This window comes from Cyanistes caeruleus, chromosome 6 (assembly GCF_971803275.1).
Source record: "Cyanistes caeruleus chromosome 6, bCyaCae1.hap1.1, whole genome shotgun sequence".
Taxonomy (NCBI): Eukaryota; Metazoa; Chordata; class Aves; order Passeriformes; family Paridae; genus Cyanistes; species Cyanistes caeruleus.
In genome coordinates, this window is record NC_141706.1 from 14,541,397 (window position 1) to 14,685,575 (window position 144,179).

Genomic DNA, 144,179 nt, shown 5'->3' on the forward strand with positions numbered 1-144,179 from the left:
CAAAATTCCCTACATCTTCTCAAAACACGACTAAATTCTAGAAAAATGTCCCACCAAATCTCCACAAAATCCCACAAAATACATGAAAAATCCCTCAAGATCCCGAAATCGCCTCAATATCCCACAAAATCCCACAAAAATCACCCAAAACCTCCACAAGTTTCCACAAAATCTAAGAAAAATTCCTCAAAAGTCTTCAAGTCTCCTCAAAACCACACAAAGTCCTTGAAAAGGCCCACCAAATTCCAGTAAAATCCCACAGAGTCTCCACAAATTCCCACAAAATCTAAAACAAATTCCTCAAAATTCTTCAAGTCTCCTCAGAATCCCACACAATTCCATAAAAAACACACAAAATTCCAGAGAAGTCCCACAAAACTCCCTAAATCATTTCAAAACCCTACCAATTCACAGGAATGTCCCACCAAATCTCCACCAATTCCCAGAACATCCCACAAAAATCTCACAAAAATCCCTAAATCTTCTGAAAACTCGACCAAATTCCAGAAACGCCCCATAAAATCAGCACAGTTTCCCACAAAATTCAAGAAAAAACACCACAAAATTCCCTAAATCTTTTCAAAATACCACAAAATTCTTGAAAAGCCCCACCAAATTCCAGAAACATCCCACAAAATGTCCTCAATATCCAACAAAATCCCAGAAAAATCCCACAAAATTCCCTAAATCTTCTCAAAACTCTACCAAATTCCAGAAAAATCCCACAGAATCTCCACAAATTCCCACAGAATACATGACAAATCCCTGATAATTCGTCAGTTCTCTACAGAATCTCACCAAATTCCTAAAAAGTCCCTCAAAGTTCCACAAACATCCCACAAAATCTCCCCAGTATCCAACAAAATCCCAGAAAAATCACACAAAATTCTCTAAATCTTCTCAAAACACGGCCAAAATCCTCAAAAATCCCACCGAATCTCCACAAATTCCCACAGAATACATGAAAAATCCCTGATAATTTGTCAGTTCTCTACAGAATCTCACCAAATTCCAGAAAAGTCCCTCAAAGGTCCACAAAACACCCACAAAATCTCCCCAGTATCCAACAAAATTCCAGGAAAAATCCCACAAAATTCCCTAAATCTTCTCAAAACACGACCAAATTCTAGAAAAATATCCCACCAAATCTCCACAAATTCCCACAAAATACATGAGAAATCCCTCAAGATCCCGAAATCGCCTCAATATCCCACAAAATCACACAAAAATCACCCAAAACCTCCACAAGTTTCCACAAAATCTAAGAAAAATTCCTCAAAATTCTTCAAGTCTCCTCAGAATCCCACACAATTCCAGAAAAAACACACAAAATTCCAGAGAAGTCCCACAAAACTCCCTAAATCATTTCAAAACCCTACCAATTCACAGGAATGTCCCACCAAATCTCCACCAATTCCCAGAACATCCCACAGAAATCCCAGAAAAATCCCTAAATCTTCTGAAAACTCGACCAAATTCCAGAAACGCCTCATAAAATCAGCACAGTTTCCCACAAAATTCAAGAAAAAACACCACAAAATTCCCTAAATCTTTTCAAAATACCACAAAATTCTTGAAAAGCCCCACCAAATTCCAGAAACATCCCACAAAATTTCCTCAATACCCAACAAAATCCCAGAAAAGTCCCACAAAATTCCCTAAATCTTCTCAAAACACGGCCAAAATTCACAAAAATCCCACCAAATCTCCACAAATTCCCACAGAATACATGAAAAATCCCTGATAATTTGTCAGTTCTCTACAGAATCTCACCAAATTCCAGAAAAGTCCCTCAAAGTTCCACAAACATCCCACAAAATCTCCTCAATATCCCACAAAATTCAAGAAAAATCACACAAAATTCCCTAAATCTTCTCAAAACACGACCAAATTCTAGAAAAATATCCCACCAAATCTCCACAAATTCCCACAAAATACATGAAAAATCCCTCAAGATCCCGAAATCGCCTCTATATCCAAAAAAATCCCACAAAAATCCCACAAAACCTCCACAAGTTTCCACAAAATCTAAGAAAAATTCCTCAAAAGTCTTCAAGTCTCCTCAAAACCACACAAAGTCCTTGAAAAGGCCCACCAAATTCCAGTAAAATCCCACAGATTCTCCACAAATTCCCACAAAATCTAAAACAAATTCCTCAAAATTCTTCAAGTCTCCTCAGAATCCCACACAATTCCATAAAAAACACACAAAATTCCAGAGAAGTCCCACAAAACTCCCTCAATCATTTCAAAACCCTACCAATTCACAGGAATGTCCCACAAAATCTCCACCAATTCCCAGAACATCCCACAAAAATCTCACAAAAATCCCTAAATCTTCTGAAAACTCGACCAAATTCCAGAAACGCCCCATAAAATCAGCACAGTTTCCCACAAAATTCAAGAAAAAACACCACAAAATTCCCTAAACCTTTTCAAAATACCACAAAATTCTTGAAAAGCCCCACCAAATTCCAGAAACATCCCACAAAATGTCCTCAATACCCAACAAAATCCCAGAAAAGTCCCACAAAATTCCCTAAATCTTCTCAAAATACCCCAAAATCCACAAAAATCCCACCAAATCTCCACAAATTCCCACAGAATACATGACAAATCCCTGATAATTCGTCAGTTCTCTACAGAATCTCACCAAATTCCTAAAAAGTCCCTCAAAGTTCCACAAAACACCCACAAAATCTCCCCAGTATCCAACAAAATTCCAGGAAAAATCACACAAAATTCCCTAAATCTTCTCAAAACACGACCAAATTCTAGAAAAATATCCCACCAAATCTCCACAAATTCCCACAAAATATATGAGAAATCCATCAAGATCCCGAAATCGCCTCAATATCCCACAAAATCACACAAAAATCACCCAAAACCTCCACAAGTTTCCACAAAATCTAAGAAAAATTCCTCAAAATTCTTCAAGTCTCCTCAGAATCCCACACAATTCCAGAAAAACCCCACAAAATTCCAGAGAAGTCCCACAAAACTCCCTAAATCATTTCAAAACCCTACCAATTCACAGGAATGTCCCACAAAATCTCCACCAATTCCCAGAACATCCCACAGAAATCCCACAAAAATCCCTAAATCTTCTGAAAACTTGACCAAATTCCAGAAACGCCCCATAAAATCAGCACAGTTTCCCACAAAATTCAAGAAAAAACACCACAAAATTCCCTAAATCTTCTCAAAACACGACCAAATTCTAGAAAAATATCCCACCAAATCTCCACAAATTCCCACAAAATATATGAGAAATCCATCAAGATCCCGAAATCGCCTCAATATCCCACAAAATCACACAAAAATCACACAAAACCTCCACAAGTTTCCACAAAATCTAAGAAAAATTCCTCAAAATTCTTCAAGTCTCCTCAGAATCCCACACAATTCCAGAAAAAACACACAAAATTCCAGAGAAGTCCCACAAAACTCCCTAAATCATTTCAAAACCCTACCAATTCACAGGAATGTCCCACAAAATCTCCACCAATTCCCAGAACATCCCACAAAAATCTCACAAAAATCCCTAACACTTCTGAGAACTCGACCAAATTCCAGAAACGCCCCATAAAATCAGCACAGTTTCCCACAAAATTCAAGAAAAAACACCACAAAATTCCCTAAATCTTTTCAAAATACCACAAAATTCTTGAAAAGCCCCACCAAATTCCAGAAACATCCCACAAAATGTCCTCAATACCCAACAAAATCCCAGAAAAGTCCCACAAAATTCCCTAAATCTTCTCAAAACACCGCCAAAATCCACAAAAATCCCACCAAATCTCCACAAATTCCCACAGAATACATGAAAAATCCCTGATAATTCGTCAGTTCTCTACAGAATCTCACCAAATTCCAGAAAAGTCCCTCAAAGTTCCACAAACATCCCACAAAATCTCCTCAATATCCAACAAAATTCAAGAAAAATCCCACAAAATTCTCTAAATCTTCTCAAAACACAGCCAAAATCCTCAAAAATCCCATCGAATCTCTACAAATTCCCACAGAATACATGAAAAATCCCTGATAATTCGTCAGTTCTCTACAGAATCTCACCAAATTCCAGAAAAGTCCCTCAAAGTTCCACAAAACACCCACAAAATCTCCTCAGTATCCAACAAAATTCCAGGAAAAATCCCACAAAATTCCCTAAATCTTCTCAAAACACGACCAAATTCTAGAAAAATATCCCACCAAATCTCCACAAATTCCCACAAAATACATGAGAAATGCCTCAAGATCCCTAAATCGCCTCAATATCCCACAAAATCACACAAAAATCACACAAAACCTCCACAAGTTTCCACAAAATCTAAGAAAAATTCCTCAAAATTCTTCAAGTCTCCTCAAAACCACACAAAGTTCGTGAAAAGGCCCAAATTCCAGAAAAAACCCACAGAATCTCCACAAATTCCCACAAAAATCTAAATCAAATTCCTCAAAATTCTTCAAGTCTTCTCAGAATCCCACACAATTCCAGAAAAACCCCACCAAATTCCAGAGAAGTCCCACAAAGTTCCACAAACATCCCACAAAATCTCCCCAGTATCCAACAAAATTCCAGGAAAAATCCCACAAAATTCCCTAAATCTTCTCAAAACACGACCAAATTCTAGAAAAATATCCCACCAAATCTCCACAAATTCCCACAGAATACATGAAAATACCCCTGATAATTCGTCAGTTCTCTACAGAATCTCACCAAATACCAGAAAAGTCCCCCAAAGTTCCACAAGCATCCCACAAAATCTCCCTAATATCCAACAAAATTCCAGGAAAAATCTCACACAATTCCCTAAATCTTCTGAAAACTTGACCAAATTCCAGAAGCGCCCCATAAAATCAGCACAGTTTCCCACAAAATTCAAGAAAAAACAACACAAAATTCCCTAAATCTTCTCAAAACTCTACCAAATTCCAGAGAAATCCCACCAAATCTCCACAAATTCCCACAGAATACATGAAAAATCCCTGATAATTCGTCAGTTCTCTACAGAATCTCACCAAATTCCAGAAAAGTCCCTCAAAGTTCCACAAACATCCCACAAAAATCTCACAAAAATCCCTAAATCTTCTGAAAACTCGACCAAATTCCAGAAACGCCCCATAAAATCAGCACAGTTTCCCACAAAATTCAAGAAAAAACACCACAAAATTCCCAAAATCTTTTCAAAATACCACAAAATTCTTGAAAAGCCCCACCAAATTCCAGAAACATCCCACAAAATGTCCTCAATACCCAACAAAATCCCAGAAAAATCCCACAAAATTCCCTAAATTTTCTCAAAACACAACCAAAATTCCAGAAAAATCCCACCGAATCTCCACAAATTCCCACAGAATACATGAAAAATCCCTGATAATTCGTCAGTTCTCTGCAGAATCTCACCAAATTCCTAAAAAGTCCCTCAAAGTTCCAAAAACATCCCACAAAATCTCCCCGGAATCCAATAAAATTCCAGGAAAAATCCCACAAAATTCCCTAAATCTTCTCAAAACATGGCCAAAATCCACAAAAATCCCAACGAATCTCCACAAATTCCCACAGAATACATGAAAATACCCCTGATAATTCGTCAGTTCTCTCCAGAATCTCACCAAATTCCAGAAAAGTCCCTCAAAGTTCCACAAACATCCCACAAAATCTCCTCAATATCCAACAAAATCCCAGAAAAATCACACAAAATTCCCTAAATCTTCTCAAAACACGACTAAATTCTAGAAAAATGTCCCACCAAATCTCCACAAAATCCCACAAAATACATGAAAAATCCCTCAAGATCCCGAAATCGCCTCAATATCCCACAAAATCCCACAAAAATCACACAAAACCTCCACAAGTTTCCACAAAATCTAAGAAAAATTCCTCAAAATTCTTCAAGTCTCCTCAAAACCACACAAAGTCCTTGAAAAGGCTTACCAAATTCCAGTAAAATCCCACAGATTCTCCACAAGTTTCCACAAAATCTATGAAAAATTCCTCAAAATTCTTCAAGTCTCCTCAGAATCCCACACAATTCCAGAAAAAACACACAAAATTCCAGAGAAGTCCCACAAAACTCCCTCAATCATTTCAAAACCCTACCAATTCACAGGAATGTCCCACAAAATCTCCACCAATTCCCAGAACATCCCACAGAAATCCCACAAAAATCCCTAAATCTTCTGAAAACTCGACCAAATTCCAGAAACGCCCCATAAAATCAGCACAGTTTCCCACAAAATTCAAGAAAAAACACCACAAAATTCCCTAAATCTTTTCAAAATACCACAAAATTCCTGAAAAGCCCCACCAAATTCCCGAAACATCCCACAAAATGTCCTCAATATCCAACAAAATCCCAGAAAAGTCCCACAAAATTCCCTAAATCTTCTCAAAACTCTACCAAATTCCAGAAAAATCCCACCGAATCTCCACAAATTCCCACAGAATACATGAAAAATCCCTGATAATTCGTCAGTTCTCTACAGAAACTCACCAAATTCCTAAAAAGTCCCTCAAAGTTCCACAAACATCCCTCAAAATATCCCAAATATCCAACAAAATTCCAGGAAAAATCCCACAAAATTTCCTAAATCTTCTCAAAACACGACCAAATTCCAGGAAAAATATCCCACCAAATCTCCACAAATTCCCACAGAATACATGAAAAATCCCTGATAATTCGTCAGTTCTCTACAGAATCTCACCAAATACCAGAAAAGTCCCCCAAAGTTCCACAAGCATCCCACAAAATCTCCCTAATATCCAACAAAATTCCAGGAAAAATCTCACACAATTCCCTAAATCTTCTGAAAACTTGACCAAATTCCAGAAACGCCCCATAAAATCAGCACAGTTTCCCACAAAATTCAAGAAAAAACAACACAAAATTCCCTAAATCTTCTCAAAACTCTACCAAATTCCAGAAAAATCCCACCAAATCTCCACAAATTCCCACAGAATACATGAAAAATCCCTGATAATTCGTCAGTTCTCTACAGAATCTCACCAAATTCCAGAAAAGTCCCTCAAAGTTCCACAAACATCCCACAAAAATCTCACAAAAATCCCTAACGCTTCTGAAAACTCGACCAAATTCCAGAAACGCCCCATAAAATCAGCACAGTTTCCCACAAAATTCAAGAAAAAACACCACAAAATTCCCTAAACCTTTTCAAAATACCACAAAATTCTTGAAAAGCCCCACCAAATTCCAGAAACATCCCACAAAATGTCCCCAATATCCAAAAAAATCCCAGAAAAATCCCACAAAATTCCCTAAATCTTCTCAAAACACAACCAAAATTCCAGAAAAATCCCACCGAATCTCCACAAATTCCCACAGAATACATGAAAATACCCCTGATAATTCGTCAGTTCTCTACAGAATCTCACCAAATTCCAGAAAAGTCCCTCAAAGTTCCACAAACATCCCACAAAATATCCCTAATATCCAACAAAATTCCAGGAAAAATCCCACAAAATTCCCTAAATCTTCTCAAAACACGACCAAATTCTAGAAAAATATCCCACCAAATCTCCACAAATTCCCACAAAATACATGAGAAATCCCTCAAGATCCCTAAATCGCCTCAATATCCCACAAAATCACACAAAAATCACACAAAACCTCCACAAGTTTCCACAAAATCTAAGAAAAATTCCTCAAAATTCTTCAAGTCTCCTCAGAATCCCACACAATTCTTGAAAAAACACACAAAATTCCAGAGAAGTCCCACAAAACTCCCTAAATCATTTCAAAACCCTACCAATTCACAGGAATGTCCCACAAAATCTCCACCAATTCCCAGAACATCCCAAAAAATCTCACAAAAATCCCTAAATCTTCTGAAAACTCGACCAAATTCCAGAAACGCCCCATAAAATCAGCACAGTTTCCCACAAAATTCAAGAAAAAACACCACAAAATTCTCTAAATCTTTTCAAAATACCACAAAATTCTTGAAAAGCCCCACCAAATTCCCGAAACATCCCACAAAATGTCCTCAATATCCAACAAAATCCCAGAAAAGTTCCACAAAATTCCCTAAATCTTCTCAAAACTCTACCAAATTCCAGAAACATCCCACAGAATCTCCACAAATTCCCACAGAATACATGAAAAATCCCTGATAATTCGTCAGTTCTCTACAGAATCTCACCAAATTCCTAAAAAGTCCCTCAAAGTTCCACAAACATCCCACAAAATATCCCAAATATCCAACAAAATTCCAGGAAAAATCCCACAAAATTTCCTAAATCTTCTCAAAACACGACCAAAATTCACAAAAATCCCACCAAATCTCCACAAATTCCCACAGAATACATGAAAAATCCCTCAAGATCCCTAAATCGCCTCAATATCCCACAAAATCACACAAAAATCCCACAAAACCTCCACAAGTTTCCACAAAATCTAAGAAAAATTCCTCAAAATTCTTCAAGTCTCCTCAAAACCACACAAAGTTCGTGAAAAGGCCCACCAAATTCCAGAAAAATCCCACAGAATCTCCACAAATTCCCACAAAAATCTAAATCAAATTCCTCAAAATTCTTCAAGTCTCCTCAGAATCCCACACAATTCCAGAAAAACCCCACCAAATTCCAGAGAAGTCCCACAAAACTCCCTAAATCATTTCAAAACCCTACCAATTCACAGGAATGTCCCACAAAATCTCTACCAATTCCCAGAACATCCCACAAAAATCTCACAAAAATCCCTAAATCTTCTGAAAACTCGACCAAATTCCAGAAACGCCCCATAAAATCAGCAGTTTCCCACAAAATTCAAGAAAAAACACCACAAAATTCCCTAAACCTTTTCAAAATACCACAAAATTCTTGAAAAGCCCCACCAAATTCCCGAAACATCCCACAAAATGTCCTCAATATCCAACAAAATCCCAGAAAAATCCCACAAAATTCCCTAAATCTTCTCAAAACACGGCCAAAATCCACAAAAATCCCACAGAATCTCCACAAATTCCCACAGAATACATGAAAAATCCCTGATAATTCGTCAGTTCTCTATAGAATCTCACCAAATTCCAGAAAAGTCCCTCAAAGTTCCACAAACATCCCACAAAATCTCCCCAGTATCCAACAAAATTCCAGGAAAAATCCCACAAAATTCCCTAAATCTTCTCAAAACACGACCAAATTCTAGAAAAATATCCCACCAAATCTCCACAAATTCCCACAGAATACATGAAAAATCCCTGATAATTCGTCAGTTCTCTACAGAATCACACCAAATACCAGAAAAGTCCCCCAAAGTTCCACAAGCATCCCACAAAATCTCCCTAATATCCAACAAAATTCCAGGAAAAATCTCACACAATTCCCTAAATCTTCTGAAAACTTGACCAAATTCCAGAAACGCCCCATAAAATCAGCACAGTTTCCCACAAAATTCAAGAAAAAACAACACAAAATTCCCTAAATCTTCTCAAAACTCTACCAAATTCCAGAAAAATCCCACCAAATCTCCACAAATTCCCACAGAATACATGAAAAATCCCTGATAATTCGTCAGTTCTCTACAGAATCTCACCAAATTCCAGAAAAGTCCCTCAAAGTTCCACAAACATCCCACAAAAATCTCACAAAAATCCCTAACGCTTCTGAAAACTCGACCAAATTCCAGAAACGCCCCATAAAATCAGCACAGTTTCCCACAAAATTCAAGAAAAAACACCACAAAATTCCCAAAATCTTTTGAAAATACCACAAAATTCTTGAAAAGCCCCACCAAATTCCAGAAACATCCCACAAAATGTCCTCAATACCCAACAAAATCCCAGAAAAATCCCACAAAATTCCCTAAATCTTCTCAAAACACAACCAAAATTCCAGAAAAATCCCACCGAATCTCCACAAATTCCCACAGAATACATGAAAATACCCCTGATAATTCGTCAGTTCTCTACAGAATCTCACCAAATTCCAGAAAAGTCCCTCAAAGTTCCACAAACATCCCACAAAATATCCCTAATATCCAACAAAATTCCAGGAAAAATCCCACAAAATTCCCTAAATCTTCTCAAAACACGGCCAAATTCTAGAAAAATATCCCACCAAATCTCCACAAATTCCCACAAAATACATGAGAAATCCCTCAAGATCCCTAAATCGCCTCAATATCCCACAAAATCACACAAAAATCACACAAAACCTCCACAAGTTTCCACAAAATCTAAGAAAAATTCCTCAAAATTCTTCAAGTCTCCTCAGAATCCCACACAATTCTTGAAAAAACACACAAAATTCCAGAGAAGTCCCACAAAACTCCCTAAATCATTTCAAAACCCTACCAATTCACAGGAATGTCCCACAAAATCTCCACCAATTCCCAGAACATCCCACAGAAATCCCACAAAAATCCCTAAATCTTCTGAAAACTCGACCAAATTACAGAAACGCCCCATAAAATCAGCACAGTTTCCCACAAAATTCAAGAAAAAACACCACAAAATTCCCTAAACCTTTTCAAAATACCACAAAATTCCTGAAAAGCCCCACCAAATTCCAGAAACATCCCACAAAATGTCCTCAATATCCAACAAAATTCCAGGAAAAATCCCACAAAATTTCCTAAATCTTCTCAAAACACGACCAAATTCCAGAAATATCCCACCGAATCTCCACAAATTCCCACAGAATACATGAAAAATCCCTGATAATTCGTCAGTTCTCTACAGAATCTCACCAAATTCCAGAAAAGTCCCTCAAAGTTCCACAAACCACCCACAAAATCTCCCCAGTATCCAACAAAATTCCAGGAAAAATCCCACAAAATTCCCTAAATCTTCTCAAAACACGACCAAATTCTAGAAAAATATCCCACCAAATCTCCACAAATTCCCACAAAATACATGAGAAATCCCTCAAGATCCCTAAATCGCCTCAATATCCCACCAAATCACACAAAAATCCCACAAAACCTCCACAAGTTTCCACAAAATCTATGAAAAATTCCTCAAAATTCTTCAAGTCTCCTCAGAATCCCACACAATTCTTGAAAAAACACACAAAATTCCAGAGAAGTCCCACAAAACTCCCTCAATCATTTCAAAACCCTACCAATTCACAGGAATGTCCCACAAAATCTCCACCAATTCCCAGAACATCCCACAGAAATCCCACAAAAATCCCTAAATCTTCTGAAAACTCGACCAAATTCCAGAAACGCCCCATAAAATCAGCACAGTTTCCCACAAAATTCAAGAAAAAACACCACAAAATTCCCTAAATCTTTTCAAAATACCACAAAATTCCTGAAAAGCCCCACCAAATTCCCGAAACATCCCACAAAATGTCCTCAATATCCAACAAAATCCCAGAAAAGTCCCACAAAATTCCCTAAATCTTCTCAAAACTCTACCAAATTCCAGAAAAATCCCACCGAATCTCCACAAATTCCCACAGAATACATGAAAAATCCCTGATAATTCGTCAGTTCTCTACAGAAACTCACCAAATTCCTAAAAAGTCCCTCAAAGTTCCACAAACATCCCACAAAATATCCCAAATATCCAACAAAATTCCAGGAAAAATCCCACAAAATTTCCTAAATCTTCTCAAAACACGACCAAATTCTAGAAAAATATCCCACCAAATCTCCACAAATTCCCACAGAATACATGAAAAATCCCTGATAATTCGTCAGTTCTCTACAGAATCTCACCAAATACCAGAAAAGTCCCCCAAAGTTCCACAAGCATCCCACAAAATCTCCCTAATATCCAACAAAATTCCAGGAAAAATCTCACACAATTCCCTAAATCTTCTGAAAACTTGACCAAATTCCAGAAACGCCCCATAAAATCAGCACAGTTTCCCACAAAATTCAAGAAAAAACAACACAAAATTCCCTAAATCTTCTCAAAATTCTACCAAATTCCAGAAAAATCCCACCAAATCTCCACAAATTCCCACAGAATACATGAAAAATCCCTGATAATTCGTCAGTTCTCTACAGAATCTCACCAAATTCCAGAAAAGTCCCTCAAAGTTCCACAAACATCCCACAAAAATCTCACAAAAATCCCTAACGCTTCTGAAAACTCGACCAAATTCCAGAAACGCCCCATAAAATCAGCACAGTTTCCCACAAAATTCAAGAAAAAACACCACAAAATTCCCTAAACCTTTTCAAAATACCACAAAATTCTTGAAAAGCCCCACCAAATTCCAGAAACATCCCACAAAATGTCCCCAATATCCAAAAAAATCCCAGAAAAATCCCACAAAATTCCCTAAATCTTCTCAAAACACAACCAAAATTCCAGAAAAATCCCACCGAATCTCCACAAATTCCCACAGAATACATGAAAATACCCCTGATAATTCGTCAGTTCTCTACAGAATCTCACCAAATTCCAGAAAAGTCCCTCAAAGTTCCACAAACATCCCACAAAATATCCCTAATATCCAACAAAATTCCAGGAAAAATCCCACAAAATTCCCTAAATCTTCTCAAAACACGACCAAATTCTAGAAAAATATCCCACCAAATCTCCACAAATTCCCACAAAATACATGAGAAATCCCTCAAGATCCCTAAATCGCCTCAATATCCCACAAAATCACACAAAAATCACACAAAACCTCCACAAGTTTCCACAAAATCTAAGAAAAATTCCTCAAAATTCTTCAAGTCTCCTCAGAATCCCACACAATTCTTGAAAAAACACACAAAATTCCAGAGAAGTCCCACAAAACTCCCTAAATCATTTCAAAACCCTACCAATTCACAGGAATGTCCCACAAAATCTCCACCAATTCCCAGAACATCCCACAGAAATCCCACAAAAATCCCTAAATCTTCTGAAAACTCGACCAAATTCCAGAAACGCCCCATAAAATCAGCACAGTTTCCCACAAAATTCAAGAAAAAACACCACAAAATTCTCTAAATCTTTTCAAAATACCACAAAATTCTTGAAAAGCCCCACCAAATTCCCGAAACATCCCACAAAATGTCCTCAATATCCAACAAAATCCCAGAAAAGTTCCACAAAATTCCCTAAATCTTCTCAAAACTCTACCAAATTCCAGAAACATCCCACAGAATCTCCACAAATTCCCACAGAATACATGAAAAATCCCTGATAATTCGTCAGTTCTCTACAGAATCTCACCAAATTCCTAAAAAGTCCCTCAAAGTTCCACAAACATCCCACAAAATATCCCAAATATCCAAAAAAATTCCAGGAAAAATCCCACAAAATTTCCTAAATCTTCTCAAAACACGACCAAAATTCACAAAAATCCCACCAAATCTCCACAAATTCCCACAGAATACATGAAAAATCCCTCAAGATCCCTAAATCGCCTCAATATCCCACAAAATCACACAAAAATCCCACAAAACCTCCACAAGTTTCCACAAAATCTAAGAAAAATTCCTCAAAATTCTTCAAGTCTCCTCAAAACCACACAAAGTTCGTGAAAAGGCCCACCAAATTCCAGAAAAATCCCACAGAATCTCCACAAATTCCCACAAAAATCTAAATCAAATTCCTCAAAATTCTTCAAGTCTCCTCAGAATCCCACACAATTCCAGAAAAACCCCACCAAATTCCAGAGAAGTCCCACAAAACTCCCTAAATCATTTCAAAACCCTACCAATTCACAGGAATGTCCCACAAAATCTCTACCAATTCCCAGAACATCCCACAAAAATCTCACAAAAATCCCTAAATCTTCTGAAAACTCGACCAAATTCCAGAAACGCCCCATAAAATCAGCAGTTTCCCACAAAATTCAAGAAAAAACACCACAAAATTCCCTAAACCTTTTCAAAATACCACAAAATTCTTGAAAAGCCCCACCAAATTCCCGAAACATCCCACAAAATGTCCTCAATATCCAACAAAATCCCAGAAAAATCCCACAAAATTCCCTAAATCTTCTCAAAACACGGCCAAAATCCACAAAAATCCCACAGAATCTCCACAAATTCCCACAGAATACATGAAAAATCCCTGATAATTCGTCAGTTCTCTACAGAATCTCACCAAATTCCAGAAAAGTCCCTCAAAGTTCCACAAACATCCCACAAAATCTCCCCAGTATCCAACAAAATTCCAGGAAAAATCCCACAAAATTCCCTAAATCTTCTCAAAACACGACCAAATTCTAGAAAAATATCCCACCAAATCTCCACAAATTCCCACAGAATACATGAAAAATCCCTGATAATTCGTCAGTTCTCTACAGAATCACACCAAATACCAGAAAAGTCCCCCAAAGTTCCACAAGCATCCCACAAAATCTCCCTAATATCCAACAAAATTCCAGGAAAAATCTCACACAATTCCCTAAATCTTCTGAAAACTTGACCAAATTCCAGAAACGCCCCATAAAATCAGCACAGTTTCCCACAAAATTCAAGAAAAAACAACACAAAATTCCCTAAATCTTCTCAAAACTCTACCAAATTCCAGAAAAATCCCACCAAATCTCCACAAATTCCCACAGAATACATGAAAAATCCCTGATAATTCGTCAGTTCTCTACAGAATCTCACCAAATTCCAGAAAAGTCCCTCAAAGTTCCACAAACATCCCACAAAAATCTCACAAAAATCCCTAACGCTTCTGAAAACTCGACCAAATTCCAGAAACACCCCATAAAATCAGCACAGTTTCCCACAAAATTCAAGAAAAAACACCACAAAATTCCCAAAATCTTTTGAAAATACAACAAAATTCTTGAAAAGCCCCACCAAATTCCAGAAACATCCCACAAAATGTCCTCAATACCCAACAAAATCCCAGAAAAATCCCACAGAATTCCCTAAATCTTCTCAAAACACAACCAAAATTCCAGAAAAATCCCACCGAATCTCCACAAATTCCCACAGAATACATGAAAATACCCCTGATAATTCGTCAGTTCTCTACAGAATCTCACCAAATTCCAGAAAAGTCCCTCAAAGTTCCACAAACATCCCACAAAATATCCCTAATATCCAACAAAATTCCAGGAAAAATCCCACAAAATTCCCTAAATCTTCTCAAAACACGGCCAAATTCTAGAAAAATATCCCACCAAATCTCCACAAATTCCCACAAAATACATGAGAAATCCCTCAAGATCCCTAAATCGCCTCAATATCCCACAAAATCACACAAAAATCACACAAAACCTCCACAAGTTTCCACAAAATCTAAGAAAAATTCCTCAAAATTCTTCAAGTCTCCTCAGAATCCCACACAATTCTTGAAAAAACACACAAAATTCCAGAGAAGTCCCACAAAACTCCCTAAATCATTTCAAAACCCTACCAATTCACAGGAATGTCCCACAAAATCTCCACCAATTCCCAGAACATCCCACAGAAATCCCACAAAAATCCCTAAATCTTCTGAAAACTCGACCAAATTACAGAAACGCCCCATAAAATCAGCACAGTTTCCCACAAAATTCAAGAAAAAACACCACAAAATTCTCTAAATCTTTTCAAAATACCACAAAATTCTTGAAAAGCCCCACCAAATTCCCGAAACATCCCACAAAATGTCCTCAATATCCAACAAAATCCCAGAAAAGTTCCACAAAATTCCCTAAATCTTCTCAAAACTCTACCAAATTCCAGAAACATCCCACAGAATCTCCACAAATTCCCACAGAATACATGAAAAATCCCTGATAATTCGTCAGTTCTCTACAGAATCTCACCAAATTCCTAAAAAGTCCCTCAAAGTTCCACAAACATCCCACAAAATATCCCAAATATCCAACAAAATTCCAGGAAAAATCCCACAAAATTCCCTAAATCTTCTCAAAACACGACCAAAATTCACAAAAATCCCACCAAATCTCCACAAATTCCCACAGAATACATGAAAAATCCCTCAAGATCCCTAAATCGCCTCAATATCCCACAAAATCACACAAAAATCACACAAAACCTCCACAAGTTTCCACAAAATCTAAGAAAAATTCCTCAAAATTCTTCAAGTCTCCTCAAAACCACACAAAGTTCGTGAAAAGGCCCACCAAATTCCAGAAAAATCCCACAGAATCTCCACAAATTCCCACAAAAATCTAAATCAAATTCCTCAAAATTCTTCAAGTCTCCTCAGAATCCCACACAATTCCAGAAAAACCCCACCAAATTCCAGAGAAGTCCCACAAAACTCCCTAAATCATTTCAAAACCCTACCAATTCACAGGAATGTCCCACAAAATCTCTACCAATTCCCAGAACATCCCACAAAAATCTCACAAAAATCCCTAAATCTTCTGAAAACTCGACCAAATTCCAGAAACGCCCCATAAAATCAGCAGTTTCCCACAAAATTCAAGAAAAAACACCACAAAATTCCCTAAACCTTTTCAAAATACCACAAAATTCTTGAAAAGCCCCACCAAATTCCCGAAACATCCCACAAAATGTCCTCAATATCCAACAAAATCCCAGAAAAATCCCACAAAATTCCCTAAATCTTCTCAAAACACGGCCAAAATCCACAAAAATCCCACAGAATCTCCACAAATTCCCACAGAATACATGAAAAATCCCTGATAATTCGTCAGTTCTCTACAGAATCTCACCAAATTCCAGAAAAGTCCCTCAAAGTTCCACAAACATCCCACAAAATCTCCCCAGTATCCAACAAAATTCCAGGAAAAAATCCCACAAAATTCCCTAAATCTTCTCAAAACACGACCAAATTCTAGAAAAATATCCCACCAAATCTCCACAAATTCCCACAGAATACATGAAAAATCCCTGATAATTCGTCAGTTCTCTACAGAATCACACCAAATACCAGAAAAGTCCCCCAAAGTTCCACAAGCATCCCACAAAATCTCCCTAATATCCAACAAAATTCCAGGAAAAATCTCACACAATTCCCTAAATCTTCTGAAAACTTGACCAAATTCCAGAAACGCCCCATAAAATCAGCACAGTTTCCCACAAAATTCAAGAAAAAACAACACAAAATTCCCTAAATCTTCTCAAAACTCTACCAAATTCCAGAAAAATCCCACCAAATCTCCACAAATTCCCACAGAATACATGAAAAATCCCTGATAATTCGTCAGTTCTCTACAGAATCTCACCAAATTCCAGAAAAGTCCCTCAAAGTTCCACAAACATCCCACAAAAATCTCACAAAAATCCCTAACGCTTCTGAAAACTCGACCAAATTCCAGAAACGCCCCATAAAATCAGCACAGTTTCCCACAAAATTCAAGAAAAAACACCACAAAATTCCCAAAATCTTTTGAAAATACAACAAAATTCTTGAAAAGCCCCACCAAATTCCAGAAACATCCCACAAAATGTCCTCAATACCCAACAAAATCCCAGAAAAATCCCACAAAATTCCCTAAATCTTCTCAAAACACAACCAAAATTCCAGAAAAATCCCACCGAATCTCCACAAATTCCCACAGAATACATGAAAATACCCCTGATAATTCGTCAGTTCTCTACAGAATCTCACCAAATTCCAGAAAAGTCCCTCAAAGTTCCACAAACATCCCACAAAATATCCCTAATATCCAACAAAATTCCAGGAAAAATCCCACAAAATTCCCTAAATCTTCTCAAAACACGGCCAAATTCTAGAAAAATATCCCACCAAATCTCCACAAATTCCCACAAAATACATGAGAAATCCCTCAAGATCCCTAAATCGCCTCAATATCCCACAAAATCACACAAAAATCACACAAAACCTCCACAAGTTTCCACAAAATCTAAGAAAAATTCCTCAAAATTCTTCAAGTCTCCTCAGAATCCCACACAATTCTTGAAAAAACACACAAAATTCCAGAGAAGTCCCACAAAACTCCCTAAATCATTTCAAAACCCTACCAATTCACAGGAATGTCCCACAAAATCTCCACCAATTCCCAGAACATCCCACAGAAATCCCACAAAAATCCCTAAATCTTCTGAAAACTCGACCAAATTACAGAAACGCCCCATAAAATCAGCACAGTTTCCCACAAAATTCAAGAAAAAACACCACAAAATTCCCTAAACCTTTTCAAAATACCACAAAATTCCTGAAAAGCCCCACCAAATTCCAGAAACATCCCACAAAATGTCCTCAATATCCAACAAAATTCCAGGAAAAATCCCACAAAATTTCCTAAATCTTCTCAAAACACGACCAAATTCCAGAAATATCCCACCGAATCTCCACAAATTCCCACAGAATACATGAAAAATCCCTGATAATTCGTCAGTTCTCTACAGAATCTCACCAAATTCCAGAAAAGTCCCTCAAAGTTCCACAAACCACCCACAAAATCTCCCCAGTATCCAACAAAATTCCAGGAAAAATCCCACAAAATTCCCTAAATCTTCTCAAAACACGACCAAATTCTAGAAAAATATCCCACCAAATCTCCACAAATTCCCACAAAATACATGAGAAATCCCTCAAGATCCCTAAATCGCCTCAATATCCCACCAAATCACACAAAAATCCCACAAAACCTCCACAAGTTTCCACAAAATCTATGAAAAATTCCTCAAAATTCTTCAAGTCTCCTCAGAATCCCACACAATTCTTGAAAAAACACACAAAATTCCAGAGAAGTCCCACAAAACTCCCTCAATCATTTCAAAACCCTACCAATTCACAGGAATGTCCCACAAAATCTCCACCAATTCCCAGAACATCCCACAGAAATCCCACAAAAATCCCTAAATCTTCTGAAAACTCGACCAAATTCCAGAAACGCCCCATAAAATCAGCACAGTTTCCCACAAAATTCAAGAAAAAACACCACAAAATTCCCTAAATCTTTTCAAAATACCACAAAATTCCTGAAAAGCCCCACCAAATTCCCGAAACATCCCACAAAATGTCCTCAATATCCAACAAAATCCCAGAAAAGTCCCACAAAATTCCCTAAATCTTCTCAAAACTCTACCAAATTCCAGAAAAATCCCACCGAATCTCCACAAATTCCCACAGAATACATGAAAAATCCCTGATAATTCGTCAGTTCTCTACAGAAACTCACCAAATTCCTAAAAAGTCCCTCAAAGTTCCACAAACATCCCTCAAAATATCCCAAATATCCAACAAAATTCCAGGAAAAATCCCACAAAATTTCCTAAATCTTCTCAAAACACGACCAAATTCTAGAAAAATATCCCACCAAATCTCCACAAATTCCCACAGAATACATGAAAAATCCCTGATAATTCGTCAGTTCTCTACAGAATCTCACCAAATACCAGAAAAGTCCCCCAAAGTTCCACAAGCATCCCACAAAATCTCCCTAATATCCAACAAAATTCCAGGAAAAATCTCACACAATTCCCTAAATCTTCTGAAAACTTGACCAAATTCCAGAAACGCCCCATAAAATCAGCACAGTTTCCCACAAAATTCAAGAAAAAACAACACAAAATTCCCTAAATCTTCTCAAAATTCTACCAAATTCCAGAAAAATCCCACCAAATCTCCACAAATTCCCACAGAATACATGAAAAATCCCTGATAATTCGTCAGTTCTCTACAGAATCTCACCAAATTCCAGAAAAGTCCCTCAAAGTTCCACAAACATCCCACAAAAATCTCACAAAAATCCCTAACGCTTCTGAAAACTCGACCAAATTCCAGAAACGCCCCATAAAATCAGCACAGTTTCCCACAAAATTCAAGAAAAAACACCACAAAATTCCCTAAACCTTTTCAAAATACCACAAAATTCTTGAAAAGCCCCACCAAATTCCAGAAACATCCCACAAAATGTCCCCAATATCCAAAAAAATCCCAGAAAAATCCCACAAAATTCCCTAAATCTTCTCAAAACACAACCAAAATTCCAGAAAAATCCCACCGAATCTCCACAAATTCCCACAGAATACATGAAAATACCCCTGATAATTCGTCAGTTCTCTACAGAATCTCACCAAATTCCAGAAAAGTCCCTCAAAGTTCCACAAACATCCCACAAAATATCCCTAATATCCAACAAAATTCCAGGAAAAATCCCACAAAATTCCCTAAATCTTCTCAAAACACGACCAAATTCTAGAAAAATATCCCACCAAATCTCCACAAATTCCCACAAAATACATGAGAAATCCCTCAAGATCCCTAAATCGCCTCAATATCCCACAAAATCACACAAAAATCACACAAAACCTCCACAAGTTTCCACAAAATCTAAGAAAAATTCCTCAAAATTCTTCAAGTCTCCTCAGAATCCCACACAATTCTTGAAAAAACACACAAAATTCCAGAGAAGTCCCACAAAACTCCCTAAATCATTTCAAAACCCTACCAATTCACAGGAATGTCCCACAAAATCTCCACCAATTCCCAGAACATCCCACAGAAATCCCACAAAAATCCCTAAATCTTCTGAAAACTCGACCAAATTCCAGAAACGCCCCATAAAATCAGCACAGTTTCCCACAAAATTCAAGAAAAAACACCACAAAATTCTCTAAATCTTTTCAAAATACCACAAAATTCTTGAAAAGCCCCACCAAATTCCCGAAACATCCCACAAAATGTCCTCAATATCCAACAAAATCCCAGAAAAGTTCCACAAAATTCCCTAAATCTTCTCAAAACTCTACCAAATTCCAGAAACATCCCACAGAATCTCCACAAATTCCCACAGAATACATGAAAAATCCCTGATAATTCGTCAGTTCTCTACAGAATCTCACCAAATTCCTAAAAAGTCCCTCAAAGTTCCACAAACATCCCACAAAATATCCCAAATATCCAACAAAATTCCAGGAAAAATCCCACAAAATTTCCTAAATCTTCTCAAAACACGACCAAAATTCACAAAAATCCCACCAAATCTCCACAAATTCCCACAGAATACATGAAAAATCCCTCAAGATCCCTAAATCGCCTCAATATCCCACAAAATCACACAAAAATCCCACAAAACCTCCACAAGTTTCCACAAAATCTAAGAAAAATTCCTCAAAATTCTTCAAGTCTCCTCAAAACCACACAAAGTTCGTGAAAAGGCCCACCAAATTCCAGAAAAATCCCACAGAATCTCCACAAATTCCCACAAAAATCTAAATCAAATTCCTCAAAATTCTTCAAGTCTCCTCAGAATCCCACACAATTCCAGAAAAACCCCACCAAATTCCAGAGAAGTCCCACAAAACTCCCTCAATCATTTCAAAACCCTACCAATTCACAGGAATGTCCCACAAAATCTCTACCAATTCCCAGAACATCCCACAAAAATCTCACAAAAATCCCTAAATCTTCTGAAAACTCGACCAAATTCCAGAAACGCCCCATAAAATCAGCAGTTTCCCACAAAATTCAAGAAAAAACACCACAAAATTCCCAAAATCTTTTCAAAATACCACAAAATTCTTGAAAAGCCCCACCAAATTCCAGAAACATCCCACAAAATGTCCTCAATACCCAACAAAATCCCAGAAAAATCCCACAAAATTCCCTAAATTTTCTCAAAACACAACCAAAATTCCAGAAAAATCCCACCGAATCTCCACAAATTCCCACAGAATACATGAAAAATCCCTGATAATTCGTCAGTTCTCTGCAGAATCTCACCAAATTCCTAAAAAGTCCCTCAAAGTTCCAAAAACATCCCACAAAATCTCCCCGGAATCCAATAAAATTCCAGGAAAAATCCCACAAAATTCCCTAAATCTTCTCAAAACATGGCCAAAATCCACAAAAATCCCAACGAATCTCCACAAATTCCCACAGAATACATGAAAATACCCCTGATAATTCGTCAGTTCTCTCCAGAATCTCACCAAATTCCAGAAAAGTCCCTCAAAGTTCCACAAACATCCCACAAAATCTCCTCAATATCCAACAAAATCCCAGAAAAATCACACAAAATTCCCTAAATCTTCTCAAAACACGACTAAATTCTAGAAAAATGTCCCACCAAATCTCCACAAAATCCCACAAAATACATGAAAAATCCCTCAAGATCCCGAAATCGCCTCAATATCCCACAAAATCCCACAAAAATCACACAAAACCTCCACAAGTTTCCACAAAATCTAAGAAAAATTCCTCAAAATCCTTCAAGTCTCCTCAAAACCACACAAAGTCCTTGAAAAGGCTTACCAAATTCCAGTAAAATCCCACAGATTCTCCACAAGTTTCCACAAAATCTATGAAAAATTCCTCAAAATTCTTCAAGTCTCCTCAGAATCCCACACAATTCCAGAAAAAACACACAAAATTCCAGAGAAGTCCCACAAAACTCCCTCAATCATTTCAAAACCCTACCAATTCACAGGAATGTCCCACAAAATCTCCACCAATTCCCAGAACATCCCACAGAAATCCCACAAAAATCCCTAAATCTTCTGAAAACTCGACCAAATTCCAGAAACGCCCCATAAAATCAGCACAGTTTCCCACAAAATTCAAGAAAAAACACCACAAAATTCCCTAAATCTTTTCAAAATACCACAAAATTCCTGAAAAGCCCCACCAAATTCCCGAAACATCCCACAAAATGTCCTCAATATCCAACAAAATCCCAGAAAAGTCCCACAAAATTCCCTAAATCTTCTCAAAACTCTACCAAATTCCAGAAAAATCCCACCGAATCTCCACAAATTCCCACAGAATACATGAAAAATCCCTGATAATTCGTCAGTTCTCTACAGAAACTCACCAAATTCCTAAAAAGTCCCTCAAAGTTCCACAAACATCCCTCAAAATATCCCAAATATCCAACAAAATTCCAGGAAAAATCCCACAAAATTTCCTAAATCTTCTCAAAACACGACCAAATTCCAGGAAAAATATCCCACCAAATCTCCACAAATTCCCACAGAATACATGAAAAATCCCTGATAATTCGTCAGTTCTCTACAGAATCTCACCAAATACCAGAAAAGTCCCCCAAAGTTCCACAAGCATCCCACAAAATCTCCCTAATATCCAACAAAATTCCAGGAAAAATCTCACACAATTCCCTAAATCTTCTGAAAACTTGACCAAATTCCAGAAACGCCCCATAAAATCAGCACAGTTTCCCACAAAATTCAAGAAAAAACAACACAAAATTCCCTAAATCTTCTCAAAATTCTACCAAATTCCAGAAAAATCCCACCAAATCTCCACAAATTCCCACAGAATACATGAAAAATCCCTGATAATTCGTCAGTTCTCTACAGAATCTCACCAAATTCCAGAAAAGTCCCTCAAAGTTCCACAAACATCCCACAAAAATCTCACAAAAATCCCTAACGCTTCTGAAAACTCGACCAAATTCCAGAAACGCCCCATAAAATCAGCACAGTTTCCCACAAAATTCAAGAAAAAACACCACAAAATTCCCTAAACCTTTTCAAAATACCACAAAATTCTTGAAAAGCCCCACCAAATTCCAGAAACATCCCACAAAATGTCCCCAATATCCAAAAAAATCCCAGAAAAATCCCACAAAATTCCCTAAATCTTCTCAAAACACAACCAAAATTCCAGAAAAATCCCACCGAATCTCCACAAATTCCCACAGAATACATGAAAATACCCCTGATAATTCGTCAGTTCTCTACAGAATCTCACCAAATTCCAGAAAAGTCCCTCAAAGTTCCACAAACATCCCACAAAATATCCCTAATATCCAACAAAATTCCAGGAAAAATCCCACAAAATTCCCTAAATCTTCTCAAAACACGACCAAATTCTAGAAAAATATCCCACCAAATCTCCACAAATTCCCACAAAATACATGAGAAATCCCTCAAGATCCCTAAATCGCCTCAATATCCCACAAAATCACACAAAAATCACACAAAACCTCCACAAGTTTCCACAAAATCTAAGAAAAATTCCTCAAAATTCTTCAAGTCTCCTCAGAATCCCACACAATTCTTGAAAAAACACACAAAATTCCAGAGAAGTCCCACAAAACTCCCTAAATCATTTCAAAACCCTACCAATTCACAGGAATGTCCCACAAAATCTCCACCAATTCCCAGAACATCCCAAAAAATCTCACAAAAATCCCTAAATCTTCTGAAAACTCGACCAAATTCCAGAAACGCCCCATAAAATCAGCACAGTTTCCCACAAAATTCAAGAAAAAACACCACAAAATTCTCTAAATCTTTTCAAAATACCACAAAATTCTTGAAAAGCCCCACCAAATTCCCGAAACATCCCACAAAATGTCCTCAATATCCAACAAAATCCCAGAAAAGTTCCACAAAATTCCCTAAATCTTCTCAAAACTCTACCAAATTCCAGAAACATCCCACAGAATCTCCACAAATTCCCACAGAATACATGAAAAATCCCTGATAATTCGTCAGTTCTCTACAGAATCTCACCAAATTCCTAAAAAGTCCCTCAAAGTTCCACAAACATCCCACAAAATATCCCAAATATCCAACAAAATTCCAGGAAAAATCCCACAAAATTTCCTAAATCTTCTCAAAACACGACCAAAATTCACAAAAATCCCACCAAATCTCCACAAATTCCCACAGAATACATGAAAAATCCCTCAAGATCCCTAAATCGCCTCAATATCCCACAAAATCACACAAAAATCCCACAAAACCTCCACAAGTTTCCACAAAATCTAAGAAAAATTCCTCAAAATTCTTCAAGTCTCCTCAAAACCACACAAAGTTCGTGAAAAGGCCCACCAAATTCCAGAAAAATCCCACAGAATCTCCACAAATTCCCACAAAAATCTAAATCAAATTCCTCAAAATTCTTCAAGTCTCCTCAGAATCCCACACAATTCCAGAAAAACCCCACCAAATTCCAGAGAAGTCCCACAAAACTCCCTAAATCATTTCAAAACCCTACCAATTCACAGGAATGTCCCACAAAATCTCTACCAATTCCCAGAACATCCCACAAAAATCTCACAAAAATCCCTAAATCTTCTGAAAACTCGACCAAATTCCAGAAACGCCCCATAAAATCAGCAGTTTCCCACAAAATTCAAGAAAAAACACCACAAAATTCCCTAAACCTTTTCAAAATACCACAAAATTCTTGAAAAGCCCCACCAAATTCCCGAAACATCCCACAAAATGTCCTCAATATCCAACAAAATCCCAGAAAAATCCCACAAAATTCCCTAAATCTTCTCAAAACACGGCCAAAATCCACAAAAATCCCACAGAATCTCCACAAATTCCCACAGAATACATGAAAAATCCCTGATAATTCGTCAGTTCTCTATAGAATCTCACCAAATTCCAGAAAAGTCCCTCAAAGTTCCACAAACATCCCACAAAATCTCCCCAGTATCCAACAAAATTCCAGGAAAAATCCCACAAAATTCCCTAAATCTTCTCAAAACACGACCAAATTCTAGAAAAATATCCCACCAAATCTCCACAAATTCCCACAGAATACATGAAAAATCCCTGATAATTCGTCAGTTCTCTACAGAATCACACCAAATACCAGAAAAGTCCCCCAAAGTTCCACAAGCATCCCACAAAATCTCCCTAATATCCAACAAAATTCCAGGAAAAATCTCACACAATTCCCTAAATCTTCTGAAAACTTGACCAAATTCCAGAAACGCCCCATAAAATCAGCACAGTTTCCCACAAAATTCAAGAAAAAACAACACAAAATTCCCTAAATCTTCTCAAAACTCTACCAAATTCCAGAAAAATCCCACCAAATCTCCACAAATTCCCACAGAATACATGAAAAATCCCTGATAATTCGTCAGTTCTCTACAGAATCTCACCAAATTCCAGAAAAGTCCCTCAAAGTTCCACAAACATCCCACAAAAATCTCACAAAAATCCCTAACGCTTCTGAAAACTCGACCAAATTCCAGAAACGCCCCATAAAATCAGCACAGTTTCCCACAAAATTCAAGAAAAAACACCACAAAATTCCCAAAATCTTTTGAAAATACCACAAAATTCTTGAAAAGCCCCACCAAATTCCAGAAACATCCCACAAAATGTCCTCAATACCCAACAAAATCCCAGAAAAATCCCACAAAATTCCCTAAATCTTCTCAAAACACAACCAAAATTCCAGAAAAATCCCACCGAATCTCCACAAATTCCCACAGAATACATGAAAATACCCCTGATAATTCGTCAGTTCTCTACAGAATCTCACCAAATTCCAGAAAAGTCCCTCAAAGTTCCACAAACATCCCACAAAATATCCCTAATATCCAACAAAATTCCAGGAAAAATCCCACAAAATTCCCTAAATCTTCTCAAAACACGGCCAAATTCTAGAAAAATATCCCACCAAATCTCCACAAATTCCCACAAAATACATGAGAAATCCCTCAAGATCCCTAAATCGCCTCAATATCCCACAAAATCACACAAAAATCACACAAAACCTCCACAAGTTTCCACAAAATCTAAGAAAAATTCCTCAAAATTCTTCAAGTCTCCTCAGAATCCCACACAATTCTTGAAAAAACACACAAAATTCCAGAGAAGTCCCACAAAACTCCCTAAATCATTTCAAAACCCTACCAATTCACAGGAATGTCCCACAAAATCTCCACCAATTCCCAGAACATCCCACAGAAATCCCACAAAAATCCCTAAATCTTCTGAAAACTCGACCAAATTACAGAAACGCCCCATAAAATCAGCACAGTTTCCCACAAAATTCAAGAAAAAACACCACAAAATTCCCTAAACCTTTTCAAAATACCACAAAATTCCTGAAAAGCCCCACCAAATTCCAGAAACATCCCACAAAATGTCCTCAATATCCAACAAAATTCCAGGAAAAATCCCACAAAATTTCCTAAATCTTCTCAAAACACGACCAAATTCCAGAAATATCCCACCGAATCTCCACAAATTCCCACAGAATACATGAAAAATCCCTGATAATTCGTCAGTTCTCTACAGAATCTCACCAAATTCCAGAAAAGTCCCTCAAAGTTCCACAAACCACCCACAAAATCTCCCCAGTATCCAACAAAATTCCAGGAAAAATCCCACAAAATTCCCTAAATCTTCTCAAAACACGACCAAATTCTAGAAAAATATCCCACCAAATCTCCACAAATTCCCACAAAATACATGAGAAATCCCTCAAGATCCCTAAATCGCCTCAATATCCCACCAAATCACACAAAAATCCCACAAAACCTCCACAAGTTTCCACAAAATCTATGAAAAATTCCTCAAAATTCTTCAAGTCTCCTCAGAATCCCACACAATTCTTGAAAAAACACACAAAATTCCAGAGAAGTCCCACAAAACTCCCTCAATCATTTCAAAACCCTACCAATTCACAGGAATGTCCCACAAAATCTCCACCAATTCCCAGAACATCCCACAGAAATCCCACAAAAATCCCTAAATCTTCTGAAAACTCGACCAAATTCCAGAAACGCCCCATAAAATCAGCACAGTTTCCCACAAAATTCAAGAAAAAACACCACAAAATTCCCTAAATCTTTTCAAAATACCACAAAATTCCTGAAAAGCCCCACCAAATTCCCGAAACATCCCACAAAATGTCCTCAATATCCAACAAAATCCCAGAAAAGTCCCACAAAATTCCCTAAATCTTCTCAAAACTCTACCAAATTCCAGAAAAATCCCACCGAATCTCCACAAATTCCCACAGAATACATGAAAAATCCCTGATAATTCGTCAGTTCTCTACAGAAACTCACCAAATTCCTAAAAAGTCCCTCAAAGTTCCACAAACATCCCACAAAATATCCCAAATATCCAACAAAATTCCAGGAAAAATCCCACAAAATTTCCTAAATCTTCTCAAAACACGACCAAATTCTAGAAAAATATCCCACCAAATCTCCACAAATTCCCACAGAATACATGAAAAATCCCTGATAATTCGTCAGTTCTCTACAGAATCTCACCAAATACCAGAAAAGTCCCCCAAAGTTCCACAAGCATCCCACAAAATCTCCCTAATATCCAACAAAATTCCAGGAAAAATCTCACACAATTCCCTAAATCTTCTGAAAACTTGACCAAATTCCAGAAACGCCCCATAAAATCAGCACAGTTTCCCACAAAATTCAAGAAAAAACAACACAAAATTCCCTAAATCTTCTCAAAATTCTACCAAATTCCAGAAAAATCCCACCAAATCTCCACAAATTCCCACAGAATACATGAAAAATCCCTGATAATTCGTCAGTTCTCTACAGAATCTCACCAAATTCCAGAAAAGTCCCTCAAAGTTCCACAAACATCCCACAAAAATCTCACAAAAATCCCTAACGCTTCTGAAAACTCGACCAAATTCCAGAAACGCCCCATAAAATCAGCACAGTTTCCCACAAAATTCAAGAAAAAACACCACAAAATTCCCTAAACCTTTTCAAAATACCACAAAATTCTTGAAAAGCCCCACCAAATTCCAGAAACATCCCACAAAATGTCCCCAATATCCAAAAAAATCCCAGAAAAATCCCACAAAATTCCCTAAATCTTCTCAAAACACAACCAAAATTCCAGAAAAATCCCACCGAATCTCCACAAATTCCCACAGAATACATGAAAATACCCCTGATAATTCGTCAGTTCTCTACAGAATCTCACCAAATTCCAGAAAAGTCCCTCAAAGTTCCACAAACATCCCACAAAATATCCCTAATATCCAACAAAATTCCAGGAAAAATCCCACAAAATTCCCTAAATCTTCTCAAAACACGACCAAATTCTAGAAAAATATCCCACCAAATCTCCACAAATTCCCACAAAATACATGAGAAATCCCTCAAGATCCCTAAATCGCCTCAATATCCCACAAAATCACACAAAAATCACACAAAACCTCCACAAGTTTCCACAAAATCTAAGAAAAATTCCTCAAAATTCTTCAAGTCTCCTCAGAATCCCACACAATTCTTGAAAAAACACACAAAATTCCAGAGAAGTCCCACAAAACTCCCTAAATCATTTCAAAACCCTACCAATTCACAGGAATGTCCCACAAAATCTCCACCAATTCCCAGAACATCCCACAGAAATCCCACAAAAATCCCTAAATCTTCTGAAAACTCGACCAAATTCCAGAAACGCCCCATAAAATCAGCACAGTTTCCCACAAAATTCAAGAAAAAACACCACAAAATTCTCTAAATCTTTTCAAAATACCACAAAATTCTTGAAAAGCCCCACCAAATTCCCGAAACATCCCACAAAATGTCCTCAATATCCAACAAAATCCCAGAAAAGTTCCACAAAATTCCCTAAATCTTCTCAAAACTCTACCAAATTCCAGAAACATCCCACAGAATCTCCACAAATTCCCACAGAATACATGAAAAATCCCTGATAATTCGTCAGTTCTCTACAGAATCTCACCAAATTCCTAAAAAGTCCCTCAAAGTTCCACAAACATCCCACAAAATATCCCAAATATCCAACAAAATTCCAGGAAAAATCCCACAAAATTTCCTAAATCTTCTCAAAACACGACCAAAATTCACAAAAATCCCACCAAATCTCCACAAATTCCCACAGAATACATGAAAAATCCCTCAAGATCCCTAAATCGCCTCAATATCCCACAAAATCACACAAAAATCCCACAAAACCTCCACAAGTTTCCACAAAATCTAAGAAAAATTCCTCAAAATTCTTCAAGTCTCCTCAAAACCACACAAAGTTCGTGAAAAGGCCCACCAAATTCCAGAAAAATCCCACAGAATCTCCACAAATTCCCACAAAAATCTAAATCAAATTCCTCAAAATTCTTCAAGTCTCCTCAGAATCCCACACAATTCCAGAAAAACCCCACCAAATTCCAGAGAAGTCCCACAAAACTCCCTAAATCATTTCAAAACCCTACCAATTCACAGGAATGTCCCACAAAATCTCTACCAATTCCCAGAACATCCCACAAAAATCTCACAAAAATCCCTAAATCTTCTGAAAACTCGACCAAATTCCAGAAACGCCCCATAAAATCAGCAGTTTCCCACAAAATTCAAGAAAAAACACCACAAAATTCCCTAAACCTTTTCAAAATACCACAAAATTCTTGAAAAGCCCCACCAAATTCCCGAAACATCCCACAAAATGTCCTCAATATCCAACAAAATCCCAGAAAAATCCCACAAAATTCCCTAAATCTTCTCAAAACACGGCCAAAATCCACAAAAATCCCACAGAATCTCCACAAATTCCCACAGAATACATGAAAAATCCCTGATAATTCGTCAGTTCTCTACAGAATCTCACCAAATTCCAGAAAAGTCCCTCAAAGTTCCACAAACATCCCACAAAATCTCCCCAGTATCCAACAAAATTCCAGGAAAAATCCCACAAAATTCCCTAAATCTTCTCAAAACACGACCAAATTCTAGAAAAATATCCCACCAAATCTCCACAAATTCCCACAGAATACATGAAAAATCCCTGATAATTCGTCAGTTCTCTACAGAATCACACCAAATACCAGAAAAGTCCCCCAAAGTTCCACAAGCATCCCACAAAATCTCCCTAATATCCAACAAAATTCCAGGAAAAATCTCACACAATTCCCTAAATCTTCTGAAAACTTGACCAAATTCCAGAAACGCCCCATAAAATCAGCACAGTTTCCCACAAAATTCAAGAAAAAACAACACAAAATTCCCTAAATCTTCTCAAAACTCTACCAAATTCCAGAAAAATCCCACCAAATCTCCACAAATTCCCACAGAATACATGAAAAATCCCTGATAATTCGTCAGTTCTCTACAGAATCTCACCAAATTCCAGAAAAGTCCCTCAAAGTTCCACAAACATCCCACAAAAATCTCACAAAAATCCCTAACGCTTCTGAAAACTCGACCAAATTCCAGAAACACCCCATAAAATCAGCACAGTTTCCCACAAAATTCAAGAAAAAACACCACAAAATTCCCAAAATCTTTTGAAAATACAACAAAATTCTTGAAAAGCCCCACCAAATTCCAGAAACATCCCACAAAATGTCCTCAATACCCAACAAAATCCCAGAAAAATCCCACAGAATTCCCTAAATCTTCTCAAAACACAACCAAAATTCCAGAAAAATCCCACCGAATCTCCACAAATTCCCACAGAATACATGAAAATACCCCTGATAATTCGTCAGTTCTCTACAGAATCTCACCAAATTCCAGAAAAGTCCCTCAAAGTTCCACAAACATCCCACAAAATATCCCTAATATCCAACAAAATTCCAGGAAAAATCCCACAAAATTCCCTAAATCTTCTCAAAACACGGCCAAATTCTAGAAAAATATCCCACCAAATCTCCACAAATTCCCACAAAATACATGAGAAATCCCTCAAGATCCCTAAATCGCCTCAATATCCCACAAAATCACACAAAAATCACACAAAACCTCCACAAGTTTCCACAAAATCTAAGAAAAATTCCTCAAAATTCTTCAAGTCTCCTCAGAATCCCACACAATTCTTGAAAAAACACACAAAATTCCAGAGAAGTCCCACAAAACTCCCTAAATCATTTCAAAACCCTACCAATTCACAGGAATGTCCCACAAAATCTCCACCAATTCCCAGAACATCCCACAGAAATCCCACAAAAATCCCTAAATCTTCTGAAAACTCGACCAAATTACAGAAACGCCCCATAAAATCAGCACAGTTTCCCACAAAATTCAAGAAAAAACACCACAAAATTCTCTAAATCTTTTCAAAATACCACAAAATTCTTGAAAAGCCCCACCAAATTCCCGAAACATCCCACAAAATGTCCTCAATATCCAACAAAATCCCAGAAAAGTTCCACAAAATTCCCTAAATCTTCTCAAAACTCTACCAAATTCCAGAAACATCCCACAGAATCTCCACAAATTCCCACAGAATACATGAAAAATCCCTGATAATTCGTCAGTTCTCTACAGAATCTCACCAAATTCCTAAAAAGTCCCTCAAAGTTCCACAAACATCCCACAAAATATCCCAAATATCCAACAAAATTCCAGGAAAAATCCCACAAAATTCCCTAAATCTTCTCAAAACACGACCAAAATTCACAAAAATCCCACCAAATCTCCACAAATTCCCACAGAATACATGAAAAATCCCTCAAGATCCCTAAATCGCCTCAATATCCCACAAAATCACACAAAAATCACACAAAACCTCCACAAGTTTCCACAAAATCTAAGAAAAATTCCTCAAAATTCTTCAAGTCTCCTCAAAACCACACAAAGTTCGTGAAAAGGCCCACCAAATTCCAGAAAAATCCCACAGAATCTCCACAAATTCCCACAAAAATCTAAATCAAATTCCTCAAAATTCTTCAAGTCTCCTCAGAATCCCACACAATTCCAGAAAAACCCCACCAAATTCCAGAGAAGTCCCACAAAACTCCCTAAATCATTTCAAAACCCTACCAATTCACAGGAATGTCCCACAAAATCTCTACCAATTCCCAGAACATCCCACAAAAATCTCACAAAAATCCCTAAATCTTCTGAAAACTCGACCAAATTCCAGAAACGCCCCATAAAATCAGCAGTTTCCCACAAAATTCAAGAAAAAACACCACAAAATTCCCTAAACCTTTTCAAAATACCACAAAATTCTTGAAAAGCCCCACCAAATTCCCGAAACATCCCACAAAATGTCCTCAATATCCAACAAAATCCCAGAAAAATCCCACAAAATTCCCTAAATCTTCTCAAAACACGGCCAAAATCCACAAAAATCCCACAGAATCTCCACAAATTCCCACAGAATACATGAAAAATCCCTGATAATTCGTCAGTTCTCTACAGAATCTCACCAAATTCCAGAAAAGTCCCTCAAAGTTCCACAAACATCCCACAAAATCTCCCCAGTATCCAACAAAATTCCAGGAAAAAATCCCACAAAATTCCCTAAATCTTCTCAAAACACGACCAAATTCTAGAAAAATATCCCACCAAATCTCCACAAATTCCCACAGAATACATGAAAAATCCCTGATAATTCGTCAGTTCTCTACAGAATCACACCAAATACCAGAAAAGTCCCCCAAAGTTCCACAAGCATCCCACAAAATCTCCCTAATATCCAACAAAATTCCAGGAAAAATCTCACACAATTCCCTAAATCTTCTGAAAACTTGACCAAATTCCAGAAACGCCCCATAAAATCAGCACAGTTTCCCACAAAATTCAAGAAAAAACAACACAAAATTCCCTAAATCTTCTCAAAACTCTACCAAATTCCAGAAAAATCCCACCAAATCTCCACAAATTCCCACAGAATACATGAAAAATCCCTGATAATTCGTCAGTTCTCTACAGAATCTCACCAAATTCCAGAAAAGTCCCTCAAAGTTCCACAAACATCCCACAAAAATCTCACAAAAATCCCTAACGCTTCTGAAAACTCGACCAAATTCCAGAAACGCCCCATAAAATCAGCACAGTTTCCCACAAAATTCAAGAAAAAACACCACAAAATTCCCAAAATCTTTTGAAAATACAACAAAATTCTTGAAAAGCCCCACCAAATTCCAGAAACATCCCACAAAATGTCCTCAATACCCAACAAAATCCCAGAAAAATCCCACAAAATTCCCTAAATCTTCTCAAAACACAACCAAAATTCCAGAAAAATCCCACCGAATCTCCACAAATTCCCACAGAATACATGAAAATACCCCTGATAATTCGTCAGTTCTCTACAGAATCTCACCAAATTCCAGAAAAGTCCCTCAAAGTTCCACAAACATCCCACAAAATATCCCTAATATCCAACAAAATTCCAGGAAAAATCCCACAAAATTCCCTAAATCTTCTCAAAACACGGCCAAATTCTAGAAAAATATCCCACCAAATCTCCACAAATTCCCACAAAATACATGAGAAATCCCTCAAGATCCCTAAATCGCCTCAATATCCCACAAAATCACACAAAAATCACACAAAACCTCCACAAGTTTCCACAAAATCTAAGAAAAATTCCTCAAAATTCTTCAAGTCTCCTCAGAATCCCACACAATTCTTGAAAAAACACACAAAATTCCAGAGAAGTCCCACAAAACTCCCTAAATCATTTCAAAACCCTACCAATTCACAGGAATGTCCCACAAAATCTCCACCAATTCCGAGAACATCCCACAGAAATCCCACAAAAATCCCTAAATCTTCTGAAAACTCGACCAAATTACAGAAACGCCCCATAAAATCAGCACAGTTTCCCACAAAATTCAAGAAAAAACACCACAAAATTCCCTAAACCTTTTCAAAATACCACAAAATTCCTGAAAAGCCCCACCAAATTCCAGAAACATCCCACAAAATGTCCTCAATATCCAACAAAATTCCAGGAAAAATCCCACAAAATTTCCTAAATCTTCTCAAAACACGACCAAATTCCAGAAATATCCCACCGAATCTCCACAAATTCCCACAGAATACATGAAAAATCCCTGATAATTCGTCAGTTCTCTACAGAATCTCACCAAATTCCAGAAAAGTCCCTCAAAGTTCCACAAACCACCCACAAAATCTCCCCAGTATCCAACAAAATTCCAGGAAAAATCCCACAAAATTCCCTAAATCTTCTCAAAACACGACCAAATTCTAGAAAAATATCCCACCAAATCTCCACAAATTCCCACAAAATACATGAGAAATCCCTCAAGATCCCTAAATCGCCTCAATATCCCACCAAATCACACAAAAATCCCACAAAACCTCCACAAGTTTCCACAAAATCTATGAAAAATTCCTCAAAATTCTTCAAGTCTCCTCAGAATCCCACACAATTCTTGAAAAAACACACAAAATTCCAGAGAAGTCCCACAAAACTCCCTCAATCATTTCAAAACCCTACCAATTCACAGGAATGTCCCACAAAATCTCCACCAATTCCCAGAACATCCCACAGAAATCCCACAAAAATCCCTAAATCTTCTGAAAACTCGACCAAATTCCAGAAACGCCCCATAAAATCAGCACAGTTTCCCACAAAATTCAAGAAAAAACACCACAAAATTCCCTAAATCTTTTCAAAATACCACAAAATTCCTGAAAAGCCCCACCAAATTCCCGAAACATCCCACAAAATGTCCTCAATATCCAACAAAATCCCAGAAAAGTCCCACAAAATTCCCTAAATCTTCTCAAAACTCTACCAAATTCCAGAAAAATCCCACCGAATCTCCACAAATTCCCACAGAATACATGAAAAATCCCTGATAATTCGTCAGTTCTCTACAGAAACTCACCAAATTCCTAAAAAGTCCCTCAAAGTTCCACAAACATCCCTCAAAATATCCCAAATATCCAACAAAATTCCAGGAAAAATCCCACAAAATTTCCTAAATCTTCTCAAAACACGACCAAATTCTAGAAAAATATCCCACCAAATCTCCACAAATTCCCACAGAATACATGAAAAATCCCTGATAATTCGTCAGTTCTCTACAGAATCTCACCAAATACCAGAAAAGTCCCCCAAAGTTCCACAAGCATCCCACAAAATCTCCCTAATATCCAACAAAATTCCAGGAAAAATCTCACACAATTCCCTAAATCTTCTGAAAACTTGACCAAATTCCAGAAACGCCCCATAAAATCAGCACAGTTTCCCACAAAATTCAAGAAAAAACAACACAAAATTCCCTAAATCTTCTCAAAATTCTACCAAATTCCAGAAAAATCCCACCAAATCTCCACAAATTCCCACAGAATACATGAAAAATCCCTGATAATTCGTCAGTTCTCTACAGAATCTCACCAAATTCCAGAAAAGTCCCTCAAAGTTCCACAAACATCCCACAAAAATCTCACAAAAATCCCTAACGCTTCTGAAAACTCGACCAAATTCCAGAAACGCCCCATAAAATCAGCACAGTTTCCCACAAAATTCAAGAAAAAACACCACAAAATTCCCTAAACCTTTTCAAAATACCACAAAATTCTTGAAAAGCCCCACCAAATTCCAGAAACATCCCACAAAATGTCCCCAATATCCAAAAAAATCCCAGAAAAATCCCACAAAATTCCCTAAATCTTCTCAAAACACAACCAAAATTCCAGAAAAATCCCACCGAATCTCCACAAATTCCCACAGAATACATGAAAATACCCCTGATAATTCGTCAGTTCTCTACAGAATCTCACCAAATTCCAGAAAAGTCCCTCAAAGTTCCACAAACATCCCACAAAATATCCCTAATATCCAACAAAATTCCAGGAAAAATCCCACAAAATTCCCTAAATCTTCTCAAAACACGACCAAATTCTAGAAAAATATCCCACCAAATCTCCACAAATTCCCACAAAATACATGAGAAATCCCTCAAGATCCCTAAATCGCCTCAATATCCCACAAAATCACACAAAAATCACACAAAACCTCCACAAGTTTCCACAAAATCTAAGAAAAATTCCTCAAAATTCTTCAAGTCTCCTCAGAATCCCACACAATTCTTGAAAAAACACACAAAATTCCAGAGAAGTCCCACAAAACTCCCTAAATCATTTCAAAACCCTACCAATTCACAGGAATGTCCCAGAAAATCTCCACCAATTCCCAGAACATCCCACAGAAATCCCACAAAAATCCCTAAATCTTCTGAAAACTCGACCAAATTACAGAAACGCCCCATAAAATCAGCACAGTTTCCCACAAAATTCAAGAAAAAACACCACAAAATTCCCTAAACCTTTTCAAAATACCACAAAATTCCTGAAAAGCCCCACCAAATTCCAGAAACATCCCACAAAATGTCCTCAATATCCAACAAAATTCCAGGAAAAATCCCACAAAATTTCCTAAATCTTCTCAAAACACGACCAAAATGCACAAAAATCCCACCAAATCTCCACAAATTCCCACAGAATACATGAAAAATCCCTCAAGATCCCTAAATCGCCTCAATATCCCACAAAATCACACAAAAATCCCACAAAACCTCCACAAGTTTCCACAAAATCTAAGAAAAATTCCTCAAAATTCTTCAAGTCTCCTCAAAACCACACAAAGTTCGTGAAAAGGCCCACCAAATTCCAGAAAAATCCCACAGAATCTCCACAAATTCCCACTAAAATCTAAATCAAATTCCTCAAAATTCTTCAAGTCTCCTCAGAATCCCACACAATTCCAGAAAAAACACACAAAATTCCAGAGAAGTCCCACAAAACTCCCTAAATCATTTCAAAACCCTACCAATTCACAGGAATGTCCCACAAAATCTCTACCAATTCCCAGAACATCCCACAAAAATCTCACAAAAATCCCTAAATCTTCTGAAAACTCGACCAAATTCCAGAAACGCCCCATAAAATCAGCAGTTTCCCACAAAATTCAAGAAAAAACACCACAAAATTCCCTAAACCTTTTCAAAATACCACAAAATTCTTGAAAAGTCCCACCAAATTCCCGAAACATCCCACAAAATGTCCTCAATATCCAACAAAATCCCAGAAAAATCCCACAAAATTCCCTAAATCTTCTCAAAACACGGCCAAAATCCACAAAAATCCCACCAAATCTCCACAAATTCCCACAGAATACATGAAAAATCCCTGATAATTCGTCAGTTCTCTACAGAATCTCACCAAATTCCAGAAAAGTCCCTCAAAGTTCCACAAACATCCCACAAAATCTCCCCAGTATCCAACAAAATTCCAGGAAAAATCCCACAAAATTCCCTAAATCTTCTCAAAACACGACCAAATTCTAGAAAAATATCCCACCAAATCTCCACAAATTCCCACAAAATACATGAGAAATCCCTCAAGATCCCTAAATCGCCTCAATATCCCACAAAATCACACAAAAATCACACAAAACCTCCACAAGTTTCCACAAAATCTAAGAAAAATTCCTCAAAATTCTTCAAGTCTCCTCAGAATCCCACACAATTCTTGAAAAAACACACAAAATTCCAGAGAAGTCCCACAAAACTCCCTCAATCATTTCAAAACCCTACCAATTCACAGGAATGTCCCACAAAATCTCCACCAATTCCCAGAACATCCCACAGAAATCCCACAAAAATCCCTAAATCTTCTGAAAACTCGACCAAATTCCAGAAACGCCCCATAAAATCAGCACAGTTTCCCACAAAATTCAAGAAAAAACACCACAAAATTCTCTAAATCTTTTCAAAATACCACAAAATTCTTGAAAAGCCCCACCAAATTCCAGAAACATCCCACAAAATGTCCTCAATATCCAACAAAATCCCAGAAAAGTTCCACAAAATTCCCTAAATCTTCTCAAAACTCTACCAAATTCCAGAAACATCCCACAGAATCTCCACAAATTCCCACAGAATACATGAAAAATCCCTGATAATTCGTCAGTTCTCTACAGAAACTCACCAAATTCCTAAAAAGTCCCTCAAAGTTCCACAAACATCCCTCAAAATATCCCAAATATCCAACAAAATTCCAGGAAAAATCCCACAAAATTTCCTAAATCTTCTCAAAACACAACCAAATTCTAGAAAAATATCCCACCAAATCTCCACAAATTCCCACAGAATACATGAAAAATCCCTGATAATTCGTCAGTTCTCTACAGAATCTCACCAAATACCAGAAAAGTCCCCCAAAGTTCCACAAGCATCCCACAAAATCTCCCTAATATCCAACAAAATTCCAGGAAAAATCTCACACAATTCCCTAAATCTTCTGAAAACTTGACCAAATTCCAGAAACGCCCCATAAAATCAGCACAGTTTCCCACAAAATTCAAGAAAAAACAACACAAAATTCCCTAAATCTTCTCAAAACTCTACCAAATTCCAGAAAAATCCCACCAAATCTCCACAAATTCCCACAGAATACATGAAAAATCCCTGATAATTCGTCAGTTCTCTACAGAATCTCACCAAATTCCAGAAAAGTCCCTCAAATTTCCACAAACATCCCACAAAAATCTCACAAAAATCCCTAACGCTTCTGAAAACTCGACCAAATTCCAGAAACGCCCCATAAAATCAGCACAGTTTCCCACAAAATTCAAGAAAAAACACCACAAAATTCCCAAAATCTTTTGAAAATACAACAAAATTCTTGAAAAGCCCCACCAAATTCCAGAAACATCCCACAAAATGTCCTCAATACCCAACAAAATCCCAGAAAAATCCCACAAAATTCCCTAAATCTTCTCAAAACACAACCAAAATTCCAGAAAAATCCCACCGAATCTCCACAAATTCCCACAGAATACATGAAAATACCCCTGATAATTCGTCAGTTCTCTACAGAATCTCACCAAATTCCAGAAAAGTCCCTCAAAGTTCCACAAACATCCCACAAAATATCCCTAATATCCAACAAAATTCCAGGAAAAATCCCACAAAATTCCCTAAATCTTCTCAAAACACGACCAAATTCTAGAAAAATATCCCACCAAATCTCCACAAATTCCCACAAAATACATGAGAAATCCCTCAAGATCCCTAAATCGCCTCAATATCCCACAAAATCACACAAAAATCCCACAAAACCTCCACAAGTTTCCACAAAATCTAAGAAAAATTCCTCAAAATTCTTCAAGTCTCCTCAGAATCCCACACAATTCTTGAAAAAACACACAAAATTCCAGAGAAGTCCCACAAAACTCCCTAAATCATTTCAAAACCCTACCAATTCACAGGAATGTCCCAGAAAATCTCCACCAATTCCCAGAACATCCCACAGAAATCCCACAAAAATCCCTAAATCTTCTGAAAACTCGACCAAATTACAGAAACGCCCCATAAAATCAGCACAGTTTCCCACAAAATTCAAGAAAAAACACCACAAAATTCCCTAAACCTTTTCAAAATACCACAAAATTCCTGAAAAGCCCCACCAAATTCCAGAAACATCCCACAAAATGTCCTCAATATCCAACAAAATTCCAGGAAAAATCCCACAAAATTTCCTAAATCTTCTCAAAACACGACCAAAATGCACAAAAATCCCACCAAATCTCCACAAATTCCCACAGAATACATGAAAAATCCCTCAAGATCCCTAAATCGCCTCAATATCCCACAAAATCACACAAAAATCCCACAAAACCTCCACAAGTTTCCACAAAATCTAAGAAAAATTCCTCAAAATTCTTCAAGTCTCCTCAAAACCACACAAAGTTCGTGAAAAGGCCCACCAAATTCCAGAAAAATCCCACAGAATCTCCACAAATTCCCACTAAAATCTAAATCAAATTCCTCAAAATTCTTCAAGTCTCCTCAGAATCCCACACAATTCCAGAAAAAACACACAAAATTCCAGAGAAGTCCCACAAAACTCCCTAAATCATTTCAAAACCCTACCAATTCACAGGAATGTCCCACAAAATCTCTACCAATTCCCAGAACATCCCACAAAAATCTCACAAAAATCCCTAAATCTTCTGAAAACTCGACCAAATTCCAGAAACGCCCCATAAAATCAGCAGTTTCCCACAAAATTCAAGAAAAAACACCACAAAATTCCCTAAACCTTTTCAAAATACCACAAAATTCTTGAAAAGCCCCACCAAATTCCCGAAACATCCCACAAAATGTCCTCAATATCCAACAAAATCCCAGAAAAATCCCACAAAATTCCCTAAATCTTCTCAAAACACGGCCAAAATCCACAAAAATCCCACCAAATCTCCACAAATTCCCACAGAATACATGAAAAATCCCTGATAATTCGTCAGTTCTCTACAGAATCTCACCAAATTCCAGAAAAGTCCCTCAAAGTTCCACAAACATCCCACAAAATCTCCCCAGTATCCAACAAAATTCCAGGAAAAATCCCACAAAATTCCCTAAATCTTCTCAAAACACGACCAAATTCTAGAAAAATATCCCACCAAATCTCCACAAATTCCCACAAAATACATGAGAAATCCCTCAAGATCCCTAAATCGCCTCAATATCCCACAAAATCACACAAAAATCACACAAAACCTCCACAAGTTTCCACAAAATCTAAGAAAAATTCCTCAAAATTCTTCAAGTCTCCTCAGAATCCCACACAATTCTTGAAAAAACACACAAAATTCCAGAGAAGTCCCACAAAACTCCCTCAATCATTTCAAAACCCTACCAATTCACAGGAATGTCCCACAAAATCTCCACCAATTCCCAGAACATCCCACAGAAATCCCACAAAAATCCCTAAATCTTCTGAAAACTCGACCAAATTCCAGAAACGCCCCATAAAATCAGCACAGTTTCCCACAAAATTCAAGAAAAAACACCACAAAATTCTCTAAATCTTTTCAAAATACCACAAAATTCTTGAAAAGCCCCACCAAATTCCAGAAACATCCCACAAAATGTCCTCAATATCCAACAAAATCCCAGAAAAGTTCCACAAAATTCCCTAAATCTTCTCAAAACTCTACCAAATTCCAGAAACATCCCACAGAATCTCCACAAATTCCCACAGAATACATGAAAAATCCCTGATAATTCGTCAGTTCTCTACAGAAACTCACCAAATTCCTAAAAAGTCCCTCAAAGTTCCACAAACATCCCTCAAAATATCCCAAATATCCAACAAAATTCCAGGAAAAATCCCACAAAATTTCCTAAATCTTCTCAAAACACAACCAAATTCTAGAAAAATATCCCACCAAATCTCCACAAATTCCCACAGAATACATGAAAAATCCCTGATAATTCGTCAGTTCTCTACAGAATCTCACCAAATACCAGAAAAGTCCCCCAAAGTTCCACAAGCATCCCACAAAATCTCCCTAATATCCAACAAAATTCCAGGAAAAATCTCACACAATTCCCTAAATCTTCTGAAAACTTGACCAAATTCCAGAAACGCCCCATAAAATCAGCACAGTTTCCCACAAAATTCAAGAAAAAACAACACAAAATTCCCTAAATCTTCTCAAAACTCTACCAAATTCCAGAAAAATCCCACCAAATCTCCACAAATTCCCACAGAATACATGAAAAATCCCTGATAATTCGTCAGTTCTCTACAGAATCTCACCAAATTCCAGAAAAGTCCCTCAAATTTCCACAAACATCCCACAAAAATCTCACAAAAATCCCTAACGCTTCTGAAAACTCGACCAAATTCCAGAAACGCCCCATAAAATCAGCACAGTTTCCCACAAAATTCAAGAAAAAACACCACAAAATTCCCAAAATCTTTTGAAAATACAACAAAATTCTTGAAAAGCCCCACCAAATTCCAGAAACATCCCACAAAATGTCCTCAATACCCAACAAAATCCCAGAAAAATCCCACAAAATTCCCTAAATCTTCTCAAAACACAACCAAAATTCCAGAAAAATCCCACCGAATCTCCACAAATTCCCACAGAATACATGAAAATACCCCTGATAATTCGTCAGTTCTCTACAGAATCTCACCAAATTCCAGAAAAGTCCCTCAAAGTTCCACAAACATCCCACAAAATATCCCTAATATCCAACAAAATTCCAGGAAAAATCCCACAAAATTCCCTAAATCTTCTCAAAACACGACCAAATTCTAGAAAAATATCCCACCAAATCTCCACAAATTCCCACAAAATACATGAGAAATCCCTCAAGATCCCTAAATCGCCTCAATATCCCACAAAATCACACAAAAATCCCACAAAACCTCCACAAGTTTCCACAAAATCTAAGAAAAATTCCTCAAAATTCTTCAAGTCTCCTCAGAATCCCACACAATTCTTGAAAAACCCCACCAAATTCCAGAGAAGTCCCACAAAACTCCCTCAATCATTTCAAAACCCTACCAATTCACAGGAATGTCCCACAAAGTCTCCACCAATTCCCAGAACATCCCACAGAAATCCCACAAAAATCCCTAAATCTTCTGAAAACTCGACCAAATTCCAGAAACGCCCCATAAAATCAGCACAGTTTCCCACAAAATTCAAGAAAAAACACCACAAAATTCCCTAAATCTTTTCAAAATACCACAAAATTCCTGAAAAGCCCCACCAAATTCCCGAAACATCCCACAAAATGTCCTCAATATCCAACAAAATCCCAGAAAAGTCCCACAAAATTCCCTAAATCTTCTCAAAACTCTACCAAATTCCAGAAACATCCCACAGAATCTCCACAAATTCCCACAGAATACATGAAAAATCCCTGATAATTCGTCAGTTCTCTACAGAAACTCACCAAATTCCTAAAAAGTCCCTCAAAGTTCCACAAACATCCCTCAAAATATCCCAAATATCCAACAAAATTCCAGGAAAAATCCCACAAAATTTCCTAAATCTTCTCAAAACACAACCAAATTCTAGAAAAATATCCCACCAAATCTCCACAAATTCCCACAGAATACATGAAAAATCCCTGATAATTCGTCAGTTCTCTACAGAATCTCACCAAATACCAGAAAAGTCCCCCAAAGTTCCACAAGCATCCCACAAAATCTCCCTAATATCCAACAAAATTCCAGGAAAAATCTCACACAATTCCCTAAATCTTCTGAAAACTTGACCAAATTCCAGAAACGCCCCATAAAATCAGCACAGTTTCCCACAAAATTCAAGAAAAAACAACACAAAATTCCCTAAATCTTCTCAAAATTCTACCAAATTCCAGAAAAATCCCACCAAATCTCCACAAATTCCCACAGAATACATGAAAAATCCCTGATAATTCGTCAGTTCTCTACAGAATCTCACCAAATTCCAGAAAAGTCCCTCAAAGTTCCACAAACATCCCACAAAAATCTCACAAAAATCCCTAACGCTTCTGAAAACTCGACCAAATTCCAGAAACGCCCCATAAAATCAGCACAGTTTCCCACAAAATTCAAGAAAAAACACCACAAAATTCCCTAAACCTTTTCAAAATACCACAAAATTCTTGAAAAGCCCCACCAAATTCCAGAAACATCCCACAAAATGTCCCCAATATCCAACAAAATCCCAGAAAAATCCCACAAAATTCCCTAAATCTTCTCAAAACACAACCAAAATTCCAGAAAAATCCCACCGAATCTCCACAAATTCCCACAGAATACATGAAAATACCCCTGATAATTCGTCAGTTCTCTACAGAATCTCACCAAATTCCAGAAAAGTCCCTCAAAGTTCCACAAACATCCCACAAAATATCCCTAATATCCAACAAAATTCCAGGAAAAATCCCACAAAATTCCCTAAATCTTCTCAAAACACGACCAAATTCTAGAAAAATATCCCACCAAATCTCCACAAATTCCCACAAAATACATGAGAAATCCCTCAAGATCCCTAAATCGCCTCAATATCCCACAAAATCACACAAAAATCACACAAAACCTCCACAAGTTTCCACAAAATCTAAGAAAAATTCCTCAAAATTCTTCAAGTCTCCTCAGAATCCCACACAATTCTTGAAAAAACACACAAAATTCCAGAGAAGTCCCACAAAACTCCCTAAATCATTTCAAAACCCTACCAATTCACAGGAATGTCCCACAAAATCTCCACCAATTCCCAGAACATCCCACAGAAATCCCACAAAAATCCCTAAATCTTCTGAAAACTCGACCAAATTCCAGAAACGCCCCATAAAATCAGCACAGTTTCCCACAAAATTCAAGAAAAAACACCACAAAATTCTCTAAATCTTTTCAAAATACCACAAAATTCTTGAAAAGCCCCACCAAATTCCCGAAACATCCCACAAAATGTCCTCAATATCCAACAAAATCCCAGAAAAGTTCCACAAAATTCCCTAAATCTTCTCAAAACTCTACCAAATTCCAGAAACATCCCACAGAATCTCCACAAATTCCCACAGAATACATGAAAAATCCCTGATAATTCGTCAGTTCTCTACAGAATCTCACCAAATTCCTAAAAAGTCCCTCAAAGTTCCACAAACATCCCACAAAATATCCCAAATATCCAACAAAATTCCAGGAAAAATCCCACAAAATTTCCTAAATCTTCTCAAAACACGACCAAAATTCACAAAAATCCCACCAAATCTCCACAAATTCCCACAGAATACATGAAAAATCCCTCAAGATCCCTAAATCGCCTCAATATCCCACCAAATCACACAAAAATCCCACAAAACCTCCACAAGTTTCCACAAAATCTAAGAAAAATTCCTCAAAATTCTTCAAGTCTCCTCAAAACCACACAAAGTTCGTGAAAAGGCCCACCAAATTCCAGAAAAATCCCACAGAATCTCCACAAATTCCCACAAAAATCTAAATCAAATTCCTCAAAATTCTTCAAGTCTCCTCAGAATCCCACACAATTCCAGAAAAACCCCACCAAATTCCAGAGAAGTCCCACAAAACTCCCTAAATCATTTCAAAACCCTACCAATTCACAGGAATGTCCCACAAAATCTCTACCAATTCCCAGAACATCCCACAAAAATCTCACAAAAATCCCTAAATCTTCTGAAAACTCGACCAAATTCCAGAAACGCCCCATAAAATCAGCAGTTTCCCACAAAATTCAAGAAAAAACACCACAAAATTCCCTAAACCTTTTCAAAATACCACAAAATTCTTGAAAAGCCCCACCAAATTCCCGAAACATCCCACAAAATGTCCTCAATATCCAACAAAATCCCAGAAAAATCCCACAAAATTCCCTAAATCTTCTCAAAACACGGCCAAAATCCACAAAAATCCCACAGAATCTCCACAAATTCCCACAGAATACATGAAAAATCCCTGATAATTCGTCAGTTCTCTACAGAATCTCACCAAATTCCAGAAAAGTCCCTCAAAGTTCCACAAACATCCCACAAAATCTCCCCAGTATCCAACAAAATTCCAGGAAAAATCCCACAAAATTCCCTAAATCTTCTCAAAACACGACCAAATTCTAGAAAAATATCCCACCAAATCTCCACAAATTCCCACAGAATACATGAAAAATCCCTGATAATTCGTCAGTTCTCTACAGAATCACACCAAATACCAGAAAAGTCCCCCAAAGTTCCACAAGCATCCCACAAAATCTCCCTAATATCCAACAAAATTCCAGGAAAAATCTCACACAATTCCCTAAATCTTCTGAAAACTTGACCAAATTCCAGAAACGCCCCATAAAATCAGCACAGTTTCCCACAAAATTCAAGAAAAAACAACACAAAATTCCCTAAATCTTCTCAAAACTCTACCAAATTCCAGAAAAATCCCACCAAATCTCCACAAATTCCCACAGAATACATGAAAAATCCCTGATAATTCGTCAGTTCTCTACAGAATCTCACCAAATTCCAGAAAAGTCCCTCAAAGTTCCACAAACATCCCACAAAAATCTCACAAAAATCCCTAACGCTTCTGAAAACTCGACCAAATTCCAGAAACGCCCCATAAAATCAGCACAGTTTCCCACAAAATTCAAGAAAAAACACCACAAAATTCCCAAAATCTTTTGAAAATACAACAAAATTCTTGAAAAGCCCCACCAAATTCCAGAAACATCCCACAAAATGTCCTCAATACCCAACAAAATCCCAGAAAAATCCCACAAAATTCCCTAAATCTTCTCAAAACACAACCAAAATTCCAGAAAAATCCCACCGAATCTCCACAAATTCCCACAGAATACATGAAAATACCCCTGATAATTCGTCAGTTCTCTACAGAATCTCACCAAATTCCAGAAAAGTCCCTCAAAGTTCCACAAACATCCCACAAAATATCCCTAATATCCAACAAAATTCCAGGAAAAATCCCACAAAATTCCCTAAATCTTCTCAAAACACGGCCAAATTCTAGAAAAATATCCCACCAAATCTCCACAAATTCCCACAAAATACATGAGAAATCCCTCAAGATCCCTAAATCGCCTCAATATCCCACAAAATCACACAAAAATCACACAAAACCTCCACAAGTTTCCACAAAATCTAAGAAAAATTCCTCAAAATTCTTCAAGTCTCCTCAGAATCCCACACAATTCTTGAAAAAACACACAAAATGCCAGAGAAGTCCCACAAAACTCCCTAAATAATTTCAAAACCCTACCAATTCACAGGAATGTCCCACAAAATCTCCACCAATTCCCAGAACATCCCACAGAAATCCCACAAAAATCCCTAAATCTTCTGAAAACTCGACCAAATTACAGAAACGCCCCATAAAATCAGCACAGTTTCCCACAAAATTCAAGAAAAAACACCACAAAATTCCCTAAACCTTTTCAAAATACCACAAAATTCCTGAAAAGCCCCACCAAATTCCAGAAACATCCCACAAAATGTCCTCAATATCCAACAAAATTCCAGGAAAAATCCCACAAAATTTCCTAAATCTTCTCAAAACACGACCAAAATGCACAAAAATCCCACCAAATCTCCACAAATTCCCACAGAATACATGAAAAATCCCTCAAGATCCCTAAATCGCCTCAATATCCCACAAAATCACACAAAAATCCCACAAAACCTCCACAAGTTTCCACAAAATCTAAGAAAAATTCCTCAAAATTCTTCAAGTCTCCTCAAAACCACACAAAGTTCGTGAAAAGGCCCACCAAATTCCAGAAAAATCCCACAGAATCTCCACAAATTCCCACTAAAATCTAAATCAAATTCCTCAAAATTCTTCAAGTCTCCTCAGAATCCCACACAATTCCAGAAAAAACACACAAAATTCCAGAGAAGTCCCACAAAACTCCCTCAATCATTTCAAAACCCTACCAATTCACAGGAATGTCCCAAAAAATCTCTACCAATTCCCAGAACATCCCACAAAAATCTCACAAAAATCCCTAAATCTTCTGAAAACTCGACCAAATTCCAGAAACGCCCCATAAAATCAGCAGTTTCCCACAAAATTCAAGAAAAAACACCACAAAATTCCCTAAACCTTTTCAAAATACCACAAAATTCTTGAAAAGCCCCACCAAATTCCCGAAACATCCCACAAAATGTCCTCAATATCCAACAAAATCCCAGAAAAATCCCACAAAATTCCCTAAATCTTCTCAAAACACGGCCAAAATCCACAAAAATCCCACCAAATCTCCACAAATTCCCACAGAATACATGAAAAATCCCTGATAATTCGTCAGTTCTCTACAGAATCTCACCAAATTCCAGAAAAGTCCCTCAAAGTTCCACAAACATCCCACAAAATCTCCCCAGTATCCAACAAAATTCCAGGAAAAATCCCACAAAATTCCCTAAATCTTCTCAAAACACGACCAAATTCTAGAAAAATATCCCACCAAATCTCCACAAATTCCCACAAAATACATGAGAAATCCCTCAAGATCCCTAAATCGCCTCAATATCCCACAAAATCACACAAAAATCACACAAAACCTCCACAAGTTTCCACAAAATCTAAGAAAAATTCCTCAAAATTCTTCAAGTCTCCTCAGAATCCCACACAATTCTTGAAAAAACACACAAAATTCCAGAGAAGTCCCACAAAACTCCCTCAATCATTTCAAAACCCTACCAATTCACAGGAATGTCCCACAAAATCTCCACCAATTCCCAGAACATCCCACAGAAATCCCACAAAAATCCCTAAATCTTCTGAAAACTCGACCAAATTCCAGAAACGCCCCATAAAATCAGCACAGTTTCCCACAAAATTCAAGAAAAAACACCACAAAATTCTCTAAATCTTTTCAAAATACCACAAAATTCTTGAAAAGCCCCACCAAATTCCAGAAACATCCCACAAAATGTCCTCAATATCCAACAAAATCCCAGAAAAGTTCCACAAAATTCCCTAAATCTTCTCAAAACTCTACCAAATTCCAGAAACATCCCACAGAATCTCCACAAATTCCCACAGAATACATGAAAAATCCCTGATAATTCGTCAGTTCTCTACAGAAACTCACCAAATTCCTAAAAAGTCCCTCAAAGTTCCACAAACATCCCTCAAAATATCCCAAATATCCAACAAAATTCCAGGAAAAATCCCACAAAATTTCCTAAATCTTCTCAAAACACAACCAAATTCTAGAAAAATATCCCACCAAATCTCCACAAATTCCCACAGAATACATGAAAAATCCCTGATAATTCGTCAGTTCTCTACAGAATCTCACCAAATACCAGAAAAGTCCCCCAAAGTTCCACAAGCATCCCACAAAATCTCCCTAATATCCAACAAAATTCCAGGAAAAATCTCACACAATTCCCTAAATCTTCTGAAAACTTGACCAAATTCCAGAAACGCCCCATAAAATCAGCACAGTTTCCCACAAAATTCAAGAAAAAACAACACAAAATTCCCTAAATCTTCTCAAAACTCTACCAAATTCCAGAAAAATCCCACCAAATCTCCACAAATTCCCACAGAATACATGAAAAATCCCTGATAATTCGTCAGTTCTCTACAGAATCTCACCAAATTCCAGAAAAGTCCCTCAAATTTCCACAAACATCCCACAAAAATCTCACAAAAATCCCTAACGCTTCTGAAAACTCGACCAAATTCCAGAAACGCCCCATAAAATCAGCACAGTTTCCCACAAAATTCAAGAAAAAACACCACAAAATTCCCAAAATCTTTTGAAAATACAACAAAATTCTTGAAAAGCCCCACCAAATTCCAGAAACATCCCACAAAATGTCCTCAATACCCAACAAAATCCCAGAAAAATCCCACAAAATTCCCTAAATCTTCTCAAAACACAACCAAAATTCCAGAAAAATCCCACCGAATCTCCACAAATTCCCACAGAATACATGAAAATACCCCTGATAATTCGTCAGTTCTCTACAGAATCTCACCAAATTCCAGAAAAGTCCCTCAAAGTTCCACAAACATCCCACAAAATATCCCTAATATCCAACAAAATTCCAGGAAAAATCCCACAAAATTCCCTAAATCTTCTCAAAACACGACCAAATTCTAGAAAAATATCCCACCAAATCTCCACAAATTCCCACAAAATACATGAGAAATCCCTCAAGATCCCTAAATCGCCTCAATATCCCACAAAATCACACAAAAATCACACAAAACCTCCACAAGTTTCCACAAAATCTAAGAAAAATTCCTCAAAATTCTTCAAGTCTCCTCAGAATCCCACACAATTCTTGAAAAACCCCACCAAATTCCAGAGAAGTCCCACAAAACTCCCTCAATCATTTCAAAACCCTACCAATTCACAGGAATGTCCCACAAAGTCTCCACCAATTCCCAGAACATCCCACAGAAATCCCACAAAAATCCCTAAATCTTCTGAAAACTCGACCAAATTCCAGAAACGCCCCATAAAATCAGCACAGTTTCCCACAAAATTCAAGAAAAAACACCACAAAATTCTCTAAATCTTTTCAAAATACCACAAAATTCTTGAAAAGCCCCACCAAATTCCAGAAACATCCCACAAAATGTCCTCAATATCCAACAAAATCCCAGAAAAGTTCCACAAAATTCCCTAAATCTTCTCAAAACTCTACCAAATTCCAGAAACATCCCACAGAATCTCCACAAATTCCCACAGAATACATGAAAAATCCCTGATAATTCGTCAGTTCTCTACAGAATCTCACCAAATTCCTAAAAAGTCCCTCAAAGTTCCACAAACATCCCACAAAATCTCCCCAGTATCCAACAAAATTCCAGGAAAAATCCCACAAAATTCCCTAAATCTTCTCAAAACACGACCAAATTCTAGAAAAATATCCCACCAAATCTCCACAAATTCCCACAAAATACATGAAAAATCCCTCAAGATCCCTAAATCGCCTCAATATCCCACAAAATCACACAAAAATCCCACAAAACCTCCACAAGTTTCCACAAAATCTAAGAAAAATTCCTCAAAATTCTTCAAGTCTCCTCAAAACCACACAAAGTTCGTGAAAAGGCCCACCAAATTCCAGAAAAATCCCACAGAATCTCCACAAATTCCCACTAAAATCTAAATCAAATTCCTCAAAATTCTTCAAGTCTCCTCAGAATCCCACACAATTCCAGAAAAAACACACAAAATTCCAGAGAAGTCCCACAAAACTCCCTAAATCATTTCAAAACCCTACCAATTCACAGGAATGTCCCACAAAATCTCTACCAATTCCCAGAACATCCCACAAAAATCTCACAAAAATCCCTAAATCTTCTGAAAACTCGACCAAATTCCAGAAACGCCCCATAAAATCAGCAGTTTCCCACAAAATTCAAGAAAAAACACCACAAAATTCCCTAAACCTTTTCAAAATACCACAAAATTCTTGAAAAGCCCCACCAAATTCCAGAAACATCCCACAAAATGTCCTCAATATCCAACAAAATCCCAGAAAAATCCCACAAAATTCCCTAAATCTTCTCAAAACACGGCCAAAATCCACAAAAATCCCACAGAATCTCCACAAATTCCCACAGAATACATGAAAAATCCCTGATAATTCGTCAGTTCTCTACAGAATCTCACCAAATTCCAGAAAAGTCCCTAAAAGTTCCACAAACATCCCACAAAATCTCCCCAGTATCCAACAAAATTCCAGGAAAAATCCCACAAAATTCCCTAAATCTTCTCAAAACACGACCAAATTCTAGAAAAATATCCCACCAAATCTCCACAAATTCCCACAGAATACATGAAAAATCCCTGATAATTCGTCAGTTCTCTACAGAATCTCACCAAATACCAGAAAAGTCCCCCAAAGTTCCACAAGCATCCCACAAAATCTCCCTAATATCCAACAAAATTCCAGGAAAAATCTCACACAATTCCCTAAATCTTCTGAAAACTTGACCAAATTCCAGAAACGCCCCATAAAATCAGCACAGTTTCCCACAAAATTCAAGAAAAAACAACACAAAATTCCCTAAATCTTCTCAAAACTCTACCAAATTCCAGAAAAATCCCACCAAATCTCCACAAATTCCCACAGAATACATGAAAAATCCCTGATAATTCGTCAGTTCTCTACAGAATCTCACCAAATTCCAGAAAAGTCCCTCAAAGTTCCACAAACATCCCACAAAAATCTCACAAAAATCCCTAAATCTTCTGAAAACTCGACCAAATTCCAGAAACGCCCCATAAAATCAGCACAGTTTCCCACAAAATTCAAGAAAAAACACCACAAAATTCCCAAAATCTTTTGAAAATACAACAAAATTCTTGAAAAGCCCCACCAAATTCCAGAAACATACCACAAAAAATCTCCTCAATACCCAACAAAATCCCAGAAAAATCCCACAAAATTCCCTAAATCTTCTCAAAACACAACCAAAATTCCAGAAAAATCCCACCGAATCTCCACAAATTCCCACAGAATACATGAAAATACCCCTGATAATTCGTCAGTTCTCTACAGAATCTCACCAAATTCCAGAAAAGTCCCTCAAAGTTCCACAAACATCCCACAAAATATCCCTAATATCCAACAAAATTCCAGGAAAAATCCCAAAAAATTCCCTAAATCTTCTCAAAACACGACCAAATTCTAGAAAAATATCCCACCAAATCTCCACAAATTCCCACAAAATACATGAGAAATCCCTCAAGATCCCTAAATCGCCTCAATATCCCACAAAATCACACAAAAATCACACAAAACCTCCACAAGTTTCCACAAAATCTAAGAAAAATTCCTCAAAATTCTTCAAGTCTCCTCAGAATCCCACACAATTCTTGAAAAAACACACAAAATTCCAGAGAAGTCCCACAAAACTCCCTAAATCATTTCAAAACCCTACCAATTCACAGGAATGTCCCAGAAAATCTCCACCAATTCCCAGAACATCCCACAGAAATCCCACAAAAATCCCTAAATCTTCTGAAAACTCGACCAAATTACAGAAACGCCCCATAAAATCAGCACAGTTTCCCACAAAATTCAAGAAAAAACACCACAAAATTCCCAAAATCTTTTCAAAATACCACAAAATTCCTGAAAAGCCCCACCAAATTCCAGAAACATCCCACAAAATGTCCTCAATATCCAACAAAATCCCAGAAAAGTCCCACAAAATTCCCTAAATCTTCTCAAAACTCTACCAAATTACAGAAAAATCCCACCAAATCTCCACAAATTCCCACAGAATACATGAAAAATCCCTGATAATTCGTCAGTTCTCTACAGAATCTCACCAAATTCCTAAAAAGTCCCTCGAAGTTCCACAAACATCCCTTAAAATATCCCAAATATCCAACAAAATTCCAGGAAAAATCCCACAAAATTTCCTAAATCTTCTCAAAACACGACCAAAATGCACAAAAATCCCACCAAATCTCCACAAATTCCCACAGAATACATGAAAAATCCCTCAAGATCCCTAAATCGCCTCAATATCCCACAAAATCACACAAAAATCCCACAAAACCTCCACAAGTTTCCACAAAATCTAAGAAAAATTCCTCAAAATTCTTCAAGTCTCCTCAAAACCACACAAAGTTCGTGAAAAGGCCCACCAAATTCCAGAAAAATCCCACAGAATCTCCACAAATTCCCACTAAAATCTAAATCAAATTCCTCAAAATTCTTCAAGTCTCCTCAGAATCCCACACAATTCCAGAAAAAACACACAAAATTCCAGAGAAGTCCCACAAAACTCCCTAAATCATTTCAAAACCCTACCAATTCACAGGAATGTCCCACAAAATCTCTACCAATTCCCAGAACATCCCACAAAAATCTCACAAAAATCCCTAAATCTTCTGAAAACTCGACCAAATTCCAGAAACGCCCCATAAAATCAGCAGTTTCCCACAAAATTCAAGAAAAAACACCACAAAATTCCCTAAACCTTTTCAAAATACCACAAAATTCTTGAAAAGCCCCACCAAATTCCAGAAACATCCCACAAAATGTCCTCAATACCCAACAAAATCCCAGAAAAATCCCACAAAATTCCCTAAATCTTCTCAAAACTCTACCAAATTCCAAAAAAATCCCACAGAATCTCCACAAATTCCCACAGAATACATGAAAAATCCCTGATAATTCGTCAGTTCTCTACAGAATCTCACCAAATTCCAGAAAAGTCCCTCAAAGTTCCACAAACATCCCACAAAATCTCCCCAGTATCCAACAAAATTCCAGGAAAAATCCCACAAAATTCCCTAAATCTTCTCAAAACACGACCAAATTCTAGAAAAATATCCCACCAAATCTCCACAAATTCCCACAGAATACATGAAAAATCCCTGATAATTCGTCAGTTCTCTACAGAATCTCACCAAATTCCAGAAAAGTCCCTCAAAGTTCCACAAACATCCCACAAAAATCTCACAAAAATCCCTAACGCTTCTGAAAACTCGACCAAATTCCAGAAACGCCCCATAAAATCAGCACAGTTTCCCACAAAATTCAAGAAAAAACACCACAAAATTCCCAAAATCTTTTGAAAATACAACAAAATTCTTGAAAAGCCCCACCAAATTCCAGAAACATCCCACAAAATGTCCTCAATACCCAACAAAATCCCAGAAAAATCCCACAAAATTCCCTAAATCTTCTCAAAACACAACCAAAATTCCAGAAAAATCCCACCGAATCTCCACAAATTCCCACAGAATACATGAAAATACCCCTGATAATTCGTCAGTTCTCTACAGAATCTCACCAAATTCCAGAAAAGTCCCTCAAAGTTCCACAAACATCCCACAAAATCTCCCTAATATCCAACAAAATTCCAGGAAAAATCCCACAAAATTCCCTAAATCTTCTCAAAACACGACCAAATTCTAGAAAAATATCCCACCAAATCTCCACAAATTCCCACAAAATACATGAGAAATCCCTCAAGATCCCGAAATCGCCTCAATATCCCACAAAATCACACAAAAATCCCACAAAACCTCCACAAGTTTCCACAAAATCTAAGAAAAATTCCTCAAAAGTCTTCAAGTCTCCTCAAAACCACACAAAGTTTGTGAAAAGGCCCACCAAATTCCAGAAAAATCCCACCGAATCTCCACAAATTCCCACAGAATACATGAAAAATCCCTGATAATTCGTCAGTTCTCTACAGAATCTCACCAAATTCCAGAAAAGTCCCTCAAAGTTCCACAAACATCCCACAAAATATCCCTAATATCCAACAAAATTCCAGGAAAAATCCCACAAAATACCCTAAATCTTCTCAAAACACGACCAAATCCTAGAAAAATATCCCACCAAATCTCCACAAATTCCCACAAAATACATGAGAAATCCCTCAAGATCCCTAAATCGCCTCAATATCCCACAAAATCACACAAAAATCACACAAAACCTCCACAAGTTTCCACAAAATCTAAGAAAAATTCCTCAAAATTCTTCAAGTCTCCTCAGAATCCCACACAATTCTTGAAAAAACACACAAAATTCCAGAGAAGTCCCACAAAACTCCCTCAATCATTTCAAAACCCTACCAATTCACAGGAATGTCCCACAAAATCTCTACCAATTCCCAGAACATCCCACAGAAATCCCACAAAAATCCCTAAATCTTCTGAAAACTCGACCAAATTCCAGAAACGCCCCATAAAATCAGCACAGTTTCCCACAAAATTCAAGAAAAAACACCACAAAATTCCCTAAATCTTTTCAAAATACCACAAAATTCCTGAAAAGCCCCACCAAATTCCCGAAACATCCCACAAAATGTCCTCAATATCCAACAAAATCCCAGAAAAGTCCCACAAAATTCCCTAAATCTTCTCAAAACTCTACCAAATTCCAGAAAAATCCCACAGAATCTCCACAAATTCCCACAGAATACATGAAAAATCCCTGATAATTCGTCAGTTCTCTACAGAATCTCACCAAATTCCTAAAAAGTCCCTCAAAGTTCCACAAACATCCCACAAAATCTCCCCAGTATCCAACAAAATTCCAGGAAAAATCCCACTAAATTCTCTAAATCTTCTCAAAACACGGCCAAAATCCACAAAAATCCCACCAAATCTCCACAAATTCCCAGAGAATACATGAAAAATCCCTGATAATTCGTCAGTTCTCTACAGAATCTCACCAAATTCCAGAAAAGTCCCTCAAAGTTCCACAAGCATCCCACAAAATGTCCTCAATATCCAACAAAATCCCAGAAAAATCACACAAAATTCTCTAAATCTTCTCAAAACACGGCCAAAATCCTCAAAAATCCCACAGAATCTCCACAAATTCCCACAGAATACATGAAAAATCCCTGATAATTTGTCAGTTCTCTACAGAATCTCACCAAATTCCAGAAAAGTCCCTCAAAGTTCCACAAAACACCCACAAAATCTCCCCAGTATCCAACAAAATTCCAGGAAAAATCCCACAAAATTCCCTAAATCTTCTCAAAACACGACCAAATTCTAGAAAAATATCCCACCAAATCTCCACAAATTCCCACAAAATACATGAGAAATCCCTCAAGATCCCTAAATCTCCTCAATATCCCACAAAATCACACAAAAATCCCACAAAACCTCCACAAGTTTCCACAAAATCTAAGAAAAATTCCTCAAAATTCTTCAAGTCTCCTCAGAATCCCACACAATTCCAGAAAAAACACACAAAATTCCAGAGAAGTCCCACAAAACTCCCTCAATCATTTCAAAACCCTACCAATTCACAGGAATGTCCCACAAAATCTCCACCAATTCCCAGAACATCCCACAGAAATCCCAGAAAAATCCCTAAATCTTCTGAAAACTTGACCAAATTCCAGAAACGCCCCATAAAATCAGCACAGTTTCCCACAAAATTCAAGAAAAAACACCACAAAATTCCCTAAATCTTTTCAAAATACCACAAAATTCTTGAAAAGCCCCACCAAATTCCAGAAACATCCCACAAAATTTCCTCAATACCCAACAAAATCCCAGAAAAGTCCCACAAAATTCCCTAAATCTTCTCAAAACTCTACCAAATTCCAGAAAAATCCCACAGAATCTCCACAAATTCCCACAGAATACATGACAAATCCCTGATAATTCGTCAGTTCTCTACAGAATCTCACCAAATTCCAGAAAAGTCCCTCAAAGTTCCACAAACATCCCACAAAATCTCCTCAATATCCAACAAAATCCCAGAAAAATCACACAAAATTCCCTAAATCTTCTCAAAACACGACTAAATTCTAGAAAAATGTCCCACCAAATCTCCACAAAATCCCACAAAATACATGAGAAATCCCTCAAGATCCCGAAATCGCCTCAATATCCCACAAAATCCCACAAAAATCACACAAAACCTCCACAAGTTTCCACAAAATCTAAGAAAAATTCCTCAAAATTCTTCAAGTCTCCTCAAAACCACACAACGTCCTTGAAAAAAACCACCAAATTCCAGTAAAATCCCACAGATTCTCCACAAATTCCCACAAAATCTAAAACAAATTCCTCAAAATTCTTCAAGTCTCCTCAGAATCCCACACAATTCCAGAAAAACCCCACCAAATTCCAGAGAAGTCCCACAAAACTCCCTAAATCATTTCAAAACCCTACCAATTCACAGGAATGTCCCACAAAATCTCTACCAATTCCCAGAACATCCCACAAAAATCTCACAAAAATCCCTAAATCTTCTGAAAACTCGACCAAATTCCAGAAACGCCCCATAAAATCAGCACAGTTTCCCACAAAATTCAAGAAAAAACACCACAAAATTCCCTAAACCTTTTGAAAATACCACAAAATTCTTGAAAAGCCCCACCAAATTCCAGAAACATCCCAAAAAATGTCCTCAATACCCAACAAAATCCCAGAAAAATCCCACAAAATTCCCTAAATCTTCTCAAAACACAACCAAAATTCCAGAAAAATCCCACCGAATCTCCACAAATTCCCACAGAATACATGAAAAATCCCTGATAATTCGTCAGTTCTCTACAGAATCTCACCAAATTCCAGAAAAGTCCCTCAAAGTTCCACAAACATCCCACAAAATATCCCCAGTATCCAACAAAATTCCAGGAAAAATCCCACTAAATTCTCTAAATCTTCTCAAAACACGGCCAAAATCCACAAAAATCCCACCAAATCTCCACAAATTCCCAGAGAATACATGAAAAATCCCTGATAATTCGTCAGTTCTCTACAGAATCTCACCAAATTCCAGAAAAGTCCCTCAAAGTTCCACAAGCATCCCACAAAATGTCCTCAATATCCAACAAAATCCCAGAAAAATCACACAAAATTCTCTAAATCTTCTCAAAACACGGCCAAAATCCTCAAAAATCCCACAGAATCTCCACAAATTCCCACAGAATACATGAAAAATCCCTGATAATTTGTCAGTTCTCTACAGAATCTCACCAAATTCCAGAAAAGACCCTCAAAGTTCCACAAAACACCCACAAAATCTCCCCAGTATCCAACAAAATTCCAGGAAAAATCCCACAAAATTCCCTAAATCTTCTCAAAACACGACCAAATTCTAGAAAAATATCCCACCAAATCTCCACAAATTCCCACAAAATACATGAGAAATCCCTCAAGATCCCTAAATCGCCTCAATATCCCACAAAATCACACAAAAATCCCACAAAACCTCCACAAGTTTCCACAAAATCTAAGAAAAATTCCTCAAAATTCTTCAAGTCTCCTCAGAATCCCACACAATTCCAGAAAAAACACACAAAATTCCAGAGAAGTCCCACAAAACTCCCTCAATCATTTCAAAACCCTACCAATTCACAGGAATGTCCCACAAAATCTCCACCAATTCCCAGAACATCCCACAGAAATCCCAGAAAAATCCCTAAATCTTCTGAAAACTTGACCAAATTCCAGAAACGCCCCATAAAATCAGCACAGTTTCCCACAAAATTCAAGAAAAAACACCACAAAATTCCCTAAATCTTTTCAAAATACCACAAAATTCTTGAAAAGCCCCACCAAATTCCAGAAACATCCCACAAAATTTCCTCAATACCCAACAAAATCCCAGAAAAGTCCCACAAAATTCCCTAAATCTTCTCAAAACTCTACCAAATTCCAGAAAAATCCCACAGAATCTCCACAAATTCCCACAGAATACATGACAAATCCCTGATAATTCGTCAGTTCTCTACAGAATCTCACCAAATTCCAGAAAAGTCCCTCAAAGTTCCACAAACATCCCACAAAATCTCCTCAATATCCAACAAAATCCCAGAAAAATCACACAAAATTCCCTAAATCTTCTCAAAACACGACTAAATTCTAGAAAAATGTCCCACCAAATCTCCACAAAATCCCACAAAATACATGAGAAATCCCTCAAGATCCCGAAATCGCCTCAATATCCCACAAAATCCCACAAAAATCACACAAAACCTCCACAAGTTTCCACAAAATCTAAGAAAAATTCCTCAAAATTCTTCAAGTCTCCTCAAAACCACACAACGTCCTTGAAAAAAACCACCAAATTCCAGTAAAATCCCACAGATTCTCCACAAATTCCCACAAAATCTAAGAAAAATTCCTCAAAATTCTTCAAGTCTCCTCAGAATCCCACACAATTCCAGAAAACCCCACAAAATTCCAGAGAAGTCCCACAAAACTCCCTAAATCATTTCAAAACCCTACCAATTCACAGGAATGTCCCACAAAATCTCCACCAATTCCCAGAACATCCCACAAAAATCTCACAAAAATCCCTAAATCTTCTGAAAACTCGACCAAATTCCAGAAACGCCCTATAAAAACAGCACAGTTTCCCACAAAATTCAAGAAAAAACACCACACAATTCCCTAAATCTTTTCAAAATGCCACAAAATTCTTGAAAACCCCCACCAAATTCCAGAAACATCCCACAAAATGTCCTCAATATCCAACAAAATTCCAGGAAAAATCACAGAAAATTCCCTAAATCTTCTCAAAACTCTACCAAATTCCAGAAAAATCCCACAGAATCTCCACAAATTCCCACTGAATACATGACAAATCCCTGATAATTCGTCAGTTCTCTACAGAATCTCTCCAAATTCCAGAAGAGTCCCTCAAAGTTCCACAAACATCCCACAAAATCTCCCAATATCCAACAAAATTCCAGGAAAAATCCCACAAAATTCCCTAAATCTTCTCAAAACACGACCAAATTCTAGAAAAATATCCCACCAAATCTCCACAAATTCTTACAGAATACATGAAAAATCCCTGATAATTCGTCAGTTCTCTACAGAATCTCACCAAATTCCAGAAAAGTCCCTCAAAGTTCCACAAACATCCCACAAAATCTCCCAATATCCAATAAAATTCCAGAAATAATCCCACAAAATTCCCTAAATCTTCTCAAAACACGGCCAAAATCCACAAAAATCCCGCCGAATCTCCACAAATTCCCACAGAATACATGAAAAATCCCTGATAATTCATCAGTTCTCTACAGAATCTCAACAAATTCCAGAAGAGTCCCTCAAAGTTCCACAAACATCCCACAAAATCTCCCCAGTATCCAATAAAATTCCAGGAAAAATCTTCGGAATTTGGTGGGGCTTTTCAGGAATTTTGTGGTATTTTGAAAAAATTTAGGGAATTGTGTGGTGTTTTTTCTTGAATTTTGTGGGAAACTGTGCTGATTTTATGGGGCGTTTCAGGAATTTGGTCGAGTTTTCAGACGATTTAGGGATTTTTGTGGGATTTTTGTGGGATGTTCTGGGAATTGGTAGAGATTTTGTGGGACATTCCTGTGAATTGGTAGGGTTTTGAAATGATTTAGGGAGTTTTGTGGGACTTCTCTGGAATTTGGTGGGGTTTTTCTGGAATTGTGTGGGATTCTGAGGAGACTTGAAGAATTTTGAGGAATTTGTTTTAGATTTTGTGGGAATTTGTGGAGATTCTGTGGGATTTTTCTGGAATTTGGTGGGCCTTTTCACAAACTTTGTGTGGTTTTGAGGAGACTTGAAGAATTTTGAGGAATTTTTCTTAGATTTTGTGGAAACTTGTGGAGGTTTTGTGTGATTTTTGTGTGATTTTGTGGGATATTGAGGCGATTTAGGGATCTTGAAGGATTTTTCATGTATTTTGTGGGAATTTGTGGTGATTTGGTGAGATATTTTCCTAGAATTTGGTCGTGTTTATGGGAAGATTTTTCTATCTATCTATCTATCTATCTATCTATCTATCTATCTATCTATCTATCTATCTATCTATCTATCTATCTATCTCCCTATCTATCTATCTATCTATCTATCTATCTATCTATCTATCTATCTATCTCCCTATCTATATATCTCCCTATCTATCACCCTATATGCATTTCTTTATTATAGATTTGTATATTTTAATTTCTATATTATTCATTTAAATGCCAAGCTTTTAAATAAATAGGGGAACCGAGTGAGAGGAGTGGCAGCATGGTACGGGTCGTCGCGAGTGCCAGAAGCCCGAAAAAGCGGCCGCGTCAAGGACCCCGGCAGAGTGCGGCGTCGTCACCGCTGCCTGTCGGCGCCCGACCGGCTCGCGCTCGGCCCCGGTGCCGCCGAGCGCACAGCCCGTGTCCGCACGGCTGGAGCAGCCGCGGAAAATTGCGACGGGGCGGCGTCGACGCCGGGGTGTTTGTCAGGCAGTCGAATTCACGCACCCACTGCCCGGGGTCCTTCCATTTTCCCGCCTTTTTGGCCGCCATCCTTGGAAGGACAAGCCGGCCACGACCTGGCAGCCATCTTCTGCGTGGCGTGACGTAACTTCCGCCCTTCCTCGCCGCCATCTTTGCTGTGGCTGAAGCCACTTCCGGCAGAGCGGCCATCTTTGTTATGGCACAATTAAGGCCCCCGCTGCTCTCAGCGCGTCTGTCTAACTTACATGCCTGAACGAAAAACCTGCCGACGCCGACCGACTCCGAGCATTCCGCCCGATTTTCCGCCGCCTTTCCCGGGGCGAGGACGATGGCGGCGAGACTCAGCGGCTCCGTAGCTGGGTGGCGGCCGCGCCTGCGGCGGCAGGCATTGGAGTTAACGCCTCTGCCGCGGTCCTCCCGGCCGGCTCCGGCAGGGGGCGGGGGGGAGGCCCGACGCGGCTCAGTTCGGTTCGACTCTTTCCGGCCCGCTTCGGCTCGGCTCTTTCTGGCCCGCTTCGGCTCGGCTCGCCCCTGCTCGGCCCCGCTCGGCCAGGCCCCGCCCGGCTCGGAGCACAGCTGCAGTACCGCTCTGTGCCCACAATGCGGCAGCACTGCCGCAGAGCTCAGCCCGGGGTGGGCGGGGGGAGCCCCTGCAAGTGCAGAGAAGCGAGGCAAGAAACCACGTGTACAACCCCCTTCCATATGCTGCTACCTGTTTCCAGGCGACGACAAAGACCCATGAAGCAAATGCTTTTTCTTGGCCCATTTTGCTAAGCAAAGCTCTTCTGCAGCTCTTTAGTGCTTGCCCAACTCCAATGCGCGTGCTGCTGCTTCGATCGGATAAGAAGCACAGCCTTCTGACAGCAGCTTTCAGGTTGCTTCGTGCTCTTGCAAAGCCTGCTGGGGCACTGGGGCTCTCCATTGCAGGCAGTCTGGAGCTGCCATGCAAAGCCATCTCTCAAGGAGTCCCCAGGTCTCAGGTGCAACCTCAAGAAAATGACACAGCAACGTGTAGAAAACGTGAACTTTATTCACTTGACTACTTCTAAAATCTACAATCCAACGTTACTAGAAGACTATGGGGTAAGAATCTTAAGGCTAAGAAACTTCAATGCTTCAACTGTTTAGAACTGAACACTAAGGGAAAGGTCAACTTCTTGGGGGAAACGTGGTGGGGAATCGAACAACAACAGGGGTGTGGCTAACTTGTAAGGTGGGGAACGTCGCAGTGCCTGGGCTGGGCACTGGTCACCCGTTCCCCGTAAGGTTCTTTAGATGGAGCGCGACGCTGGAGGTCAGAGCTGTGGGGAGGTGCGGAGTCTCCTGTCACTGCCCTCTTTTGCCGCCGTCTTGGTGGTTGGCCTCCTCGGCTGAGAGCTGTAGCGAAGGTGCAGCCGCATCAGGTCACGGTTTTGCCTGAGCAGCTGCATCAACTTGGTGGGACAGCCGAGTCTTCGATGGCGGCGGGGCCCCGCACGGCCCGAAGGGCTCTGGAGATTCCGCTGCAAGGCAAAGCACAGGGATCCCCATGGAAGAGGCAGAGGGGCAGAGCGGGGCCGGCACCTGTGGGGCTGCCTTTGGCCTGGGAGACAGAGACTCGGGCCCAGTTGGGCTGGGCTGGCCCGGGGAAGAGGCTGCAGCAGGCAGAGCTCTGCCGCCTCTGCTTGGTGCTGTCCATGGAGCTCAGCCCCTGGGCCACATTCCCCAGCCAGGTGCTCAGGCCCCTTCTGCCGCAGGGCATTGGCCAAAGGGTGCCCAAGAGGCCCTCAAGGTCTGCCCCATCCCACCTGCCCCTGACCCCCCACCCCCTGCCTCACCTCTCCCCAGCGTCTCTGAAATCTTCTTCCAAGGGCCCATCCCATGGCCATTCCTATGAGGAGCACGTCAATGAGCAGGAGTGTCCTGGACGCCCACCAGAGGAGCGCAGAGTCCTTCTCCAGGTCGAAATCCTCCGGAACCAGAGGAGAGGCACCCGTGCTCCTCTCGGGTTTGCTCACAGGGTCGAGGGGATGGGCCAAGAGCAGCAGCACGTAAAGCTGCAGCAGCGCGGAGGAGCCGTGAGCAGCCATAGTGCTCTGCCAGCAGCACCGAGGCTCTGGGCGTCTCTCTGCGAGCAGCTGTGCCTGGGCTCTGGGGCGCAGCAACAGCTGGGGACAGTTGCCAGCCAGCGTGCCGTCCCCAGAGGCTGTGATGTCACAGAAGCACAGAACGCCCTGGCTGCAGAGAGCCCTGAGAGAATGTTGAGTCCAAGCTGGGAGCCATGGCGGCAAGTATGGCCAGCAGAGCGGGGCCCGAGCGCTGCGGCCTGGCTTGCCTTGCACCCGTGCCACAATGATGACTCCAGCAGCCCCTGTCAGGCCATTGCAGTATCTGATGGCCCACGCTGGGCACAAGTTCTTCCCAATGGCCAGCGTAAACCTCCCTTGGCCCAGCTTCCAAGCCTTGTTGGCATCTGCTCTCTCTTGTCCTTGCCCACCTGGCTGGCGCTGCCGTGTTGCTCGCTGGCCTGTCTGTGGGAGAAGAGGCTGTGCCAATGAGTGCTGCTCAACTTGGAGGCCATTCAAAGGAGGATTTGATTGTGCCTGCTGTGGGAAGAAGGAATATGCGTGCACATGGCCACTTCCCATAGGTTTTACCCCAGATTTTCATGAGCAGCTGTCCTAGTGAAAGTCAAGTCTGTTTTAGTGAGTATTTGAGGGCTTCCAGAGCACAGTGCCATCTCAGGGGAATTCTGCTGGTTGAGTTCTACTGAGGCTTTGAGATGAGTTGCAAATCCTGAAAATGTTCTCCTTGCCCAGGTAGTAATTTCACAGTTTAGACTGTGGGGATATTGACTGCTCAGTGTTGAGGACCTCATGTAACTTTCAGCCCCAGAAATTTTCAACCTCCAGTGATTGTCCTTGAGACAAAACCATTTGAAATCTTTTTTTCTGTGGACAGGAATTGCTTCGGTGTTACTTCACATCATCCATTAAAAATTTGATGCCTGGAACAAATCCCGAGTGCTGTGTGATTTCCTTGGTCGTGTTCTTTGGAATGGCTTCCCCCTCATTTTGTGAAGCTGGCCCCAGAAAGGTCATAGATGGGTGAGAAGTTCTGAAAGGCCAAGTGGTGCAGATCTTTGCCTCCTGTTTCGAGGTCTGCGGTGAGCTGTGAGTCCAAGAGCTGATCTGACGTGATGGTGAAAACACAATTGAACCTTTTTGCAGCAGGGTGGATGGATAGGAGCAAAGCACAGCACGGCTGGCAGCAGCTAATGAATTAAAATGCATCCCTGGAATATGTTTCTTGGATTGTTCTTCTAGTATTGTGGTAGTAATTCTGATGTCTGAGTAGTGAACAAGCAACAAGTAGTGAACACGTGATTTGTAGTCAGTTTTCTATTTCTTATGTAGTGGAGAGTATGGATGCTAGCTTTGGAGCAGGCTGCAGAGAGCTGCAGAAACTGCAGGCCCCATGGCCTATCAGTCCTGCCCGAGAAGCTAGCCTGGGAATTCATAGGAGGATTTCAAAACAATCCTCAGAGACAGAAAACAACTGCCAGGTGCTGTTTGTCTGTCCTCTTGTTTTCCTTGCAGGAGAAAGTCAGGGGGGTGGTGAGCCCCGCTGACCAATGATGGTGATGTAGCACTTTACTAAGCAATAAGAGTTTCCTTTCTGTACTTTCCACGTATCTGTCTATTAGACAAGCCTAGAGTAATAAAGTAGAGAAGATTCTCCTGTTGTGACTCCCTTGAGAGTCCGTGTCGTTCTTTCCCACCGTTCCCAATCAGAACGACAGAGGAGATTTTTAAGAATTGTGTTTTTCTCTCCTGGTTGAGGAATGTGTTCTTCACGGGCTGAATCTTCATATCACTTTGTTTTTGTAGAAGAGCAGTTTCAGCAGCAGATGATTCTCCTTGCCCTCCTTTTCATTTTTCTTGTCTGTATTATTGCCTGGCAGGTTAACCTTTTCAAATTGCGTGCTGCAAAACGTTGCTACTAAGGATAGTTGGTGTCCAAACAGGTTCTTTTCTCTCTTGGATTTCAACTATTGCAGGATGAAAGGTTTCTAATGAAGCTACAGAATTGCATATCACTGGGACCTTGACTTCTTCCCTGCTTGGATCTAGATAAAGAGATTCTTGCCAATTGAACTGCTGACATATTATGTAGAGATCAGGAGTGGCCACCACAAGTGGTACTGAATTCTTGGAAATGTGGTGATTTTTGTTAGAAATGATTTTAGCTTTGACAGTGCAAGCTTATCATATCCATCTGCATTTGTGTTCTATTAATCATGGGGTTTTGTATTAAGCATGGGCTTCAGTTTGCTGTCTTTTTGTCACTTCTTCAAATACCAGTTTTCTACACCTGCTGGCTTGTTCCTTCTGACTTCAAATGGTATCTCTTGGGCACATAACTTCATCTTATTGTGAACAGCGCAAAGAACATGTTTTGGTCTGCCTTGATTTGATGGAGTGATTGCTGTGGAAGGACTGGGAGGTTTTGTGGTTTAAGGTGAAAGAAGTTCAGCAGCCTTGGCAAGTAAGTGTGCCAGTTTACAAGGTGAATCTACAGAAACCCCCGTGCTTCAGCTGCAATGTACAATCTCTGAGGCTGCTGCTGTCGGGGTGCCTTTGTTCTGTTGGTTTGGGAACCCATATTCTACACAGCATCATTTGTCAGAACTCCATTTCACTTGTACAGTCCCTCTGTTTTCCCACTTCTGAATGATGGTTTTCTCTGTGCCTTTAACATGGGGAATTCTGGGTGATAAAAATAATACATATTCCATAATGTTTTACGTTTCCTCTTGGAGTTTTTTCTAGTTTTCAAATAATTACCTTTTGTTTCTAGCTGGGGGCAAAATGCATTTGCAGTTTCAGTGGTTTTTTTCCCAATTTCTAATCTTACTTGGGCACTAGATAAGGGAGAAAAATGCCCTAGTTTCATGGAAAAGATTCTGTGTTATTCCATGCCTTGAAATGAATTAAAATACGGTTCTATTGCTCTCTGTTTCATTTCTTCACTTCATTTGGTAGAGTTTAGAAATCTCTTGCCATGAACTAGGTAGTGCAGAGTGCCTGCCTTGCTGTGTTGAACTCCTGGGTGAGCATGCCAGGCTTAGTTTAGAGATTTGCTTTTAAACATCCCTTATTCCTTGTAAAATCTATCATTTGGTTTGTTTGTAGTTGTGTTAGAAGATAAAGAGGAGGGGGTGCACCCTGGAAAATTTGTCATCTGAACTGAATTTGTACCCTTTAGGCCATCAGTGACTGCTCCTTAGCTTTCTCAAGGCATGAAGGACACTGGGAGTTCCTCCCAGACTCTTCTTTTGGGACAGCAGTCCTTTCTCTTTGGCTCCATGAGATGCTCTGCACAGGAGTGCTTGAGCTCTGAAGGGCAGGGGCATTCCATGAGGGTGAATAATAAAGAACTCCTGTAGCCTGAACTGTTTCCAACTTAACCCAGCAGAAGGAATTGTTTCCCAATTCTGAGTCTAATGGTGCTGCTGACAAATTGTGCAGTTTCAGAGCAGCAGTGCAAGATGTGCAAGGGGCTTGTGTGGAGGGAGAGCAGCAGCTTGTAACACTGGACCTTTGTCCCGTGGGCAGCTGTGCGGTTTTAAGCGGGAATGTTCCGGAGGGGTGTGGAATTGAAGAAATGTTTGGAAGATTTGTAGGTTTGTTGCTGTAGGTGTGAAGGGTGGGGACAAGTCTTGTCCAGTGACGGAGCAATGATTAGGTAAGGTACTGGGAGAGCATCTGAGGATGGTGTTGCTGTTGCATGTGATTTTTCTGGAGGCCATCTGATGCACACAAGATTTGTTATGACTACCAGGATTGCAACTAAACAGAATGCAGTCATTTTTCTTGTAATTTAGTGCAGCATCTTTTGATCCGTGATGAGCTGAAGGCTCAGTGCACAAGGCTGAAAGGAAATGGCACGCTCTCAAGAGATTTTGGTCTTTGCGGCTTCATGAAGGTGGATAGGACATAATTCCTTCGCTCATTGGAGCTGCAGAGTTTAGTTTGATCTCCTCTGTTTCTAAGCAGTGCTAAAAGGTGTTCCTTCCCTCAATTTTGATGGCAGCAGAGAGTCAGCTAATGAATGTGGATCTAGGTAAGGTTTGTGGAACAAAATCAAACACAATTGTCTGAAAAGCTGTTAGACATGCCTACAGTCAGTGTCAACAGAGAAGGAAGAGGTTAAAATTCCATCTTAATTTTAGAGCTCTTCCTCTCTTCTGCCTGCTTTTCCCATAGTGCATATGGAACCAGCATAGTTCATTTGATCCCTACCCCTGAGTGCAGCAGCTCACCTGCTTTCTGCTGCCCGCCTTTGCTTTCTTGTCAGATGGAAACACTGAAATAGAAAAGGTGATGTGACTTAATTGACTTCATTCAAATGCCTTGGCAATTGAATTTCTGTCTCTTGGCTGGATACTCAGCATCTCTAAGTGCAGAATCCTCCCTGGCACTGTATATCCTCGCCTTGTCCCTGCCACCACCACTCAAATATTTTCCTTTCATTGTAAAGTGAGTGAGATTTTACTTGGCTGGAATTCTGCAGTGCTGGGAATGAAGGCTTTTTCCTTCCTCATTTTTTTATAATGAATTTCTTTTTTATTCTATTCACACCTTCTGAGTGAGCCTTTCATAAGGGCTTCTGTATTTCACAGAGGCTACACCTATTTGGGCCTGAAGACTTTGATACAATTGTAATCACTTGGAAATGGAACCTGTTTGATTTGTATGGAAGGCAGCCATTCTCCCTGTTCCAAACTTCCTAAAATAGTTTATCCACGTTGAAAAAAAAAATACCTCTTGGAGATAGTGAAGACAGTGCATGATGGTGATTCCAGGGATGGATAAGAAGGACCATCACCTTCCTCACACCAGCAAACTTGAGACTAATAGTCAGGTCTGCAGTTCTAATTTTAATCCACAGTAATCTACAGACAATCCTTTATTATCTAAAAAAGCTGATACCGTTCAAGTTGGAAGCAAGCTGAAGTTGGAAGAGTTAGGTTTCTTCAAAGCTCTTGTTTCCAGCAGGATTGGAGAGCCTTTACCTTTTGTAACAGGAAGGTTTTAAATTTGTAATGCTGACCTTGCAACTGGAACTTGGTGGCTCCATTGTTGCACTTGGAGCAGCCAGATGACCTCAAAGGAGAAGTGCATTGTTCTAACTTGTGTGGAAGCAGTGGCTTCAAATACCATCAGGAAGTGCTGGACTGGCAGGACATTGGATGGATGCTCTTAGGCCACAGAGCTGGAAATATCAGTTGTAGCCACATGGTAAGTCCATTTATGTAATTCCAAATCTGTTCCTCACACGATCTGTGCTCCTCTATTCCGTATCAGCTTGGTGAGGAGGTAGATGAGACTGTTGGGGGAAAGAAACACTTAAATTTAAAGCAGAGTAACTGTTCCATTATAAATGCTGAAGATAAACCTCTGAGGCTACCAAAGAAATCTTTCTTTGGCTTCCAGTTAATAACTTCAAATGGATAACAAATCTATGCTGTATAATCTGCTTTGAATGGATTTCCTTTGGAACGTGTGCTTCTTCCTGAATGACAGAACTGCAATATTTTCACACTTGCAGTTTCACCCTCAAATGGCCACAGGAAATGCAGCAGCTTCTGTTTTCTGTTGCTTCTGTTTGTTAATGCTTCAAGGTGTTGCTCTGTATTTGTCCCCAGCTGTCATGACCTTAGAAAGAGAATGTTCTAAAGATAGGAGTAAAAAAGCCAGAGAGCTCCTCCTTGCAGCAGACACGGGCAGCATTGGATCCTAATAGTTTTTGCAAGGCATCCTGATGGGGAGAGGCAGATGTCAAGAATGGCAACTTCAGCAGGTGTGTGGCTGCTTCGTAGCTTGGGCTGGATTCAGGAAGGGCAGTGTTCCAGAGAGCAAAGTCAAGAGTTTGAATCAAGTAAGTGTGAGGTGCCCAGAAAGGCAGGGCCCACACTGCTCATGTGTGTCGGGGGAAGGTGAGAATCAGGCCCATCTGCTCCTAGAAATGCAGGTTCCATCTTTAGCAGCCAAAGGCTATGCAAATAAATGGCTTCTATGTATTGGAGAGCATAGAGCATGAAGTTAGTGTTTCATGCAGTTGTTTGAAGGCAATATGGGATTCCAGAGCTTAGTGTTTGAATTGCAACTTGAATTTCCTTCTTTGCTGTTATTTAGACTGCTCTGAAGTAGTCATGAGAAGCAAAAATGAAAGGCAATGTTGTTTGATGGGGACTGTGGTAGGGCTTTCTTGCCAGATTTGAAATGGCTTGAATTGATTAAAATCTCCAGGTGAGGGGAAGGTTGTATCCATTCCTCTCTCTTATTAAAGCAAATTTTCCAAGAGGGATGTAAAATTGCAGTTGAGGGTTGGGGTGGTTTTTTCTTTTTTCCCTTCTTTCATGTGCAACCTAACAACTCCAATTTCACAGGCCTATTTAACATTTGATCCCTAAAAGTCAGTCCTTTGCTTTGTATTTTGGGCACTTGTTCATCTTGGGGAATTTGTCATCTTCTCAGGGCATTGAAGGTCAACCAAATGCTGCAGGTTTCATTCTTCCTTTCATATGGTCTATGTCCTGGGGTTTGACTCTTAAGCAGAGCTATTTTTTTATTTTGCAGCCTAGCAGTTGTACGGTGGGGCTGTGTGCAGGTGAATTCACTTGAGAACGATGGGTAAATCAGCTCCTGGGAAGATGTGCACTGCCTGGCCCCGATGCTTCAGCATGCTTGAGGTCAGCTTGGCTGCCTCTGACTGTCTAATAATAATGCAGAATAACAGAATTAAGTATTCATTGTAATTGGTGATCAATAAGATTTGTTTTCAGCTAAGTCTGCATGCTAGTTTCTAAAGCACTCCAGTCTGTTTCATCAATGACCTTTGTGGTTTTAGCTTAAGCTAAAAATCTAGTTTCTGCTGTTGTTATTTTCTGCCCTGTCGCTGTGAGAGGAAGGGATGATGGCTGGAGGTTTGGCAGTCAGCGAGGGCCTGGCCACCACTGCAGTTCTGTACACTCAGCCTTGGAGATGTGATCAGGAATGTGCTGTTAGTTGCCAGTTTTGTATTGCAAAGACTGAGCATGCTGCCATCACTGTGTTTGATGAGTGAGTTTTCATTGGTTTGGTCCAACTCCAAAGCAGCCTTAATTTGAAGGTGGAATTCTTTGTGGATGAGGCTGTGAAGAATATGGTGTTTATACTCCCATCCTACGGGCAGTACGGTAGAACAACTCCTAACTGATTTGGTAATAAAGACCTAGTTTTTCTTCACTAAACCTGCCCTAGCCAAATTCATCAGCTGGTGATAGCTATCTCTGGAGTGGAAAACCTTTATTGACTTGATTGACAATTTAATATACTTTGTCAAGCTGTGTTGTTTAGTTTCTGTTGATCCAGAGACACCTGGGGCTCCTTTTGCTTCCTAAGGGATTAAAGTAGCAAGCACTTAGAATGAGATATTGGGAAGATGGGTGCAGGAGACTTTGTAATTTACTATGGAAAAACATAATAATGATGATGAATATTTCAGGTGGAAACGATAGCATTTCACTATATACTATGTGAAATGCTTTTATGTGGTTTTTTTCATTTCTCTTTTATTTTTTAATCCTGGATAAATTAAATGAGGCTTTTGGGGAAAGCATGAGCTGGAATTTCTATTGAGGTTGATAACCTCTGATTCTGCTCTCATTTGTCTGTCTGCTGGAACTTGTAGCAAACTAGCTATGTCCAAGTTTAATTGTGTAATAATTATTTTTCAAATTGAGCCTTTCTCCCTTGGTGCTGATGTATTTGGGGGAGGGAGGGGAATGGAGAGTAAAGAGCTCCTTTCATGAATACAATTTTAATTTCATCTTGCTGATTTGAGCCTTTCCAAGATTCAAGTGAGCATTGGATCAGGTTGGAACTGAGGGGATGACTCATGACTCTGGCATAAAAACTACATTGCATTCCACATATTAGGAGTTTTCTGTTGCCCACAAGAAAGTTCAGGAAAAAAAGACAAAAAGAGAAATGGGTTTCAAATTTCCTGTGCTATTTTCAGTTGACTCCTCTTTCTGGAGGTGCCTTAGCAAGTGTAGGACATCTGAAAAACTTGGAACTGCAACTTTCTTGTTGAGGCTCTGATGAACATTGCTTCTGTCATCAAGTTCTTGTGTTCATACTTTGAACTTAGCTGAGTAATGTTGGTATCAGCAGACTCTACTAAAGCCATGCCTTCCTAATTAATAATGCATTCTTAATAAAAAAAAAAAAAATCTATTTCTTCATGTATTTAATTACCTAGTGAGTGTAAGACTGAATGAAGTTAATACCGTGCAGATTTCAAGCAAAACGCTGCTTTTTAATGTGCTTCAGTATAGGCTATGCACAAGTCAATAGACATGATTTTTAAGCCTCAGTTACCTTTCATTACCCTGTGCATATTCAAATTCAGACTGATGAATGCTGAACCAAAAGCAGACATCATAGAGTTAATTGAAGTTCTTTAAATTCAGAGGCAAACTATTTTCATAGCTTTGTTTTGAGGGTGGGTTGCTTTTGATGTCTGGGGTTTTTTTGGCTAAGGCAATGGCAAACATTTATTTATCCTGCTCCCTCCCCATTTTCCACCATCGTTGTTGCCAGTGATGCCTGCAGTGCTCAGTGGTCAATGACCCTCAGCCAGGGTGAGCTGCAGGAGCCTTACAGACGGGCCTGTTCTTTCTCCCAGTGCTAGAACAAGTGCAACAGCACAGTGCCATTTTGCTAAAAGCTAATATTTTTCCCAGCAGCTTCTTCTCCAGGCAGAATGAAATGCTTTCTTCAAGAGCAACCACATCTTTTCTCTGCCTGAAAGGTTGTGTTTGTTTGGGGTTTTTTCTCTTGCTTTAGGTGAGAGATAAAAAAAAATGAAGAGGAAAGCCCAAGGAAATGCCAAAAGTACCAAGTGGTAGTAATTTTGTGTGAGTGTCTCCATTTACACTTCAAACTTGCTCTTGGAGAACTTGGAGCTGCATTTAAAATGTATTTTGGTAGGTGGTCTGCTGCTGACTATCTGCATTTCTTCTTCCATTTCTTTTCTGTGCTTGTTTGGTATTGCTGCTGAATGTCCCCAAAGAGTAAAGTGGTGTGGAAGAGTTGAGGAAGCAGCTTTTGAAATTCTAAAGCTGATGTGTAGGTTTTGTTCCTCTTGGATTTTTAAAAGCAGGTATGTCATCCAAGTTAACTTTCTTCAGCAAGTAACAAGATTGTCGTCCTTCCACTGATGCTCTGTATTTTAACAGAGGTATTTGATGGTGCTGGAAAGGAGCAAGATGCAGAATGAGTTTGAGAGAAGTGATTTAAAGTGGGAGCACAGATGGTTGATTCCTAAAAATCAAAAAACGGATGTTTTGTTTTGTAGGAAAATGAAATCTAATCCTATTTGAGGGTCAACAGGATAAATACAAAGAACTAAATACAGATGTAGATACATATATACATATATGCGTATATATATATATATATATGTATAACCCCGCCCCCCGAAATCTATGAAGCAGGACTGATTGGTGCCATAGCCCAGGCAGCCTGTGGATCTAATTGCCTGCCTGTATTCAGCCCTTGCCTGGATGCCAGGGGAGACGTCTCTGGATTTGTCTCCAGACAGCTTTCCAGGGATGATCCTGCTCCTTTCCTGGTGCCCCAGAGTGCTGCAAGCCCCCCGTCCTGGGGCCATGGGGATGCCTGCCGGGGCCTTTAGGGTCCCCCCTAAAGGGCAGACAGGGTTTGACTGCAAGCTTCCTTGGAAGGTGGAGGCAGGTGAATATTGGCCACCTTCTTCTTTCCCGCTGCCCTCCGTGCTCTTGCAAAGCCTGCTGGGGCACTGGGGCTCTCCATTGCAGGCAGTCTGGAGCTGCCATGCAAAGCCATCTCTCAAGGAGTCCCCAGGTCTCAGGTGCAACCTCAAGAAAATGACACAGCAACGTGTAGAAAACGTGAACTTTATTCACTTGACTACTTCTAAAATCTACAATCCAACGTTACTAGAAGACTATGGGGTAAGAATCTTAAGGCTAAGAAACTTCAATGCTTCAACTGTTTAGAACTGAACACTAAGGGAAAGGTCAACTTCTTGGGGGAAACGTGGTGGGGAATCGAACAACAACAGGGGTGTGGCTAACTTGTAAGGTGGGGAACGTCGCAGTGCCTGGGCTGGGCACTGGTCACCCGTTCCCCGTAAGGTTCTGTAGCTGGAGCGCGACGCTGGAGGTCAGAGCTGTGGGGAGGTGCGGAGTCTCCTGTCACTGCCCTCTTTTGCCGCCATCTTGGTGGCTGGTTGAGGGCTGTCGCGAAGGAGCAGCCGCATCAGGTCGCGGTTGTCCATCAGCAGCTGCATCAGCTCCGTGGGACAGCCCTGTCTTCGATGGCGGCGGGGCCCCGCACGGCCCGAAGGGCTCTGGAGATTCCGCTGCAAGGCAAAGCACAGGGATCCCCATGGAAGAGGCAGAGGGGCAGAGCGGGGCCGGCACCTGTGGGGCTGCCTTTGGCCTGGGAGACAGAGACTCGGGCCCAGTTGGGCTGGGCTGGCCCGGGGAAGAGGCTGCAGCAGGCAGAGCTCTGCCGCCTCTGCTTGGTGCTGTCCATGGAGCTCAGCCCCTGGGCCGCATTCCCCAGCCAGGAGCTCAGGCCCCTTGTGCCGCAGGGCATTGGCCAAAGGGTGCCCAAGAGGCCCTCAAGGTCTGCCCCATACCGCCTGCCTGACCCCCCACCCCCCTCCTCACCTCTCGCCAGCGTCTCTGAATTCTTTTTCCGAGCGACCATCCCATGGCCATTCCTATGATGAGCAGGTCGATGAGCAGGAATGTCCTGGCCGCCCACCGGATGCGCTCAGGGTCCGACTCGTCCAGATGACAATCCTCCAGAAGCAGAGGAGAGGCATCCGTGCTGCGCTCAGGTTTGCTCACAGGGTCGAGGGGATGAGCCAAGAGCAGCAGCACGTAAAGCTGCAGCAGCGCGGAGGAGCCGTGAGCAGCCATAGTGCTCTGCCAGCAGCACCGAGGCTCTGGGCGTCTCTCTGCGAGCAGCTGTGCCTGGGCACTGGGGCGCAGCAACAGCTGGGGACAGTTGCCAGCCAGCGTGCCGTCCCCAGAGGCTGTGATGTCACAGAAGCACAGAACGCCCTGGCTGCAGAGAGCCCTGAGAGAATGTTGAGTCCAAGCTGGGAGCCATGGCGGCAAGTATGGCCAGCAGAGCGGGGCCCGAGCGCTGCGGCCTGGCTTACCTTGCACCCGTGCCACAATGATGACTCCAGCAGCCCCTGTCAGGCCATTGCAGTATCTGATGGCCCACGCTGGGCACAAGTTCTTCCCAATGGCCAGCGTAAACCTCCCTTGGCCCAGCTTCCAAGCCTTGTTGGCATCTGCTCTCTCTTGTCCTTGCCCACCTGGCTGGCGCTGCCGTGTTGCTCGCTGGCCTGTCTGTGGGAGAAGAGGCTGTGCCAATGAGTGCTGCTCAACTTGGAGGCCATTCAAAGGAGGATTTGATTGTGCCTGCTGTGGGAAGAAGGAATATGCGTGCACATGGCCACTTCCCATAGGTTTTACCCCAGATTTTCATGAGCAGCTGTCCTAGTGAAAGTCAAGTCTGTTTTAGTGAGTATTTGAGGGCTTCCAGAGCACAGTGCCATCTCAGGGGAATTCTGCTGGTTGAGTTCTACTGAGGCTTTGAGATGAGTTGCAAATCCTGAAAATGTTCTCCTTGCCCAGGTAGTAATTTCACAGTTTAGACTGTGGGGATATTGATTGCTCAGTGTTGAGGACCTCATGTAACTTTCAGCCCCAGAAACTTTCAACCTCCAGTGATTGTCCTTGAGACAAAACCATTTGAAATCTTTTTTTCTGTGGACAGGAATTGCTTCGGTGTTACTTCACATCATCCATTAAAAATTTGATGCCTGGAACAAATCCCGAGTGCTGTGTGATTTCCTTGGTCGTGTTCTTTGGAATGGCTTCCCCCTCATTTTGTGAAGCTGGCCCCAGAAAGGTCATAGATGGGTGAGAAGTTCTGAAAGGCCAAGTGGTGCAGATCTTTGCCTCCTGTTTCGAGGTCTGCGGTGAGCTGTGAGTCCAAGAGCTGATCTGACGTGATGGTGAAAACACAATTGAACCTTTTTGCAGCAGGGTGGATGGATAGGAGCAAAGCACAGCACGGCTGGCAGCAGCTAATGAATTAAAATGCATCCCTGGAATATGTTTCTTCGATTGTTCTTCAAGTATTGTGGTAGTAATTCTGATGTCTGAGTAGTGAACAAGCAACAAGTAGTGAACACGTGATTTGTAGTCAGTTTTCTATTTCTTATGTAGTGGAGAGTATGGATGCTAGCTTTGGAGCAGGCTGCAGAGAGCTGCAGAAACTGCAGGCCCCATGGCCTATCAGTCCTGCCCGAGAAGCTAGCCTGGGAATTCATAGGAGGATTTCAAAACAATCCTCAGAGACAGAAAACAACTGCCAGGTGCTGTTTGTCTGTCCTCTTGTTTTCCTTGCAGGAGAAAGTCAGGGGGGTGGTGAGCCCCGCTGACCAATGATGGTGATGTAGCACTTTACTAAGCAATAAGAGTTTCCTTTCTGTACTTTCCACGTATCTGTCTATTAGACAAGCCTAGAGTAATAAAGTAGAGAAGATTCTCCTGTTGTGACTCCCTTGAGAGTCCGTGTCGTTCTTTCCCACCGTTCCCAATCAGAACGACAGAGGAGATTTTTAAGAATTGTGTTTTTCTCTCCTGGTTGAGGAATGTGTTCTTCACGGGCTGAATCTTCATATCACTTTGTTTTTGTAGAAGAGCAGTTTCAGCAGCAGATGATTCTCCTTGCCCTCCTTTTCATTTTTCTTGTCTGTATTATTGCCTGGCAGGTTAACCTTTTCAAATTGCGTGCTGCAAAACGTTGCTACTAAGGATAGTTGGTGTCCAAACAGGTTCTTTTCTCGCTTGGATTTCAACTATTGCAGGATGAAAGGTTTCTAATGAAGCTACAGAATTGCATATCACTGGGACCTTGACTTCTTCCCTGCTTGGATCTAGATAAAGAGATTCTTGCCAATTGAACTGCTGACATATTATGTAGAGATCAGGAGTGGCCACCACAAGTGGTACTGAATTCTTGGAAATGTGGTGATTTTTGTTAGAAATGATTTTAGCTTTGACAGTGCAAGCTTATCATATCCATCTGCATTTGTGTTCTATTAATCATGGGGTTTTGTATTAAGCATGGGCTTCAGTTTGCTGTCTTTTTGTCACTTCTTCAAATACCAGTTTTCTACACCTGCTGGCTTGTTCCTTCTGACTTCAAATGGTATCTCTTGGGCACATAACTTCATCTTATTGTGAACAGCGCAAAGAACATGTTTTGGTCTGCCTTGATTTGATGGAGTGATTGCTGTGGAAGGACTGGGAGGTTTTGTGGTTTAAGGTGAAAGAAGTTCAGCAGCCTTGGCAAGTAAGTGTGCCAGTTTACAAGGTGAATCTACAGAAACCCCCGTGCTTCAGCTGCAATGTACAATCTCTGAGGCTGCTGCTGTCGGGGTGCCTTTGTTCTGTTGGTTTGGGAACCCATATTCTACACAGCATCATTTGTCAGAACTCCATTTCACTTGTACAGTCCCTCTGTTTTCCCACTTCTGAATGATGGTTTTCTCTGTGCCTTTAACATGGGGAATTCTGGGTGATAAAAATAATACATATTCCATAATGTTTTACGTTTCCTCTTGGAGTTTTTTCTAGTTTTCAAATAATTACCTTTTGTTTCTAGCTGGGGGCAAAATGCATTTGCAGTTTCAGTGGTTTTTTTCCCAATTTCTAATCTTACTTGGGCACTAGATAAGGGAGAAAAATGCCCTAGTTTCATGGAAAAGATTCTGTGTTATTCCATGCCTTGAAATGAATTAAAATACGGTTCTATTGCTCTCTGTTTCATTTCTTCACTTCATTTGGTAGAGTTTAGAAATCTCTTGCCATGAACTAGGTAGTGCAGAGTGCCTGCTTTGCTGTGTTGAACTCCTGGGTGAGCATGCCAGGCTTAGTTTAGAGATTTGCTTTTAAACATCCCTTATTCCTTGTGAAATCTATCATTTGGTTTGTTTGTAGTTGTGTTAGAAGATAAAGAGGAGCGGGATCACCCTGGAAAATTTGTCATCTGAACTGAATTTGTACCCTTTAGGCCATCAGTGACTGCTCCTTAGCTTTCTCAAGGCATGAAGGACACTGGGAGTTCCTCCCAGACTCTTCTTTTGGAACAGCAGTCCTTTCTCTTTGGCTCCATGAGATGCTCTGCACAGGAGTGCTTGAGCTCTGAAGGGCAGGGGCATTCCATGAGGGTGAATAATAAAGAACTCCTGTAGCCTGAACTGTTTCCAACTTAACCCAGCAGAAGGAATTGTTTCCCAATTCTGAGTCTAATGGTGCTGCTGACAAATTGTGCAGTTTCAGAGCAGCAGTGCAAGATGTGCAAGGGGCTTGTGTGGAGGGAGAGCAGCAGCTTGTAACACTGGACCTTTGTCCCGTGGGCAGCTGTGCGGTTTTAAGCGGGAATGTTCCGGAGGGGTGTGGAATTGAAGAAATGTTTGGAAGATTTGTAGGTTTGTTGCTGTAGGTGTGAAGGGTGGGGACAAGTCTTGTCCAGTGACGGAGCAATGATTAGGTAAGGTACTGGGAGAGCATCTGAGGATGGTGTTGCTGTTGCATGTGATTTTTCTGGAGGCCATCTGATGCACACAAGATTTGTTATGACTACCAGGATTGCAACTAAACAGAATGCAGTCATTTTTCTTGTAATTTAGTGCAGCATCTTTTGATCCGTGATGAGCTGAAGGCTCAGTGCACAAGGCTGAAAGGAAATGGCACGCTCTCAAGAGATTTTGGTCTTTGCGGCTTCATGAAGGTGGATAGGACATAATTCCTTCGCTCATTGGAGCTGCAGAGTTTAGTTTGATCTCCTCTGTTTCTAAGCAGTGCTAAAAGGTGTTCCTTCCCTCAATTTTGATGGCAGCAGAGAGTCAGCTAATGAATGTGGATCTAGGTAAGGTTTGTGGAACAAAATCAAACACAATTGTCTGAAAAGCTGTTAGACATGCCTACAGTCAGTGTCAACAGAGAAGGAAGAGGTTAAAATTCCATCTTAATTTTAGAGCTCTTCCTCTCTTCTGCCTGCTTTTCCCATAGTGCATATGGAACCAGCATAGTTCATTTGATCCCTACCCCTGAGTGCAGCAGCTCACCTGCTTTCTGCTGCCCGCCTTTGCTTTCTTGTCAGATGGAAACACTGAAATAGAAAAGGTGATGTGACTTAATTGACTTCATTCAAATGCCTTGGCAATTGAATTTCTGTCTCTTGGCTGGATACTCAGCATCTCTAAGTGCAGAATCCTCCCTGGCACCGTATATCCTCGCCTTGTCCCTCAAATATTTTTTGAGGGACCACCACCACTCAAATATTTTCCTTTCATTGTAAAGTGAGTGAGATTTTACTTGGCTGGAATTCTGCAGTGCTGGGAATGAAGGCTTTTTCCTTCCTCATTTTTTTATAATGAATTTCTTTTTTATTCTATTCACACCTTCTGAGTGAGCCTTTCATAAGGGCTTCTGTATTTCACAGAGGCTACACCTATTTGGGCCTGAAGACTTTGATACAATTGTAATCACTTGGAAATGGAACCTGTTTGATTTGTATGGAAGGCAGCCATTCTCCCTGTTCCAAACTTCCTAAAATTGTTTATCCACGTTGAAAAAAAAAATACCTCTTGGAGATAGTCGAGACAGTGCATGATGGTGATTCCAGGGATGGAGAAGAAGGACCATCACCTTCCTCACACCGTCAAACTTGAGACTAATAGTCAGGTCTGCAGTTCTAATTTTAATCCACAGTAATCTACAGACAATCCTTTATTATTTAAAAAGCTGATACCGTCAAGTTGGAAGCAAGCTGAAGTTGGAAGAGTTAGGTTTCTTCAAAGCTCTTGTTTCCAGCAGGATTGGAGAGCCTTTACCTTTTGTAACAGGAAGGTTTTAAATTTGTAATGCTGACCTTGCAACTGGAACTTGGTGGCTCCATTGTTGCACTTGCAGCAGCCAGATGACCTCAAAGGAGAAGTGCGTTGTTCTGACTTCTGTGGAAGCAGTAGGCTGCAAATACCATCAGGAAGTGCTGGACTGGCAGGACATTGGATGGATGCTCTTAGGCCACAGAGCTGGAAATATCAGTTGTAGCCACATGGTAAGTCCATTTATGTAATTCCAAATCTGTTCCTCACACGATCTGTGCTCCTCTATTCCGTATCAGCTTGGTGAGGAGGTAGATGAGACTGTTGGGGGAAAGAAACCACTTATATTTAAAGCAGAGTAACTGTCCTATTATAAATGCTGAAGATAAACCTGTGAGGCTACCAAAGAAATCTTTCTTTGTCTTCCAGTTAATAACTTCAAATGGATAACAAATCTATGCTGTATAATCTGCTTTGGATGGATTTCCTTTGGAACATGTGCTTCTTCCTGAATTACAGAACTGCAATATTTTCACTGCTTCCCAGCTCTGCCATCCCAGCATCTCCCCTGCTTCCCAGCCCTCTGCCATCAGCATCTCCCCTGCTTCACAGCTTCCCAGCCAGGTCAGTGCACTGGGGGCCGGGGTGGGCAGTGGGTTATGGGGTTTTGGGATGCGCAGGGATCCCAAAGGAGCCCCTGTGGAATGGGCCCGACATCCCAGCGTGCTCCCGGTGCCCCGGCAGGGCGGTTTGCCTGGAGAAGCTGTCAGGCAGGATTTGCTGGGTTTTTCACAGCTCTGATTTCTCCATCCCCCGGAGTGCCCTTGCTAAGAGGAAGCATTGATTGCTGCCAGGCAGCACACACACGTGGGAATGTGATTCATTCCGGCCCAGGCCTCAGAATAACTTCTGTGAGCTGTTATCCCTGCTAAAATGAGCCTTTTCACAGTTCTCTATTTCCACCTAGCGCACACACACACACACACAGTAAAATTACAGAGGGAAATAAACTTCCCTTGGCTTGGGAAGAAATTTTGTGTTGTTGTAGGGAGCTCTTTCTGAAGGAATAACAGGTGCCTTTCTACTACAATAATTTATATGGAAACCCAGCACCGTGTTTATTTGGTGTCAGTCTAGGGTGAACAGAAACCAGCACAGGCAGCTGGAAACAAAGGTCCTCTCGTCCCATTCCACAATATTGGTGTTAAAAATCTCTGTTCAAGGCCAGATTCCACCACAGGAATCTGGCTAAGAAAATAAGAGCTTATTCAATAAGAAAATGCCGCACTCAGAATGTTTCTTTGCATTAGGATTTTCCCAAGTATCTCGTTTAGCTTTTGTTAATAGGTTAAAGGTAAAAGGGTTTTGGTAACCCTTTTTAAGTGTACCTATTTCCTCTGTTAAATGGGAGAACAGGAGTGCAAAGCCCTATGGACGGGGGCTGCTGGAGAGATCCTATAAACCTGATTATGTCCTAGAGACCTGAGTCATCATTTCATCCCATTGCAAAGTCTCTTATTCTTTCAGTTCAGTTAAACCTGCAAAGAATTCAACCCTTAGAGCTTTAATATTTTTAAAGAGACATTCATGTCCAGAAGGTGTCTCAAGGTGTTTGTTCCATCAGGCTGGGTTTGATATCCCTATTAAAAATATATATGGCTCAATTGATGAGAAAATCTTCTTCAGAGAGAAGGATTTTTCTTCAGCTTAAAATCTGAACTATAAAATTGAGTACAATAAAGTGAAGAGTTGAGTCATGAAGCAAGGGATAGAAAAGAAAAATGACCATGCACATCTTGTGCTGAAACTGCTTGGATTTATTAGGAAAGGTCCAGCAAAATCCTCTGTTAGGAAGCCAATTAGAATTATTTATTCTATTGAGGGGGTTTGTGCCAGATCTGAAGAAATCACTTGAAGAAGGAAACTTATTTGAAAGCTGCAAACATAAATGTTCTTTTTTTGACCGAGTGATGGAGATTCTTCAAGTCTCCTCAGAATCCCACACAATTCCAGAAAAACCCCACAAAATTCCAGAGAAGTCCCACAAAACTCCCTAAATCATTTCAAAACCCTACCAATTCACAGGAATGTCCCACAAAATCTCCACCAATTCCCAGAACATCCCACAGAAATCCCACAAAAATCCCTAAATCTTCTGAAAACTCGACCAAATTCCAGAAACGCCCCATAAAATCAGCACAGTTTCCCACAAAATTCAAGAAAAAACACCACAAAATTCCCTAAACCTTTTCAAAATACCACAAAATTCTTGAAAAGCCCCACCAAATTCCAGAAACATCCCACAAAATGTCCTCAATATCCAACAAAATCCCAGAAAAGTCCCACAAAATTCCCTAAATCTTCTGAAAACTCGACCAAATTCCAGAAAAATCCCACAGAATCTCCACAAATTCCCACAGAATACATGAAAAATCTCTGATAATTCGGCAGTTCTCTACAGAATCTCACCAAATTCCTAAAAAGTCCCTCAAAGTTCCACAAATATCCCACAAAATCTCCCTAATATCCAACAAAATTCCAGGAAAAATCCCACAAAATTCCCTAAATCTTCTCAAAACACGACCAAATTCTAGAAAAATATCCCACCAAATCTCCACAAAATCCCACAAAATACATGAAAAATCCCTCAAGATCCCGAAATCGCCTCAATATCCCACAAAATCACACAAAAATCCCACAAAACCTCCACAAGTTTCCACAAAATCTAAGAAAAATTCCTCAAAATTCTTCAAGTCTCCTCAAAACCACACAAAGTCCTTGAAAAGGCCCACCAAATTCCAGAAAAATCCCACAGAATCTCCACAAATTCCCACAAAAATCTAAAACAAATTCCTCAAAATTCTTCAAGTCTCCTCAGAATCCCACACAATTCCAGAAAAAACACACAAAATTCCAGAGAAGTCCCACAAAACTCCCTAAATCATTTCAAAACCCTAGCAATTCACAGGAATGTCCCACAAAATCTCCACCAATTCCCAGAACATCCCACAAAAATCTCACAAAAATACCTAACACTTCTGAAAACTCGACCAAATTACAGAAACGCCCCATAAAATCAGCAGAGTTTCCCACAAAATTCAAGAAAAAACACCACAAAATTCCCTAAACCTTTTCAAAATACCACAAAATTCTTGAAAAGCCCCACCAAATTCCAGAAACATCCCACAAAATGTCCTCAATACCCAACAAAATCCCAGAAAAATCCCACAAAATTCCCTAAATTCTCTCAAAACATAACCAAAATTCCAGAAAAATCCCACCGAATCTCCACAAATTCCCACAGAATACATGAAAAATCCCTGATAATTCGTCAGTTCTCTACAGAATCTCACCAAATTCCAAAAAAGTCCCTCAAAGTTCCACAAACATCCCACAAAATCTCCTCAATATCCAACAAAATTCAAGAAAAATCCCACAAAATTCTCTAAATCTTCTCAAAACACGGCCAAAATCCACAAAAATCCCACAAAATCTCCACAAATTCCCACAGAATACATGAAAAATCCCTGATAATTCGTCAGTTCTCTACAGAATCTCACCAAATTCCAGAAAAGTCCCTCAAAGTTCCAAAAACATCCCACAAAATCTCCTCAATATCCAACAAAATTCCAGGAAAAATCCCACAAAATTCTCTAAATCTTCTCAAAACACGACCAAATTCTAGAAAAATATCCCACCAAATCTCCACAAATTCCCACAGAATACATGAAAAATCCCTGATAATTCGTCAGTTCTCTACAGAATCTCACCAAATACCAGAAAAGTCCCCCAAAGTTCCACAAGCCTCCCACAAAATCTCCCTAATATCCAACAAAATTCCAGGAAAAATCTCACACAATTCCCTAAATCTTCTGAAAACTTGACCAAATTCCAGAAACGCCCCATAAAATCAGCACAGTTTCCCACAAAATTCAAGAAAAAAAAACACAAAATTCCCTAAATCGTCTCAAAACACGGCCAAAATCCACAAAAATCCCACCAAATCTCCACAAATTCCCACAGAATACATGAAAAATCCCTGATAATTCGTCAGTTCTCTACAGAATCTCACCAAATTCCAGAAAAGTCCCTCAAAGTTCCACAAACATCCCACAAAAATCTCACAAAAATCCCTAACACTTCTGAAAACTCGACCAAATTCCAGAAACGCCCCATAAAATCAGCACAGTTTCCCACAAAATTCAAGAAAAAACACCACAAAATTCCCTAAATCTTTTCAAAATACCACAAAATTCTTGAAAAGCCCCACCAAATTCCAGAAACATCCCACAAAATGTCCCCAATACCCAACAAAATCCCAAAAAAATCCCACAAAATTCCCTAAATTTTCTCAAAACACAACCAAAATTCCAGAAAAATCCCACCGAATCTCCACAAATTCCCACAGAATACATGAAAAATCCCTGATAATTCGTCAGTTCTCTACAGAATCTCACCAAATACCAGAAAAGTCCCCCAAAGTTCCACAAGCCTCCCACAAAATCTCCCTAATATCCAACAAAATTCCAGGAAAAATCCCACACAATTCCCTAAATCTTCTGAAAACTTGACCAAATTCCAGAAATGCCCCATAAAATCAGCACAGTTTCCCACAAAATTCAAGAAAAAACAACACAAAATTCCCTAAATCTTCACAAAACTCTATCAAATTCCAGAAAAATCCCACCAAATCTCCACAAATTCCCACAGAATACATGAAAAATCCCTGATAATTCGTCAGTTCTCTACAGAATCTCACCAAATTCCAGAAAAGTCCCTCAATGTTCCACAAACATCCCACAAAAATCTCACAAAAATCCCTAACACTTCTGAAAACTCGACCAAATTCCAGAAACGCCCCATAAAATCAGCACAGTTTCCCACAAAATTCAAGAAAAAACACCACAAAATTCCCTAAATCTTTTCAAAATACCACAAAATTCTTGAAAAGCCCCACCAAATTCCAGAAACATCCCACAAAATGTCCCCAATACCCAACAAAATCCCAAAAAAATCCCACAAAATTCCCTAAATTTTCTCAAAACACAACCAAAATTCCAGAAAAATCCCACCGAATCTCCACAAATTCCCACAGAATACATGAAAAATCCCTGATAATTCGTCAGTTCTCTACAGAATCTCACCAAATACCAGAAAAGTCCCCCAAAGTTCCACAAGCCTCCCACAAAATCTCCCTAATATCCAACAAAATTCCAGGAAAAATCTCACACAATTCCCTAAATCTTCTGAAAACTTGACCAAATTCCAGAAACGCCCCATAAAATCAGCACAGTTTCCCACAAAATTCAAGAAAAAACAACATAAAATTCCCTAAATCTTCTCAAAACTCTACCAAATTCCAGAAAAATCCCACCAAATCTCCACAAATTCCCACAGAATACATGAAAAATCCCTGATAATTCGTCAGTTCTCTACAGAATCTCACCAAATTCCAGAAAAGTCCCTCAAAGTTCAACAAACATCCCACAAAAATCTCACAAAAATCCCTAACACTTCTGAAAACTCGACCAAATTCCAGAAACGCCCCATAAAATCAGCAGTTTCCCACAAAATTCAAGAAAAAACAGCACAAAATTCCCAAAATCTTTTCAAAATACAACAAAATTCTTGAAAAGCCCCACCAAATTCCAGAAACATCCCACAAAATGTCCCCAATACCCAACAAAATCCCAGAAAAATCCCACAAAATTCCCTAAATTTTCTCAAAACACAACCAAAATTCCAGAAAAATCCCACCGAATCTCCACAAATTCCCACAGAATACATGAAAAATCCCTGATAATTCGTCAGTTCTCTACAGAATCTCACCAAATTCCAGAAAAGTCCCTCAAAGTTCCACAAACATCCCACAAAATCTCCTCAATATCCAACAAAGTTCAAGAAAAATCCCACAAAATTCTCTAAATCTTCTCAAAACACGGCCAAATTCCAGAAAAATCCCACCGAATCTCCACAAATTCCCACAGAATACATGAAAAATCCCTGATAATTCGTCAGTTCTCTACAGAATCTCACCAAATTCCAGAAAAGTCCCTCAAAGTTCCACAAACATCCCACAAAAATCTCACAAAAATCCCTAACACTTCTGAAAACTCGACCAAATTCCAGAAACGCCCCATAAAATCAGCACAGTTTCCCACAAAATTCAAGAAAAAACACCACAAAATTCCCTAAACCTTTTCAAAATACCACAAAATTCTTGAAAAGCCCCACCAAATTCCAGAAACGCCCCATAAAATCAGCACAGTTTCCCACAAAATTCAAGAAAAAACAACACAAAATTCCATAAATCTTCTCAAAACTCTACCAAATTCCAGAGAAATCCCACCAAATCTCCACAAATTCCCACAGAATACATGAAAAATCCTTGATAATTCGTCAGTTCTCTACAGAATCTCACCAAATTCCAGAAAAGTCCCTAAAAGTTCCACAAACATCCCACAAAAATCTCACAAAAATCCCTAAATCTTCTGAAAATTCGACCAAATTCCAGAAACGCCCCATAAAATCAGCACAGTTTCCCACAAAATTCAAGAAAAAACACCACAAAATTCCCTAAACCTTTTCAAAATACCACAAAATTCTTGAAAAGCCCCACCAAATTCCAGAAACATCCCACAAAATGTCCTCAATATCCAACAAAATCCCAGAAAAATCCCACAAAATTCCCTAAATTTTCTCAAAACACAACCAAAATTCCAGAAAAATCCCACCGGATCTCCACAAATTCCCACAGAATACGTGAAAAATCCCTGATAATTCGTCTAATAATAATAACTGATAATTCGAGTTCTCTACAGAATCTCACCAAATTCCAGAAAAGTCCCTCAAAGTTCCACAAACATCCCACAAAATCTCCTCAATATCCAACAAAATTCAAGAAAAATCACACAAAATTCTCTAAATCTTCTCAAAACACGGCCAAAATGCACAAAAATCCCACCAAATCTCCACAAATTCCCACAGAATACATGAAAAATCCCTCAAGATCCCTAAATCGCCTCAATATCCCACAAAATCACACAAAAATCCCACAAAACCTCCACAAGTTTCCACAAAATCTAAGAAAAATTCCTCAAAATTCTTCAAGTCTCCTCAAAACCACACAAAGTTTGTGAAAAGGCCCAACAAATTCCAGAAAAGTCCCACAGAATCTCCACAAATTCCCACAAAAATCTAAATCAAATTCCTCAAAATTCTTCAAGTCTCCTCAGAATCCCACACAATTCCAGAAAAACCCCACCAAATTCCAGAGAAGTCCCACAAAACTCCCTAAATCATTTCAAAACCCTACCAATTCACAGGAATGTCCCACCAAATCTCCACCAATTCCCAGAACATCCCACAAAAATCTCACAAAAATCCCTAAATCTTCTGAAAACTCGACCAAATTCCAGAAACGCCCCATATAATCAGCACAGTTTCCCACAAAATTCAAGAAAAAACACCACAAAATTCCCTAAATCTTTTGAAAATACCACAAAATTCTTGAAAAGCCCCACCAAATTCCAGAAACGCCCCATAAAATCAGCACAGTTTCCCACAAAATTCAAGAAAAAACAACACAAAATTCCCTAAATCTTCTCAAAACTCTACCAAATTCCAGAGAAATCCCACCAAATCTCCACAAATTCCCACAGAATACATGAAAAATCCCTGATAATTCGTCAGTTCTCTACAGAATCTCACCAAATTCCTAAAAAGTCCCTCAAAGTTCCACAAACATCCCACAAAAATCTCACAAAAATCCCTAAATCTTCTGAAAATTCGACCAAATTCCAGAAACGCCCCATAAAATCAGCACAGTTTCCCACAAAATTCAAGAAAAAACACCACGAAATTCCCTAAACCTTTTCAAAATACCACAAAATTCTTGAAAAGCCCCACCAAATTCCAGAAACATCCCACAAAATGTCCTCAATATCCAACAAAATTCAAGAAAAATCCCACAAAATTCTCTAAATCTTCTCAAAACACGGCCAAATTCCAGAAAAATCCCACAGAATCTCCACAAATTCCCACAGAATACATGAAAAATCCCTGATAATTCGTCAGTTCTCTACAGAATCTCACCAAATTCCAGAAAAGTCCCTCAAAGTTCCACAAACATCCCACAAAATCTCCTCAATATCCAACAAAATTCCAAGAAAAATCCCACAAAATTCTCTAAATCTTCTCAAAACACGACCAAATTCTAGAAAAATATCCCACCAAATCTCCACAAATTCCCACAGAATACATGAAAAATCCCTGATAATTCGTCAGTTCTCTACAGAATCTCACCAAATTCCAGAAAAGTCCCTCAAAGTTCCACAAGCATCCCACAAAATCTCCCTAATATCCAACAAAATTCCAGGAAAAATCTAACAAAATTCCCTAAATCTTCTGAAAACTTGACCAAATTCCTGAAACGCCCAATAAAATCAGCACAGTTTCCCACAAACTTCAAGAAAAAACACCACAAAATTCCCTAAATCTTCTCAAAACACGACCAAATTCTAGAAAAATATCCCACCAAATCTCCACAAATTCCCACAAAATACATGAAAAATCCCTCAAGATCCCTAAATCGCCTCAATATCCCACAAAATCACACAAAAATCACACAAAACCTCCACAAGTTTCCACAAAATCTAAGAAAAATTCCTCAAAATTATTCAAGTCTCCTCAAAACCACACAAAGTTTGTGAAAAGTCCCACCAAATTCCAGAAAAATCCCACAGAATCTCCACAAATTCCCACAAAAATCTAAATCAAATTCCTCAAAATTCTTCAAGTCTCCTCAGAATCCCACACAATTCCAGAAAAAACACACCAAATTCCAGAGAAGTCCCACAAAACTCCCTAAATCATTTCAAAACCCTACCAATTCACAGGAGTGTCCCACAAAATCTCTACCAATTCCCAGAACATCCCACAGAAATCCAACAAAAATCCCTAAATCTTCTGAAAACTCGACCAATTCCAGAAACGCCCCATAAAATCAGCACAGTTTCCCACAAAATTCAAGAAAAAACACCACAAAATTCCCTAAACCTTTTCAAAATACCACAAAATTCCTGAAAAGCCCCACCAAGTTCCCGAAACATCCCACAAAATGTCCTCAATATCCAACAAAATCCCAGAAAAGTCCCACAAAATTCCCTAAATCTTCTCAAAACTCTACCAAATTCCAGAAAAATCCCACCGAATCTCCACAAATTCCCACAGAATACATGAAAAATCCCTGATAATTCGTCAGTTCTCTACAGAATCTCACCAAATTCCAGAAAATTCCCTCAAAGTTCCACAAACCACCCAAAAAATCTCCCCAGTATCCAACAAAATTCCAGGAAAAATCCCACAAAATTCCCTAAATCTTCTCAAAACACGACCAAATTCTAGAAAAATATCCCACCAAATCTCCACAAATTCCCACAAAATACATGAAAAATCCCTCAAGATCCCTAAATCGCCTCAATATCCCACAAAATCACACAAAAATCCCACAGAATCTCCACAAATTCCCACAAAAATCTAAATCAAATTCCTCAAAATTCTTCAAGTCTCCTCAGAATCCCACACAATTCCAGAAAAAACACACCAAATTCCATAGAAGTCCCACAAAACTCCCTAAATCATTTCAAAACCCTACCAATTCACAGGAGTGTCCCACAAAATCTCTACCAATTCCCAGAACATCCCACAGAAATCCAACAAAAATCCCTAAATCTTCTGAAAACTCAACCAAATTCCAGAAACGCCCCATAAAATCAGCACAGTTTCCCACAAAATTCAAGAAAAAACACCACAAAATTCCCTAAACCTTTTCAAAATACCACAAAATTCCTGAAAAGCCCCACCAAATTCCCGAAACATCCCACAAAATGTCCTCAATATCCAACAAAATCCCAGAAAAGTCCCACAAAATTCCCTAAATCTTCTCAAAACACAACCAAAATTCCAGAAAAATCCCACCGAATCTCCACAAATTCCCACAGAATACATGAAAAATCCCTGATAATTCGTCAGTTCTCTACAGAATCTCACCAAATTCCTAAAAAGTCCCTCAAAGTTCCACAAACATCCCACAAAATATCCCAAATATCCAACAAAATTCCAGGAAAAATCCCACAAAATTCCCTAAATCTTCTCAAAACACGACCAAATTCTAGAAAAATATCCCACCAAATCTCCACAAATTCCCACAAAATACATGAAAAATCCCTCAAGATCCCTAAATCGCCTCAATATCCCACAAAATCACACAAAAATCACACAAAACCTCCACAAGTTTCCACAAAATCTATGAAAAATTCCTCAAAATTCTTCAAGTCTCCTCAGAATCCCACACAATTCCAGAAAAAACACACAAAATTCCAGAGAAGTCCCACAAAACTCCCTCAATCATTTCAAAACCCTACCAATTCACAGGAATGTCCCACAAAATCTCCACCAATTCCCAGAACATCCCACAAAAATCCCACAAAAATCCCTAAATCTTCTGAAAACTCGACCAAATTCCAGAAACGCCCCATAAAATCAGCACAGTTTCCCACAAAATTCAAGAAAAAACACCACAAAATTCCCTAAACCTTTTCAAAATACCACAAAATTCTTGAAAAGCCCCACCAAATTCCAGAAACATCCCACAAAATGTCCCCAATACCCAACAAAATCCCAGAAAAATTCCACAAAATTCCCTAAATCTTCTCAAAACTCTACCAAATTCCAGAAACATCCCACAGAATCTCCACAAATTCCCACAGAATACATGAAAAATCCCTGATAATTCGTCAGTTCTCTACAGAATCTCACCAAATTCCAGAAAAGTCCCTCAAAGTTCCACAAGCATCCCACAAAATCTCCCTACAAAAACAAAATTCCAGGAAAAATCTCACAAAATTCCCTAAATCTTCTGAAAACTTGACCAAATTCCTGAAACGCCCAATAAAATCAGCACAGTTTCCCACAAACTTCAAGAAAAAACACCACAAAATTCCCTAAATCTTCTCAAAACACGACCAAATTCTAGAAAAATATCCCACCAAATCTCCACAAATTCCCACAAAATACATGAAAAATCCCTCAAGATCCCTAAATCGCCTCAATATCCCACAAAATCACACAAAAATCACACAAAACCTCCACAAGTTTCCACAAAATCTAAGAAAAATTCCTCAAAATTCTTCAAGTCTCCTCAAAACCACACAAAGTTTGTGAAAAGGCCCACCAAATTCCAGAAAAATCCCACAGAATCTCCACAAATTCCCACAAAAATCTAAATCAAATTCCTCAAAATTCTTCAAGTCTCCTCAGAATCCCACACAATTCCAGAAAAAACACACCAAATTCCAGAGAAGTCCCACAAAACTCCCTAAATCATTTCAAAACCCTACCAATTCACAGGAGTGTCCCACAAAATCTCTACCAATTCCCAGAACATCCCACAGAAATCCAACAAAAATCCCTAAATCTTCTGAAAACTCAACCAAATTCCAGAAACGCCCCATAAAATCAGCACAGTTTCCCACAAAATTCAAGAAAAAACACCACAAAATTCCCTAAACCTTTTCAAAATACCACAAAATTCCTGAAAAGCCCCACCAAATTCCCGAAACATCCCACAAAATGTCCTCAATATCCAACAAAATCCCAGAAAAGTCCCACAAAATTCCCTAAATCTTCTCAAAACTCTACCAAATTCCAGAAAAATCCCACCGAATCTCCACAAATTCCCACAGAATACATGAAAAATCCCTGATAATTTGTCAGTTCTCTACAGAATCTCACCAAATTCCAGAAAAGTCCCTCAAAGTTCCACAAACCACCCACAAAATCTCCCCAGTATCCAACAAAATTCCAGGAAAAATCCCACAAAATTCCCTAAATCTTCTCAAAACACGACCAAATTCTAGAAAAATATCCCACCAAATCTCCACAAATTCCCACAAAATACATGAGAAATCCCTCAAGATCCCTAAATCGCCTCAATATCCCACCAAATCACACAAAAATCCCACAAAACCTCCACAAGTTTCCACAAAATCTATGAAAAATTCCTCAAAATTCTTCAAGTCTCCTCAGAATCCCACACAATTCCAGAAAAAACACACAAAATTCCAGAGAAGTCCCACAAAACTCCCTCAATCATTTCAAAACCCTACCAATTCACAGGAATGTCCCACAAAATCTCCACCAATTCCCAGAACATCCCACAGAAATCCCACAAAAATCCCTAAATCTTCTGAAAACTCGACCAAATTACAGAAACGCCCCATAAAATCAGCACAGTTTCCCACAAAATTCAAGAAAAAACACCACAAAATTCCCTAAATCTTTTCAAAATACCACAAAATTCCTGAAAAGCCCCACCAAATTCCCGAAACATCCCACAAAATGTCCTCAATATCCAACAAAATCCCAGAAAAGTCCCACAAAATTCCCTAAATCTTCTCAAAACTCTACCAAATTCCAGAAAAATCCCACCGAATCTCCACAAATTCCCACAGAATACATGAAAAATCCCTAATAATTCGTCAGTTCTCTACAGAAACTCACCAAATTCCTAAAAAGTCCCTCAAAGTTCCACAAACATCCCTCAAAATCTCCCTAATATCCAACAAAATTCCAGGAAAAATCCCACAAAATTTCCTAAATCTTCTCAAAACACGACCAAATTCTAGAAAAATATCCCACCAAATCTCCACAAATTCCCACAGAATACATGAAAAATCCCTGATAATTCGTCAGTTCTCTACAGAATCTCACCAAATACCAGAAAAGTCCCCCAAAGTTCCACAAGCATCCCACAAAATCTCCCTAATATCCAACAAAATTCCAGGAAAAATCTCACACAATTCCCTAAATCTTCTGAAAACTTGACCAAATTCCAGAAACGCCCCATAAAATCAGCACAGTTTCCCACAAAATTCAAGAAAAAACAACACAAAATTCCCTAAATCTTCTCAAAATTCTACCAAATTCCAGAAAAATCCCACCAAATCTCCACAAATTCCCACAGAATACATGAAAAATCCCTGATAATTCGTCAGTTCTCTACAGAATCTCACCAAATTCCAGAAAAGTCCCTCAAAGTTCCACAAACATCCCACAAAAATCTCACAAAAATCCCTAACGCTTCTGAAAACTCGACCAAATTCCAGAAACGCCCCATAAAATCAGCACAGTTTCCCACAAAATTCAAGAAAAAACACCACAAAATTCCCTAAACCTTTTCAAAATACCACAAAATTCTTGAAAAGCCCCACCAAATTCCAGAAACATCCCACAAAATGTCCCCAATATCCAAAAAAATCCCAGAAAAATCCCACAAAATTCCCTAAATCTTCTCAAAACACAACCAAAATTCCAGAAAAATCCCACCGAATCTCCACAAATTCCCACAGAATACATGAAAATACCCCTGATAATTCGTCAGTTCTCTACAGAATCTCACCAAATTCCAGAAAAGTCCCTCAAAGTTCCACAAACATCCCACAAAATATCCCTAATATCCAACAAAATTCCAGGAAAAATCCCACAATATTCCCTAAATCTTCTCAAAACACGACCAAATTCTAGAAAAATATCCCACCAAATCTCCACAAATTCCCACAAAATACATGAAAAATCCCTCAAGATCCCTAAATCGCCTCAATATCCTACAAAATCACACAAAAATCACACAAAACCTCCACAAGTTTCCACAAAATCTAAGAAAAATTCCTCAAAATTCTTCAAGTCTCCTCAGAATCCCACACAATTCTTGAAAAAACACACAAAATTCCAGAGAAGTCCCACAAAACTCCCTAAATCATTTCAAAACCCTACCAATTCACAGGAATGTCCCACAAAATCTCCACCAATTCCCAGAACATCCCACAGAAATCCCACAAAAATCCCTAAATCTTCTGAAAACTCGACCAAATTCCAGAAACGCCCCATAAAATCAGCACAGTTTCCCACAAAATTCAAGAAAAAACACCACAAAATTCTCTAAATCTTTTCAAAATACCACAAAATTCTTGAAAAGCCCCACCAAATTCCCGAAACATCCCACAAAATGTCCTCAATATCCAACAAAATCCCAGAAAAGTTCCACAAAATTCCCTAAATCTTCTCAAAACTCTACCAAATTCCAGAAACATCCCACAGAATCTCCACAAATTCCCACAGAATACATGAAAAATCCCTGATAATTCGTCAGTTCTCTACAGAATCTCACCAAATTCCTAAAAAGTCCCTCAAAGTTCCACAAACATCCCACAAAATATCCCAAATATCCAACAAAATTCCAGGAAAAATCCCACAAAATTTCCTAAATCTTCTCAAAACACGACCAAATTCTAGAAAAATATCCCACCAAATCTCCACAAATTCCCACAAAATACATGAAAAATCCCTCAAGATCCCGAAATCGCCTCAATATCCCACAAAATCACACAAAAATCCCACAAAACCTCCACAAGTTTCCACAAAATCTAAGAAAAATTCCTCAAAATTCTTCAAGTCTCCTCAAAACCACACAAAGTTTGTGAAAAGGCCCACCAAATTCCAGAAAAATCCCACAGAATCTCCACAAATTCCCACAAAAATCTAAATCAAATTCCTCAAAATTCTTCAAGTCTCCTCAGAATCCCACACAATTCCAGAAAAAACACACCAAATTCCAGAGAAGTCCCACAAAACTCCCTAAATCATTTCAAAACCCTACCAATTCACAGGAGTGTCCCACAAAATCTCCACCAATTCCCAGAACATCCCACAGAAATCCCACAAAAATCCCTAAATCTTCTGAAAACTCGACGAATTACAGAAACGCCCCATAAAATCAGCACAGTTTCCCACAAAATTCAAGAAAAAACACCACAAAATTCCCTAAACCTTTTCAAAATACCACAAAATTCCTGAAAAGCCCCACCAAATTCCCGAAACATCCCACAAAATGTCCTCAATATCCAACAAAATCCCAGAAAAGTCCCACAAAATTCCCTAAATCTTCTCAAAACTCTACCAAATTCCAGAAAAATCCCACCGAATCTCCACAAATTCCCACAGAATACATGAAAAATCCCTGATAATTCGTCAGTTCTCTACAGAATCTCACCAAATTCCTAAAAAGTCCCTCAAAGTTCCACAAACCACCCACAAAATCTCCCCAGTATCCAACAAAATTCCAGGAAAAATCCCACAAAATTCCCTAAATCTTCTCAAAACACGACCAAATTCTAGAAAAATATCCCACCAAATCTCCACAAATTCCCACAAAATACATGAAAAATCCCTCAAGATCCCTAAATCGCCTCAATATCCCACAAAATCACACAAAAATCCCACAGAATCTCCACAAATTCCCACAAAAATCTAAATCAAATTCCTCAAAATTCTTCAAGTCTCCTCAGAATCCCACACAATTCCAGAAAAAACACACCAAATTCCATAGAAGTCCCACAAAACTCCCTAAATCATTTCAAAACCCTACCAATTCACAGGAGTGTCCCACAAAATCTCTACCAATTCCCAGAACATCCCACAGAAATCCAACAAAAATCCCTAAATCTTCTGAAAACTCAACCAAATTCCAGAAACGCCCCATAAAATCAGCACAGTTTCCCACAAAATTCAAGAAAAAACACCACAAAATTCCCTAAACCTTTTCAAAATACCACAAAATTCCTGAAAAGCCCCACCAAATTCCCGAAACATCCCACAAAATGTCCTCAATATCCAACAAAATCCCAGAAAAGTCCCACAAAATTCCCTAAATCTTCTCAAAACACAACCAAAATTCCAGAAAAATCCCACCGAATCTCCACAAATTCCCACAGAATACATGAAAAATCCCTGATAATTCGTCAGTTCTCTACAGAATCTCACCAAATTCCTAAAAAGTCCCTCAAAGTTCCACAAACCACCCACAAAATCTCCCCAGTATCCAACAAAATTCCAGGAAAAATCCCACAAAATTCCCTAAATCTTCTCAAAACACGACCAAATTCTAGAAAAATATCCCACCAAATCTCCACAAATTCCCACAAAATACATGAAAAATCCCTCAAGATCCCTAAATCGCCTCAATATCCCACAAAATCACACAAAAATCCCACAAAACCTCCACAAGTTTCCACAAAATCTATGAAAAATTCCTCAAAATTCTTCAAGTCTCCTCAGAATCCCACACAATTCCAGAAAAAACACACAAAATTCCAGAGAAGTCCCACAAAACTCCCTCAATCATTTCAAAACCCTACCAATTCACAGGAATGTCCCACAAAATCTCCACCAATTCCCAGAACATCCCACAGAAATCCCACAAAAATCCCTAAATCTTCTGAAAACTCGACCAAATTACAGAAACGCCCCATAAAATCAGCACAGTTTCCCACAAAATTCAAGAAAAAACACCACAAAATTCCCTAAATCTTTTCAAAATACCACAAAATTCCTGAAAAGCCCCACCAAATTCCCGAAACATCCCACAAAATGTCCTCAATATCCAACAAAATCCCAGAAAAGTCCCACAAAATTCCCTAAATCTTCTCAAAACTCTACCAAATTCCAGAAAAATCCCACCGAATCTCCACAAATTCCCACAGAATACATGAAAAATCCCTAATAATTCGTCAGTTCTCTACAGAAACTCACCAAATTCCTAAAAAGTCCCTCAAAGTTCCACAAACATCCCTCAAAATCTCCCTAATATCCAACAAAATTCCAGGAAAAATCCCACAAAATTTCCTAAATCTTCTCAAAACACGACCAAATTCTAGAAAAATATCCCACCAAATCTCCACAAATTCCCACAGAATACATGAAAAATCCCTGATAATTCGTCAGTTCTCTACAGAATCTCACCAAATACCAGAAAAGTCCCCCAAAGTTCCACAAGCATCCCACAAAATCTCCCTAATATCCAACAAAATTCCAGGAAAAATCTCACACAATTCCCTAAATCTTCTGAAAACTTGACCAAATTCCAGAAACGCCCCATAAAATCAGCACAGTTTCCCACAAAATTCAAGAAAAAACAACACAAAATTCCCTAAATCTTCTCAAAATTCTACCAAATTCCAGAAAAATCCCACCAAATCTCCACAAATTCCCACAGAATACATGAAAAATCCCTGATAATTCGTCAGTTCTCTACAGAATCTCACCAAATTCCAGAAAAGTCCCTCAAAGTTCCACAAACATCCCACAAAAATCTCACAAAAATCCCTAACGCTTCTGAAAACTCGACCAAATTCCAGAAACGCCCCATAAAATCAGCACAGTTTCCCACAAAATTCAAGAAAAAACACCACAAAATTCCCTAAACCTTTTCAAAATACCACAAAATTCTTGAAAAGCCCCACCAAATTCCAGAAACATCCCACAAAATGTCCCCAATATCCAAAAAAATCCCAGAAAAATCCCACAAAATTCCCTAAATCTTCTCAAAACACAACCAAAATTCCAGAAAAATCCCACCGAATCTCCACAAATTCCCACAGAATACATGAAAATACCCCTGATAATTCGTCAGTTCTCTACAGAATCTCACCAAATTCCAGAAAAGTCCCTCAAAGTTCCACAAACATCCCACAAAATATCCCTAATATCCAACAAAATTCCAGGAAAAATCCCACAATATTCCCTAAATCTTCTCAAAACACGACCAAATTCTAGAAAAATATCCCACCAAATCTCCACAAATTCCCACAAAATACATGAGAAATCCCTCAAGATCCCTAAATCGCCTCAATATCCTACAAAATCACACAAAAATCACACAAAACCTCCACAAGTTTCCACAAAATCTAAGAAAAATTCCTCAAAATTCTTCAAGTCTCCTCAGAATCCCACACAATTCTTGAAAAAACACACAAAATTCCAGAGAAGTCCCACAAAACTCCCTAAATCATTTCAAAACCCTACCAATTCACAGGAATGTCCCACAAAATCTCCACCAATTCCCAGAACATCCCACAGAAATCCCACAAAAATCCCTAAATCTTCTGAAAACTCGACCAAATTCCAGAAACGCCCCATAAAATCAGCACAGTTTCCCACAAAATTCAAGAAAAAACACCACAAAATTCTCTAAATCTTTTCAAAATACCACAAAATTCTTGAAAAGCCCCACCAAATTCCCGAAACATCCCACAAAATGTCCTCAATATCCAACAAAATCCCAGAAAAGTTCCACAAAATTCCCTAAATCTTCTCAAAACTCTACCAAATTCCAGAAACATCCCACAGAATCTCCACAAATTCCCACAGAATACATGAAAAATCCCTGATAATTCGTCAGTTCTCTACAGAATCTCACCAAATTCCTAAAAAGTCCCTCAAAGTTCCACAAACATCCCACAAAATATCCCAAATATCCAACAAAATTCCAGGAAAAATCCCACAAAATTTCCTAAATCTTCTCAAAACACGACCAAATTCTAGAAAAATATCCCACCAAATCTCCACAAATTCCCACAAAATACATGAAAAATCCCTCAAGATCCCGAAATCGCCTCAATATCCCACAAAATCACACAAAAATCCCACAAAACCTCCACAAGTTTCCACAAAATCTAAGAAAAATTCCTCAAAATTCTTCAAGTCTCCTCAAAACCACACAAAGTTTGTGAAAAGGCCCACCAAATTCCAGAAAAATCCCACAGAATCTCCACAAATTCCCACAAAAATCTAAATCAAATTCCTCAAAATTCTTCAAGTCTCCTCAGAATCCCACACAATTCCAGAAAAAACACACCAAATTCCAGAGAAGTCCCACAAAACTCCCTAAATCATTTCAAAACCCTACCAATTCACAGGAGTGTCCCACAAAATCTCCACCAATTCCCAGAACATCCCACAGAAATCCCACAAAAATCCCTAAATCTTCTGAAAACTCGACGAATTACAGAAACGCCCCATAAAATCAGCACAGTTTCCCACAAAATTCAAGAAAAAACACCACAAAATTCCCTAAACCTTTTCAAAATACCACAAAATTCCTGAAAAGCCCCACCAAATTCCCGAAACATCCCACAAAATGTCCTCAATATCCAACAAAATCCCAGAAAAGTCCCACAAAATTCCCTAAATCTTCTCAAAACTCTACCAAATTCCAGAAAAATCCCACCGAATCTCCACAAATTCCCACAGAATACATGAAAAATCCCTGATAATTCGTCAGTTCTCTACAGAATCTCACCAAATTCCTAAAAAGTCCCTCAAAGTTCCACAAACCACCCACAAAATCTCCCCAGTATCCAACAAAATTCCAGGAAAAATCCCACAAAATTCCCTAAATCTTCTCAAAACACGACCAAATTCTAGAAAAATATCCCACCAAATCTCCACAAATTCCCACAAAATACATGAAAAATCCCTCAAGATCCCTAAATCGCCTCAATATCCCACAAAATCACACAAAAATCCCACAGAATCTCCACAAATTCCCACAAAAATCTAAATCAAATTCCTCAAAATTCTTCAAGTCTCCTCAGAATCCCACACAATTCCAGAAAAAACACACCAAATTCCATAGAAGTCCCACAAAACTCCCTAAATCATTTCAAAACCCTACCAATTCACAGGAGTGTCCCACAAAATCTCTACCAATTCCCAGAACATCCCACAGAAATCCAACAAAAATCCCTAAATCTTCTGAAAACTCAACCAAATTCCAGAAACGCCCCATAAAATCAGCACAGTTTCCCACAAAATTCAAGAAAAAACACCACAAAATTCCCTAAACCTTTTCAAAATACCACAAAATTCCTGAAAAGCCCCACCAAATTCCCGAAACATCCCACAAAATGTCCTCAATATCCAACAAAATCCCAGAAAAGTCCCACAAAATTCCCTAAATCTTCTCAAAACACAACCAAAATTCCAGAAAAATCCCACCGAATCTCCACAAATTCCCACAGAATACATGAAAAATCCCTGATAATTCGTCAGTTCTCTACAGAATCTCACCAAATTCCTAAAAAGTCCCTCAAAGTTCCACAAACCACCCACAAAATCTCCCCAGTATCCAACAAAATTCCAGGAAAAATCCCACAAAATTCCCTAAATCTTCTCAAAACACGACCAAATTCTAGAAAAATATCCCACCAAATCTCCACAAATTCCCACAAAATACATGAAAAATCCCTCAAGATCCCTAAATCGCCTCAATATCCCACAAAATCACACAAAAATCCCACAAAACCTCCACAAGTTTCCACAAAATCTATGAAAAATTCCTCAAAATTCTTCAAGTCTCCTCAGAATCCCACACAATTCCAGAAAAAACACACAAAATTCCAGAGAAGTCCCACAAAACTCCCTCAATCATTTCAAAACCCTACCAATTCACAGGAATGTCCCACAAAATCTCCACCAATTCCCAGAACATCCCACAGAAATCCCACAAAAATCCCTAAATCTTCTGAAAACTCGACCAAATTACAGAAACGCCCCATAAAATCAGCACAGTTTCCCACAAAATTCAAGAAAAAACACCACAAAATTCCCTAAATCTTTTCAAAATACCACAAAATTCCTGAAAAGCCCCACCAAATTCCCGAAACATCCCACAAAATGTCCTCAATATCCAACAAAATCCCAGAAAAGTCCCACAAAATTCCCTAAATCTTCTCAAAACTCTACCAAATTCCAGAAAAATCCCACCGAATCTCCACAAATTCCCACAGAATACATGAAAAATCCCTAATAATTCGTCAGTTCTCTACAGAAACTCACCAAATTCCTAAAAAGTCCCTCAAAGTTCCACAAACATCCCTCAAAATCTCCCTAATATCCAACAAAATTCCAGGAAAAATCCCACAAAATTTCCTAAATCTTCTCAAAACACGACCAAATTCTAGAAAAATATCCCACCAAATCTCCACAAATTCCCACAGAATACATGAAAAATCCCTGATAATTCGTCAGTTCTCTACAGAATCTCACCAAATACCAGAAAAGTCCCCCAAAGTTCCACAAGCATCCCACAAAATCTCCCTAATATCCAACAAAATTCCAGGAAAAATCTCACACAATTCCCTAAATCTTCTGAAAACTTGACCAAATTCCAGAAACGCCCCATAAAATCAGCACAGTTTCCCACAAAATTCAAGAAAAAACAACACAAAATTCCCTAAATCTTCTCAAAATTCTACCAAATTCCAAAAAAATCCCACCAAATCTCCACAAATTCCCACAGAATACATGAAAAATCCCTGATAATTCGTCAGTTCTCTACAGAATCTCACCAAATTCCAGAAAAGTCCCTCAAAGTTCCACAAACATCCCACAAAAATCTCACAAAAATCCCTAACGCTTCTGAAAACTCGACCAAATTCCAGAAACGCCCCATAAAATCAGCACAGTTTCCCACAAAATTCAAGAAAAAACACCACAAAATTCCCTAAACCTTTTCAAAATACCACAAAATTCTTGAAAAGCCCCACCAAATTCCAGAAACATCCCACAAAATGTCCCCAATATCCAAAAAAATCCCAGAAAAATCCCACAAAATTCCCTAAATCTTCTCAAAACACAACCAAAATTCCAGAAAAATCCCACCGAATCTCCACAAATTCCCACAGAATACATGAAAATACCCCTGATAATTCGTCAGTTCTCTACAGAATCTCACCAAATTCCAGAAAAGTCCCTCAAAGTTCCACAAACATCCCACAAAATATCCCTAATATCCAACAAAATTCCAGGAAAAATCCCACAATATTCCCTAAATCTTCTCAAAACACGACCAAATTCTAGAAAAATATCCCACCAAATCTCCACAAATTCCCACAAAATACATGAGAAATCCCTCAAGATCCCTAAATCGCCTCAATATCCTACAAAATCACACAAAAATCACACAAAACCTCCACAAGTTTCCACAAAATCTAAGAAAAATTCCTCAAAATTCTTCAAGTCTCCTCAGAATCCCACACAATTCTTGAAAAAACACACAAAATTCCAGAGAAGTCCCACAAAACTCCCTAAATCATTTCAAAACCCTACCAATTCACAGGAATGTCCCACAAAATCTCCACCAATTCCCAGAACATCCCACAGAAATCCCACAAAAATCCCTAAATCTTCTGAAAACTCGACCAAATTCCAGAAACGCCCCATAAAATCAGCACAGTTTCCCACAAAATTCAAGAAAAAACACCACAAAATTCTCTAAATCTTTTCAAAATACCACAAAATTCTTGAAAAGCCCCACCAAATTCCCGAAACATCCCACAAAATGTCCTCAATATCCAACAAAATCCCAGAAAAGTTCCACAAAATTCCCTAAATCTTCTCAAAACTCTACCAAATTCCAGAAACATCCCACAGAATCTCCACAAATTCCCACAGAATACATGAAAAATCCCTGATAATTCGTCAGTTCTCTACAGAATCTCACCAAATTCCTAAAAAGTCCCTCAAAGTTCCACAAACATCCCACAAAATATCCCAAATATCCAACAAAATTCCAGGAAAAATCCCACAAAATTTCCTAAATCTTCTCAAAACACGACCAAATTCTAGAAAAATATCCCACCAAATCTCCACAAATTCCCACAAAATACATGAAAAATCCCTCAAGATCCCGAAATCGCCTCAATATCCCACAAAATCACACAAAAATCCCACAAAACCTCCACAAGTTTCCACAAAATCTAAGAAAAATTCCTCAAAATTCTTCAAGTCTCCTCAAAACCACACAAAGTTTGTGAAAAGGCCCACCAAATTCCAGAAAAATCCCACAGAATCTCCACAAATTCCCACAAAAATCTAAATCAAATTCCTCAAAATTCTTCAAGTCTCCTCAGAATCCCACACAATTCCAGAAAAAACACACCAAATTCCAGAGAAGTCCCACAAAACTCCCTAAATCATTTCAAAACCCTACCAATTCACAGGAGTGTCCCACAAAATCTCCACCAATTCCCAGAACATCCCACAGAAATCCCACAAAAATCCCTAAATCTTCTGAAAACTCGACGAATTACAGAAACGCCCCATAAAATCAGCACAGTTTCCCACAAAATTCAAGAAAAAACACCACAAAATTCCCTAAACCTTTTCAAAATACCACAAAATTCCTGAAAAGCCCCACCAAATTCCCGAAACATCCCACAAAATGTCCTCAATATCCAACAAAATCCCAGAAAAGTCCCACAAAATTCCCTAAATCTTCTCAAAACTCTACCAAATTGCAGAAAAATCCCACCGAATCTCCACAAATTCCCACAGAATACATGAAAAATCCCTGATAATTCGTCAGTTCTCTACAGAATCTCACCAAATTCCTAAAAAGTCCCTCAAAGTTCCACAAACCACCCACAAAATCTCCCCAGTATCCAACAAAATTCCAGGAAAAATCCCACAAAATTCCCTAAATCTTCTCAAAACACGACCAAATTCTAGAAAAATATCCCACCAAATCTCCACAAATTCCCACAAAATACATGAAAAATCCCTCAAGATCCCTAAATCGCCTCAATATCCCACAAAATCACACAAAAATCCCACAGAATCTCCACAAATTCCCACAAAAATCTAAATCAAATTCCTCAAAATTCTTCAAGTCTCCTCAGAATCCCACACAATTCCAGAAAAAACACACCAAATTCCATAGAAGTCCCACAAAACTCCCTAAATCATTTCAAAACCCTACCAATTCACAGGAGTGTCCCACAAAATCTCTACCAATTCCCAGAACATCCCACAGAAATCCAACAAAAATCCCTAAATCTTCTGAAAACTCAACCAAATTCCAGAAACGCCCCATAAAATCAGCACAGTTTCCCACAAAATTCAAGAAAAAACACCACAAAATTCCCTAAACCTTTTCAAAATACCACAAAATTCCTGAAAAGCCCCACCAAATTCCCGAAACATCCCACAAAATGTCCTCAATATCCAACAAAATCCCAGAAAAGTCCCACAAAATTCCCTAAATCTTCTCAAAACACAACCAAAATTCCAGAAAAATCCCACCGAATCTCCACAAATTCCCACAGAATACATGAAAAATCCCTGATAATTCGTCAGTTCTCTACAGAATCTCACCAAATTCCTAAAAAGTCCCTCAAAGTTCCACAAACCACCCACAAAATCTCCCCAGTATCCAACAAAATTCCAGGAAAAATCCCACAAAATTCCCTAAATCTTCTCAAAACACGACCAAATTCTAGAAAAATATCCCACCAAATCTCCACAAATTCCCACAAAATACATGAAAAATCCCTCAAGATCCCTAAATCGCCTCAATATCCCACAAAATCACACAAAAATCCCACAAAACCTCCACAAGTTTCCACAAAATCTATGAAAAATTCCTCAAAATTCTTCAAGTCTCCTCAGAATCCCACACAATTCCAGAAAAAACACACAAAATTCCAGAGAAGTCCCACAAAACTCCCTCAATCATTTCAAAACCCTACCAATTCACAGGAATGTCCCACAAAATCTCCACCAATTCCCAGAACATCCCACAGAAATCCCACAAAAATCCCTAAATCTTCTGAAAACTCGACCAAATTACAGAAACGCCCCATAAAATCAGCACAGTTTCCCACAAAATTCAAGAAAAAACACCACAAAATTCCCTAAATCTTTTCAAAATACCACAAAATTCCTGAAAAGCCCCACCAAATTCCCGAAACATCCCACAAAATGTCCTCAATATCCAACAAAATCCCAGAAAAGTCCCACAAAATTCCCTAAATCTTCTCAAAACTCTACCAAATTCCAGAAAAATCCCACCGAATCTCCACAAATTCCCACAGAATACATGAAAAATCCCTAATAATTCGTCAGTTCTCTACAGAAACTCACCAAATTCCTAAAAAGTCCCTCAAAGTTCCACAAACATCCCTCAAAATCTCCCTAATATCCAACAAAATTCCAGGAAAAATCCCACAAAATTTCCTAAATCTTCTCAAAACACGACCAAATTCTAGAAAAATATCCCACCAAATCTCCACAAATTCCCACAGAATACATGAAAAATCCCTGATAATTCGTCAGTTCTCTACAGAATCTCACCAAATACCAGAAAAGTCCCCCAAAGTTCCACAAGCATCCCACAAAATCTCCCTAATATCCAACAAAATTCCAGGAAAAATCTCACACAATTCCCTAAATCTTCTGAAAACTTGACCAAATTCCAGAAACGCCCCATAAAATCAGCACAGTTTCCCACAAAATTCAAGAAAAAACAACACAAAATTCCCTAAATCTTCTCAAAATTCTACCAAATTCCAGAAAAATCCCACCAAATCTCCACAAATTCCCACAGAATACATGAAAAATCCCTGATAATTCGTCAGTTCTCTACAGAATCTCACCAAATTCCAGAAAAGTCCCTCAAAGTTCCACAAACATCCCACAAAAATCTCACAAAAATCCCTAACGCTTCTGAAAACTCGACCAAATTCCAGAAACGCCCCATAAAATCAGCACAGTTTCCCACAAAATTCAAGAAAAAACACCACAAAATTCCCTAAACCTTTTCAAAATACCACAAAATTCTTGAAAAGCCCCACCAAATTCCAGAAACATCCCACAAAATGTCCCCAATATCCAAAAAAATCCCAGAAAAATCCCACAAAATTCCCTAAATCTTCTCAAAACACAACCAAAATTCCAGAAAAATCCCACCGAATCTCCACAAATTCCCACAGAATACATGAAAATACCCCTGATAATTCGTCAGTTCTCTACAGAATCTCACCAAATTCCAGAAAAGTCCCTCAAAGTTCCACAAGCATCCCACAAAATCTCCCTACAAAAACAAAATTCCAGGAAAAATCTCACAAAATTCCCTAAATCTTCTGAAAACTTGACCAAATACCTGAAACGCCCAATAAAATCAGCACAGTTTCCCACAAACTTCAAGAAAAAACACCACAAAATTCCCTAAATCTTCTCAAAACACGACCAAATTCTAGAAAAATATCCCACCAAATCTCCACAAATTCCCACAAAATACATGAAAAATCCCTCAAGATCCCTAAATCGCCTCAATATCCCACAAAATCACACAAAAATCCCACAAAACCTCCACAAGTTTCCACAAAATCTAAGAAAAATTCCTCAAAATTCTTCAACTCCCCTCAAAACCACACAAAGTTCGTGAAAAGGCCCACCAAATTCCAGAAAAATCCCAAAGAATCTCCACAAATTCCCTCAAAAATCTAAATCAAATTCCTCAAAATTCTTCAAGTCTCCTCAGAATCCCACACAATTCCAGAAAAACCCCACCAAATTCCTGAGAAGTCCCACAAAACTCCCTAAATCATTTCAAAACCCTACCAATTCACAGGAATGTCCCACAAAATCTCCACCAATTCCCAGAACATCCCACAGAAATCCCACAAAAATCCCTAAATCTTCTGAAAACTCGACCAAATTCCAGAAACGCCCCATAAAATCAGCACAGTTTCCCACAAAATTCAAGAAAAAACACCACAAAATTCCCTAAACCTTTTCAAAATACCACAAAATTCCTGAAAAGCCCCACCAAATTCCAGAAACATCCCACAAAATGTCCCCAATATCCAACAAAATCCCAGAAAAGTCCCACAAAATTCCCTAAATCTTCTCATAACACGACCAAATTCTAGAAAAATATCCCACCAAATCTCCACAAATTCCCACAGAATACATGAAAAATCCCTGATAATTCGTCAGTTCTCTACAGAATCTCACCAAATACCAGAAAAGTCCCCCAAAGTTCCACAAGCATCCCACAAAATCTCCCTAATATCCAACAAAATTCCAGGAAAAATCTCACACAATTCCCTAAATCTTCTGAAAACTTGACCAAATTCCAGAAACGCCCCATAAAATCAGCACAGTTTCCCACAAAATTCAAGAAAAAACAACACAAAATTCCCTAAATCTTCTCAAAACTCTACCAAATTCCAGAAAAATCCCACCAAATCTCCACAAATTCCCACAGAATACATGAAAAATCCCTGATAATTCGTCAGTTCTCTACAGAATCTCACCAAATTACAGAAAAGTCCCTCAAAGTTCCACAAACATCCCACAAAAATCTCACAAAAATCCCTAACACTTCTGAAAACTCGACCAAATTCCAGAAACGCCCCATAAAATCAGCACAGTTTCCCACAAAATTCAAGAAAAAACACCACAAAATTCCCAAAATCTTTTCAAAATACCACAAAATTCTTGAAAAGCCCCACCAAATTCCAGAAACATCCCACAAAATTTCCTCAATACCCAACAAAATCCCAGAAAAATCCCACAAAATTCCCTAAATCTTCTCAAAACACAACCAAAATTCCAGAAAAATCCCACCGAATCTCCACAAATTCCCACAGAATACATGAAAATACCCCTGATAATTCATCAGTTCTCTACAGAATCTCACCAAATTCCAGAAAAGTCCCTCAAAGTTCCACAAACATCCCACAAAATCTCCTCAATATCCAACAAAATTCTAGGAAAAATCCCACAAAATTCTCTAAATCTTCTCAAAACAAGACCAAATTCTAGAAAAATATCCCACCAAATCTCCACAAATTCCCACAGAATACATGAAAAATCCCTGATAATTCGTCAGTTCTCTACAGAATCTCAACAAATTCCAGAAAAGTCCCTCAAAGTTCCACAAGCATCTCACAAAATCTCCTCAATATCCAACAAAATTCCAGGAAAAATCCCACAAAATTCCCTAAATCTTCTCAAAACACGACCAAATTCTAGAAAAATAACCCACCAAATCTCCACAAATTCCCACAAAATACATGAGAAATCCCTCAAGATCCCTAAATCGCCTCAATATCCCACAAAATCACACAAAAATCCCACAAAACCTCCACCAGTTTCCACAAAATCTAAGAAAAATTCCTCAAAATTCTTCAAGTCTCCTCAGAATACCACACAATTCCAGAAAAAACACACAAAATTCCAGAGAAGTCCCACAAAACTCCCTCAATCATTTCAAAACCCTACCAATTCACAGGAATGTCCCACCAAATCTCCACCAATTCCCAGAACATCCCACAGAAATCCCACAAAAATCCCTAAATCTTCTGAAAACTCGACCAAATTTCTGAAACGCCCCATAAAATCAGCACAGTTTCCCACAAAATTCAAGAAAAAACACCACAAAATTCCCTAAATCTTCTCAAAACACGACCAAATTCTAGAAAAATATCCCACCAAATCTCCACAAATTCCCACAAAATATATGAGAAATCCATCAAGATCCCTAAATCGCCTCAATATCCCACAAAATCACACAAAAATCACACAAAACCTCCACAAGTTTCCACAAAATCTAAGAAAAATTCCTCAAAATTCTTCAAGTCTCCTCAAAACCACACAAAGTCCTTGAAAAGGCCCACCAAATTCCAATAAAATCCCACAGAATCTCCACAAATTCCCACAAAAATCTAAAACAAATTCCTCAAAATTCTTCAAGTCTCCTCAGAATCCCACACAATTCCATAAAAAACACACAAAATTCCAGAGAAGTCCCACAAAACTCCCTAAATCATTTCAAAACCCTACCAATTCACAGGAATGTCCCACAAAATCTCCACCAATTCCCAGAACATCCCATAAAAATCCCTAAATATTCTGAAAACTCGACCAAATTCCAGAAACGCCCCATAAAATCAGCACAATTTCCCATAAAATTCAAGAAAAAACACCACAAAATTCCCTAAATCTTTTCAAAATACAACAAAATTCTTGAAAAGCCCCACCAAATTCCAGAAACATCCCACAAAATCTCCCCAATATCCAAAAACATTCCAGGAAAAATCCCACAAAATTCCCTAAATCGTCTCAAAACACAGCCAAAATTCCAGAAAAATCCCACCGAATCTCCACAAATTCCCACAGAATACATGACAAATCCCTGATAATTCGTCAGTTCTCTACAGAATCTCACCAAATTCCAGAAAAGTAACTCAAAGTTCCACAAGCATCCCACAAAATCTCCCTAATATCCAACAAAATTCCAGGAAAAATCTCACAAAATTCCCTAAATCTTCTGAAAACTTGACCAAATTCCAGAAACGCCCCATAAAATCAGCACAGTTTCCCACAAAATTCAAGAAAAAACAACACAAAATTCCCTAAATCTTCTCAAAACACGACCAAATTCTAGAAAAATATCCCACCAAATCTCCACAAATTCCCACAAAATACATGAAAAATCCTTCAAGATCCCGAAATCGCCTCAATATCCCACAAAATCACACAAAAATCCCACAAAACCTCCACAAGTTTCCACAAAATCTAAGAAAAATTCCTCAAAATTCTTCAAGTCTCCTCAAAACCACACAAAGTTTGTGAAAAGGCCCACCAAATTCCAGAAAAATCCCACAGAATCTCCACAAATTCCCACAAAAATCTAAATCAAATTCCTCAAAATTCTTCAAGTCTCCTCAGAATCCCACACAATTCCAGAAAAAACACACCAAATTCCAGAGAAGTCCCACAAAACTCCCTAAATCATTTCAAAACCCTACCAATTCACAGGAGTGTCCCACAAAATCTCCACCAATTCCCAGAACATCCCACAGAAATCCCACAAAAATCCCTAAATCTTCTGAAAACTCGACGAATTACAGAAACGCCCCATAAAATCAGCACAGTTTCCCACAAAATTCAAGAAAAAACACCACAAAATTCCCTAAACCTTTTCAAAATACCACAAAATTCCTGAAAAGCCCCACCAAATTCCCGAAACATCCCACAAAATGTCCTCAATATCCAACAAAATCCCAGAAAAGTCCCACAAAATTCCCTAAATCTTCTCAAAACTCTACCAAATTCCAGAAAAATCCCACCGAATCTCCACAAATTCCCACAGAATACATGAAAAATCCCTGATAATTCGTCAGTTCTCTACAGAATCTCACCAAATTCCTAAAAAGTCCCTCAAAGTTCCACAAACCACCCACAAAATCTCCCCAGTATCCAAGAAAATTCCAGGAAAAATCCCACAAAATTCCCTAAATCTTCTCAAAACACGACCAAATTCTAGAAAAATATCCCACCAAATCTCCACAAATTCCCACAAAATACATGAAAAATCCCTCAAGATCCCTAAATCGCCTCAATATCCCACAAAATCACACAAAAATCCCACAGAATCTCCACAAATTCCCACAAAAATCTAAATCAAATTCCTCAAAATTCTTCAAGTCTCCTCAGAATCCCACACAATTCCAGAAAAAACACACCAAATTCCATAGAAGTCCCACAAAACTCCCTAAATCATTTCAAAACCCTACCAGTTCACAGGAATGTCCCACAAAATCTCCACCAATTCCCAGAACATCCCACAGAAATCCCACAAAAATCCCTAAATCTTCTGAAAACTCGACCAATTACAGAAACGCCCCATAAAATCAGCACAGTTTCCCACAAAATTCAAGAAAAAACACCACAAAATTCCCTAAACCTTTTCAAAATACCACAAAATTCCTGAAAAGCCCCACCAAATTCCAGAAACATCCCACAAAATGTCCTCAATATCCAACAAAATCCCAGAAAAGTCCCACAAAATTCCCTAAATCTTCTCAAAACTCTACCAAATTCCAGAAAAATCCCACCGAATCTCCACAAATTCCCACAGAATACATGAAAAATCCCTGATAATTCGTCAGTTCTCTACAGAATCTCACCAAATTCCTAAAAAGTCCCTCAAAGTTCCACAAACCACCCACAAAATCTCCCCAGTATCCAACAAAATTCCAGGAAAAATCCCACAAAATTCCCTAAATCTTCTCAAAACACGACCAAATTCTAGAAAAATATCCCACCAAATCTCCACAAATTCCCACAGAATACATGAAAAATCCCTGATAATTCGTCAGTTCTCTACAGAATCTCACCAAATTCCAGAAAAGTCCCTCAAAGTTCCACAAACATCCCACAAAAATCTCACAAAAATCCCTAACGCTTCTGAAAACTCGACCAAATTCCAGAAACGCCCCATAAAATCAGCACAGTTTCCCACAAAATTCAAGAAAAAACACCACAAAATTCCCTAAACCTTTTCAAAATACCACAAAATTCTTGAAAAGCCCCACCAAATTCCAGAAACATCCCACAAAATGTCCCCAATATCCAAAAAAATCCCAGAAAAATCCCACAAAATTCCCTAAATCTTCTCAAAACACAACCAAAATTCCAGAAAAATCCCACCGAATCTCCACAAATTCCCACAGAATACATGAAAATACCCCTGATAATTCGTCAGTTCTCTACAGAATCTCACCAAATTCCAGAAAAGTCCCTCAAAGTTCCACAAACATCCCACAAAATATCCCTAATATACAACAAAATTCCAGGAAAAATCCCACAAAATTCCCTAAATCTTCTCAAAACACGACCAAATTCTAGAAAAATATCCCACCAAATCTCCACAAATTCCCACAAAATACATGAGAAATCCCTCAAGATCCCTAAATCGCCTCAATATCCCACAAAATCACACAAAAATCACACAAAACCTCCACAAGTTTCCACAAAATCTAAGAAAAATTCCTCAAAATTCTTCAAGTCTCCTCAGAATCCCACACAATTCTTGAAAAAACACACAAAATTCCAGAGAAGTCCCACAAAACTCCCTAAATCATTTCAAAACCCTACCAATTCACAGGAATGTCCCACAAAATCTCCACCAATTCCCAGAACATCCCACAGAAATCCCACAAAAATCCCTAAATCTTCTGAAAACTCGACCAAATTCCAGAAACGCCCCATAAAATCAGCACAGTTTCCCACAAAATTCAAGAAAAAACACCACAAAATTCTCTAAATCTTTTCAAAATACCACAAAATTCTTGAAAAGCCCCACCAAATTCCCGAAACATCCCACAAAATGTCCTCAATATCCAACAAAATCCCAGAAAAGTTCCACAAAATTCCCTAAATCTTCTCAAAACTCTACCAAATTCCAGAAACATCCCACAGAATCTCCACAAATTCCCACAGAATACATGAAAAATCCCTGATAATTCGTCAGTTCTCTACAGAATCTCACCAAATTCCTAAAAAGTCCCTCAAAGTTCCACAAACATCCCACAAAATATCCCAAATATCCAACAAAATTCCAGGAAAAATCCCACAAAATTTCCTAAATCTTCTCAAAACACGACCAAAATTCACAAAAATCCCACCAAATCTCCACAAATTCCCACAGAATACATGAAAAATCCCTCAAGATCCCTAAATCGCCTCAATATCCCACAAAATCACACAAAAATCCCACAAAACCTCCACAAGTTTCCACAAAATCTAAGAAAAATTCCTCAAAATTCTTCAAGTCTCCTCAAAACCACACAAAGTTCGTGAAAAGGCCCACCAAATTCCAGAAAAATCCCACAGAATCTCCACAAATTCCCACAAAAATCTAAATCAAATTCCTCAAAATTCTTCAAGTCTCCTCAGAATCCCACACAATTCCAGAAAAACCCCACCAAATTCCAGAGAAGTCCCACAAAACTCCCTAAATCATTTCAAAACCCTACCAATTCACAGGAATGTCCCACAAAATCTCTACCAATTCCCAGAACATCCCACAAAAATCTCACAAAAATCCCTAAATCTTCTGAAAACTCGACCAAATTCCAGAAACGCCCCATAAAATCAGCAGTTTCCCACAAAATTCAAGAAAAAACACCACAAAATTCCCTAAACCTTTTCAAAATACCACAAAATTCTTGAAAAGCCCCACCAAATTCCCGAAACATCCCACAAAATGTCCTCAATATCCAACAAAATCCCAGAAAAATCCCACAAAATTCCCTAAATCTTCTCAAAACACGGCCAAAATCCACAAAAATCCCACAGAATCTCCACAAATTCCCACAGAATACATGAAAAATCCCTGATAATTCGTCAGTTCTCTACAGAATCTCACCAAATTCCTAAAAAGTCCCTCAAAGTTCCACAAACATCCCACAAAATCTCCCCAGTATCCAACAAAATTCCAGGAAAAATCCCACAAAATTCCCTAAATCTTCTCAAAACACGACCAAATTCTAGAAAAATATCCCACCAAATCTCCACAAATTCCCACAGAATACATGAAAAATCCCTGATAATTCGTCAGTTCTCTACAGAATCACACCAAATACCAGAAAAGTCCCCCAAAGTTCCACAAGCATCCCACAAAATCTCCCTAATATCCAACAAAATTCCAGGAAAAATCTCACACAATTCCCTAAATCTTCTGAAAACTTGACCAAATTCCAGAAACGCCCCATAAAATCAGCACAGTTTCCCACAAAATTCAAGAAAAAACAACACAAAATTCCCTAAATCTTCTCAAAACTCTACCAAATTCCAGAAAAATCCCACCAAATCTCCACAAATTCCCACAGAATACATGAAAAATCCCTGATAATTCGTCAGTTCTCTACAGAATCTCACCAAATTCCAGAAAAGTCCCTCAAAGTTCCACAAACATCCCACAAAAATCTCACAAAAATCCCTAACGCTTCTGAAAACTCGACCAAATTCCAGAAACGCCCCATAAAATCAGCACAGTTTCCCACAAAATTCAAGAAAAAACACTACAAAATTCCCAAAATCTTTTGAAAATACAACAAAATTCTTGAAAAGCCCCACCAAATTCCAGAAACATCCCACAAAATGTCCTCAATACCCAACAAAATCCCAGAAAAATCCCACAAAATTCCCTAAATCTTCTCAAAACACAACCAAAATTCCAGAAAAATCCCACCGAATCTCCACAAATTCCCACAGAATACATGAAAATACCCCTGATAATTCGTCAGTTCTCTACAGAATCTCACCAAATTCCAGAAAAGTCCCTCAAAGTTCCACAAACATCCCACAAAATATCCCTAATATCCAACAAAATTCCAGGAAAAATCCCACAAAATTCCCTAAATCTTCTCAAAACACGGCCAAATTCTAGAAAAATATCCCACCAAATCTCCACAAATTCCCACAAAATACATGAGAAATCCCTCAAGATCCCTAAATCGCCTCAATATCCCACAAAATCACACAAAAATCCCACAAAACCTCCACAAGTTTCCACAAAATCTAAGAAAAATTCCTCAAAATTCTTCAAGTCTCCTCAGAATCCCACACAATTCTTGAAAAAACACACAAAATTCCAGAGAAGTCCCACAAAACTCCCTAAATCATTTCAAAACCCTACCAATTCACAGGAATGTCCCAGAAAATCTCCACCAATTCCCAGAACATCCCACAGAAATCCCACAAAAATCCCTAAATCTTCTGAAAACTCGACCAAATTACAGAAACGCCCCATAAAATCAGCACAGTTTCCCACAAAATTCAAGAAAAAACAACACAAAATTCCCTAAACCTTTTCAAAATACCACAAAATTCCTGAAAAGCCCCACCAAATTCCAGAAACATCCCACAAAATGTCCCCAATATCCAACAAAATTCCAGGAAAAATCCCACAAAATTTCCTAAATCTTCTCAAAACACGACCAAAATGCACAAAAATCCCACCAAATCTCCACAAATTCCCACAGAATACATGAAAAATCCCTCAAGATCCCTAAATCGCCTCAATATCCCACAAAATCACACAAAAATCCCACAAAACCTCCACAAGTTTCCACAAAATCTAAGAAAAATTCCTCAAAATTCTTCAAGTCTCCTCAAAACCACACAAAGTTCGTGAAAAGGCCCACCAAATTCCAGAAAAATCCCACAGAATCTCCACAAATTCCCACTAAAATCTAAATCAAATTCCTCAAAATTCTTCAAGTCTCCTCAGAATCCCACACAATTCCAGAAAAAAAACACAAAATTCCAGAGAAGTCCCACAAAACTCCCTAAATCATTTCAAAACCCTACCAATTCACAGGAATGTCCCACAAAATCTCTACCAATTCCCAGAACATCCCACAAAAATCTCACAAAAATCCCTAAATCTTCTGAAAACTCGACCAAATTCCAGAAACGCCCCATAAAATCAGCAGTTTCCCACAAAATTCAAGAAAAAACACCACAAAATTCCCTAAACCTTTTCAAAATACCACAAAATTCTTGAAAAGCCCCACCAAATTCCCGAAACATCCCACAAAATGTCCTCAATATCCAACAAAATCCCAGAAAAATCCCACAAAATTCCCTAAATCTTCTCAAAACACGGCCAAAATCCACAAAAATCCCACCAAATCTCCACAAATTCCCACAGAATACATGAAAAATCCCTGATAATTCGTCAGTTCTCTACAGAATCTCACCAAATTCCTAAAAAGTCCCTCAAAGTTCCACAAACATCCCACAAAATCTCCCCAGTATCCAACAAAATTCCAGGAAAAATCCCACAAAATTCCCTAAATCTTCTCAAAACACGACCAAATTCTAGAAAAATATCCCACCAAATCTCCACAAATTCCCACAAAATACATGAGAAATCCCTCAAGATCCCTAAATCGCCTCAATATCCCACAAAATCACACAAAAATCACACAAAACCTCCACAAGTTTCCACAAAATCTAAGAAAAATTCCTCAAAATTCTTCAAGTCTCCTCAGAATCCCACACAATTCTTGAAAAAACACACAAAATTCCAGAGAAGTCCCACAAAACTCCCTCAATCATTTCAAAACCCTACCAATTCACAGGAATGTCCCACAAAATCTCCACCAATTCCCAGAACATCCCACAGAAATCCCACAAAAATCCCTAAATCTTCTGAAAACTCGACCAAATTCCAGAAACGCCCCATAAAATCAGCACAGTTTCCCACAAAATTCAAGAAAAAACACCACAAAATTCTCTAAATCTTTTCAAAATACCACAAAATTCTTGAAAAGCCCCACCAAATTCCAGAAACATCCCACAAAATGTCCTCAATATCCAACAAAATCCCAGAAAAGTTCCACAAAATTCCCTAAATCTTCTCAAAACTCTACCAAATTCCAGAAACATCCCACAGAATCTCCACAAATTCCCACAGAATACATGAAAAATCCCTGATAATTCGTCAGTTCTCTACAGAAACTCACCAAATTCCTAAAAAGTCCCTCAAAGTTCCACAAACATCCCTCAAAATATCCCAAATATCCAACAAAATTCCAGGAAAAATCCCACAAAATTTCCTAAATCTTCTCAAAACACGACCAAATTCTAGAAAAATATCCCACCAAATCTCCACAAATTCCCACAGAATACATGAAAAATCCCTGATAATTCGTCAGTTCTCTACAGAATCTCACCAAATACCAGAAAAGTCCCCCAAAGTTCCACAAGCATCCCACAAAATCTCCCTAATATCCAACAAAATTCCAGGAAAAATCTCACACAATTCCCTAAATCTTCTGAAAACTTGACCAAATTCCAGAAACGCCCCATAAAATCAGCACAGTTTCCCACAAAATTCAAGAAAAAACAACACAAAATTCCCTAAATCTTCTCAAAACTCTACCAAATTCCAGAAAAATCCCACCAAATCTCCACAAATTCCCACAGAATACATGAAAAATCCCTGATAATTCGTCAGTTCTCTACAGAATCTCACCAAATTCCAGAAAAGTCCCTCAAAGTTCCACAAACATCCCACAAAAATCTCACAAAAATCCCTAAATCTTCTGAAAACTCGACCAAATTCCAGAAACGCCCCATAAAATCAGCAGTTTCCCACAAAATTCAAGAAAAAACACCACAAAATTCCCTAAACCTTTTCAAAATACCACAAAATTCTTGAAAAGCCCCACCAAATTCCCGAAACATCCCACAAAATGTCCTCAATATCCAACAAAATCCCAGAAAAATCCCACAAAATTCCCTAAATCTTCTCAAAACATGGCCAAAATCCACAAAAATCCCACCGAATCTCCACAAATTCCCACAGAATACATGAAAAATCCCTGATAATTCGTCAGTTCTCTACAGAATCTCACCAAATTCCAGAAAAGTCCCTCAAAGTTCCACAAACATCCCACAAAATCTCCCCAGTATCCAACAAAATTCCAGGAAAAATCCCACAAAATTCCCTAAATCTTCTCAAAACACGACCAAATTCTAGAAAAATATCCCACCAAATCTCCACAAATTCCCACAAAATACATGAGAAATCCCTCAAGATCCCTAAATCGCCTCAATATCCCACAAAATCACACAAAAATCACACAAAACCTCCACAAGTTTCCACAAAATCTAAGAAAAATTCCTCAAAATTCTTCAACTCCCCTCAAAACCACACAAAGTTCGTGAAAAGGCCCACCAAATTCCAGAAAAATCCCACAGAATCTCCACAAATTCCCACAAAAATCTAAATCAAATTCCTCAAAATTCTTCAAGTCTCCTCAGAATCCCACACAATTCCAGAAAAACCCCACCAAATTCCAGAGAAGTCCCACAAAACTCCCTAAATCATTTCAAAACCCTACCAATTCACAGGAATGTCCCACAAAATCTCCACCAATTCCCAGAACATCCCACAGAAATCCCACAAAAATCCCTAAATCTTCTGAAAACTCGACCAAATTCCAGAAACGCCCCATAAAATCAGCACAGTTTCCCACAAAATTCAAGAAAAAACACCACAAAATTCCCTAAACCTTTTCAAAATACCACAAAATTCCTGAAAAGCCCCACCAAATTCCAGAAACATCCCACAAAATGTCCCCAATATCCAACAAAATCCCAGAAAAGTCCCACAAAATTCCCTAAATCTTCTCATAACACGACCAAATTCTAGAAAAATATCCCACCAAATCTCCACAAATTCCCACAGAATACATGAAAAATCCCTGATAATTCGTCAGTTCTCTACAGAATCTCACCAAATACCAGAAAAGTCCCCCAAAGTTCCACAAGCATCCCACAAAATCTCCCTAATATCCAACAAAATTCCAGGAAAAATCTCACACAATTCCCTAAATCTTCTGAAAACTTGACCAAATTCCAGAAACGCCCCATAAAATCAGCACAGTTTCCCACAAAATTCAAGAAAAAACAACACAAAATTCCCTAAATCTTCTCAAAACTCTACCAAATTCCAGAAAAATCCCACCAAATCTCCACAAATTCCCACAGAATACATGAAAAATCCCTGATAATTCGTCAGTTCTCTACAGAATCTCACCAAATTACAGAAAAGTCCCTCAAAGTTCCACAAACATCCCACAAAAATCTCACAAAAATCCCTAACACTTCTGAAAACTCGACCAAATTCCAGAAACGCCCCATAAAATCAGCACAGTTTCCCACAAAATTCAAGAAAAAACACCACAAAATTCCCAAAATCTTTTCAAAATACCACAAAATTCTTGAAAAGCCCCACCAAATTCCAGAAACATCCCACAAAATTTCCTCAATACCCAACAAAATCCCAGAAAAATCCCACAAAATTCCCTAAATCTTCTCAAAACACAACCAAAATTCCAGAAAAATCCCACCGAATCTCCACAAATTCCCACAGAATACATGAAAATACCCCTGATAATTCATCAGTTCTCTACAGAATCTCACCAAATTCCAGAAAAGTCCCTCAAAGTTCCACAAACATCCCACAAAATCTCCTCAATATCCAACAAAATTCTAGGAAAAATCCCACAAAATTCTCTAAATCTTCTCAAAACAAGACCAAATTCTAGAAAAATATCCCACCAAATCTCCACAAATTCCCACAGAATACATGAAAAATCCCTGATAATTCGTCAGTTCTCTACAGAATCTCAACAAATTCCAGAAAAGTCCCTCAAAGTTCCACAAGCATCTCACAAAATCTCCTCAATATCCAACAAAATTCCAGGAAAAATCCCACAAAATTCCCTAAATCTTCTCAAAACACGACCAAATTCTAGAAAAATAACCCACCAAATCTCCACAAATTCCCACAAAATACATGAGAAATCCCTCAAGATCCCTAAATCGCCTCAATATCCCACAAAATCACACAAAAATCCCACAAAACCTCCACCAGTTTCCACAAAATCTAAGAAAAATTCCTCAAAATTCTTCAAGTCTCCTCAGAATACCACACAATTCCAGAAAAAACACACAAAATTCCAGAGAAGTCCCACAAAACTCCCTCAATCATTTCAAAACCCTACCAATTCACAGGAATGTCCCACCAAATCTCCACCAATTCCCAGAATATCCCACAGAAATCCCACAAAAATCCCTAAATCTTCTGAAAACTCGACCAAATTTCTGAAACGCCCCATAAAATCAGCACAGTTTCCCACAAAATTCAAGAAAAAACACCACAAAATTCCCTAAATCTTCTCAAAACACGACCAAATTCTAGAAAAATATCCCACCAAATCTCCACAAATTCCCACAAAATATATGAGAAATCCATCAAGATCCCTAAATCGCCTCAATATCCCACAAAATCACACAAAAATCACACAAAACCTCCACAAGTTTCCACAAAATCTAAGAAAAATTCCTCAAAATTCTTCAAGTCTCCTCAAAACCACACAAAGTCCTTGAAAAGGCCCACCAAATTCCAATAAAATCCCACAGAATCTCCACAAATTCCCACAAAAATCTAAATCAAATTCCTCAAAATTCTTCAAGTCTCCTCAGAATCCCACACAATTCCAGAAAAACCCCACCAAATTCCAGAGAAGTCCCACAAAACTCCCTAAATCATTTCAAAACCCTACCAATTCACAGGAATGTCCCACAAAATCTCCACCAATTCCCAGAACATCCCATAAAAATCCCTAAATATTCTGAAAACTCGACCAAATTCCAGAAACGCCCCATAAAATCAGCACAATTTCCCACAAAATTCAAGAAAAAACACCACAAAATTCCCTAAATCTTTTCAAAATACAACAAAATTCTTGAAAAGCCCCACCAAATTCCAGAAACATCCCACAAAATCTCCCCAATATCCAAAAACATTCCAGGAAAAATCCCACAAAATTCCCTAAATCGTCTCAAAACACAGCCAAAATTCCAGAAAAATCCCACCGAATCTCCACAAATTCCCACAGAATACATGACAAATCCCTGATAATTCGTCAGTTCTCTACAGAATCTCACCAAATTCCAGAAAAGTAACTCAAAGTTCCACAAGCATCCCACAAAATCTCCCTAATATCCAACAAAATTCCAGGAAAAATCTCACAAAATTCCCTAAATCTTCTCAAAACACGACCAAATTCTAGAAAAATATCCCACCAAATCTCCACAAATTCCCACAAAATACATGAAAAATCCCTCAAGATCCCGAAATCGCCTCAATATCCCACAAAATCACACAAAAATCCCACAAAACCTCCACAAGTTTCCACAAAATCTAAGAAAAATTCCTCAAAATTCTTCAAGTCTCCTCAAAACCACACAAAGTTTGTGAAAAGGCCCACCAAATTCCAGAAAAATCCCACAGAATCTCCACAAATTCCCACAAAAATCTAAATCAAATTCCTCAAAATTCTTCAAGTCTCCTCAGAATCCCACACAATTCCAGAAAAAACACACCAAATTCCAGAGAAGTCCCACAAAACTCCCTAAATCATTTCAAAACCCTACCAATTCACAGGAGTGTCCCACAAAATCTCCACCAATTCCCAGAACATCCCACAGAAATCCCACAAAAATCCCTAAATCTTCTGAAAACTCGACGAATTACAGAAACGCCCCATAAAATCAGCACAGTTTCCCACAAAATTCAAGAAAAAACACCACAAAATTCCCTAAACCTTTTCAAAATACCACAAAATTCCTGAAAAGCCCCACCAAATTCCCGAAACATCCCACAAAATGTCCTCAATATCCAACAAAATCCCAGAAAAGTCCCACAAAATTCCCTAAATCTTCTCAAAACTCTACCAAATTCCAGAAAAATCCCACCGAATCTCCACAAATTCCCACAGAATACATGAAAAATCCCTGATAATTCGTCAGTTCTCTACAGAATCTCACCAAATTCCTAAAAAGTCCCTCAAAGTTCCACAAACCACCCACAAAATCTCCCCAGTATCCAACAAAATTCCAGGAAAAATCCCACAAAATTCCCTAAATCTTCTCAAAACACGACCAAATTCTAGAAAAATATCCCACCAAATCTCCACAAATTCCCACAAAATACATGAAAAATCCCTCAAGATCCCTAAATCGCCTCAATATCCCACAAAATCACACAAAAATCCCACAGAATCTCCACAAATTCCCACAAAAATCTAAATCAAATTCCTCAAAATTCTTCAAGTCTCCTCAGAATCCCACACAATTCCAGAAAAAACACACCAAATTCCATAGAAGTCCCACAAAACTCCCTAAATCATTTCAAAACCCTACCAGTTCACAGGAATGTCCCACAAAATCTCCACCAATTCCCAGAACATCCCACAGAAATCCCACAAAAATCCCTAAATCTTCTGAAAACTCGACCAATTACAGAAACGCCCCATAAAATCAGCACAGTTTCCCACAAAATTCAAGAAAAAACACCACAAAATTCCCTAAACCTTTTCAAAATACCACAAAATTCCTGAAAAGCCCCACCAAATTCCCGAAACATCCCACAAAATGTCCTCAATATCCAACAAAATCCCAGAAAAGTCCCACAAAATTCCCTAAATCTTCTCAAAACTCTACCAAATTCCAGAAAAATCCCACCGAATCTCCACAAATTCCCACAGAATACATGAAAAATCCCTGATAATTCGTCAGTTCTCTACAGAATCTCACCAAATTCCTAAAAAGTCCCTCAAAGTTCCACAAACCACCCACAAAATCTCCCCAGTATCCAACAAAATTCCAGGAAAAATCCCACAAAATTCCCTAAATCTTCTCAAAACACGACCAAATTCTAGAAAAATATCCCACCAAATCTCCACAAATTCCCACAAAATACATGAAAAATCCCTCAAGATCCCTAAATCGCCTCAATATCCCACAAAATCACACAAAAATCCCACAAAACCTCCACAAGTTTCCACAAAATCTATGAAAAATTCCTCAAAATTCTTCAAGTCTCCTCAGAATCCCACACAATTCCAGAAAAAACACACAAAATTCCAGAGAAGTCCCACAAAACTCCCTCAATCATTTCAAAACCCTACCAATTCACAGGAATGTCCCACAAAATCTCCACCAATTCCCAGAACATCCCACAAAAATCCCACAAAAATCCCTAAATCTTCTGAAAACTCGACCAAATTCCAGAAACGCCCCATAAAATCAGCACAGTTTCCCACAAAATTCAAGAAAAAACACCACAAAATTCCCTAAACCTTTTCAAAATACCACAAAATTCTTGAAAAGCCCCACCAAATTCCAGAAACATCCCACAAAATGTCCCCAATACCCAACAAAATCCCAGAAAAATTCCACAAAATTCCCTAAATTTTCTCAAAACACAACCAAAATTCCAGAAAAATCCCACCGAATCTCCACAAATTCCCACAGAATACATGAAAAATCCCTGATAATTCGTCAGTTCTCTACAGAATCTCACCAAATTCCAGAAAAGTCCCTCAAAGTTCCACAAGCATCCCACAAAATCTCCGTACAAAAACAAAATTCCAGGAAAAATCTCACAAAATTCCCTAAATCTTCTGAAAACTTGACCAAATTCCTGAAACGCCCAATAAAATCAGCACAGTTTCCCACAAACTTCAAGAAAAAACACCACAAAATTCCCTAAATCTTCTCAAAACACGACCAAATTCTAGAAAAATATCCCACCAAATCTCCACAAATTCCCACAAAATACATGAAAAATCCCTCAAGATCCCTAAATCGCCTCAATATCCCACAAAATCACACAAAAATCACACAAAACCTCCACAAGTTTCCACAAAATCTAAGAAAAATTCCTCAAAATTCTTCAAGTCTCCTCAAAACCACACAAAGTTTGTGAAAAGGCCCACCAAATTCCAGAAAAATCCCACAGAATCTCCACAAATTCCCACAAAAATCTAAATCAAATTCCTCAAAATTCTTCAAGTCTCCTCAGAATCCCACACAATTCCAGAAAAACCCCACCAAATTCCAGAGAAGTCCCACAAAACTCCCTAAATCATTTCAAAACCCTACCAATTCACAGGAATGTCCCACAAAATCTCTACCAATTCCCAGAACATCCCACAAAAATCTCACAAAAATCCCTAACACTTCTGAAAACTCGACCAAATTCCAGAAACGCCCCATAAAATCAGCACAGTTTCCCACAAAATTCAAGAAAAAACACCACAAAATTCCCTAAACCTTTTCAAAATACCACAAAATTCTTGAAAAGCCCCACCAAATTCCCGAAACATCCCACAAAATGTCCTCAATATCCAACAAAATCCCAGAAAAGTCCCACAAAATTCCCTAAATCTTCTCAAAACTCTACCAAATTCCAGAAAAATCCCACAGAATCTCCACAAATTCCCACAGAATACATGAAAAATCCCTGATAATTCGTCAGTTCTCTACAGAATCTCACCAAATACCAGAAAAGTCCCCCAAAGTTCCACAAGCATCCCACAAAATCTCCCTAATATCCAACAAAATTCCAGGAAAAATCTCACACAATTCCCTAAATCTTCTGAAAACTTGACCAAATTCCAGAAACGCCCCATAAAATCAGCACAGTTTCCCACAAAATTCAAGAAAAAACAACACAAAATTCCCTAAATCTTCTCAAAATTCTACCAAATTCCAGAAAAATCCCACCAAATCTCCACAAATTCCCACAGAATACATGAAAAATCCCTGATAATTCGTCAGTTCTCTACAGAATCTCACCAAATTCCAGAAAAGTCCCTCAAAGTTCCACAAACATCCCACAAAAATCTCACAAAAATCCCTAACGCTTCTGAAAACTCGACCAAATTCCAGAAACGCCCCATAAAATCAGCACAGTTTCCCACAAAATTCAAGAAAAAACACCACAAAATTCCCTAAACCTTTTCAAAATACCACAAAATTCTTGAAAAGCCCCACCAAATTCCAGAAACATCCCACAAAATGTCCCCAATATCCAAAAAAATCCCAGAAAAATCCCACAAAATTCCCTAAATCTTCTCAAAACACAACCAAAATTCCAGAAAAATCCCACCGAATCTCCACAAATTCCCACAGAATACATGAAAATACCCCTGATAATTCGTCAGTTCTCTACAGAATCTCACCAAATTCCAGAAAAGTCCCTCAAAGTTCCACAAACATCCCACAAAATATCCCTAATATCCAACAAAATTCCAGGAAAAATCCCACAAAATTCCCTAAATCTTCTCAAAACACGACCAAATTCTAGAAAAATATCCCACCAAATCTCCACAAATTCCCACAAAATACATGAGAAATCCCTCAAGATCCCTAAATCGCCTCAATATCCCACAAAATCACACAAAAATCACACAAAACCTCCACAAGTTTCCACAAAATCTAAGAAAAATTCCTCAAAATTCTTCAAGTCTCCTCAGAATCCCACACAATTCTTGAAAAAACACACAAAATTCCAGAGAAGTCCCACAAAACTCCCTAAATCATTTCAAAACCCTACCAATTCACAGGAATGTCCCACAAAATCTCCACCAATTCCCAGAACATCCCACAGAAATCCCACAAAAATCCCTAAATCTTCTGAAAACTCGACCAAATTCCAGAAACGCCCCATAAAATCAGCACAGTTTCCCACAAAATTCAAGAAAAAACACCACAAAATTCTCTAAATCTTTTCAAAATACCACAAAATTCTTGAAAAGCCCCACCAAATTCCCGAAACATCCCACAAAATGTCCTCAATATCCAACAAAATCCCAGAAAAGTTCCACAAAATTCCCTAAATCTTCTCAAAACTCTACCAAATTCCAGAAACATCCCACAGAATCTCCACAAATTCCCACAGAATACATGAAAAATCCCTGATAATTCGTCAGTTCTCTACAGAATCTCACCAAATTCCTAAAAAGTCCCTCAAAGTTCCACAAACATCCCACAAAATATCCCAAATATCCAACAAAATTCCAGGAAAAATCCCACAAAATTTCCTAAATCTTCTCAAAACACGACCAAAATTCACAAAAATCCCACCAAATCTCCACAAATTCCCACAGAATACATGAAAAATCCCTCAAGATCCCTAAATCGCCTCAATATCCCACAAAATCACACAAAAATCCCACAAAACCTCCACAAGTTTCCACAAAATCTAAGAAAAATTCCTCAAAATTCTTCAAGTCTCCTCAAAACCACACAAAGTTCGTGAAAAGGCCCACCAAATTCCAGAAAAATCCCACAGAATCTCCACAAATTCCCACAAAAATCTAAATCAAATTCCTCAAAATTCTTCAAGTCTCCTCAGAATCCCACACAATTCCAGAAAAACCCCACCAAATTCCAGAGAAGTCCCACAAAACTCCCTAAATCATTTCAAAACCCTACCAATTCACAGGAATGTCCCACAAAATCTCTACCAATTCCCAGAACATCCCACAAAAATCTCACAAAAATCCCTAAATCTTCTGAAAACTCGACCAAATTCCAGAAACGCCCCATAAAATCAGCAGTTTCCCACAAAATTCAAGAAAAAACACCACAAAATTCCCTAAACCTTTTCAAAATACCACAAAATTCTTGAAAAGCCCCACCAAATTCCCGAAACATCCCACAAAATGTCCTCAATATCCAACAAAATCCCAGAAAAATCCCACAAAATTCCCTAAATCTTCTCAAAACACGGCCAAAATCCACAAAAATCCCACAGAATCTCCACAAATTCCCACAGAATACATGAAAAATCCCTGATAATTCGTCAGTTCTCTACAGAATCTCACCAAATTCCAGAAAAGTCCCTCAAAGTTCCACAAACATCCCACAAAATCTCCCCAGTATCCAACAAAATTCCAGGAAAAATCCCACAAAATTCCCTAAATCTTCTCAAAACACGACCAAATTCTAGAAAAATATCCCACCAAATCTCCACAAATTCCCACAGAATACATGAAAAATCCCTGATAATTCGTCAGTTCTCTACAGAATCACACCAAATACCAGAAAAGTCCCCCAAAGTTCCACAAGCATCCCACAAAATCTCCCTAATATCCAACAAAATTCCAGGAAAAATCTCACACAATTCCCTAAATCTTCTGAAAACTTGACCAAATTCCAGAAACGCCCCATAAAATCAGCACAGTTTCCCACAAAATTCAAGAAAAAACAACACAAAATTCCCTAAATCTTCTCAAAACTCTACCAAATTCCAGAAAAATCCCACCAAATCTCCACAAATTCCCACAGAATACATGAAAAATCCCTGATAATTCGTCAGTTCTCTACAGAATCTCACCAAATTCCAGAAAAGTCCCTCAAAGTTCCACAAACATCCCACAAAAATCTCACAAAAATCCCTAACGCTTCTGAAAACTCGACCAAATTCCAGAAACGCCCCATAAAATCAGCACAGTTTCCCACAAAATTCAAGAAAAAACACCACAAAATTCCCAAAATCTTTTGAAAATACAACAAAATTCTTGAAAAGCCCCACCAAATTCCAGAAACATCCCACAAAATGTCCTCAATACCCAACAAAATCCCAGAAAAATCCCACAAAATTCCCTAAATCTTCTCAAAACACAACCAAAATTCCAGAAAAATCCCACCGAATCTCCACAAATTCCCACAGAATACATGAAAATACCCCTGATAATTCGTCAGTTCTCTACAGAATCTCACCAAATTCCAGAAAAGTCCCTCAAAGTTCCACAAACATCCCACAAAATATCCCTAATATCCAACAAAATTCCAGGAAAAATCCCACAAAATTCCCTAAATCTTCTCAAAACACGGCCAAATTCTAGAAAAATATCCCACCAAATCTCCACAAATTCCCACAAAATACATGAGAAATCCCTCAAGATCCCTAAATCGCCTCAATATCCCACAAAATCACACAAAAATCACACAAAACCTCCACAAGTTTCCACAAAATCTAAGAAAAATTCCTCAAAATTCTTCAAGTCTCCTCAGAATCCCACACAATTCTTGAAAAAACACACAAAATTCCAGAGAAGTCCCACAAAACTCCCTAAATCATTTCAAAACCCTACCAATTCACAGGAATGTCCCAGAAAATCTCCACCAGTTCCCAGAACATCCCACAGAAATCCCACAAAAATCCCTAAATCTTCTGAAAACTCGACCAAATTACAGAAACGCCCCATAAAATCAGCACAGTTTCCCACAAAATTCAAGAAAAAACACCACAAAATTCCCTAAACCTTTTCAAAATACCACAAAATTCCTGAAAAGCCCCACCAAATTCCAGAAACATCCCACAAAATGTCCTCAATATCCAACAAAATTCCAGGAAAAATCCCACAAAATTTCCTAAATCTTCTCAAAACACGACCAAAATGCACAAAAATCCCACCAAATCTCCACAAATTCCCACAGAATACATGAAAAATCCCTCAAGATCCCTAAATCGCCTCAATATCCCACAAAATCACACAAAAATCACACAAAACCTCCACAAGTTTCCACAAAATCTAAGAAAAATTCCTCAAAATTCTTCAAGTCTCCTCAAAACCACACAAAGTTCGTGAAAAGGCCCACCAAATTCCAGAAAAATCCCACAGAATCTCCACAAATTCCCACTAAAATCTAAATCAAATTCCTCAAAATTCTTCAAGTCTCCTCAGAATCCCACACAATTCCAGAAAAAACACACAAAATTCCAGAGAAGTCCCACAAAACTCCCTAAATCATTTCAAAACCCTACCAATTCACAGGAATGTCCCACAAAATCTCTACCAATTCCCAGAACATCCCACAAAAATCTCACAAAAATCCCTAAATCTTCTGAAAACTCGACCAAATTCCAGAAACGCCCCATAAAATCAGCAGTTTCCCACAAAATTCAAGAAAAACACCACAAAATTCCCTAAACCTTTTCAAAATACCACAAAATTCTTGAAAAGCCCCACCAAATTCCCGAAACATCCCACAAAATGTCCTCAATATCCAACAAAATCCCAGAAAAATCCCACAAAATTCCCTAAATCTTCTCAAAACACGGCCAAAATCCACAAAAATCCCACCAAATCTCCACAAATTCCCACAGAATACATGAAAAATCCCTGATAATTCGTCAGTTCTCTACAGAATCTCACCAAATTCCAGAAAAGTCCCTCAAAGTTCCACAAACATCCCACAAAATCTCCCCAGTATCCAACAAAATTCCAGGAAAAATCCCACAAAATTCCCTAAATCTTCTCAAAACACGACCAAATTCTAGAAAAATATCCCACCAAATCTCCACAAATTCCCACAAAATACATGAGTAATCCCTCAAGATCCCTAAATCGCCTCAATATCCCACAAAATCACACAAAAATCACACAAAACCTCCACAAGTTTCCACAAAATCTAAGAAAAATTCCTCAAAATTCTTCAAGTCTCCTCAGAATCCCACACAATTCCAGAAAAAACACACAAAATTCCAGAGAAGTCCCACAAAACTCCCTCAATCATTTCAAAACCCTACCAATTCACAGGAATGTCCCACAAAATCTCCACCAATTCCCAGAACATCCCACAGAAATCCCACAAAAATCCCTAAATCTTCTGAAAACTCGACCAAATTCCAGAAACGCCCCATAAAATCAGCACAGTTTCCCACAAAATTCAAGAAAAAACACCACAAAATCCTCTAAATGTTTTCAAAATACCACAAAATTCTTGAAAAGCCCCACCAAATTCCAGAAACATCCCACAAAATGTCCTCAATATCCAACAAAATCCCAGAAAAGTTCCACAAAATTCCCTAAATCTTCTCAAAACTCTACCAAATTCCAGAAACATCCCACAGAATCTCCACAAATTCCCACAGAATACATGAAAAATCCCTGATAATTCGTCAGTTCTCTACAGAAACTCACCAAATTCCTAAAAAGTCCCTCAAAGTTCCACAAACATCCCTCAAAATATCCCAAATATCCAACAAAATTCCAGGAAAAATCCCACAAAATTTCCTAAATCTTCTCAAAACACGACCAAATTCTAGAAAAATATCCCACCAAATCTCCACAAATTCCCACAGAATACATGAAAAATCCCTGATAATTCGTCAGTTCTCTACAGAATCTCACCAAATACCAGAAAAGTCCCCCAAAGTTCCACAAGCATCCCACAAAATCTCCCTAATATCCAACAAAATTCCAGGAAAAATCTCACACAATTCCCTAAATCTTCTGAAAACTTGACCAAATTCCAGAAACGCCCCATAAAATCAGCACAGTTTCCCACAAAATTCAAGAAAAAACAACACAAAATTCCCTAAATCTTCTCAAAACTCTACCAAATTCCAGAAAAATCCCACCAAATCTCCACAAATTCCCACAGAATACATGAAAAATCCCTGATAATTCGTCAGTTCTCTACAGAATCTCACCAAATTCCAGAAAAGTCCCTCAAATTTCCACAAACATCCCACAAAAATCTCACAAAAATCCCTAAATCTTCTGAAAACTCGACCAAATTCCAGAAACGCCCCATAAAATCAGCAGTTTCCCACAAAATTCAAGAAAAAACACCACAAAATTCCCTAAACCTTTTCAAAATACCACAAAATTCTTGAAAAGCCCCACCAAATTCCCGAAACATCCCACAAAATGTCCTCAATATCCAACAAAATCCCAGAAAAATCCCACAAAATTCCCTAAATCTTCTCAAAACACGGCCAAAATCCACAAAAATCCCACCGAATCTCCACAAATTCCCACAGAATACATGAAAAATCCCTGATAATTCGTCAGTTCTCTACAGAATCTCACCAAATTCCAGAAAAGTCCCTCAAAGTTCCACAAACATCCCACAAAATCTCCCCAGTATCCAACAAAATTCCAGGAAAAATCCCACAAAATTCCCTAAATCTTCTCAAAACACGACCAAATTCTAGAAAAATATCCCACCAAATCTCCACAAATTCCCACAAAATACATGAGAAATCCCTCAAGATCCCTAAATCGCCTCAATATCCCACAAAATCACACAAAAATCACACAAAACCTCCACAAGTTTCCACAAAATCTAAGAAAAATTCCTCAAAATTCTTCAAGTCTCCTCAGAATCCCACACAATTCTTGAAAAAACACACAAAATTCCAGAGAAGTCCCACAAAACTCCCTAAATCATTTCAAAACCCTACCAATTCACAGGAATGTCCCACAAAATCTCCACCAATTCCCAGAACATCCCACAGAAATCCCACAAAAATCCCTAAATCTTCTGAAAACTCGACCAAATTCCAGAAACGCCCCATAAAATCAGCACAGTTTCCCACAAAATTCAAGAAAAAACACCACAAAATTCTCTAAATCTTTTCAAAATACCACAAAATTCTTGAAAAGCCCCACCAAATTCCCGAAACATCCCACAAAATGTCCTCAATATCCAACAAAATCCCAGAAAAGTTCCACAAAATTCCCTAAATCTTCTCAAAACTCTACCAAATTCCAGAAACATCCCACAGAATCTCCACAAATTCCCACAGAATACATGAAAAATCCCTGATAATTCGTCAGTTCTCTACAGAATCTCACCAAATTCCTAAAAAGTCCCTCAAAGTTCCACAAACATCCCACAAAATATCCCAAATATCCAACAAAATTCCAGGAAAAATCCCACAAAATTTCCTAAATCTTCTCAAAACACGACCAAAATTCACAAAAATCCCACCAAATCTCCACAAATTCCCACAGAATACATGAAAAATCCCTCAAGATCCCTAAATCGCCTCAATATCCCACAAAATCACACAAAAATCCCACAAAACCTCCACAAGTTTCCACAAAATCTAAGAAAAATTCCTCAAAATTCTTCAAGTCTCCTCAAAACCACACAAAGTTCGTGAAAAGGCCCACCAAATTCCAGAAAAATCCCACAGAATCTCCACAAATTCCCACAAAAATCTAAATCAAATTCCTCAAAATTCTTCAAGTCTCCTCAGAATCCCACACAATTCCAGAAAAACCCCACCAAATTCCAGAGAAGTCCCACAAAACTCCCTAAATCATTTCAAAACCCTACCAATTCACAGGAATGTCCCACAAAATCTCTACCAATTCCCAGAACATCCCACAAAAATCTCACAAAAATCCCTAAATCTTCTGAAAACTCGACCAAATTCCAGAAACGCCCCATAAAATCAGCAGTTTCCCACAAAATTCAAGAAAAAACACCACAAAATTCCCTAAACCTTTTCAAAATACCACAAAATTCTTGAAAAGCCCCACCAAATTCCCGAAACATCCCACAAAATGTCCTCAATATCCAACAAAATCCCAGAAAAATCCCACAAAATTCCCTAAATCTTCTCAAAACACGGCCAAAATCCACAAAAATCCCACCGAATCTCCACAAATTCCCACAGAATACATGAAAAATCCCTGATAATTCGTCAGTTCTCTACAGAATCTCACCAAATTCCAGAAAAGTCCCTCAAAGTTCCACAAACATCCCACAAAATCTCCCCAGTATCCAACAAAATTCCAGGAAAAATCCCACAAAATTCCCTAAATCTTCTCAAAACACGACCAAATTCTAGAAAAATATCCCACCAAATCTCCACAAATTCCCACAAAATACATGAGAAATCCCTCAAGATCCCTAAATCGCCTCAATATCCCACAAAATCACACAAAAATCACACAAAACCTCCACAAGTTTCCACAAAATCTAAGAAAAATTCCTCAAAATTCTTCAAGTCTCCTCAGAATCCCACACAATTCTTGAAAAAACACACAAAATTCCAGAGAAGTCCCACAAAACTCCCTAAATCATTTCAAAACCCTACCAATTCACAGGAATGTCCCACAAAATCTCCACCTATTCCCAGAACATCCCACAGAAATCCCACAAAAATCCCTAAATCTTCTGAAAACTCGACCAAATTCCAGAAACGCCCCATAAAATCAGCACAGTTTCCCACAAAATTCAAGAAAAAACACCACAAAATTCTCTAAATCTTTTCAAAATACCACAAAATTCTTGAAAAGCCCCACCAAATTCCAGAAACATCCCACAAAATGTCCTCAATATCCAACAAAATCCCAGAAAAGTTCCACAAAATTCCCTAAATCTTCTCAAAACTCTACCAAATTCCAGAAACATCCCACAGAATCTCCACAAATTCCCACAGAATACATGAAAAATCCCTGATAATTCGTCAGTTCTCTACAGAAACTCACCAAATTCCTAAAAAGTCCCTCAAAGTTCCACAAACATCCCTCAAAATATCCCAAATATCCAACAAAATTCCAGGAAAAATCCCACAAAATTTCCTAAATCTTCTCAAAACACGACCAAATTCTAGAAAAATATCCCACCAAATCTCCACAAATTCCCACAGAATACATGAAAAATCCCTGATAATTCGTCAGTTCTCTACAGAATCTCACCAAATACCAGAAAAGTCCCCCAAAGTTCCACAAGCATCCCACAAAATCTCCCTAATATCCAACAAAATTCCAGGAAAAATCTCACACAATTCCCTAAATCTTCTGAAAACTTGACCAAATTCCAGAAACGCCCCATAAAATCAGCACAGTTTCCCACAAAATTCAAGAAAAAACAACACAAAATTCCCTAAATCTTCTCAAAACTCTACCAAATTCCAGAAAAATCCCACCAAATCTCCACAAATTCCCACAGAATACATGAAAAATCCCTGATAATTCGTCAGTTCTCTACAGAATCTCACCAAATTCCAGAAAAGTCCCTCAAATTTCCACAAACATCCCACAAAAATCTCACAAAAATCCCTAACGCTTCTGAAAACTCGACCAAATTCCAGAAACGCCCCATAAAATCAGCACAGTTTCCCACAAAATTCAAGAAAAAACACCACAAAATTCCCAAAATCTTTTGAAAATACAACAAAATTCTTGAAAAGCCCCACCAAATTCCAGAAACATCCCACAAAATGTCCTCAATACCCAACAAAATCCCAGAAAAATCCCACAAAATTCCCTAAATCTTCTCAAAACACAACCAAAATTCCAGAAAAATCCCACCGAATCTCCACAAATTCCCACAGAATACATGAAAATACCCCTGATAATTCGTCAGTTCTCTACAGAATCTCACCAAATTCCAGAAAAGTCCCTCAAAGTTCCACAAACATCCCACAAAATATCCCTAATATCCAACAAAATTCCAGGAAAAATCCCACAAAATTCCCTAAATCTTCTCAAAACACGACCAAATTCTAGAAAAATATCCCACCAAATCTCCACAAATTCCCACAAAATACATGAGAAATCCCTCAAGATCCCTAAATCGCCTCAATATCCCACAAAATCACACAAAAATCACACAAAACCTCCACAAGTTTCCACAAAATCTAAGAAAAATTCCTCAAAATTCTTCAAGTCTCCTCAGAATCCCACACAATTCTTGAAAAACCCCACCAAATTCCAGAGAAGTCCCACAAAACTCCCTAAATCATTTCAAAACCCTACCAATTCACAGGAATGTCCCACAAAGTCTCCACCAATTCCCAGAACATCCCACAGAAATCCCACAAAAATCCCTAAATCTTCTGAAAACTCGACCAAATTCCAGAAACGCCCCATAAAATCAGCACAGTTTCCCACAAAATTCAAGAAAAAACACCACAAAATTCTCTAAATCTTTTCAAAATACCACAAAATTCTTGAAAAGCCCCACCAAATTCCAGAAACATCCCACAAAATGTCCTCAATATCCAACAAAATCCCAGAAAAGTTCCACAAAATTCCCTAAATCTTCTCAAAACTCTACCAAATTCCAGAAACATCCCACAGAATCTCCACAAATTCCCACAGAATACATGAAAAATCCCTGATAATTCGTCAGTTCTCTACAGAATCTCACCAAATTCCTAAAAAGTCCCTCAAAGTTCCACAAACATCCCACAAAATATCCCAAATATCCAACAAAATTCCAGGAAAAATCCCACAAAATTTCCTAAATCTTCTCAAAACACGACCAAAATTCACAAAAATCCCACCAAATCTCCACAAATTCCCACAGAATACATGAAAAATCCCTCAAGATCCCTAAATCGCCTCAATATCCCACAAAATCACACAAAAATCCCACAAAACCTCCACAAGTTTCCACAAAATCTAAGAAAAATTCCTCAAAATTCTTCAAGTCTCCTCAAAACCACACAAAGTTCGTGAAAAGGCCCACCAAATTCCAGAAAAATCCCACAGAATCTCCACAAATTCCCACAAAAATCTAAATCAAATTCCTCAAAATTCTTCAAGTCTCCTCAGAATCCCACACAATTCCAGAAAAACCCCACCAAATTCCAGAGAAGTCCCACAAAACTCCCTAAATCATTTCAAAACCCTACCAATTCACAGGAATGTCCCACAAAATCTCTACCAATTCCCAGAACATCCCACAAAAATCTCACAAAAATCCCTAAATCTTCTGAAAACTCGACCAAATTCCAGAAACGCCCCATAAAATCAGCAGTTTCCCACAAAATTCAAGAAAAAACACCACAAAATTCCCTAAACCTTTTCAAAATACCACAAAATTCTTGAAAAGCCCCACCAAATTCCAGAAACATCCCACAAAATGTCCTCAATACCCAACAAAATCCCAGAAAAATCCCACAAAATTCCCTAAATCTTCTCAAAACTCTACCAAATTCCAAAAAAATCCCACAGAATCTCCACAAATTCCCACAGAATACATGAAAAATCCCTGATAATTCGTCAGTTCTCTACAGAATCTCACCAAATTCCAGAAAAGTCCCTCAAAGTTCCACAAACATCCCACAAAATCTCCCCAGTATCCAACAAAATTCCAGGAAAAATCCCACAAAATTCCCTAAATCTTCTCAAAACACGACCAAATTCTAGAAAAATATCCCACCAAATCTCCACAAATTCCCACAGAATACATGAAAAATCCCTGATAATTCGTCAGTTCTCTACAGAATCTCACCAAATACCAGAAAAGTCCCCCAAAGTTCCACAAGCATCCCACAATATCTCCCTAATATCCAACAAAATTCCAGGAAAAATCTCACACAATTCCCTAAATCTTCTGAAAACTTGACCAAATTCCAGAAACGCCCCATAAAATCAGCACAGTTTCCCACAAAATTCAAGAAAAAACAACACAAAATTCCCTAAATCTTCTCAAAACTCTACCAAATTCCAGAAAAATCCCACCAAATCTCCACAAATTCCCACAGAATACATGAAAAATCCCTGATAATTCGTCAGTTCTCTACAGAATCTCACCAAATTCCAGAAAAGTCCCTCAAAGTTCCACAAACATCCCACAAAAATCTCACAAAAATCCCTAACGCTTCTGAAAACTCGACCAAATTCCAGAAACGCCCCATAAAATCAGCACAGTTTCCCACAAAATTCAAGAAAAAACACCACAAAATTCCCAAAATCTTTTGAAAATACAACAAAATTCTTGAAAAGCCCCACCAAATTCCAGAAACATCCCACAAAATGTCCTCAATACCCAACAAAATCCCAGAAAAATCCCACAAAATTCCCTAAATCTTCTCAAAACACAACCAAAATTCCAGAAAAATCCCACCGAATCTCCACAAATTCCCACAGAATACATGAAAATACCCCTGATAATTCGTCAGTTCTCTACAGAATCTCACCAAATTCCAGAAAAGTCCCTCAAAGTTCCACAAACATCCCACAAAATCTCCCTAATATCCAACAAAATTCCAGGAAAAATCCCACAAAATTCCCTAAATCTTCTCAAAACACGACCAAATTCTAGAAAAATATCCCACCAAATCTCCACAAATTCCCACAAAATACATGAGAAATCCCTCAAGATCCCGAAATCGCCTCAATATCCCACAAAATCACACAAAAATCCCACAAAACCTCCACAAGTTTCCACAAAATCTAAGAAAAATTCCTCAAAAGTCTTCAAGTCTCCTCAAAACCACACAAAGTTTGTGAAAAGGCCCACCAAATTCCAGAAAAATCCCACAGAATCTCCACAAATTCCCACAAAAATCTAAATCAAATTCCTCAAAATTCTTCAAGTCTCCTCAGAATCCCACAATATTCCAGAAAAACCCCACCAAATTCCAGAGAAGTCCCACAAAACTCCCTAAATCATTTCAAAACCCTACCAATTCACAGGAATGTCCCACAAAATCTCTACCAATTCCCAGAACATCCCACAAAAATCTCACAAAAATCCCTAAATCTTCTGAAAACTCGACCAAATTCCAGAAACGCCCCATAAAATCAGCACAGTTTCCCACAAAATTCAAGAAAAAACACCACAAAATTCCCTAAACCTTTTCAAAATACCACAAAATTCTTGAAAAGCCCCACCAAATTCCAGAAACATCCCACAAAATGTCCTCAATACCCAACAAAATCCCAGAAAAATCCCACAAAATTCCCTAAATCTTCTCAAAACACAACCAAAATTCCAGAAAAATCCCACCGAATCTCCACAAATTCCCACAGAATACATGAAAAATCCCTGATAATTCGTCAGTTCTCTACAGAATCTCACCAAATTCCAGAAAAGTCCCTCAAAGTTCCACAAACATCCCACAAAATATCCCTAATATCCAACAAAATTCCAGGAAAAATCCCACAAAATACCCTAAATCTTCTCAAAACACGACCAAATCCTAGAAAAATATCCCACCAAATCTCCACAAATTCCCACAAAATACATGAGAAATCCCTCAAGATCCCTAAATCGCCTCAATATCCCACAAAATCACACAAAAATCACACAAAACCTCCACAAGTTTCCACAAAATCTAAGAAAAATTCCTCAAAATTCTTCAAGTCTCCTCAGAATCCCACACAATTCTTGAAAAAACACACAAAATTCCAGAGAAGTCCCACAAAACTCCCTCAATCATTTCAAAACCCTACCAATTCACAGGAATGTCCCACAAAATCTCTACCAATTCCCAGAACATCCCACAGAAATCCCACAAAAATCCCTAAATGTTCTGAAAACTCGACCAAATTCCAGAAACGCCCCATAAAATCAGCACAGTTTCCCACAAAATTCAAGAAAAAACACCACAAAATTCCCTAAATCTTTTCAAAATACCACAAAATTCCTGAAAAGCCCCACCAAATTCCCGAAACATCCCACAAAATGTCCTCAATATCCAACAAAATCCCAGAAAAGTCCCACAAAATTCCCTAAATCTTCTCAAAACTCTACCAAATTCCAGAAAAATCCCACAGAATCTCCACAAATTCCCACAGAATACATGAAAAATCCCTGATAATTCGTCAGTTCTCTACAGAATCTCACCAAATTCCTAAAAAGTCCCTCAAAGTTCCACAAACATCCCACAAAATCTCCCTAATATCCAACAAAATTCCAGGAAAAATCCCACAAAATTTCCTAAATCTTCTCAAAACACGACCAAATCCTAGAAAAATATCCCACCAAATCTCCACAAATTCCCACAGAATACATGAAAAATCCCTCAAGATCCCTAAATCGCCTCAATATCCCACAAAATCACACAAAAATCACACAAAACCTCCACAAGTTTCCACAAAATCTAAGAAAAATTCCTCAAAATTCTTCAAGTCTCCTCAAAACCACACAAAGTTCGTGATAAGGCCCACCAAATTCCAAAAAAATCCCACAGAATCTCCACAAATTCCCACAAAAATCTAAATCAAATTCCTCAAAATTCTTCAAGTCTCCTCAGAATCCCACAATATTCCAGGAAAACCCCACCAAATTCCAGAGAAGTCCCACAAAACTCCATAAATCATTTCAAAACCCTACCAATTCACAGGAATGTCCCACAAAATCTCCACCAATTCCCAGAACATCCCAAAAACATCTCACAAAAATCCCTAAATCTTCTGAAAACTCGACCAAATTCCAGAAACGCCCCATAAAATCAGCACAGTTTCCCACAAAATTCAAGAAAAAACACCACAAAATTCCCTAAACCTTTTCAAAATACCACAAAATTCTTGAAAAGCCCCACCAAATTCCCGAAACATCCCACAAAATGTCCTCAATATCCAACAAAATCCCAGAAAAATCACACAAAATTCCCTATATCTTCTCAAAACACGGCCAAAATCCACAAAAATCCCACAGAATCTCCACAAATTCCCTAAGAATACATGAAAAATCCCTGATAATTCGTCAGTTCTCTACAGAATCTCACCAAATACCAGAAAAGTCCCCCAAAGTTCCACAAGCATCCCACAAAATCTCCCTAATATCCAAAAAAATTCCAGGAAAAATCTCACACAATTCCCTAAATCTTCTGAAAACTTGACCAAATTCCAGAAATGCCCCATAAAATCAGCACAGTTTCCCACAAAATTCAAGAAAAAACAACACAAAATTCCCTAAATCTTCTCAAAACTCTACCAAATTCCAGAAAAATCCCACCAAATCTCCACAAATTCCCACAGAATACATGAAAAATCCCTGATAATTCGTCAGTTCTCTACAGAATCTCACCAAATTCCAGAAAAGTCCCTCAAAGTTCCACAAACATCCCACAAAAATCTCACAAAAATCCCTAACGCTTCTGAAAACTCGACCAAATTCCAGAAACGCCCCATAAAATCAGCACAGTTTCCCACAAAATTCAAGAAAAAACACCACAAAATTCCCAAAATCTTTTGAAAATACAACAAAATTCTTGAAAAGCCCCACCAAATTCCAGAAACATCCCACAAAATGTCCTCAATACCCAACAAAATCCCAGAAAAATCCCACAAAATTCCCTAAATCTTCTCAAAACACGACCAAATTCTAGAAAAATATCCCACCAAATCTCTACAAATTCCCACAAAATACATGAGAAATCCCTCAAGATCCCTAAATCGCCTCAATATCCCACAAAATCCCACAAAAATCCCACAAAACCTCCACAAGTTTCCACAAAATCTAAGAAAAATTCCTCAAAATTCTTCAAGTCTCCTCAAAACCACACAAAGTTTGTGAAAAGGCCCACCAAATTCCAGAAAAATCCCACAGAATCTCCACAAATTCCCACAAAAATCTAAATCAAATTCCTCAAAATTCTTCAAGTCTCCTCAGAATCCCACACAATTCCAGAAAAACCCCACCAAATTCCAGAGAAGTCCCACAAAACTCCCTAAATCATTTCAAAACCCTACCAATTCACAGGAATGTCCCACAAAATCTCTACCAATTCCCAGAACATCCCACAAAAATCTCACAAAAATCCCTAAATCTTCTGAAAACTCGACCAAATTCCAGAAACGCCCCATAAAATCAGCACAGTTTCCCACAAAATTCAAGAAAAAACACCACAAAATTCCCTAAACCTTTTCAAAATACCACAAAATTCTTGAAAAGCCCCACCAAATTCCAGAAACATCCCACAAAATGTCCTCAATACCCAACAAAATCCCAGAAAAATCACACAAAATTCCCTAAATCTTCTCAAAACACAACCAAAATTCCAGAAAAATCCCACCGAATCTCCACAAATTCCCACAGAATACATGAAAAATCCCTGATAATTCGTCAGTTCTCTACAGAATCTCACCAAATTCCAGAAAAGTCCCTCAAAGTTCCACAAACATCCCACAAAATATCCCTAATATCCAACAAAATTCCAGGAAAAATCCCACAAAATACCCTAAATCTTCTCAAAACGCGACCAAATCCTAGAAAAATATCCCACCAAATCTCCACAAATTCCCACAAAATACATGAGAAATCCCTCAAGATCCCTAAATCGCCTCAATATCCCACAAAATCACACAAAAATCACACAAAACCTCCACAAGTTTCCACAAAATCTAAGAAAAATTCCTCAAAATTCTTCAAGTCTCCTCAGAATCCCACACAATTCCAGAAAAAACACACAAAATTCCAGAGAAGTCCCACAAAACTCCCTAAATCATTTCAAAACCCTACCAATTCACAGGAATGTCCCACAAAATCTCCACCTATTCCCAGAACATCCCACAGAAATCCCACAAAAATCCCTAAATCTTCTGAAAACTCGACCAAATTCCAGAAACGCCCCATAAAATCAGCACAGTTTCCCACAAAATTCAAGAAAAAACACCACAAAATTCTCTAAATCTTTTCAAAATACCACAAAATTCTTGAAAAGCCCCACCAAATTCCCGAAACATCCCACAAAATGTCCTCAATATCCAACAAAATCCCAGAAAAGTCCCACAAAATTCCCTAAATCTTCTCAAAACTCTACCAAATTCCAGAAAAATCCCACAGAATCTCCACAAATTCCCACAGAATACATGAAAAATCCCTGATAATTCGTCAGTTCTCTACAGAATCTCACCAAATTCCTAAAAAGTCCCTCAAAGTTCCACAAACATCCCACAAAATCTCCCCAGTATCCAACAAAATTCCAGGAAAAATCCCACTAAATTCTCTAAATCTTCTCAAAACACGGCCAAAATCCACAAAAATCCCACCAAATCTCCACAAATTCCCAGAGAATACATGAAAAATCCCTGATAATTCGTCAGTTCTCTACAGAATCTCACCAAATTCCAGAAAAGTCCCTCAAAGTTCCACAAGCATCCCACAAAATGTCCTCAATATCCAACAAAATCCCAGAAAAATCACACAAAATTCTCTAAATCTTCTCAAAACACGGCCAAAATCCTCAAAAATCCCACAGAATCTCCACAAATTCCCACAGAATACATGAAAAATCCCTGATAATTTGTCAGTTCTCTACAGAATCTCACCAAATTCCAGAAAAGTCCCTCAAAGTTCCACAAAACACCCACAAAATCTCCCCAGTATCCAACAAAATTCCAGGAAAAATCCCACAAAATTCCCTAAATCTTCTCAAAACACGACCAAATTCTAGAAAAATATCCCACCAAATCTCCACAAATTCCCACAAAATACATGAGAAATCCCTCAAGATCCCTAAATCTCCTCAATATCCCACAAAATCACACAAAAATCCCACAAAACCTCCACAAGTTTCCACAAAATCTAAGAAAAATTCCTCAAAATTCTTCAAGTCTCCTCAGAATCCCACACAATTCCAGAAAAAACACACAAAATTCCAGAGAAGTCCCACAAAACTCCCTCAATCATTTCAAAACCCTACCAATTCACAGGAATGTCCCACAAAATCTCCACCAATTCCCAGAACATCCCACAGAAATCCCAGAAAAATCCCTAAATCTTCTGAAAACTTGACCAAATTCCAGAAACGCCCCATAAAATCAGCACAGTTTCCCACAAAATTCAAGAAAAAACACCACAAAATTCCCTAAATCTTTTCAAAATACCACAAAATTCTTGAAAAGCCCCACCAAATTCCAGAAACATCCCACAAAATTTCCTCAATACCCAACAAAATCCCAGAAAAGTCCCACAAAATTCCCTAAATCTTCTCAAAACTCTACCAAATTCCAGAAAAATCCCACAGAATCTCCACAAATTCCCACAGAATACATGAAAAATCCCTGATAATTCGTCAGTTCTCTACAGAATCTCACCAAATTCCAGAAAAGTCCCTCAAAGTTCCACAAACATCCCACAAAATCTCCTCAATATCCAACAAAATCCCAGAAAAATCACACAAAATTCCCTAAATCTTCTCAAAACACGACTAAATTCTAGAAAAATGTCCCACCAAATCTCCACAAAATCCCACAAAATACATGAGAAATCCCTCAAGATCCCGAAATCGCCTCAATATCCCACAAAATCCCACAAAAATCACACAAAACCTCCACAAGTTTCCACAAAATCTAAGAAAAATTCCTCAAAATTCTTCAAGTCTCCTCAAAACCACACAACGTCCTTGAAAAAAACCACCAAATTCCAGTAAAATCCCACAGATTCTCCACAAATTCCCACAAAATCTAAAACAAATTCCTCAAAATTCTTCAAGTCTCCTCAGAATCCCACACAATTCCAGAAAACCCCACAAAATTCCAGAGAAGTCCCACAAAACTCCCTAAATCATTTCAAAACCCTACCAATTCACAGGAATGTCCCACAAAATCTCCACCAATTCCCAGAACATCCCACAAAAATCTCACAAAAATCCCTAAATCTTCTGAAAACTCGACCAAATTCCAGAAACGCCCTATAAAAACAGCACAGTTTCCCACAAAATTCAAGAAAAAACACCACACAATTCCCTAAATCTTTTCAAAATGCCACAAAATTCTTGAAAACCCCCACCAAATTCCAGAAACATCCCACAAAATGTCCTCAATATCCAACAAAATTCCAGGAAAAATCACAGAAAATTCCCTAAATCTTCTCAAAACACAACCAAAATTCCAGAAAAATCCCACCGGATCTCCACAAATTCCCACTGAATACATGACAAATCCCTGATAATTCGTCAGTTCTCTACAGAATCTCTCCAAATTCCAGAAGAGTCCCTCAAAGTTCCACAAACATCCCACAAAATCTCCCAATATCCAACAAAATTCCAGGAAAAATCCCACAAAATTCCCTAAATCTTCTCAAAACACGACCAAATTCTAGAAAAATATCCCACCAAATCTCCACAAATTCTTACAGAATACATGAAAAATCCCTGATAATTCGTCAGTTCTCTACAGAATCTCACCAAATTCCAGAAAAGTCCCTCAAAGTTCCACAAACATCCCACAAAATCTCCCAATATCCAATAAAATTCCAGAAATAATCCCACAAAATTCCCTAAATCTTCTCAAAACACGGCCAAAATCCACAAAAATCCCGCCGAATCTCCACAAATTCCCACAGAATACATGAAAAATCCCTGATAATTCATCAGTTCTCTACAGAATCTCAACAAATTCCAGAAGAGTCCCTCAAAGTTCCACAAACATCCCACAAAATCTCCCCAGTATCCAATAAAATTCCAGGAAAAATCTTCGGAATTTGGTGGGGCTTTTCAGGAATTTTGTGGTATTTTGAAAAAATTTAGGGAATTGTGTGGTGTTTTTTCTTGAATTTTGTGGGAAACTGTGCTGATTTTATGGGGCGTTTCAGGAATTTGGTCGAGTTTTCAGACGATTTAGGGATTTTTGTGGGATTTTTGTGGGATGTTCTGGGAATTGGTAGAGATTTTGTGGGACATTCCTGTGAATTGGTAGGGTTTTGAAATGATTTAGGGAGTTTTGTGGGACTTCTCTGGAATTTGGTGGGGTTTTTCTGGAATTGTGTGGGATTCTGAGGAGACTTGAAGAATTTTGAGGAATTTGTTTTAGATTTTGTGGGAATTTGTGGAGATTCTGTGGGATTTTTCTGGAATTTGGTGGGCCTTTTCACCAACTTTGTGTGGTTTTGAGGAGACTTGAAGAATTTTGAGGAATTTTTCTTAGATTTTGTGGAAACTTGTGGAGGTTTTGTGTGATTTTTGTGTGATTTTGTGGGATATTGAGGCGATTTAGGGATCTTGAAGGATTTTTCATGTATTTTGTGGGAATTTGTGGTGATTTGGTGAGATATTTTTCTAGAATTTGGTCGTGTTTATGGGAAGATTTTTCTATCTATCTATCTATCTATCTATCTATCTATCTATCTATCTATCTATCTATCTATCTATCTCCCTATCTATCTATCTATCTATCTATCTATCTATCTATCTATCTATCTCCCTATCTATATATCTCCCTATCTATCACCCTATATGCATTTCTTTATTATAGATTTGTATATTTTAATTTCTATATTATTCATTTAAATGCCAAGCTTTTAAATAAATAGGGGAACCGAGTGAGAGGAGTGGCAGCATGGTACGGGTCGTCGCGAGTGCCAGAAGCCCGAAAAAGCGGCCGCGTCAAGGACCCCGGCAGAGTGCGGCGTCGTCACCGCTGCCTGTCGGCGCCCGACCGGCTCGCGCTCGGCCCCGGTGCCGCCGAGCGCACAGCCCGTGTCCGCACGGCTGGAGCAGCCGCGGAAAATTGCGACGGGGCGGCGTCGACGCCGGGGTGTTTGTCAGGCAGTCGAATTCACGCACCCACTGCCCGGGGTCCTTCCATTTTCCCGCCTTTTTGGCCGCCATCCTTGGAAGGACAAGCCGGCCACGACCTGGCAGCCATCTTCTGCGTGGCGTGACGTAACTTCCGCCCTTCCTCGCCGCCATCTTTGCTGTGGCTGAAGCCACTTCCGGCAGAGCGGCCATCTTTGTTATGGCACAATTAAGGCCCCCGCTGCTCTCAGCGCGTCTGTCTAACTTACATGCCTGAACGAAAAACCTGCCGACGCCGACCGACTCCGAGCATTCCGCCCGATTTTCCGCCGCCTTTCCCGGGGCGAGGACGATGGCGGCGAGACTCAGCGGCTCCGTAGCTGGGTGGCGGCCGCGCCTGCGGCGGCAGGCATTGGAGTTAACGCCTCTGCCGCGGTCCTCCCGGCCGGCTCCGGCAGGGGGCGGGGGGGAGGCCCGACGCGGCTCAGTTCGGTTCGACTCTTTCCGGCCCGCTTCGGCTCGGCTCTTTCTGGCCCGCTTCGGCTCGGCTCGCCCCTGCTCGGCCCCGCTCGGCCAGGCCCCGCCCGGCTCGGAGCACAGCTGCAGTACCGCTCTGTGCCCACAATGCGGCAGCACTGCCGCAGAGCTCAGCCCGGGGTGGGCGGGGGGAGCCCCTGCAAGTGCAGAGAAGCGAGGCAAGAAACCACGTGTACAACCCCCTTCCATATGCTGCTACCTGTTTCCAGGCGACGACAAAGACCCATGAAGCAAATGCTTTTTCTTGGCCCATTTTGCTAAGCAAAGCTCTTCTGCAGCTCTTTAGTGCTTGCCCAACTCCAATGCGCGTGCTGCTGCTTCGATCGGATAAGAAGCACAGCCTTCTGACAGCAGCTTTCAGGTTGCTTCGTGCTCTTGCAAAGCCTGCTGGGGCACTGGGGCTCTCCATTGCAGGCAGTCTGGAGCTGCCATGCAAAGCCATCTCTCAAGGAGTCCCCAGGTCTCAGGTGCAACCTCAAGAAAATGACACAGCAACGTGTAGAAAACGTGAACTTTATTCACTTGACTACT